Here is a 110,196-nt window from a genome sequence, read left to right as displayed (position 1 = left end):
TACAAGTGCATGTGTCTTTATAGTAGAATGATTTATAATTCTTTGGGTATATACCCAGTAATGGGATTGCTGGGTCAAATGGTATTTCTGGTTCTAGATCCTTGAAGAATCTCCACATGGTCTTCCACAATAGTTGAACTAATTTACACTCCCACCAACAGTATAAAAGCTTTTCTATTTCTTTACATCCTCTCCAGCATCTGTTGTTTCCTGACATTTTAATGATCACTATTCTAACTGGTGTGAGATGGTATCTCATTGTGGTTTTGATTTGCATTTCTCTAATGACCAGTGATGATGAGCTTTTTTTCATATGTTTGTTGGCCACATAAATGTCTTCTTTTGAGAAGTGTCTGTTCATACCCTTCACCCACTTTTTGATGGGGCTGCGTTTTTTTTTTGTTTTAGTTTTTGTTTTTGTAAATTTGTTTAAGTTCTTTGTAGATTCTGGATATTAGTCCTTTGTCAGATGGGTAGATTGCAAAAATTTTCTCCCATTCTGTAGGTTGCCTGCACACTCTGATGATTGATTGTTTTGCTGTGCAGAAGCTCTTTAATTAGATCCCATTTGTCAGTTTTGGCTTTTGTTGCCATTGCTTTCGGTGTTTTAGTCATGAAGTCTTTGCCCACGCTTATGTCCTGATTGCCTGGATTTTCTTCTAGGGTTTTTGTGGCTGTAGGTCTTATGTTTAAGACTTTAATCCATCTTGAGTTAATTTTTGTATAAGGTGTAAGGAAGGGGTCCAGTTTCAGTTTTCTGCATGTGGCTTGTCAGTTTTCCCAACACCATTTATTAAATAGGAAATCCTTTCCCCACTGCTTGTTTTTGTCAGGTTTGTCAAAGATTAGATGATGTCAAAGATTAGATGTGTGGCATTATTTCTGAGGTCTCTGTTCTGTTCCATTTGTCTGTGTATATGTTTTGATACTGGTACCATGCTGTTTTGGTTACCGTGGCCTTGTAGTATAGTTTGAAGTCAGGTAGTGTGATGCCTTTAGCTTTGCTCTTTTTGCTTAGGATTGTCTTGGCTATATGGGCTCATTTTTGGTTCCATATGAAATTTAAAGTAGTTTTTTCTAATTTTGTGAAGAAAGTCAATGGTAGCTTGATGGGGATAGCATTGAATCTATACATTACTTTGGTCAGTATGGCATGGCCACTTTTATACCATTGTTTTCCTACCATGAAATTAATAATATCTCTTGTTTAAACAACAAATAATCTTTTATTATTACAAGAGTAATACATATTTAATGTGGACAGTAATTCAAATTATGTTGCCTCTTGTGTTTCTCTGCTAATTTATCATTACGTTATGCTCATACCTCTGGTATGGCATTTGTAACATTCTGTCTGCTATTACTGTTATTTGTGGACTCTGAGATAGTTCATTTCATGATGCCAGTGATTGTCTCTGACTCATTTTTGCCAGTCACAGAGTGTTCAGGTAAATGCCTTATCAGTCATGAACACTAGAAAAATGTATAGTGAATTAATGAGTGAGTCAATAAACCAACTGTATAATAATAAAATAAATTTTCTAAAAAATAAAATACAATAAAATTAAATTTCCCAGAAGGAACTTTCTGATATCTGTGGGTGGATTTTCTGCTCTTTTGAGCTTTTATGTAATATCATTAAATAGCTTTTGGTTTCATACCCACCTATGAGGTCATTGAAATTATCTCCAGCACATGCAACTTATTTCTAATTTTTTTAAAAAGTAGCTTAATGAAAAGATTATTGCAATTAAAAGTAGCAATTGGAATCCTAGGTCTGTCCCTAAGTAGGTGTGTGACTTTGGGTGAGTTGCTATCCCTCCCTGAGCCTTAGTTCCCAATTTGATAAAGTGAGAATTACAGATCTTATACACTGGGTTAATGTAAAAACACAATGAAATAATGAATCTGGAAATTCTTTGTAGACTAAAATGACTCTATTAAAATATCTTTAAAAAGATTTCTGAACCAGGTAGTGTGGCTCATGCCTGGCGTCCCAGCACTTTGGGAGGCTGAGATTGTAGGAGTTTTGAGCCCAGGAGTTCGAGACCAGCCTGGGCAACACAGAGAGACCCTGTCTCTTAATAAAAAAAAAAAAAGAAGAAGAAGAAAAGAAAACAATTTCTGAGAAGACACACTATTATTACATTATTGTTACTGTTAAAATGATCAAAATTCTTAAATAGAATAATTTAGCAGACTCCCAGTTTAATGCTAAGATATGATATTGATCTAACCTGAGAGTTGTGCTCTATGATTTTTCAAATGAGGAGATAGAAAAATATGCCCATAAAAATTTTAGATATGTATGCTTAGGGTTGCTGCATGTGGCTGCACCACTCGGGTTCTCTGTTCACACAGTCTGCAATAACAGCACAGTGGTCCTCGTGGTCATCCAAGCAGTTAGTCACAAGAATAATTGAGAGACCTAGTACGGATCACCTAATACATTCTGTGAGTGATATTTATAATAAATTATTAAACTGTGTGTGTCCCTCCTTGTCATTACTAATACTAAAAACATGAAGAAAAAGTCTTGAGTCAGGCCGGGCGCAATCCCAGCATGTTGGGAGACCGAGACAGGCAGATCACGAGGTAAGGAGTTAGAGACCAGACTGGCCAACATGGTGAAACCCCATCTCTACTAAAAATACAAAAATTAGCCAGGCATGATGACGGGTGCCTGTAATCCCAGCTACTTGGGAGGCTGAGGCAGGAGAATCGCTTGAACTCGGGAGGCGGAGGTTGCAGTGAGCTGAGACTGTGCCATTGCACTCCAGCCTGGGTGACAGAGTGAGACTCCATCTTAAAAAAAGAAAAAAAAAGTGTTGAGAGAGAGAGATTGAGTTGAGAGGGTATAGCTAACTAGATACGGAGAGAGCAATACATATAGATATGGATTAATCCCTCCTTGACCTAGGTTCTTCATGTCATTTTATTAACATAAGTCTGTATCTCGGTTGGGCACAGTGGCTCACGTCTGCAATCCCAACACTCTGGGAGACCAAAGTAGGTGGAGTTCGAGACCAGCCTGGGCAACATGGTGAAACCCCTATCTCTACCAAAAATACAAAAATAATTAGCTGGGAGTGGTGGCATGTGCCTGTGGTTCCAACTACTTGGGAGGCTGAGGTGGGAGGATCATGTGAACCTGGGATGGGGAGGTTGCAGTGAGCCAAGATTGCACCAATGCACTCCAGTCTGGGTGATAGAGTGAGACCCTATCTCAAAAAAAAAAAAAAAAAAAAAAAAGAAAGAAAGAAAAGAAAAACGAAAAAGGTTTGTATTTCATTCTTCAATAAGAAGTGTTTTGAGCCGGGCGCGGTGGCTCAAGCCTGTAATCCCAGCACTTTGGGAGGCCGAGACGGGCGGATCACGAGGTCAGGAGATCAAGACCATCCTGGCTAACATGGTGAAACCCCGTCTCTACTAAAAATACAAAAAACTAGCCAGGTGACCTGGCGGGCGCCTGTAGTCCCAGCTACTCGGGAGGCTGAGGCAGGAGAATGGCGTGAACCCGGGAGGCGGAGCTTGCAGTGAGCTGAGATCCGGCCACTGCACTCCAGCCCGGGCGACAGAGCAAGACTCCGTCTCAAAAAAAAAAAAAAAAAAAAAAAAAAAAGAAGTGTTTTGAAACAAAGGTATGGTTATACTTTGTTAAAAATTACATATCCCCAATAAATAAATCATAATGTCTAAAAATGTGCAAATGTATTACATAGGTATATTTAAATACATACAGGCTGCACTACACAACTTTTCTTATGTTACATAAATATTATGTTTCATGGATTTATCCATTTATTCAAATAAACACTGATTAGACATTTAGTCTGTGTTCAGTCCTAGGAACAAACCAAAAAAAAAAAGAGGGGGGGGGGGAGAAATAATGATAATTTCTTTTTTACATGGGGTAAAATCATCCCCAGGTAAGAAAGAGTTCAGACACATGAGTTAGGGTGGTGCTGAAGTTCATCATTTGAAAGGAATTGTTTGGCCTACGACACTCCCTTCTGTGACCACCTTTGCCACATAAAAAAAGGCACATCAGAAAAATTATTCCTTCAGTGCATAAAAATAATCCACTCTTAGAGCTAGAAAGACTCTTGGTGGTGACTTGGACCACAGCCTCATTCTACAAGAAGGAAATTAACCCAGAGAGACTAAGGAATTTGCTTACGATAGAGAAAAACGAAGATCCCAAGTCTCCTCATTCCCAGTTCTGTGCACCTTCCACCACACCACTGCTTTTATTTTGTTTCCTGTGTAGGATTGTGTTTTACCAAAGAATTGAGAGCAAGAAAGAACCCTTACCTTCATATATCTATTCCTATACTTTTAATTCATAACTCTTTCACATGTAGTTTTCAACCAAAAGTATTTGGAAGTGTGTAACATTTTTTCATAGTCACTATGACTGGGAGTTACTATGCGTATACATAGTGATTGGGACCCGGGAATATTGCATAATACAGCATAATAAATATCCCACATGGATGCAGCAGTGGTCCTGGTGAAAAACAAATGACACACTGATATGGGTTGGCTGTGTTCCAACCCAGATCTCATCTTGAATTGTAGCTCCAGTAATTCCCATGTGTTGTGGGAGGGACTCAGTGGGAGATAATTTAACCATGAGGGCAGTTTCCCCCATATTGTTCTCGTGGTAGTGAATAAGTCTCATGAGATCTGATGGTTTTATAAGGGGTTTCCCCTTTCACTTGGCTCTCATTCTGTCTTGTCTGCTGCCATGTAAGATGTGCCTTTCACCTTCTGCCATGATTGTGAGGCCTCCCCAGCCACGTGGAACTGCGAGTTCATTAAACCTCTTTTTCATTACAAATTACCGAGTCTCGGGTATGTCTTTATCAGCAGTGTGAAAATGGACTAATACACACCCTGAATATGGTTCAAGGGTTGTGCTGCCAAGTGCTTATGTAAATACATTATATCCCATTTAATTCACACACTAAATAAGAGTCATACTATTAAATTTTCCACTTTTCAGAGTAGAAAACCAAAGCACTGAGGGGAAGAGTTGTATGTATATAGGTATGCACATATGTATACGCATTGACATTTCCTCAACACCATCCTTTTTAGTACCAAAGCACAGAATACAGGCATACCTCATTCACTTTTTTGTTCTTCACAGATAGTACACTTTTACAATGGAAAGTCTGTTGCAACCCTATATCAAGCAAGGCTATCAATGTCATTTTTCCAACAGCGTGTGCCCACTTTGTGTCTTCATGTCACGTTTTGGTATTCTCAGAATATTTCAAACTTTTTCATTATTATTACCTGTTAAGATGATCTGTGATCAGTGATCTTTGATGTTACTGTTGTAATTCTTTCGGGACCACCACAAACCATTCCCGTATAAAATAGCAAACTTAATACATTTTGTGTATGTTTTGACTGCTCCACTTTCTAGCCATTCTCTTCTCCTCTCTCCTTCTCCTCTGGCCTCTCTATCCCCTGAGACACAACAATATTGAAATTAGGCCAGTTAATAACCCTACAATTGCCTCTAAGTGTTCAAGTAAAAGGAAGAGTCACACATCTCTCACTTTAAATCAAAAGCTAGATATGATTAAGCTTAGTGAGGAAGGCAAGTCAAAAAGTGAGATAGGCTGACAGCTAGGCCTCTTGCACCAAACAGCCAAGTTGTAAATGCAAAAGAAAAGCCTTGTGAAGGAAATTACAAGTACTATTCCAGTGAACACACGAATGTTACAAAAGCAAAACAGCCTTATTGCTGATATAGGAAACGTGTTAGTGGTCTAAATAAGAAATCAGCTCCAACATTCCCTTGAGCCAAAGCCTAATCTAGAACATGGCCCTAATTCTCTTCAATTCTATGAAAGTTGAGAGAGGTAAGAAAACTGCAGAATAGTTCAAAACTAGCAGAGGTTGGTTCATGCGGTTTAAGGAAAAAGCCATCTCCGTGACGTGAAAGTGCAAGGTGAAACAGCCAAGTGCTAATGGAGAAGCTGCAGCAAGTTACTCAGAAAATCTAGCTAAGATCATTGATGAAGGTGGCTACACCAAATAACAGATTTTCAATGTAGATAAAACAATCCTCTATTGAAAGAAGATGCCGTCTAGGACTTTCCTAGCTAGAGAAGAGAAGTCAATGTCTGGCATCAAAGCTTCTCAGGACAGGTTGGCTCTCTTATTAGAGACCAGTGCAGCTGGTATCTTTAAGTTGAAGCCAATGCTCATTTATCATTCAAAAAATCCTAAGGCCCTTAAAATTTATGTTACATCTACTCTGCCTGTGCACTATAAATGGAAAAAGACGAAGCCTAAAGGCCAGCACATCTGTTTATAGCATGGCTTACTGAATATTTTAAGCCCACTGTTGAGACCTACTGCTCAGAAAGAAAAAAAAAACAAAAACAAAACTCTCTTTCAAAGTACTTCTCTCATTAACAATGCATGTAGTCACCCCAGAGCTCTGAGGGAGAGGTACAAGAAGATGAGCGCTGATTTCACACCTGCTAATACAACATCCAGTCTGCAGTCCATGGAGTAAGAGATAATGATATTTAAGAAATACATTTTATGAGGCTATGGCTGCCATCTCTCCAATTTTTTAAAAAGTTCTTCTGTGGGTAAAATGCTATCAAATAATTTAACATACTACAGAGAAATCCTTCGTGAAAGGAAGAGTTAACCAATGCAGTAAACTTCATTCTGGTCTTCCTTTAAGAAACTGCCACAGCCATCCCACCCTTCAACAACCACCACTCTGGTCGGTCAGCAGCCATCAACATTGAGGCAAGACCCTCCACAAGCAAAGATTACAACTTGTTGAAACCTCAGACGATCATGAGCCTTTTTTAGACATAATGCTATTGCACACTTAATAGACTACCAGATAGTCTAAACATAACTGAAAACCAAACAATGCGTGTGTCTTGCGTTAATGAGATCTAGCTTTATTGTAGTGGTCTGGTTCTGAGTCTACAATATCTCCAAAGTGTGTCTGTATCGAAAACATTACAAAGTGAGGGAAAACCATTTTCTGTGTAGTTCCCTCTGCTGTGGTACCCGGCTCTGAAAATTCCAGCCAGCTCAGCTTCCCTAATTTCTAATCTCTTTCTCTCTTCAATTCAGTGAAACTTCTGTGCTTCGTCTGTGCTCTTTCCTGAGAAGGATCATACCAATATCCACTATTCTTTGTTTTTTTTTTTTAATTTTAGTGGATATTCACTATCCATTATTCTTTTGTTTGTTTGTTTGTTTTGTTTTGTTTTGTTTTGTTTTTGTTTTGTTTTTGTTTGAGATGGAGTCTCACTCTGTCGCCCAGGCTGGAGTGCAATGGCACAATCTCATCTCACTGCAACCTTCACTTCCTGGGTTCAAGTGAATCTCCTGCCTCAGCCTCCTGAGTAGCTGGGATTACAGGCATGTGCCACCATGCCTGTAATTTTTATTTTTATATATTTTTTTGAGACAGGGTCTGCTCTGTCACCCAGGCTGGAGTGCAGTAGCACAATCTCAGTTCACAGCAACCTCTGCCCACCTGGGCTCAAATGATCCTTCTTCCTCAGCCTCTCAGCTAGGATCACAGGCACACACCACCATGCCTGGCTAATTTTTGTATTTTGTTTGGTAGAGACAGGGTCACAACATGTTGCCCAGGCTGATCTTGAGCTACTAAGTTTAAGCAATCCACCCACCTTGGCCTCTCAAAGTGCTGGGATTATAGGCATGAGCCACTGCTCCTGGCCAACCATTATTCATTTTCTACCACATTTGTACAATTATTTTTTAGTACATTTCCTTATGATGTTATTTCCTATGCATCTGATTTTTAAAAATTGTGATATTAGTATTTATACAAATGTTTATATTCTGATGTTTTCATTTAACATATTATAAACAACCCTCACTGCCATATAGTTTTCATAACCATCATTTTACAATTACAATGTAATTAAGAAATTACAATGTTCAAATCACTGCCTACACCTTAATTAATTAAGCATCTTTTTTTAGTCTTCTTTGCTATATTAAATACAAAAGGAAAATATTCATGATTGATGTCCTCCTAAATAATCTCTCTTTATTTCTCTCCCTGCTTCTCTGCAAGTCTTATTGTAGGCTTCAGCTATATTTTTGATAGTTCTAGCATGCCTTTCTGCCTCTGTGTATGCTATTTCCTTACCTGAAATAACCTAAAATATCCTTTACCCCTTCTCCTTTTGGCTTCTCTTTTAGAGGAGGCATTCTTTTCTCTAGAAAGTCTTTTTGCAAGACTACTGTAAGACCTATGTGGCTGGATTAATTATGTGCCTATATCTATCAAAACATTTACTATACAAAACTTCCACTTCCATCATAATGGGATAACTAGTACTGGACTTGCCCTCCTGCCATTAAAAAAAAATTAGAAGAATGGACAAAATATATGAAACCACTGTTTTCAGAATTTGGACAATAAGCATAACAAATCTCTGACCCCTAAGGAAAGGGAAACAAATGAGAAAAGCCCTATGATTGCCCCATATTTTTTTACTTGGGGGTACTCTACAGATTATGAAGTAGGGAGAAGGAGCACAGATGTCTTACTGAATTGAAGGAAGGCTAAAATGGCTGGAATTTTCACAGCAGAGTACCAAAGCAGAGGGGGCCACACAGAAAAAGATTTTCAGTAAACTGCATCGGAACCAACTGAGTCTGTCGTTGAATACTGAGTTTTGAATACATAGAGTAAAACTCCGTAAGGCTGGAAAACGATAACTCAAGACCTGCAAGCTGAATGATTCTCAAATCCCACAGAAGAGCAGAGAGATATTCAAGTAACAACAAACTAAAGAACCGAGACATTATTGAACACCTATAGCATATGATGGAAACCTGAGAAGGCTCATACCACAGTAGTAAAAGTCTCATACCATAGTAGTAGAATTCAACTAGTCCTGGAATAAAGGCTACAGAGTACTGGGTTCACCCCAGTAAAACTTAAAACAAGCCTCAAAAGTAAGCCGATCTGAAAACAGCTTAGCATTCTTTTTAAAAAGACATCAAAATTTACATATTGGAGATTATAAAATCTCAATGTCTAACGTCCAATCAAAATGCCTGGACATACAAGGAAGGAGGAAAAGATGACCCATAGGCCAGGCATGATGGCTCACACATGTAATCCCAGCACTTTGGGAGGCCAAGGCAGGTGGCTCACTTGGAGCCAGGAATTCAAGACTGGTCTGGCCAACATGGTGAAACCCTGTCTCTACTAAAAATACAAAAATTAGCTGGGTGTGGTGGCACATGCCTGTAATCCCAACTACTCAGGAGGATGAAGCATGAGAATTACTTGAACCCAGGAGGTGGAGGTTGCAGTGAGCTGAGATCACACCACTGTACTCCAACTTGTGCAAAGAATGAGACTCTGTCAAAAAAAAAAAAAATAATAATAATAATAAAAGAGAAAAGAAAGAAAGGTCACCCATAATCAGGAGAAAAATAAGCTCATATAAATCATCCAGAAATAACAGGTGCAGGCAGGAATTTTAAAGCAGTTCAAAAATTTAAAGAGAAATACAAACATAATTCAGTAAAAAATTTTCTAAAAAGAGTAAAGTGGAAACTAAAATACAATATTCTAAATAAAAGAATTCACTGAATAGGATTAACAGATTAGATACTACAGAAGAAAAGGTGGTTAAACTTGAAGACATAGTCAACTGAAATACACCCAAAGTGAAGCACAGAGGCGAAAAAGAACAAAAAATAATGAAAAATTACAGTGACTTGTGGATAATATCGAGCAGTATAACATGCATGTAATTCAAATCCTAGTGGAGTGGAGAAATAATGGTTGGAAAAGTTTTAAATTTTTTTTTTTTTTTTGAGACGGAGTCTCGCTCTGTTGCCTAGGCTGGAGTGCAGTGGCCGGATCTCAGCTCACTGCAAGCTCTGCCTCCCCGGTTTATGCCATTCTCCTGCCTCAGCCTCCCAAGTAGCTGGGACTATAGGCGCCCGCCACCTCGCCCGGCTAGTTTTTTGTGTTTTTTAGTAGAGATGGGGTTTCATCGTGTTAGCCAGGATAGTTTAAATTTTTTGAATACTATAAACCCACAGATCCAAGAAGTTCAACAAATATCAAACCCAATAAAAACACACATATATACCCACACACAAGCACATGGCCCAAACGAAGGCACATAATAAACAAATTGCCAAACACAAGTGTATAAACAAAGTCTAAATGCAACAGGAAAAAAAACAGACATATTACACACAGGGGCCATTTTCATAAGCAATGCTAGCCAGAAAAAAAATGTAGCAACATAAAATATTGAAGGGTGACAGAAACTGTCAGTCTAGAACTATACACCCAGAAAAAATATCCTTTAAAAGTGAAAGTATCACAAGACAAAATTTAGAAAATAAAAATAAATTTTAAAAATGCTGGCAGATTAGACATTCATAAAATGAAATTTAAAAATAAAAATAAAATAAAAGTTAAGGTAAAACATAGATTCAGACAAATAAAAGCTGAGAAAGTTTATTGCCAATAGACCTGCACTACAAGAAAGGGGTTGGACTTGGTGGCTCACGCCTGTAATCCCAGCACTTTGGGAGGCCAAGGCAGGTGGATCACCTGAGGTCAAGAGTTTGAGACCAGCCTGGCCAACATGGTGAAACCCCTTCTCTACTAAAAATACAAAAAAAGTTAGCTGGGTGTGGTGGTACATGCCTGTAATCCCAGCTACTTGGGAGGCTGAGGCAGGAGAATTGCTTGAACCCATAAACCAGAGGTTGCAGTGAGCTGAAATGGCACTGTTGTACTCCAGTCTGGGCAACAAGAGTGAAACTCCATCTCAAAAAAAAAAAAAAAACCCAAAGTGTTAAAGGAAGTTCTTCTGACTAAAGGAAAATCACACAAGGTGGAAATTGGATCACGGATCATCTCTAATACAAGGTGGTGGCCCAATTGCCAAAACTGTCACCAGTGGTAACTTGAGAGGATGTTCTGGTGAAGGGGGGTACCTCAGTTGGTGTAATAATTCAGGCATGGGGAAGGAAGCAATGCATGTGAGACTATTGTCTTGTTAATAAGTTATATTTACACTTTATAGAGGGATAACGAAAAGCTGAGGGCAAAATTAATTGTGAAGGCAAGAGAGCCTTGTTAGAAAGAGGCTCTTATCTCCTATAGTGAGTAGCAGAAAAAGCTGAAAACCAAAGTCAAGATTGAATAGTTAGAATTGCCTAGCTAAAAAACACTTAACCAAAGAAGTCTGTATGCTAATGTCAGGATCTTGGTTGGAAAAACCTGGGATTCTGAAACATGGGATGGAGAAATCTGGTTGAGTGCCCCTGAAGATTTGTGTTACCTAGACTTAGCTAAACCTTTAGAACCTGCATAAGTGGCCTGCCTCTCCTTACTAAGAGCTAGCACTCTCCGTGGAAGACTTGTCCTCTACAGTGCTACTGGGCCTGAACAGCAAAGTCAATAGCTATGTGGAGTGATAGCATAATCTAGATGGGTTTATGCTGACTCTGAGAAGAGAAGATAGGGTCGCTACTCCAAATGAGCAGCAAGAATTAGCATTTTCCAGGTAGAACTAGGGGAGTACCTGTGGCCAGGCTATGGTGCCTGGATGTTTTATCAAATACCAGTCTACACGTTGCTGTGAAAGTATTTTTAGATATGACTATTTTTTTTCTTTTTTGAGACAGAGTCTCACTCCATCATCCAGGCTAGAGTACAGTGGCATGATCTTGGCTCACTGAAGCCTCCACCTCCCAGGTACAAGGGATTCACATAACTCAGCCTCCCAAGTAGCTAAGATTACAGGCATGGGCCATGCCTGGATAATTTTTGCATTTTTAGTAGAGACGGAGTTTTGCCATATTGGCCAGGCTGGTCTCAAACTCCTGACCCTCAAGTGATCCACCCACCTCAGACTCCCAAAGTGCTGAGATTACAGGTGTGAGCCACTATGCCTGGCAGTTTTTTTTTTTTTTTTTTTTTTTTTGAGAGAGAGGGGACACAACCAAATCATGTCATTCTGCCCCTGCCTCCACACAGCTCTGTGTCCTCACATTTCAAAACCAGTCATGCCTACCCAACAGTCCCCCAAAGTCTTAACTCATTTCAGCATTAATCAAAAGTTCACAGTCCAAAGTCTCATCCAAGATAAGGCAAGTCCCTTCTGCCTATGAGCCTGTAAAATCAAAAGCAAGTTAGTTGCTTCCTACATACAATGGGGGTACAGATATTGGATAAATACAGCCATCCCAAATGGGAGACATTGGCCAAAACAAAGGGGCTACAGGCCCCATGCAAGTCTGAAATTCAGCAGGGCAGTCAAATCTTAAAGTTCCAAAATGATCTCCTTTGACAGTATGTCTCACATCGAGGTCACGCTGATGAAAGAGGTGGGTTCCCATGGTCTTGGGCAGCTCCACCACTGTGGCTTTGTAGTGTACAGCCTCCCTCCTGGCTCCCTTCTTGGGCTGATGTTGAGTGTCTTCAGCTTTTCCAGGCAAACGGTACAAGCTATCAGTGGATCTATCATTCTGGGGTCTGGAGGATGGTGGCCCTTTTCTCACAGCTCCACTAGGCGGTGTCCCAGTAGGGACTCTGCGTGGGGGCTTTGACGCCACATTTTCCTTCTGCACTGCCCTAGTAGAGGTTCTCCATGAGGACCCCACCCCTGCAGCAAACTTCTACCTGGGCATCCAAGCATTTCCATACAATTTCTAAAATCCAGGTGGAAGTTCCCAAACCCCAATTCTTAACTTCTGTGCGCTTGCAGTCTCAACACCACGTGGAAGCGGCCAAGTCTTGGGGCTTGCACCCACTGAAACCACAGGTCGAGCTCTACTTTGGCTCCTTTCAGCCAGCACTGGAGTGGCTGGAATGCAGGGCACGAAGTCTCTAGGCTGCACACAGCACGGGGACCCTGGGTCCAGCTCATGTAACCACTTTTTCCTCCTAGACTTCCAAGCCTGTGATGGGAGGGGCTGCCATGAAGACCTCTGATATGCTCTGGAGACATTTTCCCCACTGTCTTGGGGATTAACATTCGGCTACTTGTTACTTATACAAATTTATGCAGCCAGCTTGAATTTCTCCTTGGCAAATGGGATTTTCTTTTCTGTTGCACTGTTAGGCTGCAAATTTTCTGAACTTTTATGCTCTGCTTTCTTTATAAAACTGAATGCCTTCAACAGCACCCAAGACACCTCTTGAATGCTTTGCTGCTTAGAAATTTCTTCTGCAAGGGGTTGCAATCCTAGTCTCTGGTAAAACAGACTTTAAACCAACAAAGATCAAAAGAGACAAAGAAGGCCATTACATTATGGTAAAGGGATCAATTCAACAAGAAGAGCTAACTACCCTAAATATATATGCACCAATACAGGAGCACCCAGATTCATAAAGCAAGTCCTTAGAGACCTATGAAGAGACTTTGACTCACACATAATAATAATGGGAGACTTTAACACCCCACTGTCAATATTAGACAGATCAACGAGACAGAAGGTTAACAAGGATATCCAGGACTTGAACTCAACTCTGCACCAAGAGGACTTAATAGACATGTACAGAACTCTCAACCTCAAATCAACAGAATACACATTCTTCTCAGCACCACCTCACACTTATTCCAAAATTGACCACATAGTTGGAAGTAAAGCACTCCTCAGCAAATGTAAAACAACAGAAATCACAGCAACCTGTCTCTCAGGCCACAGTGCAATCAAATTAGAACTCAGGATTAAGAAACTCACTCAAAACAGCACAACTACATGGAAACTGAACAACTTGTTCCTGAATGAATACTGGGTAAATAAGAAAATGAAGGCAGAAATAAAGATGTTCTTTGAAACCAATGAGAACAAAGACACAACGTACCAGAATCTCTGGGACACATTTAAAGCAGTGTGTAGGGGGAAATTTATAGCACTAAATGCCCACAAGAGAAAGCAGGAAAGATCTAAAATTGACAACCTAACCTCACAATGAAAAGAACTGGAGAAGCAAGAGCAAACAAATTCAAAAGCTAGCAGAAGGCAATAAATAACTGAGATCAGAGCAGAACTGAAGGAGACAGAGACACACACACAAAAAAACCCTTCAAAAAAATCAATGAATCCAGGAGCTGGCTTTTTGAAAAGATCAACAAAATTGATAGACCGCTAGTAAGACTAATAAAGAAGAAAAGAGAGAAGAATCAAATAGATGCAATGAAAAATGATAAAGGGGATATCACCACCGATCCCACAGAAATACAGACTACCATCAGAGAATACTATAAACACCTCTACACAAATAAACTAGAAAATCTACAAGGAATGGATAAATTCCTGGACACATACACCCTCCCAAGACTAAACCAGGAAGAAGTTGAATCCCTGAATAGACCAATAACAGGCTCCAAAATTGAGGCAGTAAGTAATAGCCTACCAACCAAAAAAAGTCCAGGATCAGACGGATTCACAGCCGAATTCTATCAGAGGTGCAAAGAGGAGGTGGTGCCATTCCTTCTGAAACTATTCCAATCAATAGAACAAGAGGGAATCCTCCCTAACTCATTTTACGAGGCCAGCATTATCCTGATACCAAAGCCCGGCAGAGACACAACCAAAAAGGAATTTTAGGCCAATATCCCTAATGAACATCAATGAGAAAATCCTCAATAAAATACTGGCAAGTCGAATCCAGCAGCACATCAAAAAGCTTATCCACCAAGATCAAGTCAGCTTCATCCCTGGGATGCAAGGCTGGTTCAACATATGCAAATCAGTAAACGTAATCCATCACATAAACAGAACCAAAGACAAAAACCACACGTTTATCTCAATAGATGGCAGAAAAGGCCTTCGACAAAATTCAACAGGCCTTCATACTAAAAACTGAATAAACTAGGTATTGCTGGACCTATCTCAAAATAATAAGAGCTATTTCTGGCAAACTTACAGCCAATATCATACTGAATGGGCAAAAACTGGAAGCGTTCCTTTTGAAAACTAGCACAAGACAAGAATGCCCTCTTTCACCACTCCTATTCAACATAGTGTTGGAAGTTCTGGCTAGGGCAATCAGGCAAGAGAAGAGATAAAGGGTATTCAATTAGGAAAAGAGGAAGTCAAATTGTCTCTGTTTGCAAATGACATGATTGTATATTTAGAAAACCCTATTGTCTCAGCCCAAAATCTCCTTAAGCTGATAAGCAACTTCAGCAAAGTCTCAGGACACAAAATCAATGTGCAAAAATCACAAGCATTCCCATATACCAATAACAGACAAACGGAGAGCAAAATCATGAGTGAACTCCCATTCACAATTGCTACAAAGAGAGTAAAATACCTAGGAATCCAACTTACAAGGGATGTGAAGGACCTCTTCAAGGAGAACTACAAACCACTGCTCAATGAAATTAAAGAGCACACAAATGGAAGAACATTCCATCCTCATGGATATGAAGAATCAATATTGTGAAAATGGCAATACTGCCCAAGGTAATTTATAGATTCAGTGCCATCCCCATCAAGCTACCAATGACTTTCTTCACAGAATCAGAAAAAACTACTTTAAAGTTCATATGGAACCAAAAAAGAGCCCGCATTGCCAAGACAATCCTAAGCAAAAAGAACAAAGCTGGAGGCATCACACTACCTGACTTCAAACTATACTACAAGTCTACAGTAACTAAAACAGCATGGTACTGGTACCAAAACAGAGATATAGACCAATGAAACAGACTAGAGCCCTCGGAAATAATACCACACATCTACAGCCATCTGATCTTTGACAAACCTGACAAAAACAAGAAATGGGGAAAGGATTCCCTATTTAATAAACGGTATTGGGAAAACTGACTAGCCATATGTAGAAAGCTGAAACTGGATCCCTTCCTTACACCTTATATAAAAATTAATTCAAGATGGATTAAAGACATAAATGTTAAACCTAAAACTATAAAAACCCTAGAAGAAAACCTTGGCAATGCATTCAGGACATAGACATGGGCAAGGAATTAATGGCTGAAACACCAAAAGCAATGGAAACAAAAGCCAAAATTGACAAAGCATCAGATCTCATAAGACTTAGTCACTACCGTGAGAACAGCATGGGAAAGATCTGCCCCCATGATTCAATTTACCCACCACCAGGTCCCTCCCACAACATGTGGGAATTCAAGATGAGATTTTGGTGAGGACACAGCCAAGCCATATCAGATCCTTAGAAGTGTAATTGTTAAGTCAAAAAACAAATAAGTTTGTTTAATTTTGCTAGATATTAACTGGTAGTCATTCTTGTAAACCCATTTCTTCTCTTTAATTTGTCATCTTCCTTCAAGAAACCTCTAGATATTAAGTCAAACAACTCAAAACATTTGGAGATGACCTCCAACCTTCCTCTTATTCCTTGCCACCATAAAAATAGACATACAATTAAAATAATTTTACCTTCTAGGATGTTTCAAATTGAGTTCTGACTTTTAATCCCTGAAGCCACTGTTTTAATTCAAAGCCTTGTGACCTCTTTGGACATGCTCTTACACATATTATTTCTATCTTAGAATATAGGAGATGCCAGGCACAGTGGCTCACACCTGTAATCCCAGCACTTTGGGAGGCCAAGGCAGGTGAATCAGTTAAGGTCAGGAGTTCGAGACCAGCCTGATCAGCATGGTGAAACCCCGTCTCTACTAAAAATACAAAATTAGCCAGGCATGGTGGCGCACACCTATAATCCCAGCTACTTGGGAGGTTGAGGCAGGAGAATTGCTTGAACCCAGGAGGCAGAGTTTGCAGTGAGTTGAAGTCGTGCCATTGCACTTCAACCTGGGCAACAGGAGAAAAACTCTGTCTCAAAAACAAAAAAAGAAAAAAACAAAAACAAAACAAAAAACATAGGAAAGAGTATATAATATGAATTGGAAGATTGAAGAGGCACTAACTAGAGAAAAAGCATTCTAGGCAGAGGAAAAGGCATTTCCTAAGATACTGTGGTACGAATGTGCATGGAAAGGAAGTAAAAGAAAGCCAATGTGTTGAAAACACAAAGAGCAAAAGAAAATCAGTTGGAGAGCAAAAAATGGTGGGGTTTACAGGCTATGTTAAGGATTTCTTATTTTATTCTAAAATATATAGAAACCATTTAAGGCGTTTAAGCAACTGGGTGAAACAATGAGATTTGGGGATTGGAAACATCGTTCTAGCTGTTGGATGAACAAAAATTGGAGTAGTCCAGGCAAGAGATACTGATATACTCTGGTGGCAGTGGTTGTGGCAAAGTAGAAAGATTGAATGAATATTTTTAATATATTTAATATATGTAAAAATAGATAGAACTTAGTGATGGATTGTTTAAGGGAGAGTTTCCCTTAACCACGTTTTTTCTTATATGAGTTGATGGACAGTGATTCCAATCACTGAAACAGGAAAAACTAAAAGACAGCCGGGTTGGGGCAGAGTTGGTGTGGGGTGGGGATGGAAATAGTGAGTTGGCTTTTTATTTTTTATTTTTATTTATGTATTTTTTGAGATGGAGTTTCACTCTGTTGCCCAGGCTGGTGTGCAATGGCACTATCTTGGCTCACTCCAACCTCCGCCTCCCAAGTTCAAGTGATTCTCCTGCCTCAAACTCCTGAGTAGTTGGGATTACAGGTGTGCACCACCATGCCCAGCTAATTTTTGTATTTTTAGTAGAGATAGGGTTTCTTGGGCTGGGCGCAATGGCTCATGCCTGTAATTCCAGAACTTTGGGAGGCTGAGGCGGGCAGATCACCTGAGTTCGGGAGTTCAAGACCAGCCTGACCAACATGGAGAAACCCTGTCTCTACTAAAAATACAAAATTAGCCGGGAGTGGTGGTGCATGCCTGTAAACCCAGCTACTTGGTAGGCTGAGGCAGGAGAATCACTTGAACCCAGGAGGCTGAGGTTGCAGTGAGCTGAGAACAAGCCATTGCACTCCAGCCTGGGCAGCAAGAGTGAAACTCTGTCTCAAAAAATAAATGAATAAATAAATAAATAAAAATTTTAAAAAAGAGATGTTGGCTAGGCTGGTCTAGAATCCCTAACATCCAGTCATGTGGCCACCTTGGCCTCCCACAGTGCCAGGATTATAGGCATGAACCACCATGGCTGGCCAAGTTGGCTTTTTAATGTTTTGTTGTTTTGTTTTTTTTTAATCTTTTGAGATAGGGTCTCACTCTGTCTCCCAGACTGGAGCACAGTGGTGTAATCACGGTTTACTGCAGCCCTGACTTCCCAGGCTCAAGCGATCCTCCCACCTCAGCCTCTGGTGTACCTAGGATTACAGGCACGTGCCACCACACCCGGCTAATTTTTTAAGTTTTGTAGACACTGGGTCTCCCTGTGTTGCCTGGGCTGAGTTGGCTTTTTAGACATGCTGAGACTGAGGTGCATTTGATATTCAAAGATAAGTTAGTAAGCACTAGATGGAAATAAAGTTCAGGGGAGAGGTCTCGGTTGTTGCTACACATTTGTGAGTCATCTGCAAATGGTGTAATTTGAAGTCATGGGTGTATATGAGAATGCCTAAGTAAGTAATGAGGACAGGAGAGGTCTAGACCAAGCCTCGAGGACTGACGACAGGAGCAACAGAAAGAAAGGAGGAGCACACAAAGGAGATGGATGGAGAAATAACAGCATGTGAGCGGGGTTAAAAGGTGGCCATGGAAAGGGCGTATACAAAGGAGAGAATGCTTCCTTGTGTTGATTGCTGCTTGAGGCTGAGTTAAAATGAAGCCATAAAAAATGATCATTAGATTGAGCAACAGAGAAGTCATTAGTAACTTCAATAAGGGCAGTTTCAGTGAAGTGATGGAGGCAGAAGCCTAATTAAAGTGGGCTGAGGAGTAAATAGAAGGTGAGAACATGGATTACAGCTTTTCCTTCAGAGAAGCTTAACTGAGATAGGAAATACAGAAGTGTAGAAATAACTGGAGGAGAATGTGAAATTAAGGGAGGTCTTTTAAAGATGAGAGAATATTTTGAATACAGATGGGAACAATTCAGTGAAGTGAGAGGGTGGAAGAAAAAGTGGAAAACAACAAGGAACCAATCCCCTGAGGAGAGCAAAGGGAATTAGATCTATATTGAAGAACTGGCCAACCATAGGAGAAAGAACACATCATCAGATGAAACAGGAGAGAAGGAGGAGGTGAGGGCAGAGACAGATGGGTTCACAGATCTAATGATAAGATTATGAGACCATGCCCATCTGATGGTTTCTACTTTCTCAATTTAATTTGAAGAGAGGTTGCCAGTTGAATAGGCATGGAGATAGAGATTCTATGAAACAGATATCTCAATGAATAAGAAAGTGAGCTTATAGGAGAAATGTAGTATGATGGTTGGACAGTGCTGACAGCTTATTTTACTTGCCAATTGGCAATATGATTGTTCTTGTGTACTTAACATCCTGTGTCGTAAATTAATCCAAACTGATCTCTGCAAGAGATCGGTCTGAAATAACCAAATGATGGTTTCAATTCTCCACTTCACTTATGTCTTAGGCGAGATCTTCCAAAAGCAGAGTCTGAAGCAGTGAGTTTATGTTCTTTCATTTTATTGGGAGTACAATCCCAAGGAAGAAGAGTTAAGGACAAAAACAGTGAAATAAGGAAGGAGGAAGAGTCAAGTGAGGATGTCATGTGTGAGTTGCTGCCAAGTGCTGTGCTCTTAAGAATCAGAATATACTGTATCTCAGGACTGCCCACTTAGTGGGGAAGACAGTAGAAAAGAGGAAGATGTTATCCATTAGCTGTGATCTATAATATCATAAGTTCACCTACTGGGCTTCCAGGTTGCCCATGTCTGGATGCCTGCCCCAGTAGTGTCTAAAAGGGGCTGCAAGGCAAAGGAAACCCTGAGATGTGAGGAGACAGGTGTAAGGAAGAGCCAGCAGAAAAGTTCTTTTAACTTAGGCCTTCAAAGGGACAAAGAACGTCTATGTCCAAAGAAGCATCTGATACAATTGACAACTAGGAATATGGCTTACCTGATTTGACTAAAGCCAACCAATACTTTAGAAACACAGACACAATGAAAATCAGCTCATCTGCTTCTAAAGTCATTAACAGTCGTCTCCTTATCTGACCGGTGAGCTGATCAGAGTTTTTAAAGATATTTTCTACATAGCAGGAGAATTTCAGATTTTATTTGGACAGACACACAGGAAACAATTTTGAAATTGTTATCTTAGGCCTGGCGCGGTGGCTCAAGCCTGTAATCCCAGCACTTTGGGAGGCCGAGACGGGTGGATCACGAGGTCAGGAGATAGAGACCATCCTGGCTAACACGGTGAAACCCCGTCTCTACTAAAAAGATACAAAAAACTAGCTGGGCGAGGTGGCGGGCGCCTGTAGTCCCAGCTACTCGGGAGGCTGAGGCAGGAGAATGGCGTAAACCCGGGAGGCGGAGCTTGCAGTGAGCTGAGATCCGGCCACTGCACTCCAGCTCGGGCGACAGAGCGAGACTCCGTCTCAAAAAAAAAAAAAAGAAAGAAAGAAATTATTATCTTAGCAGGCAGAAAAAGCTCATGGGTTCTGAATGGTTTTTTGTTTTTCTTTCTTTTTTTTTTTTCCTTTTTTTTTGACAGGGTCTTACTCTGCCACCAAAGCTGGTGTGCAGTGTTGCAATCCCAGCAGCTCACTGCAGCCTTGACTTCTTGGGCTCAAGCGATCCTCCTGCCTTGGCCTCCCAAGTAGCTGGGACATACAGGCACACAACACCACATCCAGTTATTTTTTTCCATTTTGTTATAGAGACAGCTGGTCTTGAAACCTGGGTTCAAGTGATCCTCCCATTTTAGCCTCCCAAAGTGCTGGCATTACAAGTGTGAACCACCACACCCAGCCTTCTTTTTGCTTTTAAATCAGAAAGCACTCCCTTTCTGCCATCTAGTCACTAGTTTATCTGCTCACTAGTTTATGAGGGGAAATCTGCAAGGAATTGCTTTATCTGTTTATCGATAACATCACTACCAACATTTTGTGGCAGGACAATTTCTAGTTAAGAGGGACTGCCCCAGGCATTGCAGGATACTTATGTCCCTGCCCTTCACTCCCCTTACACTCAGTCTCCTCATTAAATAGCAACAACCACCCACAGTCATTGTGAGGACTGAAAACACTCCTGCATGTTTTTAAGTGGGCCCCATGACCCCAACCACTGGGAGACACTGCAGGAGGGATTGACAGTTAGCCTCTACTTTACAGATGGGACACTAAGGCTTAGAAGCTCAGTAACAAGGTCACATTACAGATCAGCAGTAGAGCAGGAACTCACAAACATAACTTACTTTCTAATGCCCTTTTCCTCTCTACACAGGATCTTTAAGAAACACTAGGGACTGGCCACAGTAGCTCACACCTGTACTCCCAGCACTTTGGGAGGCTGAGGCAGGAGGATTGCTTGAGCTGGGTGTTTGAGACAAGCCTGGGTAACATAGGGAGAACTCGTCCCTATAACAAAATTTAAAAATTAACCAGGCATGGTGGTGCGTGCCTGTGGTCTCAGCTACTCAGGAGACTAAGGTGGGAGAATCGTTTGAGCTGGGGAGTTCGAGGCTGCAGTGAACTGTGATCGCATCATGGCATTCCAGCCTGGGTGTCAGAGTGAGACCCTGTCTCAAGAAAAAAAAAAAAAAAAGGAACTATAGCACTCTTAGTGGGTTTGTAATATGACACAATTTATACAGATTCTATTTTCACATAGCTTTATTTGATAAAGTGAGGTTCACTTGTTAGATCATCATAGTAACAAAGATAGGCTAAATAATGGATCAGAGAAAAGTCACAAAATACAAAAATCATTAAGGGATTAAAAAAAGAGATTGAGAAAGAGACTGCAGGAGGAAATTTTAAACAAACTAGGTTTATTCAGACTGAAAATTGGAATGAGGATTTGGGGATGGCCTTCTAGCACGTGAAGGATTTTCACACAGGGAATGGTATGTGTAAGTGACATACTGTATTAGTTTAAGATGCTTGCATTGGGATAATGTATGCTTACCAAGCACTTTCTTTTTAAATTTTTTCTATTTTTAAAATTTCTTTTTCCTGACCTATACCAGTTGGTTCACAACCAAGCACTTTCATATGCATTATCTTATTTAAATAATTTTATAACATCGAGTGGAGTTAAAAATGTAACTTTTATATGCATATTGTTATGTACACATGTAAAATAATAGGAAAAATACAAACATTACTGATAACGATAAGAGACAGGATTATTGAATACAAATATTTCCGGTGATCCAGGTTTTAATTATATAGAAGATGGGAGTCCATATAGGTACATTCCCTATCACCTAACATCTAGGTAATATAGGGAATTGCTTAATTTCATTGAAGGTATGTATTATAAGATGTAGCTGAACAAATGAACAAAACATCAATCAAAGTGAAATCAAATTTAGGCCTGGCACAATGGCTCATGCCTGTAATCCCAGCACTTTAGGAGGTCAAGGAGAACAGATTGCTTGGGCTCAGGACTTCAAGACCAGTTTGGGAAACATGGTGAAACCCCACTTCTACAAAAATACAAAAAAAATTAGCCAGGCGTGATGGCATGCGCCTGTGGTCCCAGCTACTCAGGAGGCTGAGGCAGGAGGATCCCTCGAGCCCAGAAAGTAGAGATTGCAGTGAGCCAAGATTGTGCCACTGCACTCCAGGCTGGATGAGAGAGTGAGACCCTGTCTGGAAAAAGAAAAAGAAAAAAAAGTGAAATCAGTTTCAAAGAGTAAGTATATATGTATGACAAACTGCAAATTTTTAGAAAACAGTGAAGTTAGAACACAGGATTATAGGGAATGCATGAAGCACAAGGAAAAGATGGGGCAAAGAGGATGAAATCAGAGAAATGTCTGGAAAAAGAGAATTTTGAGAACAAAACTATGTACAAGCTGCAAGCCTCTAATTCATTATTCATGAGGAATTGTCCATTTCATTACCTATACATGTTAGCTTACATAACCAGAAATTGGTACATGATATAAGACATGAGAAGGATTGACTTTGTAATGAATATTATTCATATTCATTCAATGTAGTACTTAACGTTATCTAATCAATTTTTAAATTAAAGGTATCTACTGTGATGGTGCCACTATACCTTCCCCTATGAGATTGTTCATGCAACAAATAGAGTACCTGTCATGTGCCTGCACTATTTCAGGCACTGGGAATACAGTAGAGAACAAAATAAATATATTCTTGTCTTCATGGATATTATTTTTTTGTATGTGTGTAGAGGAGTGGGAGAGGAGATAGACAAACAAAATAAAGATTTTAAAAAGTGCAGCATGTAGGTGGTTATAAGTATTAGTAAACACTAGCTATGAAATATCACATACTAGAAAATAAAGCAGGAATGGACTATAGGGATTGTTGTGACATTAATGAAAAAGTAGTATTTGTTGCTCTGGATAAAACATGAGGTGAGGCCAGGCATGGTGGCTCACACCTGTAATCCCAGCACTTTGGGAGGCCAAGGCGGGCGGATCACTTGAGGTCAGGAATTTGCCACCTACATGGTGAAACCCTGTCTGTACTAAAAATACAAAAATTAGCCAGGCATGGTGGTGGTTGCCTGTAATCCCAGCTACTCAAGAGGCTGACACAGGAGAATCACTTGAACCCAGAAGATGGAGGTCGCAGTGAGCCGAGATTGTACCACTGCACTCCATCCTGGGTGACAGAGCGAGACTCCATCTCAAAAAAAAAAAAAAAAAAAAAAAAAAAAAAAATCAGGTGAAAAGAGCAGAACTGAAAACTACGTATAAGTCCCTTTTCATTTTTTATGTAGAAATATTTTTAATGCAATATGCATAGAAAAGAGAATTAAAGAAAATATATCTGTTATGGTTTGGCTGTGTCCCTACCCAAATCTCATCTGCAATTGTAATTCCCATGTGTCGAGGCAGGTAATTGGGTCATGGGGACAGTTTCCCCCATGCTGTTCTCATGATAATGAGGGTTTTCTCATGAGACTCATGAGATCTCATTGTTTCATAAGTGTCTGGCAGTTTCCCCTGCACGCTCTCTGTCTCTCCTGCCACCATGTAAAATGTGCCTTGCTTCTTCTTTGCCTCCCGCCATGATTGTAAGTTTCCTGAGGCCTCCCCAGTCATGCTGAACTGTGAGTCAATTATACCTTTTTCTTTCATAAATTACTCAGTCTCGGGTAGTATCTTTATAGCAGTGTGAAAACATACTATTACAAATCTAAACATTAAAGTTATTATCTTTTCTGGATGATGAAACTAGGAGTGGTTTTTAAAAATGTTTTGCTTTACACTTTGCTATTTGTATTAGTTTTGCTATTATTAGTATGTGTTACTTTTATAAATCAGAAACAATAATATTTTTTAGTTACTTTTCTAAATACATGTTCTGTATCTCCACTAAATGGAGTGATTTGAGGTCCAACATAATATATTTGTCTTAGATGTATGAAAGAATCATTTTCTAGACTGATAAAACTTTCCCAAAATGCCCTATGGTATCTCTCTTCATCATTACATTTCTTTCTATTAAAATGTGATTAGTTTTGAGGTTCTGGATCAAATCCCCTGATTTCTCTTCTCTCATTCACTTACTACTTAAACTACTCATAAAACAGTTATCAGTAATTTTCTTGTACTTAATAGCCTCCTCTTGAGAGGCAGTGAGGCATGGTGATTAAGAACACACGTTTCAGAGACAGGTGCCTAGGTTTGAATTCTACCTTGCCACTCACTATTTGTGTGATTTTGGTCAAGTTAACTTTCTGTGCTTCTGTTTCCCCACTCAGAAAACATGATGCCTACAATTCCTGTCTCAGGCATTATTTTAAGGATATGTGAGTTCATCCATTTATAGTGCCCAGAACAGTCACTGGTATATATCAAATGTTAGTCATTATTATTCTAAATATAATTTTCTAGAAGGCAGGGACATCATTTGTTTTTTCTCTATATTCTTAGCTACAACTAAACACAGTGAGAGAAAATGTATCCTTTCAATTTATACCTCTAGGACCCAACATATGAAGGGACCAATGATATTTGAGGTGGGGGAGAGAACAAAATGTCAAGCAGTTTTATAGGTTATCTTTGTAATTCACTTTCCATCATTCTTTGAAGTAGATAGGAGATATAAAAGTTGAGGTTCTGAGAATTTAAACATCTTGCCCAAGATGAAATGCAAATTAAATTCATGTCTGTTTGACTGCTTTCATTGTATTACATGTTGGAAATAAACAGGAATAAATGGATGAGTAAATCTGAGAAAGATCTGGAATTGTCTTTGGAGCTCCTTCTGTGTTTATTTACCACTGTATTCCCAGAACTTAGCACAGTGCCTACTTCACAGGAAGAGCTCGATAAATATTTATTGCTAAATGACTGAATAAATAAAGACACAGAAGGACAAAGGAACAAATCAAAGAATGAATGGGCAAAAATGACTTCTTAAAAGTGTATTTTCAGCCTTAATATTCAGTCTCATACATTCAGTCTATGATGAATTTATGACAAATGCTTCCATTCAGCACCTAGAGAAAGCAGAGGAAGTAATTCATACTTACTTGCTGTAAGTGTAAAATCAGACCAACTGGTTCACAATCACCTGTGGTTTTATTTTTATAAAATGAAGAAGTAATAAGCTTCCAGCTGTGCAATCATAAGTTTCATTTGTTTGACTGTGGATTCACTTGGAATTGGCAAAGGAATTCAAATAAATTTGTGTATTGCATCCCAAACATGTTCTTTTCTTTTTAATTCAGGGAACTTTAGGGAAACATTTTTTTTTTGTTTTTTTTGAGACGGAGTCTAGCTCTGTCGCCCAGGCTCCTGGAGTGCAGTGGCGCGATCTCGGCTCACTGCAAGCTCCGCCTCCCGGGTTTACACCATTCTCCTGCCTCAGCCTTCCCAGTAGCTGGGACTACAGGCGCCTGCCTCGTCGCCCGGCTCGTTTTTTGTTATTTTTTAGTAGAGACGGGGTTTCACCGTGTAGACCAGGATGGTCTCGATCTCCTGACCTCGTGATCCACCCGTCTCGGCCTCCCAAAGTGCTGGGATTACAGGCTTGAGCCACCGCGCCCGGCCGGGAAACATTTTTTTGTTTGCATTTTAGATGATTGTATCCTGACTCACTCTCCCTCAAATATTCAGTCTCAAGCTGGTAAAAGTCTACAGGGACTCCTGGAGGAATTATTAGAGATGCTTCCTTGATGCAGATTAGTCCCCAACTTCCTCTTAGTACATGTATGGGAGAAACATCTAAGTTTAAAATAAAATGGATTTGTTTATAATAAGATGTCAACATGATAAAAACACATTAATACATCTGCAGGGTACAATGAAAAACTGTTGCAAAAAATCAGTTGCAAAAATACTTCTCATTTAGATCACAAATACCAGATACTTGAGGAATGAGTTAATATATGTCTTTGTGAAAAGAAGTTTGTATCCCACTGGTGCTTATAAAACATTTCTCAATTTGTAAAAGTAAAGCTTTCTTTCATGAATTTAGAGTATATAAAACTATTCACTCTGGGAATGGCATAACATCATTCTGGTTTATACAGTTACATGTTTTCTGCCCTCATACATACAGATCTTTAACATTATAATTAATTTTAGAACAGGCTACTTTGAGATAGCCAACTGCCTACAATATTGCAAACATGGTGTAGTGAGAATAGCAGAAATATATGCAGGATAAATGTTAGTCATAGATGCTTTTAAAGTTTTGGGATCCATTACTCATGTACAATATTGAACAAGAAATCTTTCTCAGTTTTTGAACCAGAATCTTGCTACAAATGAGGGAAATTTCTCATGTTTATTATTCTTGTTCTTTTTATTATCGCACATATCTGTGGTGTATAGTTATGTAACATTGTAGTCATACAATACTTATTTGTTTTATTTTTTGTGGTCACCGGTACATAGAGAAAACTGTCTGAAGCCTTTACTAAGCCTTAAGTTATATTTTACTAGGGTAAAACAGATTTTCTGTCCCATCTAAGTTATTTGGGTTGAATTAGAATGATGGCAATAGACTTTATTATAAAAACAACTCACTGTCCTTTTAAATTTTATAATATAAGAAGAATCATGACAGATCCACAGCTATTAATTACCCAAATATATAGACACATAGACGTACCTATAGGTTACTGTCTGGCTCCTAAATATTTGCATTTTATGCATATACTCTGGTACTAAATGGTGAAAAGGTAGCTGCGTTAAGGATGATACAATTGTAGCATATTCCATGATCTGTGTATAACATTAGCATCTTTTTGTTTTGAAAGTAAACTCAAGTATCCTGCCTTTTGTTTATGTTGCTTATGGCTTTTCACACAAGTGTACTTATAAAGTCAACTCTTGTATTAGTCAATGTTTGCTACAGTAACAAACAACCCCAAGATGTCAGTGGCTTATAATAATAAAGATTTATTTCATGCTTACAGGCGTTTGCATTGGCTACAGCTTTGCTGGACTATACGTGTTTTTGCAGTCCTGGACTGTTTGAGGAAAGCGCTTCTTTTGGCAGAGATCAGAAGCTCAAGAGACCAGGTCATTTTATGCAGGCACATTTAAAAAGCTCTGTAAGAATGTGGTAAATTACATCTGTTGACATTCCATTGGCTAAAGAAAGTCACAAGGCCAAGCCTCTTGTTGATGTAGTGACATATATTCTTCCCATGGGGTGGGCGAGGATATAGGAGAGTAAATATTAGTTGAAAAATAACACAATTTACTATGACTACAGATTAAAAAGCTAAATCATATGCCTGAGTTACAAAAAAAGTTAAATACTAAAATGGCATGGTAAATTTAAGGAAATTTTAAATACTTCTTTGGACAACACCTTGCAAAGAACATGATTGCTTGGGAGCCATAGTGGAAATATAGAGAAAGAAATCTAATACATTATTTAAACATAAGATAGCATAAAGCAAAAGAGTATTTATGCCTCTTCCAGGCTTCCTTCACACCTTGTGCTTACCTCTATCATTTTACTTGTCAATATGCTTTCTGGTTTTTCATTTCTGAAGACAAAAATAAAGCTTTTTTTTTTTTTTTTTTTTTTTTTTTTTTTTTTTTTTTTTTTAAATCTTCATATACCCAAGGCCAAGTAAAATCCTTAGCACAGAGTGGGCACTCAATGAATGTTTGTTGAATGACTAAATGAATGCATGCATACATAATCCAGAATATATTGTTCTTACTATTCCTTTTTCAGTGCTGAAATTATTTATATTATATGACATGGGAGAACTAACATACTGTCTTGGTTTTTTCCTCCTCATTTTCTTTTTCTACCTGAGACTTTTCATTTTTCCTTCCCTCAGTGAGATTATTTGATTTTTAAAGAAACAATGTTGAACATTCTCTGTTATATAGTGAAGTACTTTCCTGCTAAGCTGTGTGTGTGTGTGTGTATAACAGAGAGATCTGTGCAAACAATTCTTATGTATTTGGGAAATATCACTGTGGTACTCACTGTTCATTTACTATACTACTGATGAAAATCAGTTCTTGAATCAGTTCTTTCTACATTTATTTCTTTTGTGATTTGCTTACTGGGAAAATCTTCAGAGATTGACATCCTGTAGTTATGAGACTGTCAGGAGGATCGTTACTATATTAACACTGTTAAAAACATTTCAAATAGGTTGTATAATGCAGTGCCTTCACAGCAAATAGCAGACAACAATAGAAACGAATGAAAAAGCTTATGATAATTCAAAAAAATAAAATGGAAATAGTAGAATGCAAACTGTTTTCTATTACCATTCAACGCATATAATAAACATATTCAATTTCTATAAAATTATTGCTAAACTCACTGGACTCAGTTGCATATTTTTTATGATTTAAACTTCACACTGAAGTCATGAAGTACTTTAAGATGAAGTTCATACAAAATCGCGTCTTTGCAAGTCATCCAGAAATAGTATAGAGATATCATCTCTGCAATTCCCCTTGCTCCTCCAAACCAAGATTTTACAATTCTGTAGTTATAGATAGACTAAGCATGTATCAAAAGTAGAAAATATTGGCCAGGCGCGGTGGCTCACGCCTGTAATCCCAGCACTCTGGGAGGCCCAGGCGGGTGGATCAAGAGATCAGGAAATCGAGACCATCCCTGTTAACACGGTGAAACCCGTCTCTACCAAAAATACAAAAAAAAAAAAAAAAAAAAAAAAAAAATTAGCTGGGCGTGGTGACGGGCGCCTGTAGTCCCAGCTATTCGGGAGGCTGAGGCAGGAGAACGGCGTGAACTCGGGAGGCGGAGTTTGCAGTGAGCGGAGATCCCCCCACCGCACTCCAGCCTGGAGCGAGACTCCGCCTCAAAAAAAAAAAAAAAGTAGAAAATATTATTTTAATGTGGCTATACAAAAGGAAAAGATATCTTGAAACTTAATTGTTCATGACAAAACTTTTGAGGACTCAAATGGATATGATTTCTTAGTCAAGTATTTGTTTAAGTGATGTTGGTTTTTTTTCCTTATAGGCCAAAATGGAATAACAGTATAGAGAATAGATGAATTATCCAAAAATTGACCAAAAAAAGCTATCTTGTTTCATGAAATATCAGATTTGTAATGAATATTCAGAAAATTTAAATTTAGGATCTAAGGCATATTATGGAAGAAATAGTAAAATGATTAAAAATAGTTAACATTGAATTCTCAAAATTTTTGTTTAGTGCAGAAAAGTACTTGGAATATAGTAAGATCAAGTTCTTTTTATCTGATTATTGCATCTAGTTGAAGGATTCCATCAGATACAATCTAGGCTAAGACTCGTAACACAAATAATGTAGAGCTCCCAACAGCAAAGGAGTGAGAACATGCAAATTCCTGTAGGGATTTATTTTTAATTTATATTTGAAAAATGTTCCTAACAGATGGGAAAGAGTAAGGGACTATTCATAAAACTTTTGGCCTTTTTCCACGAAAATGCTCCATTTATTGAACAGGAAATAAGGTATAGAATATGCTTTTTAACTAGGAATTCATTTCCCCAATTCATAGTGTTATTCATTCCCTCTACAACCAATCTACACATCTCTTCATCTGATACCTCTTAATAGATTTGTCTTTAAATAGAGTCCAAGAATAAGTGTTTATGGCACCCTCTTTCAAGAAAGAGGAAAGAGCAATCTCTTTTCAATGTCAATAAATGGTAGGTGATGACCAGGTTAAGGATATTACTTGTTGTAACCAAGAAACTTGCCAGAGTGGTATGTTCCTGGTTTATCTGATATTATGCCAACTTCAGGTGAAAGCCTGGAGTTTGCTAGGGTGAGTCCAAATTTCACAGAATGAGTTTTGGACTGATGGAGATGATCAAGAAGTTGTTGAGCTTTTCAGACATTGAATAAAGTAGGAATGGAAAACAGGGCTAAGTATCAAGAATGCAGACTAGACTTAACCAGTAAACTAAGAGGCAAAGTAAGAGGCAAGTGATAAGAATTAACAACGGGTGTCTATACAACCAATGCTGAGAGACTTTCCAGCAATAATTCAGAATGGAAGCTGAATCTGGATTCAAGGAACATAGTCCAATGTTGGGACTCAGAAATATGACATTTGTTAAAGACAGTTTTAATCAGTTCAGTCTCAAAGAAAAAATTTCCTCCTTGTCTTCCAGGTTGTTTTCATTAAGAAATTACCACATGACTTAGCTTTTGCCCTGTGGGTATCATAAAGATACCATTAGATTTTAGAATGGGGTAGTAGAGAAAAGGGCAGAAAGGTTGTATAATCACACTCTTTTTTATAAATCTATGACTGCAAGTGTATTGTAATAGTCAATGAAAATAGGTAGCAAAAATCCAGTTAACTTCTTTCTTATATAATCAAAGAGAGCTTGGTGAAAGGAATATAATGAGGTGCCATTTAAATTCATGAATTAAAAAGTAAGTAATTTGTTTTTAAATTATTTCATGGGTACAAGTCTTCTCCTTGAGAAGGTAAAAGCCTTGAGGGTGTTGTTCATGGGATAATTCTTTTGTATCTAGCATGTTAGACATTAAAAAATTGTTAGGGCTTGAATTACATTCTGAAAAAATAGCATCTAGTTTACTAAAAAATATTTTCCCAATGAGTAAACTTTATAGCAAACCAAATTACAATTAACTGAATAAAGCATATTAAAAGAAGTAGATGTTTTATAAAAGTGACTTAGAATCAGTATATAAAAAAGAGAATACCTCTAAATTTATTTTTTCATTGTTCCTAAAACAACATTTGAGAAATATTAGAAAAGCCTTTAAATATACATTTAAAAAATAGAGGAAGATAGGATGATTTCTTTTATTCTTCACAGGGCATTTTAAAGCCCCACTTATGAGAATATAGTCGAAGACAGTTTTGACCTCTATTTTTTTTTTCCTGGAAAAACTCATGAGAGATGGCATGACAAGCTTCTCATTATACATTATAATTTTTATTATTTCCCTAAGTGTGCCTGAACTTCTACACAATTTATTAAGTGATCCATGTGAGTCATCAAGTGAATAAATAATGAAAGAACATAAGAACAGGATTATGGGCTGGGTGTGGTGGCTTGTGCCTGTAATCCCAGCACTTTGGGAGCCTGAGCTGTGCAGATCACTTGAGCCCAGGAGTTTGAGACTAGTCTGGCCTACGTGGTGAAACCTCTTCTCTGCTAAAAATACAAAAAATTAGCTGGGCATGGTGGCACACACCTGTAATGGAGGCTGAGGCACAAGAATCACTTGAACCCGGGAGGTGGAGGTTGCAGTGAGCTGAGATTATGCCACTACACTCCAGCCTAGGTGACAGAATAAGACTCTGTTTCAAAAAAAGAACAAGATTATGGTGGCAATGCCATCCGCATGGTCACTTTGGAACACTGGCAAGGGTATCAAAGTGTCAAATTTGCACAGGGACCTCCTTGAAACATGCGTTGTTCTCTCCCTGCCCCCTTTAGGAGAAGCTTTCTGGGACACTAGGATGATGACACAAAGAGGAAAACCAAATTGCGGGGGGAAAAAGCTGCCACCAATTTGGGGAAAAGTGGAAGATGTTCCCTGAGAAGGTAAGAATTACCCAAGTGGTAAAAGAAAGAAGAAAGGTACACTAGACTCGGGCAACTCAATTATGGTTTTGCAACAATAACCACTCATGACTATTTGTGGGTGACATCCCTCATGTGTTGCTCAGCCTGTTTCCTGAGATATTTGTTGCAGATCCTGCATTGTAAAGGGCTGTAAAAAGGAATAAAATCATCTTTTCTTTTAAAATTATTTAAAATATTTTGTTATTTTTTGTGGAGAAGGGGTTTCACCATGTTGCCCAGGCTGGTCTCAAATTCCTGACCTTAAGCCATCCACCTGCTTCAGCCCCCCAAAGTGCTGGGATTACAGGCATGAGCCACCACACCTGGCCCCAAATCATCTTTTCAATTAGTAAAATGTTGTAGGCACTGTGAAGAGAAAACAAAATCCCTTCTCCTAAATTTTGGGACTTGCAATGGGCACCGGATGGACAAGCAGAGTCGAGGAACACTGGAAAATGGAAATGAGTATGGGTCACTTGGGTTCCATAGAGAACAGAGAGGAGAATTTTGTAAAATATCAGGAAAAACTCAGTTCCTGTAACATTTCTATTTGTCTCCAGGGCTAGCATGGTCTAGGAAAAGAGCATAATTTTTCAAAGTAAAGTTATTATTTTATTTGGGATTTAGTTTATGAAGGACAATATTGTGTTCCTGTAGCCCACACAAATAAATTATGCCTGGCCATAAATAGTAATATATTAAATGAGCAAACCAGTTTTGCATAAAAGGCATGGTCTTACTTCCCTCTGGACATGACAATGGAAATAGCATTCCTTCCTTTTTTAAATTCATTCATCACTACTTAAAGAATGACTATAATGTGGTCATTCTCAGTGAGGCAAGAGGTTGTTATAAATAGAAACAAGTAATGGTGCAAATGCAGTAGCTTATTGTTTATTTTAATAAAATAAATCATATTAGATTCAAGGGTGTTGCTTTTTTTTAACCTCTTCCAGTAGGAAAGGGTAGAATGATGCTGAGCACCCCAGAAATTGGTATGGCTGGGTGCTACTCAAGTATAGCAGTACACAAAAAAGAAGAGTTGAGAGTCACAACTGTACAGGAATATAGAGAAGAATAAAAGTTTTCTTGTCCTTGGGCTTTTATAGTCACTCTAAATCAAGAACTGTTCTAGAAAGTGATAATTACACAAAAGAGAGAACACTACAGGTAAGAGAATGCCAGAGAGAAAGATTAACTCCAGCCAGGAATGATTAGAAAATTATTCACAAAAGTGGAAAAAGCTGGACATAATTACATGATGTATGACTTTAAAGGGTAAGGTGGCCCTTTGATTATTAAATAATACATTCTTAAAACACTTATTGGGTACCCAAGTGGTGGGGATATAAAGATAAACAGGATAAAATCCATGCACTTGTATATTTTAGGTAGGGGACACATACACCATAAAAAAGAGGAAGAAAAATAATGTCATGGAACAAATACAATGTCATACCACAATATAGTGCTAGAACAGAGGTGACACAGGGCCTCAGAACAATAAATAGGAAAAAGCCTTCAGTGCTACCTGGGAAGAGACAGGTAAATTAAGATAAAGTTATTTCTGAGGCTGAGCACAGTGGCTCACACCTGTAATTCCAGCACTTTGGGAGGCTGAGGTGGGCGGATCACTAGAGGTCAGGAGTTCGAGACCACCATGGCCAACATTGTGAAACCCTGTTTCTACTAAAAACCCAAAAAATTACCCTAGTGTGGTAGTGCTTACCTGTGGTCCCAGCTACTGGGGAGACTGAGACAGGAGAATTGCCTGAGCCTGGGAGGCAGAGGTTGCACTGAGCCCAGATCACACCATTGCACTGCAGCCTAGGTGACAGAACAAGACTCTGTTTCAACAACAACAAAAAAGGTTATTTCTGAACTGAGATTTCATTCACTTATTACTCATTAATTTAACTAACATGCATTAAGTGCCTACTATGTTCACAGTGCTTGCTCTCAAGGAGATTAAGGGTCAAATAGTGGACAAGACATGTAAACAGATAAGTACAATGATAGATTTAATTAAATACACAAGTTACACAGCATTATTAAAGACAGGGAGGTCAAATATGTGTGGGAGGTTGAGGAAACGCTTCATAGAGGAGGTGAGTTTTTAAAGATGTGGAGGTATTTGTTAGGCAGATTGTGATGGAGAATATCAAGGATGAAGGAAGTTCCAGATAATAAGAGTGGGAGTAAAGGTGCAGTGGTCTGCTCCAGCTTGGTGTATACACAGGACTGACAGAAATTTGATATGACTAGAGCTTTGGATAACAAAGATGAGACAGTAAATCATGTTGGTAGGGGCCAGATTACAGAGAGCCTTGAATCCAGATTTAAGGACTTTGATTTTTCTCTGTAGACCAGTAATTTTCAAACTGGATCCCACTACTCCTTTGAATTTCAAGGAAGTACATTAGGAAGGTGATATGGTTTGGCTGTGTCCCCACAGGGGAGCTCCAATTGTAGCTGTCATAATTCCTACGTGTCATGGGAAGGATCTGGTGGGAGGTAACTGAATCATGAAAGTGGCTCTTTCTCATGCTGTTGTCGTGATAGTGAATAAGTTTCATGAAATCCGATGGTTTTATAAAGAGGAGTTCTCCTGTAAATGCTCTCTCTTAACTGCTGCCATGCAAAACATGAATTTGCTCTTCCTTTGCCTTCAACCATGATTGTGAGGCCTCTCTAGTCACGTGGAACTGTGACTCCATTAAACCTCTTTCCTTTATAAATTACCCCATCTCAGGTATATCTTTATTAGCAGTGTGAGAACAGACTAATACAGAAGGTAAAAAGCATGCCAAAAACGCAGACTTTTTGGGGGCTGTGAACGCTAGCTAAAGAGTTTTAAACACTAATCTTTAGGCTATGTAAAATTACTGAACACTTGTAAGGAAGGAGGTGATAGGCTAAGAACTGTTTTTGGATGATCAATCCATCCACAAGATTTCTGTACCATTCCAGAAATCTGGAAGTCATCCCAAATTGCTTCATTGTTCTTCTAATTAATAACTAAGCAATTGCTAAATCCTATTTATTCTTCTCCTAAACAATCCTCAAATCCATCCTTTCCCTTCCTTTTTTATTGGGACTACCAGTGGTTCAGGTTCTCATCATTTTTCCCCTTGTCAAATAAAAAGGCGTTTAACTTACTGTTCAATACTCTTTAGTCAATCCTACATATAACTTTGTCATATCACTTCTTGCACCATTTTGAAATTTATTACCTTTTTTTTTTTGGAAACAGGGTCTCGCTCTGTCACTCAGGCTGGAGTTCAGTGGCACAATCATAGCTCACTGCAGCCTGGAATTCCTGGGCTCAATGCATCTCTCCACTAAAGCCTCCCAGGTTGCTGGAACTATAGTCCCAGCCTCACTTTGTTGCCCCGCCTGGTCTCAAACTCCGGGCCTCAAGTGGTCCTCCTGCCTCGACCTCCCAAGTCTCTGGGATTACATGCGTGAACTACCATGCCCAGTTAAAATTTGTTTCTGAAGTGTGTATGTTTTCCATTAGAGTACAAGTTCCTGGAAAATTGATGTGGAAGGTCCGGAAAGACTGTCATTTGGATTCACTGCTAAATGTTCTTCAGTTATTCATTCTCTCTTACACATCAGTTCGTCCTTTTCTGTGGATCATACAAGTAGCATACAAACATGCTATATTTTTGCCCATCTTAAAAATTCTACCCTTGTTTCCATATCCTCCATTTGCTACTATTCCCTTCACAGCAAAACTTAAAAGAATTGTATAGAACCACTTTCTCTATTTCTTCACTTCAATTTTTTTCATAAACTCACTTCACTCTGACTTTCATCTCCATCACTCCACTACAAAGTCACTTGTCACAGTCATCATATCCAATAGTTAGCTCTTCATCCACATCTTCCTTGACCTTTGAGTAGCACTGGATACAGTTGATAATAATGTCTAACAATAGCTGAAAATATTATCTTAAGTTTCCTCTTGGCTTAGCAGATATTTCTTTTCAGGATCCTCTTCCTTTTTTAAATTTTACTTATTTATTTATTTATTTTAATTTTTTATTATTATACTTTAAGTTCTAGGGTACATGTGCACAATGTGCAGGCTTGTTATGTATGTATACATGTGCCATGTTGGTGTGCTGTACCTGTTAACTTGTCATTTACATTAGGTATATCTCCTAATACTATCCCTCCCCACTCCCCCTACCCCACAACAGGCCCTAGTGTGTGATGTTCCCCACCCTGTGTCCAAGTGTTCTCATTGTTCAATTCCCACCTATGAGTGAGAACATGTGGCATTTGGTTTTCTGTCCTTGTGATAGTTTGCTCTGAATGATGGTTTCTAGCTTCATCAATGTCCCTCCAAAGGACATGAACTCATCCTTTTTTATGGCAGCATAGTATTCCATGGTGTATGTGTGCCACATTTTCTTAATCCAGTCTATCATCAATGGACATATGAGTTGGTTCCAAGTCTTTGCTATTGTGAATAGTGCCACAATAAACATACATGTGCATGTATCTTTATAGCAGAATGATTTGTAATCCTTTGGGTATATGCCCAGTAATGGGATGGCTGGGTCAAATGGTATTTCTAGTTCTAGATCCTTGAGGAATCGCCACACTGTCTTCCACAATGGTTGAACTAGTTTACAGTCCCACCAACAGTGTAAAAGTGTACCTATTTCTCCACATCCTCTCTAGCACTGTTGTTTCCTGACTTTTTTTTTTATTTTATTTTAATGATCACTATTCTAACTGGTGTGAGATGGTGTCTCATTGTGGTTTTGATTTGCATTTCTCTGATGGCCAGTGATGATGAGCATTTTTTCATGTGTCTGTTGGCTGCATAAATGTCTTCTTTTGAGAAGTGTCTGTTCATATCCTTTGCCCACTTTTTGATGGGGTCGTTCGATTTTTTCTTGAAAATTTGTTTAACTTCTTTATAGATTCTGGATTTTAACCCTTTGTCAGATGGGCGGATTGCAAAATTTTTCTCCCATTCTGTAGGTTGCCTGTTCACTCTGATGGTAGTTTCTTTTGCTGTGCAGAAGCTCTTTATTTTCATTAGATCCCGTTTGTCAATTTTGGCTTTTGTTGCCATTGCTTTTGGTGTTTTAGTCATGAAGTCCTTGCCCATGCCTGTGTCCTCAATGGTATTGCCTAGGTTTTCTTATAGGGTTTTTCATGGTTTTAGGTCTAACATTTAAGTCTTTAATCCATCTTGAATTAATTTTTGAATAAAGTGTAAGGAAGGGATCCAGTTTCAGCTTTCCACATATGGCTAGCCAGTTTTCCCAGCACCGTTTATTAAATAGGGAATCCTTTCCCCATTTCTTGCTTTTGTCAGGTTTGTCAAAGATCAGATGGTTGTAGATGTGTGGTATTATTTCCCAGGGGCTCTAGTCTGTTTCATTGGTCTATATCTCTGTTTTGGTACCAGTACCATGCTGTTTTGGTTACTGTAGCCTTTTTTTTTTTTTTTTTTTTTTTTTGGAGCCAGAGTCTCGGTCTGTTGCCCCAGCTGGAGTGCAGTGCTGTGATCTCAGCTCACTGCAAGCTCTGCCTCCCGGGTTCACGCCATTCTTCTGCCTCAGCCTCCCAAGTAGCTGGGACTACAGGCACCCGCCACCACGTCCGGCTAATTTTTTGTATTTTTAGTAGAGACGGGGTTTAACGGTGTTAGCCAGGATGTTCTCGATCTCCTGAAATCATGATCCGCCCGCCTCAGCCTCCCAAAGTGCTGGGATTATAGACATGAGTCACTGAGCCCAGCCGATCCTCTTCCTTTTATGAGTCTCTAAGTCTGGGATGGTTCAGCCTTGAAGTCTCTTCCTTTTGCTGTCAACATTCACTTCCTAAGGGATCTCCAGTCCTGTGGGATATGTGCTAATGATTTTGAAACTTACATTTTGAGTTTGGGCCTCTTCCCTGAATGCTAATGATTTTGAAACTTATATTTTTGAGTCTGGGCCTCTTCACTCTGGTCACAAACTATCTACTTGGTGTGTCCTTTGGGATTGCTATTAAGTGTCTCAAACTTAGCATGGTCAGATCAAAATTTTTTCCCGCAACCTCCCTTCTTTCTCCCCAGCTTATTTCTCATAAAGTCTTTGGCATTTCAGTCTATGGTACTCTTATTCATCTCATTGTATGGGCCAAAAATCCAAGTCTTTGATTTCTCTTTTTTGATTCTTTGCACACTTTACATCTAACCACCAGCAAAATCTCTTGGTGTTAACTTCAAAATCTTTATGTCAAATCTGAATGCCTCTCACCATTTTCACTGCTACCATCCTAGTGTAAGCTACTATCAGCATTCATCTGGTCTACTTCAATAGTCTCTAAATTAGTTATTTTGCTTATACTTTTGACCCCTTAGACTCTCTTCCACACAGCCATCTTTAAGTTTATAATTCATATCATGTCACTCTCTTGTTCAAAAATTCTCAGAATATATTTGACCACACTTTTTAAAAACATCTAAAGGTTTTAATACAGCTTACCCAGGATAATCTAGCTATAGGTATTCTAACTACAAACTCCCTCATTCTCCTACTTGTACACACCAATTTGGACACATTAACCTTCTTGTTATTCCACCAATATGCTTTTAGCACTGTCTCAGGACTGTTGCACTTGCTATTCCTTCTGCCTGGAATGCTCTTACCCCAACTATTTCAATGGCTCCTTCCTGTACATAATTCTCAGATGTTACATTCTCAGAAAGACTTTCTGACAATCTATATAAAATGCCTGCCCAACCCTCCCCCATTCCCACTTTCATCTCTGTATTCATTTATTCTGCTTTTCCTTCACAGCACTTATCACTAACCTTACATTACATTATATATTTATTTGACTCTTTATTTTCTGGTTCTTTCAGTAGAATGCCACAAAATACTCTTTTCTTGACCTAACTCTAGTCAGACTCCTCTGACCCACTTCCTGGCCTTGGGCATGTCTTCAAGAGCCCAGTTTTAGCAAGAATTCTGCTAAGCCAATTTAGCCAAAATTCTCCACCCTCACTACCTGACCACTCTTGCTATCTAACCAAATTTCTCACCCCCACACCATTCCCTGGGTAATAGCTGATCACCCTGGCCTGCCTTCAGCAAGAATCCTGTTAGGTCAGTTTAGCAAAGAATTACCCCACCCTCCTAGTAATTTTCCATTTATCAACACATCTTGTTCCTCCTCCTTGGCTATAAATCTCTACTTTTCTTTGTTGTATTTGGAGTTGAGCCCAATCTCTGTCTCCTACTGCAAAACCTCATTGCAGGAGGTCCTATAACTATCACAATAGTCCCAAATAAAGTCTGCCTTACTGTCTTTAATAAGTGTCATGAATAATTCTTTTCTCTAACAAAAACTACCACTATAAGTGGTAAATAAGATAGGCTATACTGTTTTGTTCATTGCTACATTCCCAGTGCCTAGAAGAGTAGTGTGCACTCAGCAGGTATTCAATATATCTTTGTTCAATGAATGAATGTACTTAGAACAAAGCAATGATATACTCAGAAAATCTAGAAACCTTTTATCTGTGGAATAGCTAGTTGTGTAACAATTTAAAAACATTTCAATATTTTAAAAGTAGAAGGTGAAAAGTTTATTAATTAATGCTTTTTAAAACTATTAACAGAATTTTACAGAATTGAAACCCCAGAGTCTTGAAAGGGTACCTAGTCTAAGCCTACATACAAATTAGAAAAAGAAATTGAATTCTTTGATTATTTGTTAAGGTCTTTATTCTTGGAAGGAGAATTAGTTTATTATTTATAGAGCATTTAGAACTTGAAATTACCTAATATCTTAAGTTTGTATTAATCACGTCAAAGCTTTGTAGTTAATGTTAACAGGATTGTGCCAACAGTCAAAGCATTAACACCCACTTGAGGCCATTAAAAGTATTATAAAAGGTTTCAAATAATATGTATATTACATAGTTTTGTCAGGGGTTGTTTTAATTCTAATGGACAGCCATAACAGAGATGGTAATCAACTCAAGGTCACATTGGTATCTCCTTACCCAAACGTCACCAGTTCAAAAGTATTCAGTACAGATAGTCACTGAAACCATGCCAGGAGGGAAATAATTGATTTAACTGATCTAAAAGTGTATTTGAGCTTTTTTCAGACAAGCTGTCAATACACACATGAAAGCAAGATTCTAAAAGTGCTGTCAGATCCATAATGTTTATACAGCAAAGCAAACAACCTTTGTTATTCCAATTAATGCATCTGCTCATAAAGGAAGTCTGATTCAAAATGTTTTTTTTTTTTCTCAGCTGCACTGAAAATTATAATGTTGACTCATATCGAAGAAATTTAGAAATGTACTCAGTCAGAAAATGAAAATGGATTATGTTAAGTATAATATTTGTTACTAGGGTACCTGCTAAAAATACCACCTCAAAATTATTTATTACATTTCCTTTAAAGGGTTTCAAGTATTGTCACGTGTATCTACTTATCTCTTTGAAGGGGGCTAGGCCTGTAATAGTATTATCTCAACCTTACAAACCAATGATGACAAATATTAGGAGATAAACTGTGTATAGGGAAAATAATGTGGCAAGATCAGTTTGTTGAGATACCTTGGACAGTGACCTACAAAACTTTACAGTAATTACTCTATCTTTTTTCCTCTATTGTTCAACTCTAAAACAGGGAGTGGAGTTTGGGAATTGAATGTCCCAACAACTGAAAAGTACCTTAGTACTTTATAGTCTAGTTCAACACTATTAGTTTTACCAATAAGAAGTGAAATGATCTATTTAAGGACACATTGCTGAGAGGCTAAGATGGAATATGAACTCAGGATATATATACACATGTACAAATATATACACACAGATAATGTATATACATATAGAGTATATATATGCTAAATTCAATTTAGCATATATACATATATAAACATATATATATGTATGTATACATCTGTATATAGACAGACATACATGTATACATATACATATGTATGCATAGGATGCTGTGATCTTGGCTCACTGCAATCTCTGCCTCCCAGGCTCAGGTGATCCTCCCACCTCAGCCTCCCTAGTAGCTAGGACTACAGGCGCACACCACCAGCCCAGCTATATTTTGTAGAGACAGGTTGTCACCATGTTGCCCAGGCTGGTTTTGAACTCCTGGACTCAAGAGATCCACCTGCCTCAGCCTCCCAAAGTGTTGGGATTTCAGGTGTGAGCCACTGCACCAGGCCATGATTTTTTATTCTAAATACTGAGCTTTTTCTACTACCTCTTGTGATCATGAATAATTGTTCAGATAAATCCAACAAGATTGGGATATTCAACAGTTAAAATGATTCGACGTTTCAACAAATAGATGACATTTTTAAAAAAGAGTGGGAGGAGAAAACACTATATATTAAAAGAGATGTATTGACAAAATGGTAAGTGTGACTTTTTTGATCCTGATTAGCATAAACCAATTGTAAAACTACATTCCTGAGACAATCAAGGGATATTCACCACAGAGTGGGTATTTCATAACAGTAAGGAATTAGTGTTAATTTTGTTAGATATGATAGTAGTGGCATAGTTGTGTTAAAAAGAAGTGCTTATGTTAAAAAGAAGTGCTTATCTGTTAGACCTATATACTGAAGTATTTGCCAGCAAAATAATCTGGCATACTCCAGAAAATAAATACTCCAGAAAATAAATTTAAAAAGTGTAGAGAGAGAGAGATTGGTAAATGATGACAATGTTGATCATCACAGATGCTAAGGTTATTTATGTTACTCTACTTTTGTGTATGTTTGAAGTTTTTCACACAAAATTTTAAAAATGTAATTATTGAGCTTGTACTTCCTATAAAATACCATAAGCATCCTTTATTATTCATCGAGTATCCAACTTTTTTATTTTAAATTGGAGACAACCATAGAAGCCCTATATCATGAATCTATAGACTTCAGAGGTGCTAACTCATGCCTTTCTAACCTCACTAATGACTGCTGTGCTGAGATGTAAAATTATGCTTTGCCTTTAATATGTGTATATATGAAATAAAACTGCACTCTTCCCTGTATTGTTGTTACTTGATTCTCTAGCTTAATAACTAACCCTTTCTAAAATTCAATTTAGCAAATATTTTTGGAATGATATACCAGGTTCCACTAGGCCCCAGAAACAGCAAGTGGGATATGAACATATCATTTGTATATATAATATGTAAAAAAATACATATAAATACATATATGTATATATCTATATGTATGTATAATGTATATGATAATAGAATTGATAAATTCTGTATTAGCTATGTTAAACATGTACAATGGAAAACCTAAAAAGAAACATGTAATGAAAAGCAATGAATCATGCTTAATGTCAGAATTATCTTTCTATTCTATTTAAAAATTTACAAAATATAAAGAGGTAATCAAAGAGTATACATCCAGAAAATGCAGAAAACAGGTATTATAGAGGTATGTTGGATAATTTATAAAAATATTGTTATTTTTCTGGATTTGGGGATGTTTGTGGCATTTGTCAGCTTTTATAAATTTCTAGACAGTTGTTTTTCAGTTCAAATACTTTCATACCCAATTTTGCTTTTTTTTCCCCTTAAAGAGGTTCCCCCATACTGAATAAACTTCAAGTGCCACACTCTTTGAATCTGCTTGAATGTCTATGTTTTGTCAGGCACTGTCCTGGGGGCTAAGGATACATCAGTGAACAAAATAGAGAAAAAAGTCCTCTCTTCTTTTGTGAAGTTTAGATTCTAATGGGGAGAAACAGACAAAAATATAATAAGCACGTAAATTAAATAGTATGTTAGACGGCTAGTGCTACGTAAAAAAGTTGAGGAGGGTCAGGGGACGGAGAGTGCAGGGCAGGGAGCATGAGTGAGATAAAACTGCAATTTAGGCCTGGTGCAGTGGCTCACACCTGTAATCTCAGTCCTTTGGGAGGCTGAGGCAGGAGAATTACTTGAGTCCAGGAGTTTGAGACCAGCCTGGGTAACATAGTGAGACCCTGACTCTAAAAAAATAAAGAAAGAAAGGAAAGAAAGGAAAGAAAGAAGAAGGAAGGAAGGAGAAGAGGAGGAATGAAGGAAGAAGGAAGGAAGGAATGGAGGAAAGACAAGACGAAGAAAGACAAATACGAATTACAGTAAGCATTAAGGTAATGAAGAACATTAAGAACCTACCTACCGCAAAGAATACCACCAAGAAAGAAGAAAGAAAGCACGAAAGACCAGTAAATACAATAAGAAAGAAAGAAAGAAAGAAAGAAAGAAAAGAAACTGCAACCTAAATAGGGTGGCCAGGGTAGGATTCACCAAGAAGTTGACTGAGCAAAGACTTGAAAGAATTGGTTACTGATAATACCAATGGTGTCTAGTGTAGTATATTAGTTTAGTGATCTTGCATTAATGTACTATTTAGGATTTATTTTAGAATATTTGAAGGTAAAATGACCCCAAAGTTTCAGAAGTAGGAGGGTAAAGCAGTAATAGTTGGACCAGCGCTAAGAACTGAACACCTCCCTGGGGCGCCGGTCTTAGAAACTGGTACTAAACAATGGCGGTGTGAAACCTTCATTGGAAGATAATAAAATGGAAACATCGCATTTACCAGAACATCTTTAGGGGTGAGACCTCCAAGGGACATGACTCTTAAGGAGATCTAGTCTGATTAACTGTCGGGTTTTCTGTTGCTGAGTAGGAAGAGGCAAATATGGAACCTTAGCTGAAGTGTCCAGGACAACAGAGGGCTGAGTGCTGCACCAAGAGTCGTCCTTCTTACCCACTTAGCATTCAACCTTCCTCTAAATAGAAGTCAGAAAAACAACAAACAGTAGTTTAAATACTTACAAATTTGTAGGATATATTATTGGACTGCCCAAGAAATCATAAAAATATGAAAATGGAATCACAACTGTGACAATTTTTAACTTTCTTAGAGCACCATACGTTCTTTTTGTATAGGCAGCTGCAGTATATTAGGCAGACTGAAGGACAAGTCAGAACTGGGTATAAGTTCTGACTCTGCCACTGTTTAGCCCTGGGAAAATCAGAAAGGGAAAAACTAAATTTTATCATCTATAAAATGGGAATAATAATCTTTCTTTTAAGAATATTAAATGAGATAATTGTGTTTAAATGAACTTCTTAATCAACAAAGTATCATAGATGTTTCAGATAGTAACAAAACTATAAGGTAGTCCACAATGACTATGTAAGAATCATAGTTATGAAGTATATAATAATTTAATTTACAGTATTTAATAACAAATAGTTAAGACAGTATGAAATGCTTTAAATTCTCAATTTACAGTTCGTCTTAATGTAGCTTCAAGAAAGCAATCTAAGACTTTTCAACACCTTTTAACGGGATATTAGAGCAGAAGACATATACATTTCATATGGCAAAAGCAGAATAGGGCTTTTCTTACTCACTTGAATACTGAAGGAATGACCCTTAACCAGATGAAAGCTCAGCACAAAAATAACTGGCTATTTTCTCAAAATTGCCAGCTAGGTAGAGTGATTCCTAAATGATACTTCTTGTCAGCAAGAAAGATGATCTGAAGAATGAACAAAAATAGCCTCTGTTTAACAGCTGTGATATCTATAATTTATAAGCTGTGATCATCTCTCATCAGATTGTCTTGATGTTTGGATGAGAATGAATATTTGAAATTTCTATATTTAGTACTTCTCAGAAAACAAAGTTTTGTTGTGTCCTATTCTTTTTGATCAATACATTTCAATTTACATACAAACAGTGTTCAAGAGACTTCATGTTTGAGGAATGTGACCTTGAAACTCTACTGGCACGCAGTGCTATAAATGTCTGACTAATCCTTAATTACTTATCCCCAAACAGCAATTTTTTTTTTTTTAGTTTTAAAATGTTTTCTTTGGCAAATAAAAATTGTATATATTTAGTATGTATATGTTTTGAAATACATATTGTGGAGTGTCTATGTCAATCTAATTAACAAACGTATACGAATCTTTTTGTGTGTGTGGTGAGAAGCAAATAAACTTTAATCACTGAAATACAGAACAACATTAAAGAATGGGACAACATGAAGGAAGGAAAGGAGGGAAGGAAGGGCGGGAAGTAAGGGAGGCAGAGATAATCACTTTATTACCTAATTCTTTGCCAGTCTTTTTTCTTTTTTTTGGGGGGGGGGGGCGTAGCGAGGTCTTTGAACACGCTACCTAGGCATCATGCTTCTAATTTCCTCTTACCACTCTTTTCACTTCTGTATCACATTTATTCTTCCTTTAATATGTGGCCTTGTATTGGCCTCGCCCTTCACAATTCCTCTGTCGCTCACGTATTTTACTTTCTGTGGGCAGAATGTTGTTTCCCTTTCCACGTCTTTCCCATTTCCCTCTTATACGGCTGTATCACATTTCGGTACTATATGTTTATATAAGCGTGTGGTAAAACTACTTATTTATATAAGCATGTGCTAAAATACACTCGAGCAAATACCGTGACTGAGATTTTTTGGAAAACTGTGGGCAAATTAGTTACAATTGAGAGCTCTGGCGGAGAGGGTCTCTTCTATCTACAGGACAAAATAATTGGGAATTACAGAATAAGTAGAGGAGGACAATTCAAGAGCGCACAGAGCTGCATGCGTTCTCCCTGTGCCGCGACCTGTATCCAAAAGCCTCAGACGAAACTGAGGGGCTTCCTAGAGGCTTTTCTGCCACTACCCTTTTGACCAGGGCCCTTCCCGCAGTCTCCCCTCCCGCCTCTTCCCTTTTACAGCCCCTCGCTCCCCACACCCGAGGCCCGTCTCTTCTTCCAGTTTGACTTCCACGTCTTTCCATTCCCTAGAAACGGGCCCGTCTCACCCCCCATTTTCACCCCCTTCGGTTTTCCTCAGAAAGGGCCCCCTGGCTCCCTTGGGACCCTCGCCCACCCCACTTCGCAGCACCTGCCGCATCCGTCCCTCACTCGGACCCGGTGCACCTGGCGCAGCCCCTCCCGCACTCCCGCCCAGCGCCCCGCGTCCCCGGCCCCCGCCGTCGCTGCCTCTGGCTCTGCCGCGGGAGCCTCTCATTCCCGGGAGCGGGCGCCGCGCGCTTCCTCCCTCGGCCCCGCCCCGCCCGCCGCTCGCCCGTTGCTTCCCACCTGGGGCCGACGCGCCCAGCGCCCCCTCCCGGGACCCCGCGCCGCCCCGTGCCCCTCGCGGCTCGGGGTCCGCCCCCTCCGCCCGCAGGGCCCGCTGCACTGTGGGTAGGCGGCGGCAGCGGCGGCGGCGCGGAGCGGCAGGCGGCGGAGCGAGGCCGCGCGCGCAGAAGATGGCTGAGAAGCAGAAGCACGACGGGCGGGTGAAAATCGGACACTACGTGCTGGGCGACACGCTGGGCGTCGGCACCTTCGGCAAAGTGAAGAGTTGAGTACGCGCTCCGGACCGCTGTGCGAGCTGCCTGGCTCGCGGGAGGCCGGGTGGAGAGGCGGGAGCCCCGGGCCTCGGGCGGGCGCGGGGCTCGGCGGCAGGTGGAGCGGCCCCGGGCCGCGCAGAGCTGGGGCCCCGGGAGGGTGGCGCGCACCGCCTCGCCTGGCACCGGCGCCTGGGTCCCCCAGGGTCCAGGGAAGAGGGCGGGGGTGTGGGCTGAAGACGGGCGTCCTGGGTTCCAGGTCCCGCGCCCATCCGCCTTTCCGGAGGTTGGAGCGAGGCACTTCTGTCTTCTCTGGACCTCAATGTCCTCCTCTGCAAAACCGGGAGATTGGACTCGATCCACGAGGCGCCTCCCAGCTCTGAGCCTGTAGGCTCAGGGCGGGGATCATCCACGCTGAGGACTGAGGCGCCGTTTCGTGCCGGGTGCCCTGTTAGGTGCTTTACATGGGATCTCATTGAATCCTACGGTGACTCGGTGAACATGTTGCCCTCACCCTAAAGGTGAGAAAACTAAGACCCCTAGAGATGGAATAACAAGCCCAAGGTCACACAGAAATGGGCAGTACCAGAGTGAAGTCTAAGATGTCCTCCAATTCTGGTCTTGCTGGGAGGTCCTTGCCATCCCCAGATTCCTTCATGTTCCAGGACTCTCGGTTGTTGGGGGTGACTGTTTGGGGGATGCTCCAGGGGCCAGAGGTTGTGAGTCTTTCTTCCTGGGGTGTTATTAAACGCGGGAATGCAGCTGGATTGGGTCAGAGGTTAATTCGAACAGAGAGGTCCGAAAGTGGTTGTGTTTGTAAAATGGCTATGGGAAGACTTCTGGGGTAAGGGAGAGAAAAAGTTTCCTTGGTGTTTGGAGGATTGAGGTTGAGGAGGAGGTCAGGACTGCTAAGGCATATTCTGCTAAGGTCTGTCTTCATGGAGATAGGATCCCGTGTCGGGTGTAGGAAAACAGGCTGCTTTTGAAATGTTATACTTTATTAGAGTTAAGTTAACTAGTAAGAATAGTTAAGTATTGAGCTTTCATTTGTTTTCTTTTTTGTTAATTAGTCACATGGGATTTAATTAACCTGCCTTCCCTCCAGAATAGACACAGTTGTTTATTACAAATACTTTGTTGCAAATCCAGAATTATAAGTGAAACATTGGCTTTTTTTTTTTTTTTCTCTTTGCTGAAGAAATGCTGAGTAGGCAGTCTGGAAATTTTATTCTGAGGTCTCTATTTACTTGTAAAATTCGTATTTTAACCCCAAGTCAAGGCTGTTGAATGAGTAGAAGAGACTCATTGTTCATTCCTGTGGTAAGAATCAGCTCCTGTTTTCTTGCACATATTTAATACCCATTCATTTGTTCAAAAAACTCTGAGCACCTGCAGCGTGGTAGGCACTGTTCTAGGCAATGAGGATACAGCAAGGAAAAAACAAATATTTTCGTGGAGCTTTCTAGTAGGGGAAGGCAGACAGTAGTCAGAATATATATGTAAAAGGTATATTTAATTTTATTGAGAAAAATGAAGCAGGGAATGGAAGATAGTTTTGTGAGGTTGGCAGTTTTCAATAAAGTGGTCAGACAAGGTGGTATTTTTGCAAAGACCTAAAAAGTTTGTAAAATTCTTTGCTGTCCTGTGAGGGTTATGAAGTCCTGGGTTATTTTTGAAAGACCTTATAAGTAGAGTGGGTAGTTAGAATGTGTTTAAGATGAATACAGGACGATCCAGGGATTGTAAGGGATACAGTAAGCCTGTAATGTTACTTGTCATTTAGTATCATTACTAAGGACTATTGTGTTACAACATTATACAGTTGCTCAAGCAAACAGTGCCTTTGACATTTGGACATGTACACTCTCAAAGTTCTATAACTTAACCCTATGTCCTTTCAAATTGTGTTAAAAGTTTTTGCTTATCTTTTTAAGTTTGTATACTGTAATCTGAATGTAGAGTAGAATACCCATCAGATCAATCAGTCCATTGTCAAAGACAACTTAAATCTCTTGTGTGTACTTTTGAATTGTTTCCAGGCACTGGCTTCTTAAAATATAAACAGAAAGAACTTTGATTTATGAGAAATCCTTTTCCTGGAGAACCTCTGTCCAATGAACAACCAGTTGAAGGAGTTTTCCTAACACTGTGTTAGATCCTCTGAAAAGTGATACTATGGTTTCTTATCCAAGATTATGATCAGTACAATTGTTTAATAAAAATTATAGAAACTGCTACAATCTACAGTTACTCATATAATTCTTCAAGGGACAAGTGAAACAAGTCTTTTTTTTTTTTTAACTGTGGCTCATGCCTGTAATCCCAGCACTTTGGGAGGCTGAGGCAGACGGTTCAGTTGAGGTCAGGAATTTGAGACCAACCTGGCCAACATGGCGAAACCCCATCTCTACTAAAAACACAAAAATAAGCTGAGCGTGGTGGCAGACACCTGTAATCCCAGCTACTGAGGAGGCCGAGGCAGGAGAATCGCTTGAACCTGGGAGGCAGAGGTTGCAGTGATCCGAGATTGCGTCACTGCACTCCAGCCTGGGTGACAGAGCAAGACTCCATCTCAAAAAGAAAAAAGAAAAAAAGAAAAGAAAACAGCTTTATTTACGTATATTTTATATATGAGATTCATCCGTTCTAAGTGTACGATTCAGTGATTTTTACTAATTTTGCCAAATGTTGCAACCATCATTATAGATCAGTTTTAGGACATTTGAGGACACCACAGTAAGATTCCTTATACCCATCACAGTTAATCTCTTTCCTACCCTCAGTCCCAGGAAATCACTAATCTGTTTTCTGCCTGTATAAATTTGCTTTTTCTAGGCACTTCTTCATAAACGTGATCATTCAATATGTCATCTTTTGTGTCTAGCTTCTTTAAAAATGCTTTTGAGATTCATGCATGACAGAGCATGTGTCATTAGTTTGTTCCTTTTTATGGTTGAATAATATTCCATTGTGTGGATATGCCACATTTTCTCTGTATAAAACCAGTTGATGGTCATGGTTTCAAGGTTTGGGCTATTATAAATAACGGCACTACGAATATTCACATGTAAGATGTAAGTCTTTGTGTGGACATATGTTTTCACATAACTTGGGTAGGTACCTAGAAGTAGAATTGCTGGGTCATATCATAGTTTTATGTTTTAGTTTTTGAGAAACTGCCACACTTTTAAATGGTCACACCATTTTATAACAGTCCCATCAAAAATGTATGAAAGTTCCCTTTTCTGAGTATCTTTGCCAACATTTGTTATTGTCTCCCTGATTTATTATAGCCATTATAATGGGTGCAAAATAGTATCTCATTGAGGCATTAATTTTACATTTCCCTAAGGACTAATGATGTTGAACATTGTCTCATGTAATTACTAGTAATTTGTGTATTTTCACTGATGAAATGTCTGTTTATATCTCTTGTTCATTTTCTAATTGGGTTGCTTGTCATCCTATAAGTTGAGTTATGAGGATTCTTTGTACATTGTGGATACAGATCCTTTAATGGATATATTTTGCAAATATTTTCTTCCAGTCTGTTGTGTCTTTTCATTTTCTTGTGTCTTTTGAAGTATAAAGTTTTGAATTTTCATGGGGTCCAATTTATTAGTTTTTAAAATTATTTTGTGGACTATGCTCTTGATGTCATAGGCAAGAAATCTTTGCCTAGCCCAAGTCTCAAAGATTTTCTTTTATGTTTTCTCACTAATATTTTATTATTTTAGCCCTTGTATTTAACTATGTGATCTATTTTGAGTTAATTCTTGTGTATGGTGTGAGATGAGGGTGTAAGACTAACTTTTTGCAAGTGGATAACCAATTGTCCCAGCAGTTTTTGTTGAAAGCAGGTGCATTTTTAATTGTTGTAGATTTTAGACATTGCAAAATGAATTTCTACTAAAAAAGCTAATAGATGATTTAATTTTAAAAGATTGGCCAGGTGTGGTGGTCCATGCCTGTAATCCTAGCACGTTGGGAGACCGAGGCAGGAGGATCCCTTGAGCCCAGGAGTTCAAGACCAACCTGGGCACATAGGGAGACCCTGTCTTTGATTGATTGATTGATTGATTGATTGATTGATAGATAGATAGATAGATAGATAAATGGTTATAAAAACATGAAAATGGAGAAGCAAGGAACATCTTATGTGCTTTCTCTCTTGACTTTTTTTCTTTTTCTTATTTATTTGTTTATGAATTAGTGTTTTTTAGGGACTGTATTGGCCAGGCTGGTCTCGAACTTCTGGCCTTAAGCAATCTATCTGCCTCAGCCTCACAGTGTTGGGATTACAAGTGTGTCCTACCATGACCAACTTTGACTGTTATGCTAATTATATATTTAGAAATTTTAAGCCAGGCATGGTGGCTCACGCCTGTGATCACAGCACTTTGGGAGGCTGAGGTAGGTGGATCACTTGAGGTCAGGAGTTTGAGACCAACCTGCCTAACATGGTGAAACCTCGTCTCTACTAAAAATACAAAAATTAGCCTGCTGTGATGGTGTGCGCCTGTAATCCCAGCTACTTGGGAAGCTGAGGCAGGAGAATCACTTGCACCAGGGAGGCAGAAGTTGCAGTGGACCGAGATCGTGCCACTGCAGTACAGCCTGGGTGACAGAGCGACACTCCATCTTAAAAAAATAAGGAAATAAATTTTAACTTCAGTTGTTGATATATCAATTTATGGACCAAAGTTAGGTATAAAAAGCAAAAATTGAAAATGGAATAGTTTTAATAGCAGTAGTTTTAATTTGTTTTTTAAAAGTATATGGAAATCTTTGTATTTGTTAATAAAGCCTTATTTAAAATGTTTAAAATTTTCTCCTTCATTAGTCTGTTGTATTATTAAATTGCTGGGGGACTGTTTTTGGAAACAGATTATATGGGCTGGCAGAGTTTTAAAGTAATGCTTTTTATCTATTAAAAATTTTTCTCTCTATTGACTGTTTAGGTTCTCATTCTGGGTAGGGTAGAACTGTTAGAGAGCTCTTGTAATTAGACTTGTTCATCTCTTATTTAACTGCTCTAAAGGTGATAGAAATTCTAGAAGAATGGTCCTGTTGTTTGTGTTATATAAAGACTGGTTGAAGAAAAAAAATTATAATGCCAATTATTTATTTTAAAAGAAGCCTGCATTTTCAAGATGAGGAGTAGTATATATGTGGTTTATAATTTAAACAATTTTTTTCAACATTTTACTCCAGAAATACATTTACCCATATGTGGTTTATGAAATAATTAGTCTTCATTGGAATTTTACACCAAGGTATACTTAGGTTCTTTCTTGTCAGCAAAGTCTCACCAAGAAGTTACCCTTTCTGTTTTTCAAATAGTTACATGAGTGGCCTACAGACTGCTTTCAAGAAATTAAGTAATTATTTTACTAATTCCCCACTTGTTTTTGAGATAACAGGAAGGATAAACCAAACGAAACCAAAACAAAACAAAAAAATGAAATTTTGAAATGTAAATATCAAGTCCTAAATGATAAATCAAATTTCACACAACTGTCCCATCAATTGACGGAACTAAAAGTTATGTCTGTGGTATTTTGGTCCTTTACTAGGATTTGTTTTTGACTTGTGTGCTAGTGTGGAAGCCCTGACCAATTTAAACTCCCTGGTCCTTGTTTTCTTCCCCTCCTAAAGGATAACACTGGAATAGCAAATCTGTGAGGTCCTTTACAATGCTATCATTAAACTGATTTTTAAAAGATTTAACTCCTCAAAATGGATGTATGTAATTATTCATCCTGGTTAATGAAAATTTGAATTCCTGAATCTGAAATGTAGATGTAATGTAGAACAGGGGAAAAGGAAACATATTTGCAACACTTCAGTGATAAAAGGTACAATTTGATTAAGTTGTTACTACATTCTAATAACCATACTATATACGCACTTGATGTTTTTTATTCCCCAGAGTAATCTTCGAAGTTTGGTATTATCTCCATTTAACAAATGAAGAAATTGAGAAACAGATACTTTAAGTAACTTGTCCAGGGTTCCAGTGCTATTAACTGATAGAGCTAGCAATCAAATTCAGGGTTCTCAGACTCCAAAGTCTCTGCTGTGTGGATGATAAAGTCAAAATGCCTAGTATGTGCTGAGTTTCAAACCTACAAGGATATAATTTTCTATGTCTGCTCATATTTATCAGAATTGAGAAAATAAGATTTAAATGTCTTTTAGTCCATATTTAGAGATAAATAACATTTTTTGAAATGCCATATATAGATGATTAAAATTTTCGTTTTTATTTTTCCAACATTTAATTTGATGCCTCAATCTTTCTTATTATAAATGTACTGAATTCTGCCAGTTTTAACCCATGTTTCTTAGAAATGCTAGTGATTTCAGTGTGTTTACTGATATAAAAGTAATCTTGACTAACGATTGCCAGTAACCTTTAGTAACCAGACTAAAGAGAACTTGTACAAATGATTTGATGTTCTAGAAGAAAACATTGGTATAAGAAGGTATTAGCTCTGGAATTTAATTCCATTTCTACTACTAGTTATCTGACCTTTGGGAAAAACTGTTAGACGCTGAGCCTTTGTTTCCTCCTTCGTAATATGGCAATGATCATACTTGGCCTGCCTACTTTCTGGAATAGTTATGAAGATCAAATGAGTTGAGGTACATAAAATGGCTTTGGAAAAGATAAAATGCTATACAGATAGATGACACTGTTGTGGAGATGGTGAGATACATGGTAATAGTAGGTAAGTTCTGCATCCTGTGTTAGGAAGTACTCACTTTCCGTTGAAATGCCTTCAGTTCTCACACCAACATTGAGATAGAGCTGTAGTAATCTGCCCCTGTTTTGTGGTTGCCTAGGTTGAAGAAAGTTCTTAATGACTACTTCGTCTATGCTTTATGATACTTATTAATGTTTATATTAAGAGCAATATCCTTTATGAATAAGTCATGTAATTTGTTTTATCCCAAATATGGAAGATGAATAAGAATGAAATGGAAGTAATAGTGAAATAAAAGTGAATGTACATTCACAGTAAATTGATTTTACTTTTGAAATTATTCAAATTCTAAACAAGTGTTAAATATTGGTTCCAAATAATGAAACTATGTTTCTTCTCAAATACTAGATTAGTGATTGAATTAAAATCAGTTGAATTATTCTCTCAATTAGGTAAATGAATTATGTGCTATTCAGGTTTCTTTTGCTGATATATATATATATATAATCGTATATATATATAATTTATATGATTTTTGAATTGTGTCCTTAATATCTGAATGGATTTCGTTCATTTGGTGTAATCAGTTGCTTGACTTTCAAAGGGTATTTTAAATAGGAAACAATGTTGTAAATGGTAGCTAGTTTCAGAGTATGTCCACAAAGGCAACATGATATAGTATATATACTCTCTGTAGTATGTTGGACTTAGAAGACCTAGGGTGGAACCTTTGTTTTGTCATAAACCAGCCGTGTGGTCAAACTCAGTCTAACAAAGGGAATAATACCGTATGTTCTCTTCTAGTGTTGTGAGAAGTACATGAGAAAATGTATGTAGATGAAAAAGCACTCAGAAGTACTTATGTACTTTTGTGTATGTAGACACCATTATGTACTTAAACCCACAATTAGCTGAACTATGAGAATAATCTGTGATCTGGTTCTGAGACCAGAAATTTACTGATGAGAGAGAGGGAAGAATTCACTACCTCCTGTCTTGTTTTACTCGGGTCTTCTTTCTGCAAATGAATATGTTCAGGAACCTCTAATTCTCCAGAAGCTGCTCACTTTTCACCCTCTCCTGCACATCACTTGGAAGACATATACACAAACACATTATATGTATTTTGTATACATACATATGTATGAATGTATTCCAGATCCCATGGTATCCGTCATAGAAACTCTTGGAGGAAAGAGGCATAAGCTGGGAAGGGGGTAAGTGTGGGCAGCAGATGGCATTTAGTATGAATGGGTCATTTTAAAGTCATAGTCCACTTGTAGTAGAACCAAAATGAGGCTATACATATATTTTCAATACAGATAATACACTCTGAGCTAAAAATGCTTTTCTACCAAACTTTCTCTTAACATATCCATATAAATTAGAAAGAATTTTGTAGTCGATCATACATTGAGGTAATTACCTCAGTTCCATGAACTGTCTCCCTTTTTCATGCTGACACAACCCTGCTTTATCTTGCTTCTTTTTATAAAAGCATCCCAAAATGTCCACTTACCTTGTGGTCCATGTTAGCTTTCTTGAAAGCATTTGGTACTGCTTTGTAATAATAATACCACCCCATTTATTCTTCTGAGATTCCTGTGGTTTCCTCAATGATAGGGAAAATATTTTGTAGAGGAAGTATTAATAATTTTTGAAGCCAGGCAGATAATTTAATTTGACCTAGCAGGAAGATCTAATCTCAAATCCTTTAAGAAATAATGAGTAAGTGGCTGGCGTAGGACCCTTAAAACATTAAATATGTTATAAAAATGACAGCAAATCTACCTAGTGTATTCATCAGCTACAAATATAAGAGAAATGTAAACCTTAAATCAGGCTTTTATTTTTATCTGTTATTGAAGTGATTGAAATGCATATGAAAAGCAATGTGTTTATTTTGAAATATGATTAACCTTTTTATTTTTAGTATGGTGTTATTAAGGAAAGAATTTCAGGCAGTTATCTCTGCTAATAATAGAAGGCTTCTTCACCCCTTCAAGGGAACAGTATTCTTGCTTAAGTGGTGTCTTATGTTTGGCAGTGTTTGCCTCTGATAAATTTTATGTATTTCTTTGGGTGGTACCTTTGTTTTTAAAGTATTCATAATTCTCTTTTTAATCTGCCACTAGATCTTTTTAAACAACCTTTTATATGATTAAAGATAATTTTTAAAATCTTGCTATATGTCTCTTACTCTGAATGTTAGTATATTATTAATATACTTCATTTTTTCAGAATCATTTTTCTTCAGATTATATATACTATTAAAACAAGAACAGTATGTTCTTATTCAACATCTCAGTTTCTAAATGACAAATGAATTATAAGGTAAGTTAAAACTGACTGTTGTAAAATAATAGATCTAAAATTTTAAAATATACCATACTTTTTTTTCTAAATGCTTGTTCTACTTGGGCAATATGATAATTATAAGTTATTTTCATTTTATTTTAAAAAATTTATTTTACTGTTTCTCACTTTATATTATATATATTATATATATATTTTTGGTAGAGGCAGGGTCTCACTATATTGTTCAGGGTAGTCTCAAACTCCTGTACTCAAGTGATCCACCTACACTGGCCTCCCAGAATGCTGAGATTATAGACATGAGCTACCATGCCCAGCTCTTTCTTTTTTTTTTTTTTTTTTTTTTTAATGTGTTTGAGTGTAAGTTGGAACTATATGGTATTCCATAATTGATTTCAGTTTTTCCAGTCTTAATTAATGGAATAATACAATCAATATGTATTAAATATTTGCTATGTTTAGTCATACTGGATTTTAAGCAAAACATTTTTACCAGTGTTCATCTGTTCATGAGGGATCTTCTCCTGTGACCCAGACGTCTCCTAATAGGTCCCATCTCCAACACCGGAGATTAAATTTCAGTGTGAGATTTGGATAGGACAAATATCTAGACTATGTGAAGTGACTAAAAGGCAGAAGAACTAAGCAGAGTTTGAGTCTTGGGAGACAACAGTTGGAGTTCACAGTTTATCAAGGGGAGTCTGATAAACAGTTGGTTTTTCGTTGCAACCCTGTGAAGACAGATATCCTGCTTAGAATAAGCTTAATCCCAGATGGATCTGCCTCGTATCTTTCTTCTCTGGGGTAAAATAAAACTCTCAGAGCATCTGTAGATTTTCATACACAATGTTTGGCATTCCAAGAGACAGGGTGAGGATAATAGAAACAGGTTTGTAGGAGCTGCAGAGAGTAAAGATATCAGACACAGAATTTAAAATAACTGATACTTTTGTTTAAAGTGGAGAATATTGGCAGAGGACTGGAATCTATAAAAAATAAAGGAAATTCTAGGACTGAAAAATACAATAATTGAATTATCCTTTAGATGATGAATAGCAGATTAGATTCCATTGAAGAGAGGATTCGTGAATTAGATGATGGGTCAGAAGAAAATATCCAGACTGAAGGATAGAGAGATAAAAGGATGGAAAGAAAGTATAAGACACATGTGAGAACACAGCAAAAAGTCTAATACATGGACTAATTATTGGACTAGTTATTGGAACCCATATAGAAAAAGTTAATTGCAAGCCTCCATTTTTTTTTTTCTGTAAAACGATAACCCCAGGTTTACCTTCTTTTAATATACTTTCTCTGGACATAGACTAAGATAAATGTGGTTTATCAGTTCTGTTGCCAAACAACAATATTTATTGTAAAAATGACCTGTGATTGGTTAACTGCATTTGGACTGGGAGGACTGTGAATGGACATGTTATACTCCCAAGAGACTACATTATTCACCATTTCTGCCAGCATGAAACTTACAGGGAAACAGACCTCCAGTTTCCTTTTAAGGTATCGCTTCACACTTAAGCACCTCCTGGTGGGAGGCTTAGAAGCTACAAGAATGAGCTTATTATATGAAGTATTTCTTGTTTGAGGCTTGTATATGCTGGAGTATACTGTATCCACTCATACGGCCTTCACAACTTCATGTACCCCTGTGTGATGAGGAGGCATGGAAGTAGCAACTGAATATTTTAAGGACTTCTGATGAAGATGTTTTTGATTATGCCATCCTGACATTCTCTGTTTCTGTCCTAAGTTCTCATAAAAAGCTAAGTAAAACTGATGTAACATTACCACCTTTTGTATCCTGGGGTATGAATGACATCTTGAATTCAAGACCACTGATGATCATACACAGTAGGTAATACACAATTCCAGAAGAGGACAAAGTGAATGGGGCAGAGGCAGCATTTGAGGAGATAATGGCAGAAAGTATTCTAAAACTGATAAAATGCCTCAAGTCACAGATTCAGAAGTTCCAAGCAGAATAAATATGAGAAAACCATTCTAGAGATATCATTGTGCAACTGATCTAAACCAATTCCCTTTTCTTGAGTTTCCCTTATGGTGGTGTAGACTGTATGTATCCTTGTAGAAATGGGGGAAAAATGTTGAGAATATCTTAAAAGCAGCCAGAGGGGGAAAAAGTGTATTATCTTCAAAGGGACAATAATAAGTTGACTTCTCAACTAAAACAACGTATACAAGGGAAAAATGGAATGGAATTTTTTTTACCCTCAAAGAAGTAAAAGAAACAAACTGCCAGCCTATAATTTTGTGCCCAGCAAAAATGTTCTTCAAAAATAAAGGCAAGCTGGGCGCGGTGGCTCATGCTTGTAATCCCAGCTCTTTGGAAGGCCAAGGCAGGGATCACCTGAGGTCAGGAGTTTGAGACCAGCCTGGCCAACATGGTGAAACACCATCTCTACTAAAAATACAAAAATTGGCCAGGTTTGGTGGCACACATCTGTAATCCCAGCTACTCAGGAGGTTGAGGCAGGAGAATTGCTTGAACTCAAGAGGCGGAGGTTGCAGTGAGCCGAGATCGCACCACTGCACTCCAGCCTGGGTGACAGGGCGAGACTCTGTCTCAAAATAAATAAATAAGTAAATAAATAAAATAAATTCCAGCCTGGGTGACAGAGCGAGACTCTGTCTCAAAACAAATGAATGAATGAATGAATGAATGAAGGCAAAATGCATTTTTATGCAAACATAAATTGAGACAGTTTGTCAACAGAAGACATATAGTAAAGGGAACACCAAAGGGAATTCTTCAGGATGACAGAAAGTGATCCCAGGTGGAAGGAAGAAATGCGAAAAGAAATAAAGAGCGTTGGAAAGTCTAAGTATATGGGTGATTAAATAGATACTGACTATACAAAATAATATCTTGCAAGATTAAATATATATGTAGGAATGAAATGCAAGAACAGAAAAGGTATGAGAAAAAGTAGAGTTACAGGGTTCTAAAGTCCTTACTTTGGGAAATGTAAAAACGCAGATTTTTATTAGACTGAAGTAAGTTAAGGATGCATGTTGTAATATCTGGGGTAGCCATTAAAATGAAACCTGAGGGCTCTAGAGAAAAAAACACAGGTCATGTTTCTTGTTTTGTTTTGGAGAGAATTCTAAATCATTCCACAACTCTACTTTAAAAAGAAATTTTATGGACTGTAAAATTATGTAGTCAACAAGAAAACATTCAGGAGTGGTTAATGAGAATGGAAGGGGAATTGTTTGAAGACAGGAAAATAAAGGAGGATGAATAAGAAGGAGATGAAACATGTGGAATAAGAGCGACAAAAAGAAAATAGACGCATAAGGACCAGAGTTGGAAAGACGTAAGAGAGGGCATGGATAAGTGTTCCTGGCAGAGTCTACTGAATGCTAATACATTCTCCAACAGTGTTAAAGAATTTGGCCGGGCGCGGTGGCTCAAGCCTGTAATCCCAGCGCTTTGGGAGGCCGAGACGGGCGGATCACGAGGTCAGAAGATCGAGACCATCCTGGCTAACATGGTGAAACCCCGTCTCTACTAAAAAATACAAAAAAAAACTAGCCGGGTGAGGTGGCGGGCGCCTGTAGTCCCAGCTACTCGGGAGGCTGAGGCAGGAGAATGGCGTAAACCCAGGAGGCGGAGCTTGCAGTGAGCTGAGATCCGGCCACTGCACTCCAGCCCGGGCGACAGAGCGAGACTCCGTCTCAAAAAAAAAAAAAAAAAAAAAAAAAGAATTTATACTGGTAAACATTTTTTTTTTTCCTTTTCCTTTTTTTTTTTTTTGGAGTCTGGGTCTCACTTTGTCACCCAGGCTGGAGTATAGTGGTGCAATCATAGCTCACCGTAATCTCGAACTCCTGGGCTCAAGTGATCCTCCGTGATCCTCCTGCCTCCTCTTTTTTTTTTTGGAGACAGAGGCTTCCTCTGTCCCCCAGGCTGGAGTGCAATGGCATGATCTCGGCTAACTGCAACCTCTGCCTCCCAAGCTCAAGCAATTCTTGTACTTCAGCCTCCGCAGTAGCTGGGACTCCAGGTATGCTCCATCACACCACTCCTGCCTCCTCTTCCTGAGTAGCTGGGACTACAGGTGAGTGCCACCATGCCCGGCTAATGTTTAATTTTTTAAAAAAAATTTTTCTTTTTGTAGAGACGGGGTCTTCCTGTGTTGTCAAGGCTGGTCTCAATCTGTTGGCTTCAAGCGATCCTCTTGCCTAGCCCTCCTAAAGTGCTTGGATTACAGGCATGTAATCCTGTAATCAGCTTGACTGTAAACTGTTTCCTTGACTCTATTTTTTAATCTTAAATGATTATGTAAAAATAAAGTTGATTTTCCTGTGGAATCATAGATTAACTTAAATTTTAAAGAAGTATTTTATTGACTGGGCGTGGTGGCTCATGCCTGTAATCCCAGCACTTTGGGAGGCTGAGGCAGGTGAATCACATGAGAGGCCAGGCATTCAAAACCAGCCTGGCCAAGATGGCAAAACCCTGTCTCTACTGAAAATACAAAAAATGAGCTAGTGTGGTGGTACGTGTCTGTAGTCCCAGTTACTCGGGAGGCTGAGGCAGGAGAATCGCCAGAATCTGGGAAGAAGAGGTTTCAGTGAGCTGAGATCATGCTACTGCACCTAGCCTGGGTGATAGAACGAGACTCTGTCTCAAAAAAAAAAAAAAAAAAGTATTAAATATTTGATTGATTGATTTTTCATTCTATTGCTGCTGCACAAATTAAAGTTTTAAAGAAATATTTTAAAGTTACAATCTAAAGCCAGTATAAACACTTATTGTAAAAAATAAAGCAGAGGTGTCATCTCACTCCTGTAATCCCAGCACTTTGGGAGGCTGAGGTGGGTGGATTCCTTGAACCAGCCTGGGCAATATGGTGAAACCATGTCTCAACAAGAAACACAAAAATTAGCCAGGCCTGGTGGCACGTGCCTGTAGTCCCAGCGACTTGGGAAACTGAGGCGAGAGGATCGCTTAGGCCTGGGAGGTTGAGGCTGCAGTGAGCTGTGAGCATCCTACTGCATTCCAGCTTCTGTGACAAAGAGAGACCCTGTCTCTAAACAAATAAATAAAGTAGAATACAGCATATCATGTAATTAAAGAAGTTAGGTATAGAGCAAGTCTTTACTAAAAAAAATCATTTCTGTAGGTCTTTCCTGATCTATTTAAAATAGCCCATTTTCCTGTCACCTTGTCACTCTGCTTTCTTCATGTATCATCATTACATCACTATGTTTCTTCTATTAGAAAATTTCCTTATTTTTTGTCTTCTAGCACACCAAGCACAACTATAATGTTATATATTTGTTTATTGTTTGTGTTCTCCACCAGAAGGCAAGTTCCATTTATTTTCACAATTCAAGGCAATGCCTAGTACACATCAGACACTCAGAATGTATTTGTTGAATGAATGAATGAGCAAATGAATGTGGAGACTAATGGGGTAAGAATAATTAGGAGAAAAAAAGTCTTCAAGGATGTACAAGTTCATTCTCAATAAAATTTAAGTTCATTTTACATATTTTGTTAGGGGATTTAGAGACTCTTAAGACTTTCAGTTCATGTGTTATTTTCTTGATTTTCCAGCACCTCTTGATGAATAACCTTAGTATATCTGATCCATACAAAGGCCACAGCCCTACCCCAGCCTTACTCTCTAACTGAACACAGCAATTCGCCATACTTGATTATTTTCATGCATTGTCCCTCCCTCCTTAGCCTATCACTGCTAGACTCTATTCCTTCACTGTGACCTCATTTCTCAAATCTAATGCTAGAGATAATGCTTATCCTCTTAAGCATGCAAGTGAGCACCCTTGATACGCTGTAATCAAGGAAACCTGATTATTGAAGGGTAAAATTGTGTGAATTTTGAGCTTGGGCATTAGAGGCAGACACACCATCCTGTCACTCACTGATTTCTAATTTCCAGTTTGCTCACTTGTAAATAGGGCATAATAATATTTACCTTGTAGGAGTTTTGGAAATTAAATATGTATATAAAGTGCTATTTAATAAATATGGTATTTATTTAATAAGTTGGAGATAAAGGAAGTCTCTTGCTTCCTTGTCAGAACCATCCTTTAGAGAACTTTAAAGGATTTTCAGGGAAAGGAAATTTAGAGAAGAGCAATGAAATTGTTTTGTTTCGCCATGGGCAAAGAAGAAAGGAGCACTGTGTTGTTTTGGCAGGAGTCTGGGGATGGTAGGGGTCAGGACATATGTGCATTATATAACGCTGCTGATCACCAGAGTTATGGCTCTTGACACGAATGAGTAAAGGTTGCTGACCACCCCATGAGGCCCAACTGGCTGATACATGTGTGATCTCTTGGCTCGTCACAGCTTAGGTATATAGTGTCCTCCAAATGTTCTTAACTTTTTTATTGTACTCCATATACAAAAGTGTACTGGCATCTTTTACATAAATCCTCAATAAATTTTCACAAACTGAACACACCCATGTACCACGAGTTAGATAAAGACATGGAAAATGACCAGTATCCTAGAAGTCCCCTTGTGTCCCATATCCCCTTGTTTCCATCCTCCACCCCACCAGTGGGAACTACTATCCATGAATAGTTTCACCTGTTTTTGAACTTTATAGAGACAGAATTCTACTGTAATTGGCTTCTTTACATATGATTATCTTTGAGATCTATCCATGTCATTGCATGTAGTTGTAATTCATTCTCATTGCTATATAGTATTACATTAAGACTATATTATTATCTCTCCATTCTATTACTAGTGGAAATTTGGTAGTTTTTACATCTTGTTTGTTATGATTAATGCTATTTTACACATTGCTATACATATCTTTTTTCCATTTTTATTATTTTAGAAAAATGTGAATTCAAAACCATATATGTAAATATTATTTTAGAAATGTTTTTTTCTACTCTCACATTTCAGATTCTTGTCATTACTAGGAGTATTTTTTCAGTTACTTGCCATGGCTTTCTAGAATACCATATTTATTGTTATTTAAGTTGGTTGAGATCCAGTACTTTTGAATCCGTGTACAATACTGTTACCTGCTAATGTAATGTTAACAACCACAGGTTTTTTTTTCACTTGTCTTTTTGAGTTATAAGCTTCACTATGGTGTAACTACTTAGTATACTAATTTTTAAAGTAATCTTTAAGAGACTTTAAAGTGATATTCTACATTTGTAAGTGTGAAATCATTCTTCAGGGATAATTATCATATTACCATATCCTTGGTAAGTATCTTTTTTGTTGTTACTGATTCCATCTAAAGTTTTCTCCCATGTGGTAAAGATTGATACATTTTTTAGGCAAGCTTGTCTTACATATAGTCATTTGTTATTCAAAATAATTTAGAAAGTGTATTCTTAAGATGAAAGATTTATGAGAACTTGAATTTAGGAAGAATCTCTTTTTTTCTGCAGTTTAGCTTTTGATTAAAAAAAGGACCATCAAATTATATTTGGGACTATATATCTTTGAGAAAAAGATATGACAGCACTTCAAAAAATTTGTGGAAAAATGGAATTAAAAGATAAAAATGAAAAATGGAATTAAAAGATAAAAAATAGAAACAGTTTTAATTTTTAATTTTAATTTTAAATTTTTCAATAGAGATGATTTCTTAGAAAAATTAAATACAGATGAGGTCTCACTGTGTTGCCCAAGCTGGTCTTAAACTCCTGAGCTCATGTGATCCTCCTGCCTTGGCCTCCCAAAATGCTAGGATTGATTGCCAGCATGTGCCACCATGCCCGGCCAACTTTATTTTTTAGCATAAATGCCATCAAGGTCAAGATACTTTTGTAAGCAATTATAGCAGCCATTGAATCCATTCCTAAAGAATTTACGGTCCTGAGATTTCAACCATGTCAGTGCAGTCTTTTTTACATGAATAACTTAAAAGAAAATGGGGCCGGGCGCGGTGGCTCGCGCCTGTAATCCCAGCACTTTGGGAGGCCGAGGCGGGCAGATCACGATGTCAGGAGATAGAGACCATCCTGGCTAACATGGTGAAACCCTGTCTCTACTATAAATACAAAAAATTAGCCAGGTGTGATGGTGGGCGCCTGTAGTCCCAGCTACTTGGGAGGCTGAAGCAGGAGAATGGCGTGAACCTGGGAGGCAGAGCTTGCAGTGAGCCGAGATCATGCCACTGCACTCCAGCCTGGGCGACAGAGCCAGACTGACTCAAAAAAAAAAAAAAAAGAAAAGAAAATGGGCTTGTTTTAAAGGTGTATATATATATATACACACACATACATATACATATACATATACATATATACATATATATATATGGAAACAAACAAAAGTCAGAAGGAGCCAAGTCAGAACTGTAAGGTGGATGCCTAATGATTTTCCTTGAAAATTCATGCAAATTGCCCTTGTTTGATGAGAGGAATGAGCAGGAGCATTGTCATGGTGGAGAAGGACTCTTTGATAAAGCTTTCCTGGGAGTTTTTCTGCTAAAGTTTTGGCTAACTTTCCCAAAACACTCCCATAATCAGATGTTGTTGTTCCTTGGCCATCCAGAGAGTCAATAAACAAAATGCCAGAAGATCCCAAAAAACTGTTGCCATGAACTTTACTCTGTTTTTTGTTTGTTTGTTTGTTGTTTTTTAAGAGACAAGGTCTTTGTGTCACCGAGGCTGAAATGCAGTGATGCAATCATAGCTCACTGAAGCCTGGAACTCAAGTGATCCTCCTGTCTCAGCCTTCTGAGTAGCTGAGACTGTAGGCCTGTGCCACCACACTTGACTAATTTTAAACAATAGTTTTGAAGAGACAGGGTCTTACTGTGTTGCCAGGCTGGTCTTGTCCTTCTGGACTCAAGCAATCCTCTTGTCCTGGTCTTCCAAAGTGTTGGGATTTACAGGTGTGAGCCACTGCTCCTAGCCCACCTTTGCTCTTCACCAGTCCACTGTGCTTTAACTGGACCACTTCCACCTCTTGGTAGCTATTGTCTGGACTGTGCCTTGTCTTCAGGATCATATTGGAAAAGCCATGTTTCATCTCCTGTTACAACTCTTCGAAGAAATGCTTCAGGATATTGATGCCACCTATTTAAAATTTCCATTGAGAGCTCTGCTCTTGTCTGCAGCTGATCTGAGTGCAACAGTTTTGACACCCATTGAGTGGAACATTTACTCAATGGTAATTTTTTAGCCAGAGTAGTGTCAAACTGAATCGATTGAGATGTCTATGATATTGGCTATCATTTCTGCTGGTCCTTTCCAATTAAGGCATGAACAAGATTAATTTTTTTTTTCCTACAAATCAATGAGGGTGGTCTGCTGCTATGGGCTTCATCTTCAAAATCATCTTGTCAGCCAGGCATGGTGGCTCACCTCTGTAATCCCAGCACTTTTAAGAGGCGGAGGCAGGAAGATCGCTTGAGCCCAGGAGTTTGAGACCAGCCTTGGCAACATAGCAAGACCCTGTCTCTACAAAAAATTAAAAATTAGCTGAGCATAATGGTGCATGCCTGTAGTTACAGTTTCTCTGGAGGCTGAAGTGGGAGAACCACCTGACACAGAAGGTCAGGGTTGCAAAGAGCAGTGATTGCATCACTGCCTTCCAGCCTGGGCAACAGAGTGAGACCCTGCCTTAACACAAAACAAAAAACTCTTCTTGTCCCTTCTTAAAACAAATTACCCATTTGTAAACTGCTGATTTCTTTGAGTCATTGTTCCCATAAACTTTTCATAAGGTCTCAGTGATTTCGTCATACTTCCATTAAAGCTTTGATAGAAATTTGATGTTTGTTTTTGCTTTAACATTAGCTGAATTCATGTTGCTTTAATAGGGACTCTTTTCAAACTGATGTCTTATCCTTCTTAGTGCCTCAAACTAGATCCTGTTCAGACATGTAATTGTTTATTTTGGTGCAAAAGTCTTTTGATATCCATGCATAGTTTTTTTCATAATATGCATTTCCATGAATTTTTTGAATTTTTAAAAATATTTTTCTTTTTAGTTCAAATGTTGTTTCTGGTCTAATATTTACTTGTTTATATTTAATAAATTATTTTTAACTTAAAATATTTTTATCTTTTTTTACATGCATCTTTGTGTGTGCAGTTTCTGGTGTATTTTTAACAGTAGCAATAGGACTGTTCAGGACTCTTAGGAAATGCAAAGAGAGCAAACTTTTTTACCCTTGAGAATTGCTTTGGAGATAGCAAGATATAGCTTTGAATACACAGCTCCAGAATTGACTGCTTATGTGCATTTTGGTTAGTTTCTTAAACTCTGTGAGCCTGGGTTTTCTCTTCTACAAGAACTCTTATAGAGTTTAAATTAAAAAAATATATAAAGTGCTTAATGCATATATATATACATACAAACGCATGTGTGCATATGTATGTGTGTATACACACACACACACACACACACACAGCTTGCTAAGTATGAGGCACACGTTACCATTATTACTATCTGCCTTTCAGAATTACCTATTTTCTATTGATACCATAACTACTTTTCCTCAATTGCTTTATCTTTTAGGCCCCAGAATTGTCTGGTCTTTCCTGCCTTGGATACCCACTCTAGCTAGTTCCTTTCTTTTTTTTTTTTTTTTTTTTTTTTTTTTGAGACAGAGTCTTGTTCTATCCTCCAGGCTGGAGTACAGTGGCACAATCTTGGCCCTCTGCAACCTCCACCTCCCAGGTTCAGACGATTCTCCTGCCTCAGCCTCCCAAGTAGCTGGGATTACAGGCACCCACCACCACACCCAGCTAGTTTTGTATTTTTAGTAGAGACAGGGTTTCACCATGTTTGCCATGCTGGTCTCAAACTCCAGACCTCGAGTGATCCACCCACCTCGGCCTCCCAAAGTGTTGGGATTACAGGCGTGAGCCACTGCACCTGGTCTAACTAGTTCCTTTCTAAATTACAACGTACGAGTACTTTTCTTTCCATTTCTTAGATCTTTGTTACCTAAAGTTTAAGTGCATAGATTAGCAGCATTGAAAACTTCTTGTAAATACCTCAAAGCACTTGAGCACTTTTAATTTATGCATTTCCGTTGGTTATAATACTTGGGAGTGGAATCACTGAGTCATAGAGTATATACATGTTCAGTTTTAGTAGTTATTATGAATTTTGCATCAATTTATTGTTTTCCCAAGTGTTTACACTAATTTACATTCCCTCCAGCAACACATAAAAGTTCCAGTTGCTCTATATCTTGACTAATACATGGCATTGTCTGTCTTTTTTATTGTGCTGTTCTGGTGGGTATATTATGGTATTGTATTGCATTATGGTCTTAATTTACTTTTCTCTGATGACCCATGATATTGAGCACTTTTTCGTGTTTATTGACCATCTAGATCTCCTCCTTTCTAAATCTGTTTTCCTGTGAGACATATACCTTCTTTTGTAATGCTAGACCTTGAGTAAATTGTAGTTCTGGTGCTGATGGTTATTATTTTTTCTTTTGATTCTTTTCCATATTTAGAAGCTTCTGGAATGAAGTACTACATAGAATTCCTTAGGACTTGGAATATATAGATAGTAACTCTCTTTTGATAGGTATTTGTTGGTTTGCTCAGATATGAGAGTGATTAGCACACTGAACTTACTTACGCCTCATATTCTAAAGCAGCAATACTAGTAGATATGAAGCCTATATCGTATATTCATGCATCCCAAATATTAGAGTTAGTCATGCATTTTTTTCCCAAACAGTAAATAAGTAGTTACTGAGTGTTAGTTATGTGTTAGGTACTGTGCCAGATGCCAAGGATCGATGATAAATGAGACACAGACCCTGTTTGAAGGAGCTGGCCACTGTAAAGGAGATCAGTAACAACAGCAGCAAAGTAGGTAATTACAGCACTTGATGTTAAGAGCTGCCAGGAAGAGGAGCTGTGGGATTACACTAGAACATCACTTAATCAGACTGTTGAGTTGGTGGAATGAGTTGGGGAATGGGGTGCTAGTTAGGGAATGCTTACTGAAAGATGGTACTTTAGCTGATTTTTGAAAGACAAATGAGACATAGACATGATACATTGGAGATTTGGTGAATGGGAATTTAAATGGTTCATATATTTAATGGCATTTATTCCACTGAATACAATTCAACTGAAATTTGCTAAATGCTTATCATAAACTGGGCATGCGTTGGCTCTGAAAATGAGAGAAAGCACAGTCTTTATGGGAAGTTCCAAATAGTTCTAAATGACTGAAGTATAACGTTTGAGGTGAGGGAATGGTGAATGATGATACAGGAAAGACAGGCAGAGACATATATATGTATTACATAAATACTATGTGTATACCTATAACACTATATGAAGTCCTTTAATAGTCAACCATTCTGATTACCTTCTTACTCCAATTTTCCAATTAGGTGCATAACATGCTATGAGTATAGAATGAGTTTCAGTTTCCCAATATCAGTGGAGCCTCCATTCTGTGTGGTACCATAATTTGTCCTGACTCCCAGAGCTTCTGTCCAAAACCATCGTAGAAAAATTCTTGAATCTTCCCCTTGCTTTTCATTTCAGTCAGCTTGCCTTACCTGTAATTAGAGGGTATACAGAAGACTAATCTTTCTTACTACTAAAGTATTTCATAACGTTTGGACACTTTGGTCAAAAGTAATTAGTGGAAAGAAGTGTTTCTAATTCTGGGGTCTACAGAAAATAAGGTAGTGGAGCTGACTGAGGACTGATACACAGCCCTTCCATCAGAGCCAAAACTTATCCATGCTCATTCCTCATTTCATTCATTCTTGCTCCCAACTTTTTTCCCCCCACTTCTTAAACTCAGGGTCAATTTAAAGGTCTGGCCCTCAGACTGTTTAGGGTCGTGAGAGGAACATTGTAACTGGTAGCCAAAAATGCCACTCTAACTGGAAAGCTATGTCTCTAGCACCTAAACTTGGAATTCTAAGTGTCATTTCTCCCAAACCCAAATTATTATTACATATGGTGTGTATTAATAAATTCTATAATACTTTTAATATGATAGCATTTAGACATGAGTTAAATCTTTCGTTGGGTAACTGTAGATTGCATTATAGTATAATCATTAAGAATATAGGCTTTAGAATCAGATAGATCTGGATTTAAATACTGATTCTGTCCAATACTAGTCAGTTTAAATTTCTCTAAGTCTTAGTTTCCACATCTACAAAATTTCCTCATAGAGTCATTAAAAGCTTAAAAGGAAACAATGTATATAAAATGTTAAACATGTATATATACATACAGCTACACACCTGCTAGGTATCCCTCACAGATTTGTGAGAAAGAATAATTAACTGTCACTAAATAACCCCTGCTACAAATCTGGATTATAAATTGCCTGCTGTAGACACCCTGAAGGATGATGTCCATTTCTTAGTAGTCTCTCTTGTGCCTTCACTTGGAGACCCTCCTGAAGGATTTAGTGCACATTTTTTTTAGTCTAAATTTTAAGTCAGACCACCTCAAATATGTCCCAAAAATTCTAAGAAACTTTTGCAACTATGGCAATACAATGGTAGGCTTGATTTTATTTATTTAGATAAAATACAATGATAGACTTGATTTTACTTATTATATAGGCTAATAACTTCCTGGAGCACTATGATTGCCATGATTCCAAAGAGAAAAAAAACTTTTCAAGCACCAAAAACGTAGCTTAAAAACAAATTTTGTACACTGGTCGGGGACTCTTTAGGGTGTAAGAAATACCACCTTCAGCACCTTGTCCACCAGTCGGGGACTCTTTAGGGTGTAAGAAATACCACCTTCAGCACCGTGTCCACCAGTCAGGGACTCTTTAGGGTGTAAGAAATACCACCTTCAGCACCGTGTCCGCCAGTCGTGGACTCTTCAGGGTGTAAGAAATACCACCTTCAGCACCCTGTCCACCAGTCGGGGACTCTTCAGGGTGTAAGAAATACCACCTTCAGCACCCTGTCCACCAGTCGGGGACTCTTTAGGGTGTAAGAAATACCACCTTCAGCACCCTGTCCACCGGTCGGGGACTCTTTAGGGTGTGAGAAATACCACCTTCAGCACCCTGTCCACCGGTCGGGGACTCTTTAGGGTGTGAGAAATACCACCTTCAGCACCCTGTCCACCGGTCGGGGACTCTTTAGGGTGTGAGAAATACCACCTTCAGCACCCTGTCCACCGGTCGGGGACTCTTTAGGGTGTGAGAAATACCACCTTCAGCACCCTGTCCACCGGTCGGGGACTCTTTAGGGTGTGAGAAATACCACCTTCAGCACCCTGTCCACCGGTCGGGGACTCTTTAGGGTGTGAGAAATACCACCTTCAGCACCCTGTCCACCGGTCGGGGACTCTTTAGGGTGTGAGAAATACCACCTTCAGCACCCTGTCCACCGGTCGGGGACTCTTTAGGGTGTGAGAAATACCACCTTCAGCACCCTGTCCAGTGGAGCATGTGAAATTAAGTACTTAGATTCTTTTTGTGGACTGAAGCTTCATTTTCTTTGGATTAGTTCAAATTATTATGCAGTATTTCCATAGCCTTTACATTTTGGCAACTCTTTTCTTTGTTTGATCCTAGCAGAAAAATGGATTATAATTTAGGCCCAAAATAATTATCTTTTAATTGTTCCTTTTGTTTTACTAGATATGATAATATCCTCAACTATATAATATATTAAAATAGAATGAGGATGTATTTGATATGAATTACTATGGGATGATGTACAGATACAGAAGTGTTCCAAACTATGCCTTATAAAACTCTGGTGTCTTACCTGTGGTAAAAAATGCTGGACTTCATATGGGAGTGATATTGGAAATTTGAAAGCTTATAATCTTTGTGTAAAACAAGTGTGTATTTATACCTGTATAACACAGCTGTGTGAAGTTCTGTGTCTTGTATATAAAGAAAAATGTGTCAAAACTGGAAAGCATCCAGAAAGTGGCAACCAAAATCACCAAGAGGCAGGAGTGGCTTAAAAGCTTTATACCCTTCAATGGGGAATGATCCTTAGGGGTATCATTAGAAAAGTCTTAGAGTGGGAAGGGGAATTAGCCTTGATCTACTCCAACCTGTTACTTAATGCAGGAATTTATCTTATGATAATCCTGATAAATGGCTGCGCTTCCTCTGTTTGAATACTGGATAATGCATTAAGAGTGCTGATTTTGGCTAGGCTCACGCCTGTAATGCCAGCACTTTGGGAGGCCAAGGAAGGCAGATCACCTGAGGTCAGGAGTTCCAGACCAGCCTGGCCAACATGGTGAAACCCTGTCTCTACTAAAAATACAAAAAGTAGCCAGGTGTGGTGGTGTGTGCCTGTAATTCCAGCTACTCGGGAGGCTGAGGCAGGAGAATCACTTGAACCCAGGAGGCAGAGGTTGTAGTGAACTGAGATTGTACCACTGCACTCCAGCCTAGGTGACAGACTGTCTCAAAAAAAAAAAAAAAAAAAAAAATGCTGATTTTGGGGACATGCTGCTTGGGTTTAAATCCCAGCCCTGCCTAATGGGATCTACCGTGGTCACTCACCTACTAGCTGAGTGACTATGGGCAAATTCTTAACCTCTCTGCAAATTTTTAACCAGCCCCGTTTCCTGGCTTATTATTGCCAACATCTGTGTTCCTGACAATAGGCAAAGACACAAGGGATTTAGCCTCTGACCCCCCCCTCCCATCTGGCATTGAGAGATGAACTGAGAATCAAGTAAATGTTTGTGTTATACATCTGGTGGAAAAAAAAGTATATTCAGTATATAGTAGTTACCTTTAAAAAATGAAATTTTCAGTATAGACCAGAGTGGTGAAAAGGAAGTTTAGGGGAGTCTTCATGAGTCAGACAAGTGTGTTAGTTGAAGGAGAGTCTATTGACTATTCCCAGTTCTGCCTTCTGGAACAAACACGTAAATCAGTTTAATTCCTTCTGTGTGACAACTCTTCACCTTATCAAACGTAAAATATAAAAGGCATAGTTTGGGTGAGTGTGGATTTTTTCCCCCCTTAAAATTCCATAGCTTTAGAGAGTATTTTGTATATTTTGGCTAAAATTTAGGAAAAACAAAATGAACCCACTAATGGGTGATAATTTTGTAGAGCTCTTTAACTTTTTAATCCAAAAAATTGTGTGGACTGTAAATTATAATTCATTTCCATCAACTTGTATATGGTTATTCAGCAAAAGTGGAAATTTGAAGTAGATTCCAAACCTTTTGAGTTTTAAAATATTCTAAATAGTGTATTATTTAGATTCAGCCTTGAATGACAAAAATATCCAAAATAAGAGTGGCTTAAACAAATAGAAGTATTTTGCTGTCTTGTAAAAGTCTGGGCAGGTGATGTAAACTGTTGTCATGTCTGATGGTGTCAAAAATATGGTTTTCTCTTTCTTGTTGCTCTCCCCTTCTTAAGTCTGGTCTCGAGGTGCAAAATGGTGAGTTTGATATTCCAGGCTTCAGGATGAAGGAAGGGATGAGGAAGAAGTTGTTAGGGATATTTCTGCTTTGTATCTTATTGGCTGGAACATATTCATGTGGCCACATCTATTAATAGTTACTAGAGAGGCTAAGAAGCAGGGTGTACGCTGGGTAGCCGTGTACTCAGTTGTAATTTGGGAGTTTCATGTATGGGAGAAAGAAAGATGCAGAAGATATTGGGGGACAACCAGCAGTGTAATGTAATTAGTACAGCTACTTACTTGAGTAGGCCTTCATTAAATCGTTGTTCAACACATGAATGTTTCTTATTGCTCCTGTCAAAGTAGGTATTGATCTGGATATTTACATATATAGATGATAAATTATGGCAAGATTATTTATTATTGGTGTTTTTATAATTTTATTTCTCATCTACTCTTTACAAATATCATATATCTGACAGTCTTCAGGCAGATGTAATACTGTCCAAGATTCATTTCAGTTTATTTATTGCTGTCCCCCACCCTCCAAAAAACTTGGAGGTGTATTAAAAAATCTCTTCTCATGTGTCTATGATGACCATTTCTTGCATAGGCTCGGCAAATGTTTTTAGATTGAATAAATGAATGGTAATAAAACCTTGAGGCATCCAAGCCTTTTCTTTTAATTTCTTTTGTTTCGATTTACACAAAGAAAAGTTTATATCTATAATATACATAGAAGAAATTCTTGACCTTAAATCTGTATTTATTACAAGATTTTCAGGAACATTCATTCAGCTTTCAGGTGGAATGTGGTTAAGTTTGGATTTAATTATGGTTAAGTACCAATTATGGCATTATTTGGCAAAAAACGCTAAATCCCCATTGTAGGGATTTCAGTGCTAGTTATTTCATTGAGGCTATTGGGGATTTGAGGAGAGAGACGTATTTGTTAGACCACCCTGGCAAGGTGTTTGGGTATTATAAAATTCCCAAAGATGAGTAATAAACTACTCAGGTATCAAGAAACCATTTAGCTTATTTTAATTGAATAGAAAGTTCCTAGAAATCGATAAGGTTTTTCTGGAGTCCTGGAAACATATTTTGGAATGTTAGTAAGTTATATTGCTTGAACTTGTTTTGTCTCACTTTGTTTTATATGCTGAGAAAGTAACTTTCAAGCTTCATTAAATTTTTTGACATAATTTACAGTTTGCAAAAGTTATTAAGATAAAAATAATCTCCAGCAACAGAAACTCAGTTCTTCCTAAGTCATTGCATTACATGTTTGGAGTACTCTGACTGAGGGTATTACTGTGTGGCAGTTATGCTGGCTCTGAAGTCAGCCCAGGTCAGATTTTGTGTCATCACTTACTGTGTGACCTCAGGTGACTTATTTAGCTTCTCTGTGCCTCAGGTTTCTCATCTATACACTGGAGGGTAATAATACTTCATAGAGTTGTGGTAGGGTTGAGAGAGCAGGGCACCTAGCACTTAGAATAAAGCTTAGTACATAATAAACAATAAATGTCATTAATGGTCACTTTTGTCATCGTTATTAATGTTTTCCTCAAAATGAGTTAAAATATGACTCCAAGAAATATTTAGGAGATTATATCAGTTGACTTTTTCATTTGTAGCATATACGCTATGTGGTACCAAGTGAAACAGAAGATGCAGGTTTGGTAAGGAAGAGGAGGAGAATGTTGAATGTGGTTTTTTTGTTTTGGTTTTGGTTTTTCATTTTTTTTAGAGACAGGGTCTCACTGTGTCACCCACACTGTATTGCAGTGGCACCATCTTGGGTTACTGCAACCTCTACCTCCCAGGTTCAAGGGATCCTCCTGCCTCACCCTCCTAAGTAGCTGGGACTACAGACATGTGCCACCACACCCAGCTAATTTTTTATTTTTAGTAGAGATGGGGTTTCGCCATGTTGCCCAGGCTGGTCTCGAACTCCTGGGCTCAAGTGAACCACCTGCCTCGGCCTCCCAAAGTGCTGGGATTACAGGCATGAGCTGTCATGCCCGGCCCTTGAATTTAGTTTAGAATGTGTTGAACTTGAGTTGTTTGTGGGATATTAATCTTGAAATATGAATTTAAAGGAGGGACAGAGGTCACTGGCATATGGGTGATAATTAAAACTGTGGGAGATGAATGACATAACATAAGGGTCTACCTTGGGCCTAGGTTTGAAACCTGGGGACACTAACCTTCAAAGAACAGGCAGAGGACATAAAGGAAACCATCTGAAAGTTAGTAGGAGAAACAGGAGAGAGAAATACCACCAAAAAGAGGTACGGTGTCTGATGAAACAGAGATTATAGTAATCTGAGAACTGAAAAGTATCCATGGCTTGTTAATTAATGGGTATTTTGTGACCGTTTGGTATCCGTAGAGTGGAGGTGGAAACCAGATAGCTGTGAATTTAGGGATGGGGATAAGGGAGGAAAAGAAGGCAATAAATGTAATTGCTGTAACTACTCTTTTGAGAAATTTTGATGAGACAAGTTGGAAACTAGAGGAAGATACAGGATCAATGGAAAAGTTTTGGAGGGTATATGATTTGGATAGGCTTAAGAGAAATAGCTATTAGAAAAGAAAAAAGGTTGAATATGAAGAGAGTGTAGAAAAGATGGGTTCAAGGCCAAATTTGATGAGACTGACTTTGAATAGAAGGAGGGATGTGGATAGAAGTAAGCCTTTAAGAGAGGAAATTGGGGTTCACCTGTAATTCCTGCACTTTGGGAGGATCACTTGAGCCCAGGAGTTCAAGACCAGCCTCAGCAACATAGTACGACCCCATCTCTACACAGACTTAAAGAAAAAACAGCTGGGGATGCTGGCACATTCTCATAGTCCTAGCTGCTAGGGAAGCTGAGGCAGAAGGATCACTTAAGCCCAGGAGGTTGAGGCTGCAGTGAGCTATGTTCACACCACTGCATTTCAGCCTGGATAGCAAAACATTACCCTGTCTCAAAATAATAAAAAGGAAAAGTCACTCCGAATGACTTCATGTTCTCTAAAAAAATAAAAAGGATGTTTGTCACTGAAAGGAGGGTTAGATACATGTTTTGAGGAGAATGGTGAAAGTTTAGAATAGAATTGAGGAAAGTGGGAGAGGTAGCTGACAAATTTGTTCCCTGACTGAGGGATTTTTCACCTGAATGGTATTTAAAGATATCACTGGTAGTGTGGATGCCATGAATGTGTTATATGAAAAAGCAGAATGACTATATTTAACATAGAATATATTGATTTAGCATCTCTGTGTACAAAGCACTGTGCACATATACTTCCTGGGAGATTCAGATGAGCACTGGTCATCTTGTCCAAGGCGAGTATGAGCGAATAGCTCAGGTCATGTGATTTTTCACAAATGCAAATGTTTATAATAGATTAAAAATGGTAAATGGCACATGAGTTTTATAAACATACTATAACAGTTTGAAAGAGATAGAGATCCCATCAAATGGGGGAAAATAAGAGGACTTTATGTAAAAGGCACAAAAAAGGGCCATGTGTGAATTTTCTGTTGAAATAGTAATTATTCTGAATTTTTGATTTATTACACTATTTATTCTTCTATAATACAATAACTGGCATTAAACAGAAGAAGAGAAACAGATTAATGAAACAGTGAGTTCTCTCCTGTCCAAACACTGTTCTAAAGTTGATTATATTTTTAGTAAGAATATAGAATTCAGTAATCATTTTCACAAACATTCCACAAATATGAGCATCTCTATTAGATGCAAAAGATACAGAGATGACTAAGATACAATTTCTGTCCTCAAAGAGTGCATACTCTAATAGAAGAAATAGAAGTAAAAGGAACTGTAGTTTTGTACGACAAGTGATATAAAGATGGTCTATATGAGTAGAGAAGTTTAGGGCACAATGGAAGGAAGCATGAATAAATGATTATGTTGACATAACAGCACATTTTTTTTTCCTTTTTCTTTCCTTTAGTTGGAGAACATCAATTAACAGGCCATAAAGTGGCAGTTAAAATCTTAAATAGACAGAAGATTCGCAGTTTAGATGTTGTTGGAAAAATAAAACGAGAAATTCAAAATCTAAAACTCTTTCGTCATCCTCATATTATCAAACTGTAAGTATTTTTGTATCTGATAATGCCAAAGAGACACCTGTCTTAAAATGTTTTTTAGGAATTTTATAATGATTGTTTATTGTTAACCTTTTACAAAGATGTTTTTTCGTGTTCACGTTCAGCAAGTGTTAATTCATTTAACCTTTATGAGTCCTTTTTTTGCACACTCTTGGTTAGAATGAACAGACATTGTTTCTAAATTGGTACTCTTCTCAAGTGATGAATGAAGCCTTAGAAGTTGATTCTTATCCAACTTTAAATGTCATTCAGGGTTTTGACATTTCTAGATTCATTTTTATAATTTTTATCTAGTCAATTTTCACTAACATATCAGGGTATTTTTTTCTTTGGAAAGTTGGAAAGTATATGTCAAAGATTATTTCACATAGTGTGTTACTCATAGAACTGAAAGTAGTACTATAATCGTAAAGCTTTTAGGAAGGCAAATGTGTTTTTTCCCCCTTGGAATAAATTACACACTTAAAAGTCAGGTAAATATAGAGATAAATAAGATAATTAATTGAAAGATAAATAAATAAATATTTTAAAATTGACTAGACCCTAGAAAATATAAATATTAGTTGTGCAATACTGTGTTTCTTTCAATCATTTAAAGTTGCAGTTTAATATTTGTTGAGAAAATGTAACGTGCTAGACACTAACAACTGTCTCATTTATCTTTAAGCTTGGATACAGTTTTATAAGATAAGTATTGCTCTTACTTATTGAGTACCTGGTAGTGGTCCGGAACTGTACCAAGCATTTTTTTTTTTTTTTGTCACGGTTCTGCTGAATGTATGGAGCATTTTACATCTTTAATTTAATGTTATCTTCGTGATCAGTGTCTAAAGTAGGCTTACTTTATAGACAAGGAAACTGCATTATCTGAGAAGTAATAGCAGCTTATCCAAGGCCACACACCTAGTAAGTCACAGAGCTGGTAGTCGATGTCAAACCTGATTCCAAATGCCATGCTGTTAATGCTCTAGCACTCCAGTTTTTCTTAAAACTGAGAGTTATAGAAATTCCTTTTAAAGAAAAAAGAAATTTATGGATCCCCGATTTTGACTTATTTTTAACATACCATTACTTAAGAAACAAAGCCCTACATATAAACTTTATATGTATATAGTTTGAATGCAGCTATGAAACCAAAAGAAATTCACAGTTTAAATACAAAAAACACCACACGGGAATCAATGGAATTCAAAGCAGTATCAATACTATAATGTGACAAATAATAGTGTTTTATAACAACCAAATCATTGTTAGAGAGTTTAATCGTGGAAACAGGAGGAGGAGATCAAATACTAAATTTATATCGTGAGTCAAATAAGATTGGTACAGAGAAAGCGTGTTCACACAAATATACTATTAAAAAAGCAGTATTAGGCTGGGCACGGGGGCTCACGCCTGTAATCCCAGCACTTTAGGAGGCCGAGACGGGCAGATCACAAGGTCAGGAGATCGAGACCATCCTGGCTAACACAGCGAAACCTTGTCTCTACTAAAAATACAAAAAAATTAGCTGGGCGTGGTGGGGGGCGCCTGTAGTTCCTGCTACTCGGGAGGCTGAGGCAGGAGAATGGCGTGAACCCGGGAGGCGGAGCTTGCAGTGAGCCGAGATCGCGCCACTGCACTCTAACCTGGGCGACTGAGCAAGACTCCGTCTCAAAAATAAATAAATAAAACAGTATTAATATCTCTGAGATGTTATTTGCTAGTTCATTAAAATCAGACATTATATTTAGGCTGACCTTTGTCAGTGAGCAATCTTTGAATGTCAGCATTAATGGGAACAACTGGATAACGCTGTGGAGTTATGTTGTTTACTTGATGACAAGAGTAGCATGTAAGTATGGTAAGCAGAATAATACCTGCACCCCCCCCCCCCATGTCTATTTCCTAATTCCCAGATTTTGTGAATATGTTAGGTTGCATGGCAAAGGGTAACATTGCTAAGCAGCTGACCTTAAACTAGGGAGATGATCCTGGATCATGTAGGTGGGCTCAATATTAACACAGTGGTTCTTAAAAGTAGAGGAGAAGAGTAGAAGAAAAGAGTCAGAGAAAAAGGTCTGAACTTGGAAACAACATCAGAATGATAAAATGTGAGACGCACTCAACTAGCCATTGCTGCCTTTGAAGATGGAGAAAAGGGAGCATGAGTCAATGAATGCAGGCAGTCTCTACAAGCTGGGAAATGCAAAGAAATTCTGCCCCAGAGCCTTCAGAAGGCAACACAGCTGTGCTGACACCTTGATTTTGGCCCATTGAGACATGTGTCAAGATTTTAAGATAAAGAACTGTAAGATAATACATTTGTGTTGTTTAAAGCCACTGAGTTTGAAGTATGGCAGCAATGGGAAACTAATACAGCATCATTCTTGAAATCCTTAAATAAATGGCTGGTCCAGTTATTGTTGAGATTTGGAACATTCCTTTAGTCTTTACTGCTGTACTTATCGTTAGTGAACTATGGCTATTTGGTATTTTTAATGAACGGACCCATGCAGTGCATCTTACGGGCAGCATGAGTATGCCACTGACTGTTCAGAGCAGGCTTTTATGGGATTGGTGTGGATGTCCGGTGATGACTCAGTTCTCACATCACTGTTATGAAATCTTCGTTCTTAGAGTAAGCTTCGATGTCATATGATCTTCACTTGAAGTTCACTTAGTCATAAACATAAACAAAAAAAAATGAGGTCCCTGAAATTGCATGGCAGTACTTGATTATAAGGTTATCATCCAGGACCTATGTATTAGATGGTCCAGAGTATGTATATCGAGGTTTTTAAAGATTATCATAAGAATTAAAATTCCACCCATGATCTTGGTGACTCACCTCTCCTATCCTTTGTTTCTTTAACTCGAAAATGGGACACCTCATTTGAGGATTAAATGTGTTGGCACTGGTATAATCCCTAGTATTTGGTGAGCGTTGGCCCAGAGCAGGAATTAGCTATTTACAAACTAATTCCAGTCCTCTTTCATTATTCCAAATGGTTTTCACTTAACTGAAACAGTTCATCTCTGACTTCAACTCCATATTATTAATGACTTTGTTCTAGTTACTGGGTAACATCTAAGCTAAATCTCTTTGTCTTCCCCACTGAATGTCCACTTCCTATGAGAAGAGAAAGCTGAAATGGCCAGACTAAAAGTGTCGTATGCTAAAAAGAAAGTGGAGAAGGGAAAGATCTTTCCATATTTGCCTTATACCTTGACCTCATCACTTTTACAATGCCAACCCTGAAAGACTTTGAGGAAATTTTACCCATTTGGGTATGAGTCCTACTATCTCTACAGTTCCTAAAAGCACAAATCAGATTTTATCGATAAGCAGTTGCAGTTGTCATGAGGATTCTAAGGCTTCTTTTCCTTTTTTTTTAAAAACAGAGTCTAGCTCTGTTGCCCAGGCTGGAGTGCAGTGGTGCAATCTTGGCTCACTGCAACCTTTCCCTCCCAGATTCAAATGATTCTCATGCCTCAGCCTTCCAAATAGCTGAGATTACAGGCATGTGCCACCACACCCTGCTAATTTTGTATTTTTTGTAGAGACAGGCTCTCCGCCATTTTGCCAGGCTGGTCTCGACCTTCTAAGCTCAAAACCATCAGCCTGCCTCAGCCTCCCAAAGTGCTGAGATTACAGGCTTGAGCCACTGCACCCAGGCCCAAAGATTTATTTGTGATGTCATATTTATCAGTGTTTTCTTGCCTCCATTTCTTTATTTACTTTCAATCATTTTATTTTTGTTTGGCTGTCTCATTCTGATATAGGATTATTTAATTATTTGCTATCTTCTGAAGGAATTATAGAAGATTGTCAGAGTTGGTCAGAAAGTAATTCGTAGAGGTGAATTTGCAGTTTAAAACTTTTGGCTTCCAGCCTTGAGATTAATTCATTCAGCTACATTGCCTCTTTAATTGTAGGTCTGATCTTAAAACAAAAAACAAACAAACAAAAAAACCCCACTCATGTATTTTTGCTACCGTACAAGCTTATTGACATAGTCTCTAACAGTGTTAGTGATTTAAACAGAGAGAGCAACCTTATCCTTTCAGTGGTTTTCTTTTGTGTAGCCTTGGACTAACTATCAGGAATAGTTTCCTTATTGCAAAAATGGAACTCTGGAGTTAGCAAGAAAGTTTGGGCACTGAATGCCAAGAATGAAGGATATTTATTGCATGATTTCTTTATTAACCCAAATTGAAAAAAAATTTCAAATGAATAACCTAAAACCCACTGGTAGAAAATTAAAAGGAGCAAACAGGATTTAAAGAAAAATCCAAACTTTCCCATGAAGTAGAATTTGTTGAATTGATTCTTTCCTTGTTTTTCTTTCCTCCATAGTTCTTAATGCAACTTGATTTTACTTGGTCCAAAGATGAATGCTTGCTAGTCTGGTAGAGATGATTTGATTTTGTCTGTCTAATTCTTTTTTGTTTGTTTGTTTGCTTGTTTGTTTTTTTGAGACGGAGTCTGGCTCTGTCGCCCAGGCTGGCATGCAATGGCGCAATCTTAGCTCACTGTAACCTCTGCCTCCTGTGTTCAAGTGATTCTCCTGCCTCAGCCTCCTGAGTAGCTGGGACCACAGGCAACCGCCACCATGTCCAGCTAATTTTTGTATTTTTAGTAGAGACAGGGTTTTACCATGTTGGCCAGGATGGCCTCGATCTCTTGTCTTCGTGATCTGCCCACCTCGGCCTCCTAAAGTGCTGGGGTTACGGGCGTGAGCCAGCGCACCGGGCCTGTCTAATTCTTTTTAGTCTATCTTATTTAACGTATGGCCAGCTTTTTAACATCATTAACTGCCAGCACCACCTTGAAATGTCTCTAGGTTTCCATGACACCTCAGGCTTCTGTTTTCTTTTTTGCATTCTTGTTTTTTCTGAAAACTTTCTTTTATGGGCCCCTCTTTATCTTCCTGGCTGTTAAGTATTGATGCAGTCAAGTACACCGAGCTACTGCAATTTTCTTAGTGAACCCTCTTTTGATGATTTCATCTACTACCATGGTGCCGTTTGCCATCTCTATGCTGAAGACTTCCAAATCTTGATGATTTCTGGCCCTTTTATTTCTCTGGATTTCTGAGCACATTTATCAAATTGTTTATCAGATGTTCACATTCTGGAGTCACAGAGTCACCTGAAGCTAAACGTTTCTCTCTCTTCCAACTTACTCCTCTGTATTTTTGGGGGTGGGAGAGTGGAGGGGAAGTAAATGAAAATGCCATTCATGCAGTTTCCTAAGCCCCAAACTTGGGCAAAATCTTTAATTTCTTCTTTTCCCTCATTTCTTACATACAATAAATCATTAAGGTCTGTACTTTTTTTTCCTAAGTGTCCTCTGAATTTATCCATTTTTCTTTGATCTGTCAAGTTACCATCTTGCTTCTTGTACTTCAGCTGTGTCCTCTGCTTGGAATACTTTATCCACATCTCTCTTTCCCTAGGCTGCCAATTCCGACTTGTCCTTTAAGTGCAATTACATTTGACCCTTGAACAGTAAGGGTTTGAACCACATTGGTCTACTTATGCTTGGATTTTATGCCACCTCTGCTGCCCTGAGACAGCAAGACCAACCCCTCCCCTTCCTCTTCCTCCTCAGTCTACTCAATATGAAGATGATGAGGATAAAGGCCTTGATGGTGATCCATTTCCACTTAATGAGTAGTCAGTATATTTTCTCTTCCTTATGATTTTCCTAATAACATTTGCTTGTCTCTAGCTTACTTTATTGTAAGAATACAGTATATAATACATTTAACATGTGAAATGTGTGTTAATTATTTATGCTATCTGTAAGACTTCTGCTCAACAGTAGGCTATTAGTATTTAAGTTTAGGGGGAGTCAAAAGTTAAACATGAATTTTCGAGTGCACAGGGGTTGACACCCTAACGCCCACATTGTCTAAGGATCAACTGTACCCCTGAAAACTTACTTTACTCAGTAAGACTAGGTTAGGCTCTAACTCCTCTTTGCTCCCAAAGCACTCAATGTTCACCTTTTCCAAAGCCCTTAAATTGTGTTGTAATTGCACATTTTCTTATTGGTATTTCCCACAAGACTGAAGTACTTAGGAGCAGGAATTATGGCTTCTTTTTTTTTTTTAATTCAAATTTTTATTGAGCACCTACTATGGGATGGGTGCTGTTCTAGGCATAGGGGATATAATCGTGAAAAACAACGTCTCTTTCTTGTGTTTTTATGTTCTGGACAGTAAGTAAACAAATTAACAAGATCATTTTAGGCAAAGATAAGTGCTATGAGAATGAAACATGATGCCATCACAGAGTGTGACTAGGAAAGAAGAAGGGCTGATTTAGGTTAGGTGTGAGGAAGCCTCACTAAGAGGATAGGTTTGACCTAAGACCTAACGGATGATAAAGATCTGGACATTTGAAAATCTGGGGACAGAGTGTTTTCAAAGGAAGGGGAAGAGCAACATCAAAGAGGTGAAACAAACTTCAAGTGTTGTAGGCAAAGGAAGATTATGTAATCTCAGGAGTGGAGTGAGGAGAAGAGAAGTAGTTCAGGAATTTTAAGAGTAGATGGGGACCAGATAACAAAGGGATTTGAAGGCCTTGCTAAGAGATTTGATTGTGTTCTAAATGGGAACTTTTGGAGAATTGGAGAAGTAACATGATATGAGTATAGTATAGAATGGGTATGGTGGCAGAAGTAGAAGCAGACAGACCAGTTGGGAAGCTATTGCTGTAGTCTACCTGGGAGATTATGGTGGCTTTAACCAAAGCGATAATCTAGATTTGTGTTGGCTAATACAGTAGCTGCTGGCCATATGTGGCTGTGTAAATTTAAATTAATTAAAATAAAAAATTTAGTTGTCTGGTCACACTAGCCACATTTCAAGTACTTAATAGCTGCATGTGTTTAGTGACCACTGTGTTGGACAGACCAGATAAAAAACATTTCTATCATTGTAGGAAGTTGTGTTCAACAGCCCTGGTCTAGATGGCGAGAAACTGATGGATTTGATTTGTATTTTGGAGGGAGAACTAATGAATTACTGATGGGTTAGACAAGGAGGAGAAATAAAGGATTTTTTTTTTTTTTTTTTTTTTTTTGGCTTAAGCAACTGGGATTTTGGGTTTTGGCTTGAGCAACTAGGTAGTGATAGCGGTGTCATTTTTTGAGATGGGGAGAATGGAAAAGAAACATTAGAGAGAGGTGAACATTAAGGATACTGTTTTGGCCATGTTAAGCTAAGAATCCATTAGACATGTAAATGGAGATATCGTATATCATCTTTATCTCTCCAGCAACTAGCACAGTAGTAGGTATTCAATAATTACTTGTAGCTCCGTAAAGAGGTGACATTTGAACAAGGTCCTGATGGCTCTAGGAGTCCAAGCAAGAACAAAAGAATGAAAGCGTAAGGAATATGGTGTATTGGGAACAAACAGTCTGGTGCACAGAGTATATATAGGGAAGTGGAAAAATAAGGCCAGAAAGGCAGGTTGTTGGTTGATCCATTCATTCAACAAATGACACCATTTAGGCACTAGGGATACAGCAGCAGACAAAAAGGCAACAACAACAAAATACTTGTTATTATGGAGATTGTATTAGTGTGTGGTGGAAGGGTGGTGGGGAAAGACAATAAATCTCACATTTTATGTCATATGTTAGACAGTGAAGAGGTGAGGGGATATGCCATGTAGATATCTGGAGGGGGAATGTTACACATAGAAGGAAGAGCAAATACAAAGGAAAGTAGAAATTCCTGCAGGCCAGAAATCAAGGGAGCAGAATGATCTAGGAGGATTAGAATAACACACGAGGTCACAGACATAAAGCCAAGTTGTGCAGGGCATTATAGGTCATTGTAAGGACTTTGGCTTTTACTCTTGTGTAAGGTGGGAATCCATTGGAAGGCTTTGATTAGAGGTGTGATGTGATCTGACTTACGTTTAGACTATAGGTGAGCAAGAGTTGAAGCAGGGAAACCAATTAGGAATCAATTGCAGTAATCTATGTAAAAGATGATGTTGGCTTGGAATAGAGCATAGCGTAGAAGTGTTGAAAATTAACCTTGTTTTGTATATACTTTCAAGGTAGAGTCAACAGCATTTGCTAACAGATAAAATGTGAGTTCTAAGAGGAAAGAAGTTAAGGATGACTCCAAGGCATCTGGCCTCGGCAAAAAAACAAGGATGGAGTTGCCAGTAACTGAAGTGGAGAAGATTGTAGGAGGAACAGGTTTGAGGTGGGATGTTAGGGGGGTGGTTTCAACAATTTAATTTTGGTTTTATGAAGTTGAAATGCTTATTAGGCATCCAAATAGAGATGTAAGTAGGCTGTTGAATAAGTGAATCTAGAGTTCAGGGGAGAGGTGTAAGCTAGAGAGATAAATTTGGAAGCCATCAGCAGACAGACTGTATTTAAGATATTTAAAGCTCTAAGACTGGATGAAATCGCCAAGGTTGTGAGTATGGATAAACAAGAAGTCCAAAGACTGAGCTCTAGAACACTATGACGCTAACATGTCTGTTAAAATGTCTGAAAAATGAGGAGGAACCAGTAAAAGAGAATGAAAATGGTCAGTGAGGTGGGAGGAAAATTAGGGGAATCGGGTATCTTGAAGCCATGAGAAGAAAGTGTTTCAGGAAAGATCACCGACTGTCCCTTTTACTGGTGAATATTGAGGTAAGATTAGAACTGAGAATTGACTGTTAGATTTGGCAACGTGGAGGTTGCTGTTGTCTTTGAAAAGAACAAATTTATTGGAATGATGAGGACAAAAACCTCATGTAAAGGGTTTAAGAGGGCCTATGAGATAAAAAAAAAGGGGAGATAGTAACTATAGGAAGGAGAGGAGAGACATAGGAGTGGTAACCAGAAGAGAATGTGGAGTCTAATCAAGGTTAGCTTTTTAAAATGGGAGATATTATAGAATGTTGGTATGCCAAAAGGAGTGATTCAGTCAAGAGGAAGGAATGGATACAGAAGAAAGAGGGGCTAATTATAGAAGCCACATCCCTTGGTAGGTGTGGGAGACAATCCAGTGCATAATCGGAGGAGTTAGTGTTCGAAAGTATATGACCACGGAGTGGTTGGCTATGTGTGGCGGAAGAAAAGATAATTAGAAATGAGGCATTCAAAGAACTTAAAGGCCGTATGTTAAGATATTTAAAGCCTTAAGACTGGATGTAATTACTAAAGATATGAGTACAGATAAACAAGAAGTCCAAGGACTGAACTCTAGAGCACCATGATGTTAACATGTCTGTTTACATCACAGATTATCTATAAGATATGACTTACACCTAAACAGTGACTGTGGTAGCAATGGGGAAGAAGACATTAATTCAGAATGAGAAGGAGTTAGTAAGAAGATTGATTGATGACTATAATGTGAAAAGGTATTTGGAGGCATTATCTGATGGCCTGTATTTCAAAGACAATGAGATTTTTGAGGGAGGAAGTTTTGGGTAAGAATTTCTTTTAGATCAGAGTTCATTCATTACTAGACTATGCAAATTTGCCAGCATTTAAAATTTCATTAAATTAATGTGAATTAATGCATCTAGGTTCTGATCAACAGTGCCTTCCACTGTATCAGAAAAAGAGACACATTATATGCCTTTGGCTAGAGGTACACTACACTACCTAGTCTTTCAAATGAAAACAAAAATTGCAAAAATGAGACTGAAATCTGATCACATCTCTAGATTTAAGAGTGGGTTAGAAATTGTGCATTATGCTGCTATAAAGGATGGAACAACAACATTGATACTGTGGAATCCTCTTTAGCATAGACTAAGTGGTTTCTTCAACAAAAGAATGTAAGAAAAACAACAGAGTTGGAGGAGCAACCTATAAATTAGAAGAGATGTAAGAGACGAATCAACCAATTATAATATATTGATTGCGTTTGTATAATTAAATCTTCTGATTGGATATTTGATGACATGATTTTTGATATTTATGCATGATAACAATATTGCATATTATGCATACACACATATATTTTTTAAGTTATCCTTTAGAGATATGTACAGATTTATTTACAGAGGTAGTGAAAGCCAAATTAAATGTGAAATGATGCTTGAAAACATATACTTTTACAAAGTTAATAACCAAGACATTAATTACCTTAGACTCTAGAATGTTATAGAAAATTTGACTTATTCTATATGTCCATACATAAATAAGAAAAGCACTATCAACTCAATAAACAGGGGCAAAAGACACAGCATTTTCTACGAAGAAATGTATATGGTGTTTTGCAAGTGTTGGAGAATATATAAATCCACCAGTTTTCTAAAGATTTTAGCACTGCCAAACTTTCTTTGGAAAACAGTTGGCATTATCTTTTCAATTGGAACGTGCACAATAACTGTGACTCAGCAGTTATACTCATCAGTATATATCAAGGAGAAAATCTTGCCATATAGAAGAATGTTCGTATTAGTCCATTTTTACATTACTATAAAGGAATACTGAAGGATGGGTAATTTGTAGAGAAAAGAGGTTTAATTAGCCCACAGTTCTGCAGGCTGTACAGGAAACATGGTGCTGGCTTTTACTTCTAGTAAGGGTCTCAGGATGCTTACAATCATGATAGAAGGCAACTGGGAGCCAGGTTGTCACGTGGTGAGAGGGGGAGCAAGAGAGGAAGGAGGAAGAGCTAGGCTCCTTTAAACAAGCAGCTCTCTCAGGAGCTGAGCAAGAATTCACTTATTACTGAGGCAATGGTGCTAAACCATTCATGAGGGATGGATCTATCCTCATGACACAATCACCTCCCACCAGTCCCCATGCCCAACATTGGGAATCATACTTCAACATGAGATTTGGAGGGGATGAACATACAAACCATATTAATGTTCACAGCAGCAAATAATAGCAACATTGTAGAGACAACTTAAATACTCTTTAGTGTAGAGTAGATGAATAAACACAATAGGATATTATAACAATGGTCAAATCAAATAACTATAGCAAGCACAACAATAGGAATGAATCTCAATAAAATAACTACTGGAATATCACATAGAGCGTGATACCTGGTTTTTAAAGCAAAGAACAGTTTAACATATATATGAATTTGAATTATTCATATATATGAAATATGTATATGTAGAGAGAGGGGATACACACATGCATATGTACATATATAAACTGAATAAAAGAGGTGGGAAGGAAAGGATTAACAGGGGTTTCAGGATGACAGCTACATTGGGTGAGAAGCAGTGGGATGGGGAAGGCGGATCCCTGTATGAATTAGATGGAAGCTGTTGTCAAGGTCTTGGCCTTTTGTCTGAGTGATGGGTTTGTAGGTATTACATTATTAAAAATAGTAATTAAATAAAAGATCATTCATGGACTACTGAAGACAAGTGTCATGAACCAAGCATGATTGATACATTTCTATGTAACTGAGTTCTAACTAAAGAAAAATCTTATGTGTATGTAGCTACGTAAATAATATTCTAAAATCTCAATAGATTTGATCACCAAAAAGGGGTACTCATAAATGTTGATTTTTGGCTAACTTTGGAAAGATTTCTATTTTTTTATTTTTGTATACTATTTTATGTGGCTATTGCCTAAAAGTGAATATAACTTGGTCAACTAGAAAATGCTTAGGATTTTTCTGGATAATTAATTTTTTTTTCTTTTTTTGCCAATCCGAAAAATTTTTAAAGTACATTAGTTTACTTCTCTGCTGTACTAAGAAAATAATACTGATATGTATAAGTGATTCATGATTGAATTTTTTATAATGCTTCATTGTACTTGTATTTTAGAGAGCACAAGAGATTTGACTTACTCAGGCCAGGCTTAGAACGTAATCCTGGAATTTGCCTTTTCCACTAAATCCTTAATGTAAAACTGTCTTTTTTAGGACTTCTTCCTTCTGAAATGTGTTTCCCTTTGTCCCTACTCCATTCTGGTTAGGGGTGGGGGACGATGGGAAATTTGATTGGTTGAAGTTTTGCTGTAATTTTGCTATGACTTTTCAGTTTCAGATTACTCTGGTTTTGGTTCCAAGCACTCACATTATTTAAAAGTGCTAATTTATACATTTACATAAATACATACTTTGTTATAGGCACTTTACTAAATACATATTCATTAATCAAATTATTGTAATAATAAAAACATATAATTACAAACTGAGGTGCGTGTTCTGAAGCTCAGGAGAACGCATCTGTGAGTGCAAAAAGGTACCTCACCTGGACTTAGGAAGTGACTTTTAAGCTGAGATCTAAAGGATGATTAGGGCTTAGGTCGTAGTATAGGATTCAGGTCAGTGAAAACAGCTTATACAAAGGAGCTGTAGCAGGAGGAGGTACAACATGACTAACACTGAAAAATGTAGTGTGACTCGGTGTTGTGACTCAAAGGTGAGACCAAACAACAGAGATGGCAAGGGCCTGATTTATTCAGGACCTAAGAGCAATGGGAAACCTCTGAAGATTCTAAATTGAGAGGCTACTGGAGATCATATTTGTGTTTGAAGAGAATATTTAATGTCTGTCTTTCTGGCTAAACTGTAAGCTCCACGAGTAGAGGCACCAACTTTTAGTCTCACCGAGTACAAGTAGGTACTCAATAAATGTTGTGTCACCATTTAGTAGCTTAATGTCTGGCAGACAGTAAGTGCTTAGTAATGTTATGGTTTTCATTGCTCTAGACTGGCCTTTAGTGTAAGACAGTGGCTGCTAAGGATTTAGAGGTTTCATGAAATAATTCATTCCAAGAATATTTGTTGAATACCTGTGATATACTCAGAAATTGCAGCTAAATTTATTTATTAGAATGTCATCACTTCTTTTCTTTTGTGCCCCATCTAGGATGTACAGAGCACAAAAGTGATTGAGAATTGTTACTAAATCAGACCAGCCTACAGTGAGGTGCTACAGCAGATGCACTTGCCCTACGCTATTCACTTTGGTGCTTGTAAAGATAGCTTTTATGAAACTATTTCTTCTAGAGTTCTCGGTGTAATTACGTTTCCAAAGTTTATTTGAAATAGTCTCAATTCTTCTTCAGTCATATTCATTTATTTTATATAAATTAGGATACCTTTCCATGTTTCTTCCCAAAGACTAATGATTGCCATTAAAAATATTTCTTCTGGCCAAGTGCAGTGGCTCATGCCTGTAATCCCAGCACTTTGGGAGGCCAAGGCGGGCAGATCACTTGAAGTCAGGAATTCGAGACCAGCCTGGCCAACATGGTGAAACCCCATCTCTACTAAAAATATAAAAATTAGCTGGGCATAGTGGTGCATGCCTGTATTCCCAGCTACTCGGGAGGTTGAGGCAGGAGAATTGCTTGAACCCAGGAGGTGGAGGTTGCAGTGAGCTGAGAACATGGCCACTGCACTCCAGCCTAGGTGGCAGAGTGAGACTCTGTCTCAAACAAAAGAAAAATAAATAAATAACTAATTTTAAAGTCTCCAAAACTTGGTTTGGTAAAATTGTGTATAGGGGTGTAAGTTGTAGTTTTTGGGAAAAAATTTTTGTTTATCAAATAAAGCTAATTTTTTTTTCTTAGTTTTTAATGTGCCCAGCTTTGGATGCCTAGAAACACAGACACACAGACACACACACAGACACACACACACACACACACACACACACACACACACACACACAGTTAATTTTTCATGATGGGAATTGTTTAACATTTACAAAAGTAAAGCGGTGAGACGACCTCATGTATGTCTTATTCAGCTTCAACAATAGTCAATTCATTGTTTTATCTGTTCCCCCCTATTTCCCCTGTGCCAGATTATTTTGAAGCAAATCTCGACATTATCTTTTTAATCTGTAAACTCTTCAGTATTTACTCTAGAAAATACTTTTTAAATTCTAAATAACATAAACATAGTATCATTATCACATCTTAATTAAAATAATTAACAACATTATCCACCACTAATCAGCATGTAGACTTTCCTGATTGTTTCACAAATGCTTTTTTAAGTTGGTTTATTTGAATCAGAATCAAAATAAGTCTATTCAGCATAATTGATCAATATGTCTCCTGAGTTACTTTTAACATATAGTTTATCCTTTGCCTTTTTTTCTTGCATTCTGTTTGTTAAAGAAATGGTCATTTTTCACTTTCTGGATTTTGCTGGATGTATCTCTGTGGTATCATATTATGTGTCCAGGAAAATATATATATGTTTTACAGAAATGAGGTCTTGCTATGTTGCCCAGGCTGGTAAAATACTGACTTTAGAAGATATGTTCCACTTAATTGCCAACATAATGCCTATGCTTTTCAAAATCGATTCCATAAAATCATGTTGAAGATCAGTTATTTTCTTTTCTTAGCACTTTCATGTATGTTCTGTTTTAGTTTGTTTTACTGTCAATTCCCCATAACATTGTCCTGAGCTCAGGTGATTCTCCCACCTTGGCCTTCCAAAGTGCTGAGATTATAGGAATGAGCCACAGTGTCTGGTCCAAATATATTTTCTATTTATCTTTAAATATGTGATACCTCATCTCCTTTGACTGTAAACAAGTTTTTGTTTATATGGAAAAAAATCAATGCTTAACTTAGTTGTTGAAGAGGGAAAGATTTCAAAAATTATATAAACATGAAAAGGAGAATGTGAAACAATGGCCATCAGCCTTAAGAAATAGAATAATTTTGTAATGGTCCATGTTTATTGCTCTGTGATTATTTTGATAACATATAATTTGTTGCCTAAAGTATTATAAAACATTGAAATAGAAAATTGTAGCAAGAGTAGATATACCAGGTTGATTTTGGTTAAAGTAACATATTTTGTTAACTTTTTTTTATTAACAAAAAAGATACCAGGTGATCAGCACTCCAACAGATTTTTTTATGGTAATGGAATATGTGTCTGGAGGTGAATTATTTGACTACATCTGTAAGCATGGACGGGTGAGTAACATACTGTCTGGTACACTAAATCTCTAAACTAATAAAAAGGAAAGTATTGGGAAATAGCACAATGCAAAGATTTCTTCAAGGTGGAAGTCGCTTTTATAATAATGCTCAACTAAACATATAGAGTGTTAGACAAATTTTCTTTCTTAAAAAGCATGCCTTTTGAAATACTGATTTTAGAAAACATGTTCCACTTAATTGCCAATACGATGCCTATGTTTTTCAAAATCTGTTCCGTAAAATCATGTTGAAGGTCAGTTATTTCCTTGTCTTAGCACTTTCACATATGTTCTGCTTTAGTTTGTTTTACTGTCAATTCCCCAAAACACTGTGCACATTTAATAATATTAATTGAAATTTAAATATTAGTGCTTAGCAACAAAGAAAAACTTGTTTATTGACATGTTGAGCTTTGACAAGCTTTTGATTGGTTTGTTTTGTCTGATTTGTTGAGAATTCCAACACAATTCGAGCTTGCTTAATTATATGTAGCCTGATTATGAAATTAAAAATCTTGTTAAATAGATGTATCAGATATTATTATTATTATTATTTTTTGAGACAGACTCTTGCTCTGTTGCCCAGGCTGGAGCGCAGTGGCATTATCTCAGCTCACTGCAACCTCTGCCTCCTGGTACAAGCAATTCTCCTGTCTTACTCTCCCGAGTAGCTGGGACTACAGGCACACGCCACCATGCCCAGCTAATTTTTGTATTTTTAGTAGAGATGGGGTTTTACCATATTGGTCAGGCTATTCTCGAACTCCTGACCTCAGGTGATCCACCTGCCTCAGTCTCCCAAAGTGCTGGGATTACAGGCGTGAGCCACCATGCCCAGCCCCAGATATTCTTAATGCAGTTTCTTTTATGCTTGATAGGTTGAAGAGATGGAAGCCAGGCGGCTCTTTCAACAGATTCTGTCTGCTGTGGATTACTGTCATAGGCATATGGTTGTTCATCGAGACCTGAAACCAGAGAATGTCCTGTTGGACGCACACATGAATGCCAAGATAGCTGATTTTGGTATGTAACTCCAGGGTTGTTCAGAAATGTACTAGCTACCTTTTAAAGCATAACAATTCATTGAAATAAGAACTTTCCATGTCAACCTTGTACATTCTGTACCATGGAAAGGGATTAGCTGAAATCTCCTCAGTAGCTTTTTCTATTCATTTAAATACACTTTAAAAATGCAGATACCTCCAGAGAAGTTAGATGGCTGTCATCAAGATAAATCCATTCAATCTGCATTTTCTCCTAAGGAAATGATGCATAACTGTTTTTTTGGTGTTTTTTTTTTTTTTTTTTTTTTTTTTTTTGGAAGAGAGGGGAGGAGTTCCAAACTTCTTTGAAAATCTCATGAAAGTATGGGCACTTTCCCTGATGAATGCATATAAACCGAGGTACCTGAAAATTTGCTTGCAGTTGGAAAAAAGCCCTTCTGAATTGATCCACAAAGAGGTCCTTAGGGTAACATCTAATAACTTCATTAGAGAATAGTTTTTGTCAGAGGTAAAAGGCACATAAAATGTGATTTTTATACTCCAAACACTTTCTGGGATAAACGTATGTGGAAAGGATGCCTTAATAGGGTATTTGAGAAAAAGACTAGGAAATGAGAGATTAAAGAGAGAGATAGAAAGGTACCAGCTATTGTTGCCTATTTGTGGTCTATACCTTGTCTTTAATCTAAAAACTAGGAAATTGCTTTCTCTATTTCTCTTCCTTGTCTAAATCGTGAAACTTATTTAATACTATAGCTCAACTAGATTTTTGGTTCAATAGATTATATTTTCTATGTTGAATTAAATATTTCTAAATTAGCTTTTGAAACATAATCTCTTTATGAGTTGGGGCCCATCTGGTTTCTAATTATAGAATTTAAAGAGGATTTTGCAAAAAAGTAGTAGTCTGTATTTTATTCTCTTGACTATGGAAAAGGTAAATAATATTTTGATGTTTTCATGTTTGGGAAAGTCAATATGCTTCAGAATAACCTCATTTGTGATGGGAATCAACATTTTTATTTAGAAAGGAAATTTAGTTTCACTCATACATGTGATGTGCTTTAGTTTTTTGTTACAGTGTAAGCACTCTGAGATGGTCTCTTTCCAGTTAAATGCTTTCCACTGCCTTTTTTTTTTTCTTTTTTTTTTTAGCACTAAAAAAAACAATGAGGTATGCAGGATCAAGGACTTGAAATTTTGCTCATATTTATATGACTTTATCTACTTTTAAAAATATCTAGCACCAGGTAAACATTACTTTTATTTTTAGGATTATCTAATATGATGTCAGATGGTGAGTTTCTGAGAACTAGTTGCGGATCTCCAAATTATGCAGCACCTGAAGTCATCTCAGGCAGGTAATAATCAGTGAAGCATAAGCTTTTTGTAATCTTGAGGTCATTTTGATAACATTTAATTATAATATATTCTCTATGGAAGGTAAGATTTTAACATGGTAGAAATGGATTGTTCATTTATTTTTCCATTGTTAAAGGGATAATGGTTATATTTAAAAATGTTAAACATTTCATTTAGATGTCATTATATACTTACAAAGTTTTCCCCATTAGAAAAATAATTGAAGTGGATCCTGATTTAACATATCTTTCATTTTACAAAAGTGCAGATAAGAGGGTAACAATTTGCTAAATTTAAGCTAGTGTCATTATTTATTTATTAGATATAGTTCTTTAATAATACCTTGCATATTTTCCGATGTATATAGAGCATTGTTTTATATTTTGTCTTTGGAAGAATGAGATTTTGGGGGACAATATTGTTTCATGAAATTAAACTACAAGTAGAGATTGTGTAGTTACTCATGTAAGTTTTTCATTGGTACATTATAAAAATATTTATACAGATTGCAATGGTAAATTCAAGTCTTTCTACAGTGATCAACGTGTGATTTTGAAAGTTAACTGAATCCTATGAGAGAAAATATGGTAAGAGTATTATTGCAAATAGCAGATACAGGATTATCTTAGTCCATGTGGGCTGCTATAAGAAAGATACAATAAAGTCGATGGCTTATAAACAACAGAAACTTACTTCTCACAGTTCTGAAGTCTGGGAAGTCCAAGATCAGGGTGCCAGCAGGTCTGGTGAGGGTCTGCTTCCTAATAGACTACCGATGTTCACTGTAACTTCACATGGAGAAAGGGATGCGGAATCTCTCTGGGGTCGCTCTTATAAGGGCACTGATCCCATTCATGAGAACTCTGCACTAGTGACCTAATCATCCTCCTAAAGTCCCCACCTCCTAATACTATCTCCTTGGGGGTTAGAATTTCAACACATGAATTTTAGGAGGACATAAGCATTCAGTCTATTGCAAGGAGTTTGAAGAATACAGCAAATATTTCCACTGTGGCTGCTAGATTTATACGCACATGTGGCATTCATACCATTTCTTTTGGAAAACAATCACCATTTTTTATATAAACAGATTATATTCTTTTCATTAGAATAGTAGAGATTTACTTCGTTACCACAGACCCAGGTTTGAGTATGGTAATATGCTATCATGGGAATTGTAATGCTGTCGAAATGTAAGAGAAAAAAGGAATAATACTATAAGCATAGGTTATCTGGATCAAAGCTAATTTTAGTCATATGAGCTAGGAGGTGATGAGAATGGAAGTGGTAAGTACTCAGGATAATGTGATACGGATACTGTCTACACAGTACTAATTAAGTACTTTAATGTTTTAAATCTCTCTCTCTCTCTATATATATATATATAGATATATACACACACACACACATACACACACACACACATATATATATATATATATATTTTTTTGAGACAGAGTCTTGTTCTGTCGCCTAAGCTAGAGTGCAGTGGCACAATCTCAACTCACTCTACCACCTCCTGGACTCAGGTGATCTCCCACCTCAGCCTTCTGAGTAGCTGGGACTGAGGTGTACACCACCATCCCTGGCTATTTTTTGTATTTTTAGTAGAAACAGCGTTTCACCGTGTTGCCCAGGCTGGCCTCAAACTTGTAGCCTCAAGCAATCCACCCACCTCAGCCTCTCGAAGTGCTAGGATTACAGGCGTGAGCTACCGTGACCGACCTTAAATATTCTTTAAAGGTGTGCTGGGGTAAAAATTCTATTATGTGTGTATATTATGTGTATATTTTCTTTCTTGTAATAGTTCTTTGGGAAAAAGACTTAACCTGTACACTATAGTATTTTTTCAAGTTCATGGCCATCTACTTTGTTCCCCTCAAAAATCAACCACAGAAAGTATTATATTTTTTAATTAGTATGTTTCAGTTAAATGAATTTGTGACAAATAAAAATACCCTATTCACTGGCAGACTTGAATAGTAGTTGGCTAGCCCCCTTACTCTCTTTGGGGAACAAACATTGAATACTGGGGAGTGGCCGTGGACTTCATTAAAGACCTTGGAAATGAATATGTACTGAATGTAGACTACCTATATATAGAAGTAGGGTACATAGAGAGGGAAAAAGTGATACTTGCATTTCAGGTTTGTGTCGTCATCTTTTTTCGTAGATTGTATGCAGGTCCTGAAGTTGACATATGGAGCTGTGGTGTTATCTTGTATGCTCTTCTTTGTGGCACCCTCCCATTTGATGATGAGCATGTACCTACATTATTTAAGAAGATCCGAGGCGGTGTCTTTTATATCCCAGAATATCTCAATCGTTCTGTCGCCACTCTCCTGATGCATATGCTGCAGGTTGATCCACTAAAACGAGCAACTATCAAAGACATAAGGTGATTATTCTTTTTGTTTCTGTTCTGCATATTTTCTCATAAGAATAATAATAATGTTAATCGAATGATTCTCCCAAAGTCTCATTTCCTGCCCTCACCACCTCACCCCTAGTACCAGTGCTTCAGCCACATTGAACTTGTCCTTGTTTCTGAAACCTAACATAGATTTTATGCCTTCATGTCTTTGTTCATATTATTCACTTTGCCTTGATGCCTTTTCCGTTTTCTTTTTTTGACCTGCTAGAATTCCATTCATCCATTAAAGTTCATGCCACCCGTTTTGTGGATTTCCACAGGTGCTTCCGTTTCTGTTTTATCAACATTTTGTTAATGCTTTTATTATTTAATTCTCATCCAGTATTTAGTTATTTCTCAGTGTGTCTTTTTTCTCTCTTAAATTATGATACCAGGGTAGACAGTGTGTCTTATTCATCTTTGACTGTAGAATGCTAAAAGGCCTGGAAAGATGGTATGCTTAGAAAGTGTCTGAAGAAATTTCAAATGGAGAAATAGGGTGAGATTTATGTATTTTACATATGGTTAAAGACATAAAGCATGAAAAGTTTTGCTAAGTATTTTAATTCAATAGCTGCTAACTGGCTTACTGTGAAGGCTTTTGTGTCACGTGAGAAACTTTGGAAAGTGCCATTGCTGATGCGCCTATGAATATGACCTTTGTGTATCAGACACCTGTGTCTCATAGTAGCAAGATGATTCATTGCATTCTGCCTATGACTTATCAAGGCATGTTTCTTAGAGGTTTTTTGTTCTTACCTAAGATTTCATCCATGTTTGTTTACAAACATGTTCTTTTGACATCTTTCCAGAACTCTTCCCCTTTTCTTCATTAGCCAGCAAAGACTTTTTTTTTTTTTTTTTTTTTTTTTTGGCAGGGTCTCACTCTCACTGTAGCCTCAACCTCCCAGGCTGAGGTGATCCTCCCTCCTCAGCCTCCTGAGTAGCTGGGACTACAGGCACGAGCCACCACACTCAGCTAATTTTTATTTTTATTTTTTTGTATTTTTAGTAGAAACGGAGTTTTGCCATGTTCCTCAGGCTGGTCTTGAACTTCTGGGCTCAAGTGATCCACCCACCTTGCCTTCCCAAAATGCTGGAATTACAGGTGTGAGTCATTGCACCCAGTCCCAGAAAAGACTCTTTTGAGACCTCTGACCTTTGAAATATTTAAATGATGGCTGAGATAGCTGTTTATGTGACTGCTGCTGATTTCATGCAGGCAAGGACTGATGATTCTTTTTGCATTTATGTATCATTTTCTTTTCCCAGCCTTTCCCAGTGTTCCAAACCCCATGCATAACAATGTAAAAGTGTAAATTAGCCACCAGATTTAATTATGAAAATGAACTTAGCAGGGAAAAAGCCCTTTGTCTTTATAGTTCTTTAGCATATATACTTCTGTTAATTGACTTTTTCTTAGAAAATCAGACATGCTGATATATTTGCAGCTGCTTGTGTCAGCATATACGTTTAGAATAATAATGGGCTGGGTGCAGTGGCTCATGGCTGTAATCCCAGCACTTTGCGAGGCTGAGATGGGAAGACTGCTTGAGCCCAGAAGGTCAAGACCAGCCTGGTCAACATAGTGAGAGCCCATCTATATTAAAAATTTTTTTTATTAAAAAAAAAGTGGTAATAATACTGATTTGTTGCTTTAAAACAGATGTTTGCATATTTATAGACTTCAGAAGAAAAATGTAAATATATTTACTGGGAAGAGTAATTTGTACATGGGTAGATGGCATGAAAGTATCATTCATCTCTGTACTTTAATATGATAACTTGAATCTATAGTTTTCATCTTTTTTTGCTTATACATATATTTACTTACTTATCTATATTCCGTTTTTTAATGTTTGGGAATTCTTTCCATTGTTTTAATTTTTTTTTTTTTTTAAGAGATGGGGTCTTGCTATGTTGACCAGGCTGGTCTTGAACTCCTGGCCTAAAGCGGTTTTCCCATCTCAGCCTCCCAAAGTGCTAGGATTACAGGCATGAGCCACCACACCTGGCCAATGTTTGGGAATTATTGATTTGATGAACTATAGTTCAATAGGGAAAAGAATTACTAATTATTGAAGAATTACACAATACCAAGCATTTTGCTTTATGGCTTGACTTACGTTATTGCATTAACTTTTTTCATAGATAGCTAGAAACCATTTTATAAACCATGAAACTGAAGCTCAGAAAGGTTATATCATGATTTATGTATCTGTTTGCCCCTATTAAATTATGCATTACTTTAAATTAGGGACCGATTATTAATTCATAGCAAAATGCACAAGATCTAACACATATTAAATGTTGAGTAAATCTGTGTTTGTTGAAAATTACACAGCTAATAAGAAGCACAACTGGGGCTCAACTTGGAACTTAACCTGAATTCAAAACCTGTGCTATTTCCACTATTCCAAATTGTTACATCTGTTTGGTGATATCCATCCTTCTTTCAATCTATCATGTTTTATTTATCTCTTATGCTACTACATACTTACTGTCTCAATATTATTTTTGTACATCTACTATTTTCTTGTAAGATAGCCATTGGAAGTTCGAAAATATATCTTCATATTTATTTGCTTATTTAACCATTTTCGCTTTTATTCATTCAACAAATATTTATTTCACATCTGTTCTGTGCAAGGTCTTGTGCTAGGTGCTGGGAATATAGTGGTAAACAAGATAGATATTATCTTCATGGAAAGCACAACTTTGTGTTCTCCAGCTATCTTAAGCTTAGTAATAGTATTAATGTTATCATAGTTAAAGTGAGAGGTCTGAAGTTCAACTGAGCACAAATCCCAGTGCATCTGTTTGTTAGCTATGTGCAACTTAGTTACTTCCCACATATATTAGAATTTTGGGGAAAGCAGTCATAGATCAAAACGTGAAATTGTCATTTAAGTAGGTCTAAAAATGATTGAATATCAGAAACTGCAAATATTCAACTTAATATAATTAAAGCTTTTAGAACAATGTCTAGAACATATTAGCTATTAATATTATTTTTGAGGGAATATTTGAAAACCTGTTAGCTGCACTTAAAGAAATTTGGGCATATCATGAGGTTTCTAAAAGTTGATAGTCTTTATAATCTAACCTTAAGTCATATATCAATTTCAGGTATCAGGTAGCAGTGATAGAAATACATAATTTCTGATGGCTGTATAATAGCCTATGTGAAGTGAATTGCTTTTGTCTCAGATGAACCTTCATAAACATCCTAGTTACTGGTCACTTTGGTAGAGTTAGTTCAGAAAACGACTCCTGAAAATCAAAAGCTAGAAGGATGGCTTTTAAAATTGACAGTTATTATGAGAAATTGTGGCATTTGACTAAATTAATGAAATGGAAATCAAATTTAGATTGTTTCTTTATTGTTTTTTAAAATTAAATATAATTCACATATCATAAATTTATCCCTTTAGATTGTATAATTCACTGGCTTTTCATATATTCACAAAGTTCCACAATCATTACGGCCATCTAATTCCAGAACTTTTTTATTATCCCTGAAAGAAACTATACACACTGATAGTCACTCCCCATTTCCCCTTCCTTCTATCCCCTGGCAACCACTAATCTACCTTCTGTCTTTATGCCTGTTCTGAACATTTCATATAAATGGAATCATACAGTATGTGGTCTTTTGTATCTGACGTCTGTCATTTAGCATAATGTTTACAAAGTACTTTCCTACTGTAGCATGTATTAGTACTTCATTTTTTTTGCTTGAAAAATATTGCAGTGTATGAATGTACTACATTTTATTTATGCATTCGTTGATGAAGATTGAATTGTTTCTAATTTGTGGCTTTTATGACTACTGTTTCTATGAACATTTACATACACAGTTTGTATGGCTATGCTTTCATTTCTCTTGGGTGTGTATACTTAGAGTTTATAATCGTTCTATGTTGTTACTGCTGCTCTTGTTTGTTCATTTAGTGATTTTCTGATCTGATTCTGTAAAATCTGTATCCTTTTTTATATATGGCTACTGAAATCTCTCTTTGGTTCGCTTAATGATCAGCTAATGATTAGATACAAATTTCCTTAAATGCCGTGATCTAATAAGTCTCCCATCCTTTGCTGATGGGCTCTGTGTGATGTTGGGGTATATCCTCAAGTGCTCAGTTGTAACTCTGCCTTAGCCTTCACTTCCTGCTTGTGCAGAGCCTCAAAATCTGCCAATGATGAGAAATTATGGCCGTTTCAGTTTTTTCTCAGGCAAGCACACAACCCTGCATTTGTTTCTGCCCTTTCTGAGTCCCAGCAATATATCAGAGCTTTCCAAAGACCCCTCTGGAAATGGTATTTCCTAATGTTTCCTTTTAAGTGTCTTGGGCAGCTTTTTGTTTACCCAACTTTCACTGCTGCTTCAGGTAATTGGGGTGTTAGACAGTTGCCATTGATTTTTTTTTTTTCTTTTTTAACAAATGCCCTGGGGAGAAGGCTGTTTGCAGGAGTAAGCTGTGAGTCAGGTCATGTAAAAACCAGGCTTGTGAGTGGAGGTTCCTAGAGAACTGCTAGACATGTAAAATAATGACAGTTCTCTCATGGTAAGATTTTCAGGGAGCTCTAAACTATTCTGCTCCTCTGTTCTCCCTACCCCAATGCCCCAGTGGTTATTAAGCTCCTTGTTTTCTCAGCTCTGTGATTATGAGGCTCTTGGTTTTCAAGGCTGCCATGGAGCTGGACAAAGGGAAATGGATATAGGACAACTTAAAAAGCCACAAATCTCACCTTTCTTACTGAGATTTAGCCATTTTTATTGAATAAACCGTCTTCAGATTGTTGCAAGCCTTTGGTGAATTTCCAAAGTTGATTTTCACAGTTTTTGCTGGTATTTTATTGTTTTATGGAATAATAGATTTTTGGAGTTTATTTTGAAAGTGTCTAACTTTTCTATTTGTCATTGATATTTACAAAATATTAGACAGGTAACTTTTTTTTGTCTTCTTTTACTTCTTTTGTAGCTGGGTGTGGTGGTGCGCACCTGTAATCTCAGGTACTCAGGAGGTTGAGACAGGAGACTCACTTGAACCTGGGAGGCAGAGATTGCAGTGAACCAAGATTGAGCCACTGCACTCCAGCCTGAGTGACATAGCGAGACTCTGTCTCAAAAAATATATATACATAGAGAGAGAGGAAAGATCTATCTCAAGTTATTTTTATTGCTGAACATTAATAGGGGCTTAATATTATTATATAGCCAATAAACACATGAATGAATTAATTTTGTGTTCATACTTTATTTATCATAGATGCAGAATTTATTGAGCATTTACTCTTTACTAGGTAGGAGGGTAGAGCTAAATAAGGTATGGTCACTATTTCAAGAAGCTATCAGTTTACTGGGCAAGATTAAGAAAAAAAATCAACAACTAGAAGAATGTGTTGTGATAGAAAAATCTGGTAGCTGTAGAATTTTTATCTTTGTACATATCCTCAGGTCCTGACACACCATTATTTCCTACTTGGACTATTGCAACTAGCTTCACCATCATCATTTTTATCTTTTCAATTTATTTTCTATACCACAAACAAAATGATCTTTACAGAATGATAATTAGGTTTTGTTACCCTGTCTCTTTAAAATCCTTCAATGATTTTCATCAACCACCAGTTCAAATCATGAGATTTCCTTTTCATAGCCTACAATTCTTAGAAATATCTGATTTCATTTGGCACTCCATCTCACAGCTCATTCTGCTTTCATGATATTGAGCTCATTCCAGTTCCTAGAGCACAGCACAACTCTTTTTTGTCTCATGGTCTTTGCACATATTGTTTCTTTTGCTGGGAATATCTGTTCTGCAACTCTTTGCCTAACTGACTTCAGATCATTCTAGTGACTGCTTAAATATTACTCAGAGTGGCTTCCCTGATCACCTACCTCTCGTTCTAAATTATATACTCTCATTTTACTCTATGCAATTTCTTTTGCAATCTTTATCACAGGATTTGCATATTTGTATATTTGTAACTATATTTTATGTATATTTGTTTAATCTCTATTCAGCTAAAATATAATCTTTGTGAGGAATTTCTTTTTATCCATAGTATGTCCTCAGTAAATATTCAAAAATAAATTAATCAGTGAATAGAAGACATTCAGTCAAAATATGTTTTCATCTGAACTTATGGGATGCCCAAATCTACCAGGTAGTAACGCCTGAACAATCTCGAAGGAGTAGTTTGTGTTAGATGAAAATGGTTTGATATTCTAGGATAACAATAGTAACATCAAGCGCAAAGGCCCAGAAGTGTGGGAAAATAAGGCTTAGGAGAGCAGTTCTCAAAATTTTTGATTTTAAAATCTTGTAACTCTTAAAACTTATTGAAGACCTCAAGGGGGATTTTTAAAAATGCAGGTTATATCCGTCAATATTTACTGTATTAGAATTAAAACTGAGAAATGAAGAAAATATTTAATTTACTTAAAAATATCTATAAACCCACTACATGTTAAATGATACATCTTTCATGAAAAATAACCATATTTTCCAAAAAAAATTGTGAGAAGAATGACTTTATATCAAAGACAGCTAGGTTCTCATACCTTCTTCATTCAATCTGTTGCATTATTTTGTATTAGTTGAAGTGTGTAAAGAAGGTCTGACCTCAGATAAGTGGTTGGAAAAGAAAAAAAGTGTATTTATTATTAACACCAACTTTATCAGAAAGTCTTTAAGTAATGAGAAGCTGTGAAACTCATACAAATCATACAAAAGTTTTGCTTGAAAGCTTGAATTTTATCATTAGCAACAAATATTGCTGATTGTTTTTTCATTTTTGAGAAAATGTCGGCCAAATGACAAATCTTAATAACCATAGTTATTCAGGGATAGTGGGTAATTAACTTGCTTAGGATCACATAGCTAGTAAGTGGCAGAGCTAGGTCTAGAGACCAGATCTTTTGATTATATTCTATTATATTGCCCTATGTCTAAATTATTTGGACTTGCCAAAGCGTGTCTTACAATAGTGTATTGTGGTGTTTTTCCTAGAGAGCATGAATGGTTTAAACAAGATTTGCCCAGTTACTTATTTCCTGAAGACCCTTCCTATGATGCTAACGTCATTGATGATGAGGCTGTGAAAGAAGTGTGTGAAAAATTTGAATGTACAGAATCAGAAGTAATGAACAGTTTATATAGTGGTGACCCTCAAGACCAGCTTGCAGTGGCTTATCATCTTATCATTGACAATCGGAGAATAATGAACCAAGCCAGTGAGTTCTACCTCGCCTCTAGTCCTCCGTCTGGTTCTTTTATGGATGATAGTGCCATGCATATTCCCCCAGGCCTGAAACCTCATCCAGAAAGGATGCCACCTCTTATAGCAGACAGCCCCAAAGCAAGATGTCCGTTGGATGCACTGAATACGACTAAGCCCAAATCTTTAGCCGTGAAAAAAGCCAAGTGGCATCTTGGAATCCGAAGTCAGAGCAAACCATATGACATTATGGCTGAAGTTTACCGAGCTATGAAGCAGCTGGATTTTGAATGGAAGGTAGGAAATTATAATGTAATAAGATCATTTGTAGAAGCCATTTTACTATATTGTAAGCTGCTCTGAGCTCCTGAGTTGAGTATTAAGCCCATCTTTTTCTAATAACATGCCATGCACATTAAAAACAAAACAAATAACCTCTGTAAGGATGAAAAGTGGTTGATACTGGGAACCAACATATTTTGAATTATAGCAGTGTTCTTAGTCAAGAAAAAAGTAATCAACTAGAAACCTTCTGAGAAAATAGCTTATTGGTTTCAGCATACATCATAGCAATGAAAAATCATGAGTGTCTTCAAAGATAGTATGTTTTTACTTTCTCTTTTTTTTAGGGAGGTTTTTTTTTCTTTTCTTTTTAGGGAACAGAGGCAGGTGGTTGTAATAGCTAGTGGTCAGTACAGATTATATCAGGACATATTTATTCAGTCAATTAACACTTTTCTCCAAGTTGTGATATTCTCTCTTATTTGGCTAGTGCTTTTAATACTTATAGTATATTTTCCTTACTCTCAGGCCACAGTTTGCTTTTCTTCAAAATTAGTGCTCAATTTCATTTCAGTTCTATTTGAATATATGTGTGGGGAAGGGCATTTTTTCTTTTCAGATATGCCTTTCACTGTTTTTCTTGAGGATTGTGAACTTTTAAAGGAATAAGAAAAATGTGCAAACTTACCACATAAATATGCATTTGACATGTTCACATAAATCAGTCATTTTCATTTTATTATCTGTACATGAAATGAATATTTTCTTAAAATCATTTAAAAAACAGATCTCTTTGTTTTGAAGCAGTCGTATTTAGTTAAAAAAGAAATGTTAACATTTTTAAAATTCTATACTGAAACATTTTTGAAACTAGTACCACAGATGTTTTGAAAATCCAGAACCTTCAATGCAGTGTTTGTTTGTTTGTTTTGTTGTTGTTTGTTTTTTGAGACAGAGTCTCACTCTGTTGCCCAGGCTGGAGTGCAGTGGTGTGATCTTGGCTCACTGCAACCCAGGGTCAGGCTATCCTCTCACCTCAGCCTCCCTCGTAGCTGGGACTACAGGCGCCTGCCACCACACTCGGCTGATTTTTTTTTGTATGTTTTTGTAGAGATGGGGTTTCACCATGTTGCCCAGGCTGGTCTCAAGCTCCTGGGCTCAGGCAGTCCACCCACCTTGGCCTCCCAAAGTGTTGGAATTACAGGCATGAGCCACCGTGCCTGGTCCTCTTTGTTCCTTCTACTCCACAATCATCCATGAACATGTTCAAGCAGAGACTGGGCAACCAAATTATAATTGATGTTTTAGAGTTGATGCTTATCTAGAGTGAAAGCTAGACCCGATGTAATCTCTGGGTTCTCTTTAACTTTTCCTTTTATCTTTCACTTTTTTCTTCAGTACCCCAAATTTATTCAAGTAGCTTTTCCTTTAAATCTTAATTGCCATACAGTACTGCTAGTGGGGATTAAATAAATACTAAAGTAAACTACCAGTAATATAAAAAAATTATTCAGATATTCCTTTCCTACCTCACCCCTATTAATTACTTGTTTTGACCTTTTTTTGCATAAAAAGGGAGATATTTTGTAGTTGGTTATTTTTATTGATTTTTCACTTTAGGTAGTGAATGCATACCATCTTCGTGTAAGAAGAAAAAATCCAGTGACTGGCAATTACGTGAAAATGAGCTTACAACTTTACCTGGTTGATAACAGGAGCTATCTTTTGGACTTTAAAAGCATTGATGGTAAGGAAGCTATGCATGCATGAGCTCTGAGAAGATAAAACTTGGCACTAGTTGACCAGATGTTAAAATCATCTCGAAGACATCCGGTGGGTAGGTCATGCACTGGTTTTTAAGTAATCTTAGACTTAACCAAAATGTAAGTGAGGTGAAAAGGATGAAAGACATGTTGAATACCTCTTACCTGGCATCTTTCCACAAGAAGTATCTCCGTGGCATAAAAGAATCATTTGAAGTGTTGGCAGTGGAGCAGAAGTAAGGAACAACAGGGAAGTAGGTTTCACTTTTTAAAATTAACTGATTTGTCAGATTCTTTGTCACATTTCTCCATTCATATTTTATTAGTATTGTAGTGTCTAAACTTACCCCTTCATCACCTTTCCTCATCCTGGGTGGCCAGGGTGACCAAATAGGTCTCCATTGGGATTTGGGTTGGATTTAGGTACTCATGGCAATCAAGGAGCCAAAGGCATCAGGGAAAATTGTCATGTCCAAGAACTTAGTGTGTGCCAAGAATTAAACTTGGGTAAACCAAATCTGATTATTCATTTCAGAGGCCCAAGTGGGATAAAACCAGAATAAACCAAGGGTCAGGTGCTGGATGGAACAAAAATGGAACTGAGTTTAGAGTTAAGGAAGTTGTTTTAAAGAAAGGATTTAAATTTTACTCTTGAACTACCATCAAATATGTATGGTAGTGTTTATATGGATCCCAGACCTCTTTCATCGAAATTACATGTTGTTATTAAAACACAGATCCCTGGGGACCACTCCAGACCTGTCAAACCAGAATTTCTGGAGATTGGTCCTGGGAATTGTAGAATCTGCAGTTTTAACAAGATTTCTCTCACTTTGCCCCCCACTTCCCCAAGACAATATATGATGGTAACTTTTATTTTTACCTTAATGATTTTTTTTTGATATGCTAGAAGAAAATAAGTTGTCAAGAATACACTTTCTTCACATGAAGAAATATCAGTTTGATTGATTCCAGTATCAATGTCGAATACTCCGATTTGAGGACTTAGAGGCCACATTTTGGCTGTGTGCACGTGTTGTGTAGCTATGTTTGTTATGATTGTTGGAAGGAAGAGGACTGTGCTTCTAAAACACTGAAACATGACATTCATTATTAAGTTGCCCTTGCTCAGATGTGTTTACTTAATATTCTGAATATCATAAATTCATAGGAAGGGCTTGGGCATGTATACTTTTCATATAAATTGCTCTTCTTTGGTCCATTTCAGACGAAGTAGTGGAGCAGAGGTCTGGTTCCTCAACACCTCAGCGTTCCTGTTCTGCTGCTGGCTTACACAGACCAAGATCAAGTTTTGATTCCACAACTGCAGAGAGCCATTCACTTTCTGGCTCTCTCACTGGCTCTTTGACCGGAAGCACATTGTCTTCAGTTTCACCTCGCCTGGGCAGTCACACCATGGATTTTTTTGAAATGTGTGCCAGTCTGATTACTACTTTAGCCCGTTGATCTGTGTCTAGTTTCTTTGTTATTGCACTATGAAAATCAGATATATTCTTTAAATTTTTATCTTACTTTTGGATAGTATCCACTGCAATACTAATTGAGAGACATGAATTATGTCCAGGGGACATTGAAATTACTGAAAACAAAATCTCTGACATCTTATTTACTTGTAGAAATCTGTAATTCTATTGTGCCTATGATAAATTCACATAGGCAGTATCTTTAATAGGTTAATATTGATGAAGATTTTTAATTACAATAATGAGTTCACTACAGATGATTAACACACCACACTGGCAAACCATCTCAATGTAAGGGTGGTTTGGCAACACCTCCTTGCTTTACTGTTTGGTGTAGGTAAATCCAGTTTACTTCCTAAATTTCAGTAGGCTTTATGCTGTGTATGCCCCCAATTTATTTTAACAAAAGAAGATTAAAAAGTAAAAGAACCACGAGTAAGATATTTAAATGTTGAAATCTTAAAAACCTGCCCCCAAGGTTTCAGAAGCCAAGTTCTTTTAACGGTATTTTTACAAATACTGCCTAGTATATTCAACAGGAGGACTGTGGTCATGTCACAAGTAGCCACAATTTTCAGGTTTCTTAAAAGCAGCTGTAACTGACTCAGGATTTTATCTTGAGATTTCCCTGAATAATATATTTATCTTAAGAGCCTTCAAGTTTCAAATTAGTATTGGAACACCTGGAATTGCAACAACTTTTATCTTTTACATATACTTACGTCTTTTAAAAAATGTCTTCAAAACCTACCTTTCTCAAATTCGTTTGGCTCTATTTATTTTTGCATTTCACCAACAGTGATAAAGTAGTTAAATGAAACAAAGCAAGGTATCAACAGTCCCTTAAATGAGAATTATCTTTGATCTTTATTTTGTGTGTTAGGTGTTAGGGTCCTGGTGCATCTCATAATGCTAATTCTTCATGGCAAGCCACTCCCTTCACCCCACCTACCCTAGTCACTCTTGTCTTTGTTCATTGTTTGATCCTCAGTGGTTGGTGGGTACAGCTTTGAATCTTTTCTAGTTCCAAGTTTGAAAACACTCTTCTGGCCCTAAGGGCTTTTGTACACTTCCAAAGCTTGATAGGCTGTGACCTTCACTGTTGAACCTGATAGGGCAGGGAAGCTTTGAACATCAAGAAAAAATTTTTCTCTTAAGTAAATAAATATGTGTATTCACACGCCAGTGCTTTTAAGCAAAAACCAGTTTTTGTTTTGTTTTGCTTTGTGCAGGTTTTTTTTAAGATTAAAAAAACACAAACTACAGCAGGGTAGATAATAGTTTATGATTATATTTTGTTTTCTTTTAGTAAAAGTATTTAATTTTAAATTATGTGTAATTTATCTAATTTGTATTTATTCATTTGTTATTTTTATGTTGTAATTAACACTGATTTACCTGGATTACCCTAAAAAACATTAAGCTCTTGAAAACAAAAAAATGACATTACCTTGACAGGTTTCTCTTTGCCAAAAGTAATGTATGTTCTACCAAGAAGCAAATGAGAATATTAGACTAAGTTTCTCATGTGTTAGTGGAAAACAAGTGTGTCTATCTTTAAATATTCTTTGAATTAGGAGTTTGCATTGTATCACATCATATGGCTTTGCAGATCTTTTAAAAACTGATGTTAAGTAACTTATAAGTCCAACTTCTTAATATCAAAGTAAAAGAATCATTCACCAATTTGGGAATGAGGGCGGGTTGCAATTTGAGATAGTTAAGGTTTAATTATTGAAAGACTGCCATCTTGTGGCACCAAAGGGTAATTTTTACCCTTTGAGATGCTGTGATTATTTGTATAGAGATAAGCAGTCCTGCTGTGTTAGCCTGATGTGCATTATAGATATGGCATATTTTGGGTTCTCCAAATGGGCATACACCTGTTTCGGGAAAACCACGGCCACCTCATAATATTGTCCTGATTATGAATGGAATTACCTTAGAAATAAGGAGCTAATCAGATTACTTAACCCCAATGACAAAATCCACAAAAATTTTGAAGGCAGAGAAACAGAAGGAATCCAGTGGTGTTTTAGCTCCGTTAGTCTCATCAGATATTAAAAAATTGTTCATATCAAAATTACCTTATATGGATGATTGCCATGTTTTGTAAGAGTTAATTTATTTACTGTTTTCTAATTCTTGCCAGTATTTATGAACAGCTGTAATTTGATATTTACCTACTGAATTTTAGGAGAACTAATGGTCACAGTTTGGGTTCTTTTATGTGTATGTTTTTAAAACAGCTATTTTGTGAATCTAGGTGGTTTGTTTTTAGAGAGAAGATTTCAGGAGACGCAGTCCAGCACAATTAGAGCTAGAACATTGTTACAGCAGCTTTTTGTTGCTCATGGGCAGATAGAGGGAAAGAATCAGCTGTTAACCCCAAATTTCTACATTTCAGTCTTGTAAACTCTGGATGTGGTAGGTAGATGTGGGCTAAGAATAATTTCCTCCAGTTAACACTTGGGAGAAGAGCTTCTATTATTAGGTTATAGATAAGGCCTTAGTTATATCATGGAAATGAACTCCATGTAGTTCTAGAACTGCATTTCCCAAAGTATATCCTGTGAGATGCTCCACAGAAAAAGGATTGCATGGACTAAGTTTGAAAAATGTTGCATGCTACTCTTCCCCTCGAAGATGACAGTAGATGTCAGCATTAAAGACTGACAGGTCTTTCTGTGAAAAAAAAAAGAAAGCCATATAACTTTGTTGAACTTTGCCCAAATTAATTTTTCATTTTAAAAAACTTAATATCCCATGAAAAAAGGCAAATTTGGGAAATACATTTTTTAGGAAAATATTGTCCCAGAATGCCATAATTAGGGTAGTTAATAATTAACACTTCCTTTTCTCTTACTGGTTGTTGGGAGAGTCTGACTGAAAATTAGAATCATTTTGTTTTAACTTGCAGACATGTTCATCATGAGTGAATGCTGGATTAAATAGAATTTTCTATGTCTGCGACTTGTTTCGTGACACCTTGGTTTTCTTAATCATCTTGTGTTATTATTTGAGTGCAACATTATTCTTTTTTTTTTTTTTTTTTTTTTTTTTTTTTTTTTTTTTTGAGGCGGAGTCTCGCTCTGTCGCCCAGGCTGGAGTGCAGTGGCCTGATCTCAGCTCACTGCAAGCTCCGCCTCCCGGGTTTACGTCATTCTCCTGCCTCAGCCTCCCGAGTAGTTGGGACTACAGGCGCCTGCCACCTCGCCCGGCTAGTTTTTGTATTTTTAGTAGAGACGGGGTTTCACCGTGTTAGCCAGGAAGGTCTCGATCTCCTGACCTCGTGATCCGCCCGTCTCGGCCTCCCAAAGTGCTGGGATTACAGGCTTGAGCCACCGCGCCCGGCCAACATTATTCTTATGAATGGGCGACTGAAAAACCTGAAACAAGATTACTTGTTAAAAAAAAAAAAGTCTAAGAGACTAGTGACTCATGCTTATGGCTCTGTGGGTAATGAATCGTCACTGATTCTTTTAAAATGTGTAGTAAGTGAACATTTTCTAAATACTTTTCTTTGGGATACCATATGAAGATCGAATTCCTTATGTTTCAATGTAGGAACAGCTACCTTCTCAAATAGAATACGCAGGGAGGGAAGTAGGCAAACCATTTGCAAGTTGGACTTTTGTTATGATTAACCTTTTAGGAGACACTTTTATAATCTCTAGTGTTTACATTCCTTTATACTAGCTATCTATAAAGAGAATCCAGGAGCCTAAATTAATCAGAAATAATCGTGTTTCTATGTCAAGGTATTGGC

At 37.7% G+C, this 110,196-nt stretch overlaps 1 protein-coding gene across 1 annotated transcript; it reads left to right on the top strand.

The window, feature by feature from the left end:
• Nucleotides 1-46,312: 46,312 nt before the first annotated feature.
• On the top strand, nt 46,313-107,608 carry PRKAA2 (protein kinase AMP-activated catalytic subunit alpha 2). Its single transcript, XM_030913493.1, has 9 exons — nt 46,313-46,491; nt 75,838-75,979; nt 90,794-90,887; nt 91,771-91,915; nt 93,170-93,257; nt 95,432-95,656; nt 102,691-103,195; nt 104,801-104,927; nt 106,172-107,608. The coding sequence occupies exons 1-9, from the start codon at nt 46,398-46,400 to the stop codon at nt 106,408-106,410; spliced, it is 1,659 nt and encodes a 552-aa protein (XP_030769353.1). The 5' UTR covers nt 46,313-46,397; the 3' UTR covers nt 106,411-107,608.
• Nucleotides 107,609-110,196: the final 2,588 nt, after the last annotated feature.

The sequence above is a fragment of the Rhinopithecus roxellana genome, chromosome 12, assembly GCF_007565055.1.
Source record: "Rhinopithecus roxellana isolate Shanxi Qingling chromosome 12, ASM756505v1, whole genome shotgun sequence".
NCBI classification, from domain to species: Eukaryota; Metazoa; Chordata; class Mammalia; order Primates; family Cercopithecidae; genus Rhinopithecus; species Rhinopithecus roxellana.
The sequence above is the reverse complement of the archived record's forward strand: the minus strand, read 5'-3'. Positions and strand labels throughout refer to the sequence as shown.

Coding starts and splice junctions, on each gene's coding strand:
- PRKAA2 (XM_030913493.1), top strand. CDS start 46,398: ATGGCTGAGAAGCAGAAGCACGACGGGCGGGTGAAAATCGGACACTAC. Junction 90,888..91,770: donor ACATCTGTAAGCATGGACGG/GTGAGTAACATA, acceptor TATGCTTGATAG/GTTGAAGAGATGGAAGCCAG. Junction 93,258..95,431: donor CCTGAAGTCATCTCAGGCAG/GTAATAATCAGT, acceptor CTTTTTTCGTAG/ATTGTATGCAGGTCCTGAAG.